Source organism: Camellia sinensis, chromosome 3 (genome assembly GCF_055761805.1).
Source record: "Camellia sinensis isolate YWXY chromosome 3, ASM5576180v1, whole genome shotgun sequence".
Taxonomy (NCBI): Eukaryota; Viridiplantae; Streptophyta; class Magnoliopsida; order Ericales; family Theaceae; genus Camellia; species Camellia sinensis.
This window is the reverse complement of record NC_138963.1, coordinates 56,260,131-56,404,309: the sequence shown is the minus strand read 5'-3', so window position 1 is coordinate 56,404,309 and position 144,179 is coordinate 56,260,131. Positions and strand designations below refer to the sequence as shown.

Sequence of the window (144,179 nt, the reverse complement as noted above, 5' to 3'; positions counted from 1 at the left end):
CAATATAAAAGAGGCCTACCAGTAGGGAACCGACTAAGGGATTCAATTACCATGACGCCACCCCTCACCATGGAGGCCCTGATGGAGAGAGTGCATCAGCACATCAGGGTAGAAGAGGATGGCGCACGTGCAAAAGCAAAATCTAGTGCAACTGTGGTACCAGAAAAGAAGACCTCAGCAAAGGTCAATATAGTAGATCGGCAGAATAAAAACGAGCGTGGCAGACGAGATAACGGAGAAGACCCAGACAAAAGATGGTTGAGAATCCGCACTGCCATAACAACGGTGTTCAAAAAACCAATATATCGGATTCTGAGCGAAATAAAAGACGAGCCATTTGTGAAGTGGCCAGCCAAGCTAGGGGAAGCTCAGAAGAATTACGACGACAGATCACGGTGCACCTTCCACAAAGAAAAGGGGCACCGAAATGAGAATTGCACGCCACTGAGACAGCACTTGGAAGAATTGGTGGCAGCAGGCCACTTGGACAAATACATTGAAGGAGAAGCGCAACCGGCCCCCCAAGATCATAATGACCACCCCAATAGAATGCCAATCGACGCACCACCTCACGGCGTTATCAATGTAATTCATGGAGTTTTTGAACCTGAGCGCGTATGCGAGCTCAGAGGTTCAATCAAGAAGGCTGAGCACTTTAGGGAAGTATTAAGTGCCCAACCTGCCATCAAGAAGGGGAGGACAGAGGCAACAAACGTCATGTCCTTTTCGGATAAGGACTTGGAACGAATTTACTGCCCCCATAATGACGCCCTGGTTGTCACTCTCCGAGTCAAGGATTTTGACGTCAAGCGGATTCTGATTGACCAGGGTAGTTCATGTGAGATCATGTATTACGACACATTCAAGCAACTAAAGCTGCAAGACAAAGACTTGGCACCTGCAGTTTCTCCCCTGATTGGATTCAACTCCATGCCAGAGTGGCCTGTCGGCAAAATAATCCTCCCAGTCAGAGCAGGGAGTGTAACAAAACAAGTGGAGTTCTGGGTATTGAAGGTCCCCTCCACATACAATATCATCTTGGGCCGAACGTGGCTGCACGCCATGCGTTCGGTAGCGTCATCATACCATCAGGTAATGCGGTTCCCCAATGACACCGGCATAATTGAAGAGGTCTATGGCGATCAGATCATGTCAAAACAATGCTTCGCCACAGCAAATGGAAGCCGAGCTGCCAAAGGATACGTTCATTCGGTGGAAGAACCAGAGAGTAATGAACTATTCGCGGACGTCGGCAAAGAGGCTGATCAGAAAGCGGTAGAGGACTTGGTGGAGGTAAAAATAGACGAGAAGAACCCGGATAAGTTCTTCTTGCTTGGCTCATCGTTGTCCAGCACTGAGAGATTAGAGGTCTTGGAATTCTTGACCTCTAATATCGAAGTGTTTGCCTGGACACCTTACGACATGCCAGGCATTGATCCAAACTTCATCAGTCACCAACTCAATGTCCACCCATCCGCCAGGCCAGTCATCCAACGCACGCGCAGATCGGCACTCCACCACGCCGAAATAGTGGCAGAAGAGGTAGGCAACCTGCTGGAGGCAGGAGCGATAAGGGAAGTGCACTACCCAAGATGGATCTCCAACACCGTCGTAGTGCTAAAAAAGAATGGTAAATGGCGTGTCTGCGTCGACTACAAAACAGTCAACAAGGCGTGCCCAAAAGATAGCTTTCCTCTACCAAGGATAGATCAACTGGTGGACTTAACGGCAGGGCATAACCGACTTAGCTTTCTGGATGCATACAGGGGCTACCACCAGATCGCCATGCACGAACCAGACCAGGAGGTCACATCCTTCACAACACCAAGGGGGTTATATTGCTACAAGGTCATGCCCTTTGGCCTAAAGAACGCAGGGGCGACATTCCAAAGGATGGTCACCAAGATGTTTGAACCATTGTTAGGCAGAACAATGGAGGCTTACATCGACGACATGGTGGTCAAAAGCGAGGATGAGAATGACCATCTTAAAGATCTAGGCGAGATGTTCCAGATCCTGAAGAAACACAAGCTGCGCCTTAATGCGTCCAAATGTGCATTCGGAGTTGGATCTGGCAAATTCTTGGGCTTCCTGGTGACCAACCGAGGTATAGAAACAGACCCCACTCAGATCAAAGCAATCCAGGAGTTAGAGAGACCAAACTCAGTCAAAGAAGTGCAGCATCTCACTGGTATGGCGGCTGCACTCAACCGGTTCATAAGCAGGTCATCAGACAGACTACGACCATTCTTCCAAGCTTTAAAGGCCAAGTTTGAGTGGGATGAAGAATGCGACCGAGCTCTGGAAAGCTTGAAGGAATACATGTCTTCCCCACCACTACTTGTTACTCCAGTACCTGGTGAAGAACTCTTTTTGTACCTGGCAGTTTCTCAGCACGCAGTTAGCGCAGTATTGGTTCGTGCAGAAGGAATACAACACTTGCCCATCTTTTATGTCAGTAAGACACTGTTGGGAGCCGAAACAAGGTACTTGCCCTTGGAGAAACTAGCATTAGCATTAATTATGGCATCCAGAAAATTAGCGCACTACTTTCACGCCCACACCATAGTCGTCCTCACAGCCTTTCCATTAAAAGCTCTGTTTGAAAGGGCGAACTTTAGTGGGCGAATTTTGAAGTGGGCAGTAGAGTTGGGACAATTCGACATCAAATTCCAACCTAAAACCGCAATAAAAGCCCAATCCTTGGCAGACTTCGTCGCAGAATTTACTCCTGGAAGTCATCATATCTGCCCAGTCGACCTAACTGACACAACCGAACTAGGGACGGAAGTTGACGCCGGAATAGCGCAACCCCTAGTGGAAGGTAGTCAATCAAGCACCAAGGCAGACCATACTAAGGACAACAAGGAAGAGACAAACAAAGGCTCACCAGCAGTTCAAACAGAGGACAAAGGACAGACAGCCAACATGGACCTTGAAGAAAACACCATTCTTGACCTCACGACATCGTCTGATCCTTCCACTTGCTGGAAACTATTCGTTGGAGAGATGTGGAAGCTCTTTGTGGATGGAGCATCCAACCGACATGGTGCAGGGCTTGGCATAGTCCTCATCTCTCCAGACGGCCTGGTTATAGAGCAAGCAATCAACCTTGGCTTCCCAGCATCCAACAATGAAGCGGAATATGAGGCGCTTCTCGCAGGACTCAAGTCGGCACACTTCATGAAAGCAGCCGAACTAATGGTATACAGTGACTCTCTGCTGGTGGTAAACCAAATTTCTGGCGAATACAAAGCAAAGGACGACAGAATGGCCAAGTACCAAGAGTTAGTCAGAACAGAGATCAAGAAGTTTGATGTGGTAAGGATAGAACAAATTGGCAGGGAGGAAAACAGCCGAGCGGACGAGCTAGCAGGCCTTGCCTCAATGGCAGATACATCAATCCCTCATCCATTACTCGTCGACTTCTTACCAAGACCAAGCATAGAAGACCCCGAAGCAGAAGAAGTATGTTGCGCAGAATTAGGCCCTTCTTGGATGGATCCCATCATCCTGTTCCTGAAAGACGGCGTCCTACCAGAAGAGAAAAAAGAAGCCAACAGAATAAGGGCAAAGTCGCAGCGATTTTGGCTATCTCCATCTTTGGCATTATACAAGAAGTCGTTCTCTAGGCCTTACCTCAAGTGCGTTCATTCCAGCAAAGTAGAAGCATTCCTGTTCGAAATACACGAAGGGGTGTGTGGAAGTCATCAAGGGGGAAGGTCGCTCGCTTACAGGGCTATTTCGCAAGGATATTGGTGGCCATATATGCAAGCAGACTCAGAGAAATATGTGAAGAAGTGTGAAAAATGCCAGAAATTCGCACACCAAATACATCAACCAGCAAGAGAACTCCTACCCTTAACTAGCCCATGGCCTTTTGCAATGTGGGGCTTGGACATAGTAGGACCACTTCCAACAGCACCCGGCGGTAGAAAATTCTTCCTCGCAGCAACAGACTACTTCACAAAGTGGGTGGAAGCAGAAGCATTGGCGTCAATCAAAGAAAAAGACGTGAAGAAGTTTGTTTGGCAGAATATCATCACTCGGTTCAGTATACCAAAAGCACTGATCTCAGACAATGGAACTCAGTTCGACGGCAGAATCTTTAGAAGCTTTTGTGAAGAATACAAGATAGAGTTCTACAATTCCACACCGGCATATCCTCAAGCAAATGGACAAGCTGAAGCATCAAATAAAGTCGTCTTGGATGGACTAAAGAAAAGGCTAGAGAGAGCAAAAGGCAAGTGGGCAGATGAACTTCCTCACGTCTTATGGGCTTACCGCACCACGCCCCGACGATCAACTGGAGAAACACCATTCTCCTTAGCATATGGAATGGAAGCAGTAATCCCACTAGAAGTTGGCTTCCCCACAATTCGAAGCGAAAATTTTGATCCAGACTTAAATGGAGAGGCCATAGCCTTAGAACTCAACCTTGCAGAAGAAAGAAGAGAAAGAGCACTAGTCCACATCGCCTCATACCAACAAGAGTTAATCCGAAAATACAGCAAAAAGGTTCATCCAAGACAATTCAAGATTGGAGATTGGGTACTACGTAAAGTAATGGGAAACACCTTGATCCCAGGAGACGGCAAGTTAGGCCCAAATTGGGAAGGTCCTTATAAGGTGGTTGGGTTAGTAGGCAAAGGGACATACCACCTAGAAGACAAGGATGGCAAGGCAATCCCTAGGCCATGGAATACGGCCAATCTCAAGTTATTTTACTTTTAGCTTTTCTTTTTTCAAACATATGTAATTTTCTCTTCCTTCAATAAAATGAGAAATTCTTTTTAGCACAAGTTGTTCCTTGTAAAAATTAGCTTTAGTAAAGATTAGGCGCATTGCAAGCATTTTTTCATTCTAAGTTAGCCGGAAAAACTAACTCAGAGGTTGGCTGGAATAAACCAACACCCTTCCTAAGCCCAGGATAAGGATCCAGGCTGCAGGACATTTGGTCGGAATAACCAAATACTATAAGTTAGCTGGAAAAACTAACTTCGATGGTTGGCTAGAATAAACCAACTCCTGTTACTCTTCAACCGAAGTAAGTGCAAGGCTGAAGAGTGGTTGGCTGGAATAAACCAACTCTTGTTACTCTTCAGCCGAAGTAAGTGCAAGGCTGAAGAGTGGTTGGCTGGAATAAACCAACTCTTGTTACTCTTCAGCCGAAGTAAGTGCAAAGCTGAAGAGTGGTTGGCTGGAATAAACCAACTCTTGTTACTCTTCAGCCGAAGTAAGTGCATGGCTGAAGAGTGGTTGGCTGGAATAAACCAACTCTTGTTACTCTTCAGCCGAAGTAAGTGCAAGGCTGAAGAGTGGTTGGCTGGAATAAACCAACTCTTGTTACTCTTCAGCCGAAGTAAGTGCATGGCTGAAGAGTGGTTGGCTGGAATAAACCAACTCTTGTTACTCTTCAGCCGAAGTAAGTGCATGGCTGAAGAGTGGTTAGCTGGAATAAACCAACTCTTGTTACTCTTCAGCCGAAGTAAGTGCAAGGCTGAAGAGTGGTTGGCTGGAATAAACCAACTCTTGTTACTCTTCAGCCGAAGTAATTGCATGGCTGAAGAGTGGTTGGCTGGAATTAACCAACTCTTGTTACTCTTCAGCCGAAGTAAGTGCAAGGCTGAAGAGTGGTTGGCTGGAATTAACCAACACTTTGTACTCATTAGCCGAAGTAAGTATATCGGCTAAGGAGTGGTTGGCTGGTAAGCATAGATTAAAAAGCCAAAACCGAAATAGAAGTTGGAGTAATAGAAGACATTACAAAGTGCAGACATACAAATCAAAACCGGAGTAAGAGTTGCGTAAAATTTTCATTCAAAACAAAAGTCAATACAAAGGGGCATAGTTCGGTTACAAAGACGAAACAAAAAAAGAAAAAGTACAAAGTCAAGAAAAAAGATCTTCGATCTCGGCGTCGAAGGTAGCATCGGCGTCAACCCGAAGACCGGTTTCGGGAGCGAGGACGTTTTCAGAAGGAAGAATGGTTTCGGCCGGAGCCACGGTTTCACTTGGTTGATCAATAGTTAGATCTTCCACCATGGGCTCCGACCGAACTACCTGATCTGCATTCACAACCAAAGTATCCTCAGGGGCAGAGTCTTCATCAGAGTCCTCATCGTCTGAGCCCTCAAGGAACTGCTGTTGCATGGCTTTGGCATATTCCATCAGGGAGTTCGGTATAAAGTAGGCTGGAGGGTTGAAAACCTCGGTCTGAGGATCATGACCGAGCTTCTCAACGGCTCCCCTCCAGCCGCACTTAAAAAACAACTCCTTGGCAGCATCGCATTGTTTGGCGTAAGCATCCTCTGCCCTCTTGAAGCCTTGTTTGTCAGCCTCCTTCACCTTCTCCTTTATTTCGGCATCTTTCTTTCTTTCGAGCTTCACCAGCTCACGCAAGTACTTGTCCTTCAGAGCAATGGCAGTCTTTTGTTTTTTAGCTTCGGCCGAACTAACCATTCCGGTCAGTCGGCCGACCTCGCCTCGGAGTTCGGCCAGTTCCTTTCTGGCCTCTTCTAGTTCGGCCGACTTCGCCTCTGCTTCTGCCGCTGCTTGCCTAGTCACTTTCCTCAGCTCTAGTACTTTCCTATGGGTGATTTGGTTTTTCTGAATGGCCTGACAAAGCAACAACTTCCCTTTAAGCCGAAGAAAAAGTTGAAAAGAAAAAGAAAAATAAACAGAAAAGCGACCGAAGTTACTAACCAGAATCATGGATTTAGTAGCAGACCGGATGGACTTCAGCTCGGTGGTTAACTGTTTTTGGTGATGCTCCATGTCTTTGGGCAGACACACGCTCTTGGCCAGATTGATGGCCAACAGGTGGTCTTTCTCAGCAACAACCGAGTCTGTGTCTAGAATGTCTCGGTCGTTGAAAGTTAGTTTCGGTGCCCAGCAGCCGATGGTTCGGTCGAAAGACTCCGGTTGGGGGCTTGGTGGTAAGCTCGGCTGAATAGCAGGTTCTTCATCAACCAAAACTTGTTCGGTTTCGGCAGTTCGGGCACGTTTGGTTCGGCGGGAAGAAGATGGCTGTTGAGAAGGGAGGGCCACAACAGCAGGCTGCGATTGACTGGGAGGCGTTACTTCGGGCCTAGTTGTTTCGGTGAGAAGGGCCCTAACTCTGCTCCTCTTCGCCATCTCTTCTTCTGCGGTTAGTGGAACAAGTCTTATCTCGGGCAAAGTTGGGTCCGGTTCAGGTGCTTCTTCAAGAAGGAAGTCAGTCACTCTTGCTTTTCGGCGACCGCTGTACCGGTAGGTCGGCTCAAAATTCAGAAGCTTTGCCCAACTTCTTTCTTTAATCCGTAGGGCGGCTCGCAAAATTGCAAGGTTTGGATAACTATATAAGGAATGAAGATGGGCGAAATCTGCAAAAAAGAGAAGTGTTAGTTCGGTTAATAGACTAACAAAAACCGAAATAAAAATACAAGGAAGAGGACCGAAGTTAAATTACCAGGCTCTCCCTTTTTCCAATTTATAGGTCGGCCAGGAATTTGGGCTTGAAAATCCTCAAAATTCCCAGAGACCCAGAAGAAGTCATCATCATTAAGGTCTTTGTCCGGTGTATGCTTAATTATCTTCTCTCGGCGGCGGCGGATCCTAAGGTAATAGACCCACCCAGCGTCTTTCGAGCCGATGGAATATTGATGGAATATTTCGGCAAGGCCAAGGTTTAAACCGGTTTGGTGGTTTAGGGCGGCTATTCCCATAATAATACGGTATGTATTGGTGGACAGTTGGGTGGGGCATAACCTAGTCTGCCTAAGGAACTCACAGATCAATGGTTGGACGGGAAATCGTAGTCCGGTTTCTATTATGGATTGAAGAGTAAAGGGGACGAAGCCTTCATTATCCCAGGGTGTGATGTCTTTTTCGGCCAAAGTCAAATGGACGTCATCCGGTATGTTATAGTCCTTCCTGAATTCGGCCATCCCACCAGGGGTCTCAACTAAATACCTCTACTTACCCATCTGATGTATAATTTACTTATAACTTATATCGGTGCAAAAATCGTGCTCAGTAGCTCGGTTGAGCGCACACAGGAGTGCCTGGGTAACCTAAGTCTGCAAAGTAAAAAAACAGAGGGGGGTTAAAGCACTGATCAACGGACCGTGCTACAATCTAAAAAGCAAGGTATAAAAGCCCTACTTCGGCCTCAAAAAAGCTGGTTCTATCTCGGTTCATCGAAAGGTTTGGATGTTCGGTTTGGGCAGGTTGCCCGGTAGACCGGTTTAACGTCTAGGGGCAGTTTTCTTAGTTCGGTCTAAAAAACTAAGAAAGCTGGTTTAGCCCCAAGGCCTAAATCGGTTGCAGATTGAATAAAGTTACCTCGGTTAAGCCTCTAGGGGCAGCTCTCTGAGTTCAGTTTAGGAACTAAGAAAGCTTGCTGGATCCCAAAAAAGCTTAGTTCGGTTGAAAACCGAGATTCCTAGTTTGGTATATTCAGATTTCGGCTAAAGTAAAACAGAAGGTTATTTTTTGAAGCTACTGTTGTCTCTACAAGTTTTAGTTCGGCTATGGGCTGAAGTGATCTACCGATATTGGACAAACAGGATCCTAGTTTGGTTGCTATGTGATTTTGGATCTAAGAGTGGTTTTCTACATAATAGTTCATACACACATGGAGTTCTACTGGTTTTTTCATAAAAGTACAGAAGCGAACCAGAAATGGACAAAATGTTTGCAAAAAACATACAAAGCATGGAAAGTAAAGTACGAAAACAAAGAAAGCAAGATGGTTAGATTTTCTTACCAGAGAAGAGAGAAAGAAGACTGGAGTCGGAAATGGTGGCAGCAAGTAAAGAACACAAGCTTGAGTATGGAAGAAGTAGAGGCACAGAAAGAAGATGAAAACAGTAGAGTAAATGATTCCAGAATTGAAAGGGCTGTTTTGTGTAAAAGGGAGAGAGAAAAAGGCGGGAACTGTTCAAAAAATTGCGAAATACGAAGACGGCGTTGACAGCTGCCTTCGGCGAATGGGAACATGCCACGTGTATACGGAATGGGAAGCGTTACAGTCGTGATTGAAGAGACGTTTTGACCGAACAAAACAGAGCCCGGAGTAGGGTTAGCTCGGCTGGATAGGCTTAAACGATGTTTTAGTTCGGCTAGAAAGACTTGAAAACATCTAGCTCGGCTGGACAATTAGTAATCCCAATCATGCTATGCAGATGGAATTAAGGGGCAATTGAGAGAGTAATTTTTGGTAAAAATTAGGCCGAGCTATGTGATGGGCTTTGTGGCCCAAAGTGTGAAGGACTGGGTGGGAAGGCCGCAACGCTACTCCGGCCCAGGAGAAGTGTAGTTACTCCAGCTCAGGAAGGTATAATTACTCCGGCCAGGAGAGGTAAAAGTTACTTCAGCTCAATAAAAGGTAGAGTTACTTCGGTTGAAAGGTTGTAAATGTACTTCGGTCCTGGAACAGCTTGGAGTTAGACCGGTCTGGAAGTCTACATCGGCTTTAGAGGTGTACCGGTCTTGGAGTTATACCGGTCGAGAGTCGTTGTTTCGGTCCAAACACACCATGGGTTGAGCAGAGGAGAATCGAGATATGGTGTAGCGAGCAAAACCGAACTAAGGATAGGTCGGCCTAATCTGTGGCTCAGCATAGCCAGTGTTATTTCGGTCACATGGTAATTCGGCCATGGAGAAAACCATCCCACTTGGTTTAAGCAGTGGGGGAGGGTGTAAAAGGATAAGCATTATCCTTAGGAGAATAAATCCTAGGAGGACTCTGCATGGAGAAGTACAAGTCCTACTAGGATTGTGCCACGGAAAACTTATAAAAGCCCACAAGCATCACCTTGGAGGAGGTAATTGAACACAATTTTCTTGAGAACTTAGAGCTTTGTCTATTTGTCAAGTTTTCTGACTTAAGCATCGGAGAGGTTTCCGGCACACACCCGCCGGCCAGCTCACGTTTGTGTTTTCAGGTGATAAAGCGACGTCGTACGGAGGAGCATGGACTTGGTCAACAGGATTATACGAGGAGAATTATTTCCTCCCCGTACACATAGCATAAGGTATGCTAATTTTAAAGATGCCTTAATCTACCATCATAAGCAGGTAAATAAAAGGGAAGAAAGAAGTGGGGATTGGAAGACATACACACCACCCACACACACTTATTACAGATTTGCCCTCACTCGGAGGGACCAAATAAATATTATAGTCCCAAAATAATAAACAAATAAAATTATTACAAAATTTCCTAATTAATTAAAAGAAAGGAAGCAAAAGAAAGAAGAGGGTGGCCACAGCCTCTGCCTCGGGATGCGCAGATGATGCATGCTCGGAACCCGGCTCGCCCGAAAAACCCGTACCGTACCCCTGCCACTTCTGTTTGTACTGCCTTGTCTCTCTGAAAATTGCCCAAGTCCTGGAGCAGGTTCCTTACACACTGCAGAGCACCACCGGCCAGACATAATTCCTACCGGCACTCCAGAATTTCCATCGGCTGCTGAGTTTGCAATCGGCACTTAAAATAATGCCGGCCGGCACTGAATTATGCCGGTCGACAGAAACTTCCTGCAGGGACAGTTTGACAGCAAACAGAGAACAGACAGTGCATGGCATGGGGTTTTCAGGTACATGTGAGCATGGTTATGCTTCCTATCATCTTTTGAACTCAATGAAGTATGACCTTTGATCCTCGAGCCATCAATGGTGCATGATGACCCAAGGGATCAAATTTGCCACTTAATGTAAAGATGCATGCAACATACAAATGAAGACCAAGGCATTATCATGTTGAAGTCAAAGGCCCCGGCGACCGAGAATCAAGGCACATTACATCACTTGAAGTATGAATGTCCCTTGACCCTCATATTTGGCTTGACACCCCAAGCCAAATGGTGCAATGCATGTTATGCTCACAAGGCTCAAAATGCGACATGATGCTAATTATGCAAGACATGCCAAATGTCATGCAACAAATATGACAAGTATGTAATGCTAGCATGTAAGATGCAAGTGTGATACAAAACATGGACCAATTTGATGATGGGATTAATATACCGCAAAGCTTAATGGAGCAACCATGCAATGAACATGAAGCAAGCATGCAATGGGACCTTGAAGTGATAAAGGTGCAGGCCTTGACTCACCTCAAAACAGCACCAAAAGTGCTCAAAATGATGGACAAACTCTCATGTCAAAATGCAAGCCAATAGACCCAAGGCTAAGGCACCAAAAGGGCCACTTCCTTTCCACAAACAAGGCCAAATCATGGCATGATTTAGACAAGTAAGAACAGAGTTTTTACATGCAAAATGGGACTCCAAAACCTCCTAGTATGGCAGCTACAATACCTCTCATGAAATGCTACCACCAAGACTCATTCCTAGGCATAAGAGAGTACACCCTCAAGGCATAAAAGAGGTCAAGCATGCACACATACAAACATGATTCTTGGACTAAAATATCATGGCAAACAACTTCAACTCATTAAAGTGGATCAACTAAGGCATGCTAGTGACTCATATACTTGAGGGCTCACAAGCCAAAATGCATGGCAACCATATCAAACATGCCAAACATGACCAAATGGATAGCCAACAGACTTTAAGCATGGAAAAATAGTGCTAACATCTTCATGGAACCAAACCAACACATGCAAAAATCATGGTCTAAACACAAGGGACATTTCTAGGCCAAATGGAGCAATACAAAGCAAGTACTACAAGCATACAATGAGGCACAAATCCGGCCAAAAACAGAGATCCCACATGACCTAAAAACACCCAAAAAGTTCTGAAATGAAGCAAAAACCAAGCAAGCATGCACGTCACCCTTTTGGGCCACAACTCAAGGAAACAAGACCGTAAAGGGAGAGGGGTGTCCCTCCCCTATGCAAGACTTTAAACCGACTTTTTTAACACTAAAAATACACTGATTTTCAGTGGTGAAGAGATCAAAATACAAAGATGACCAAAGCTTAACCAAAGAGGCAACAAAAGTGGCCAAACAAGGCCTAATAGAGTGAGTTTGCACTCAAAACACCAAACCACCTTAATGAAAGTTCTAAAGCATGAAAATATAAGCCTTATTCATGTTATACACAAAAGCTAAATCAAAAAGCAAAATAGGTAAAAAATGATTGCAAGTTTGGGGAATATAAAGCAAGATGCTCACCCTTGAAGAACCTTTGAAGAACAAATGGTCTAGCCCTCTTCTTTTGATCAAAATCAGTCCAAAAACTCAAGAAACAACCCCCCAAGTCCCTAAATCTCGGAGCAAGGTGTAATAGTGTGTGTAATGGTGCAAAAGTAAGGTAAAAACACACTTTTGAGCTAAGAAACACACACAAAGGAGGAGAGAGAAGGAGATATAGAGATAATGTGTATCTATATCTCTAAGCTCTGGTTTTTGGTTCCAACTTTCTCACCTAGATCAAAGAGGAAGGCCCTCCCTCTTATAAGACTCCCTCTTGCAAAGCTTATACAACAAGCTTGCTTAGAGGGAGATCCCTCCATACACGTGTATGGAGGGAGGCAGAGTTGGTGCCAACTATCACAGCTGGCACAAAATATCTCCATAAAGTGGATGAACAGTGGTCGGTTGCCCAAAAAAGTTGTTTCGACAAAAAAAAGTGCCGACCGACAACAAACTATGCCGACCGGCAATAAAATGTGCCGACTGGCAACAAAAAGTGCCGATGGAAGCAAAAGACCGGCCGGTGGCCTCTAGCCACTGCCGGTGGTGTGTGGGGATGCCTCACAAGGCATTCCCTGTCCTTCCAAGGCAAAACACAAGTGTTCGGTGTAAAACCAGACACTAAACGGTCAAGTTCGGAGATCTTGAGGCAGGGTGCGCGAGCCAAAACCTCCGGGAACTCTAAACGAACACATACATGAATAATCACCGAGTGTTCTAAGCGGTGACGTCCAAGTCTCAAGGACGGTCAAAAATGGGGTGTCTACAGAATTAAAACTAATCAATTTGAGTATGTCATTGAGCATGACAGTTGGAATAATACAACGAGTATGTGTATTGATTGGTCATTATATATGATGAGTATTTGAATACATGGGTGTCGAATCCCGCGGATGAAATTTCCGTAAAATGGCAATTCGAAAATAATTATACATGGGTGTCGAATCCCACGGATGAAATTTACATAAAATGGCAATTCGAAAATATCTATACATGGGTGTCGAGTCCCGCGGATGAAATTTCCGTAAAATGGCCACAAGGAAATAATTATACGTGGGTGCCGAATCCCGCGAACACAATTTCAGTAAAATGGCAGTTTGAAGTATTGTTAGCATGAGATGTAGTCTCATTTAAGTTGTTTGGCCAGGTTCTGAGCCGTGTTTACAAGTTGAGATTTTGTTAAGTAAAGGATTATGGAACTGGATTGTACTGTATATCGGTCTATATGAGTTAAACATTTATCAAGTGCTAATGTTTTAATTATTACTCATATTATGTTTAGCATATCTCTACTGGGTGTTGGCTCACCCAATTTGGGACATCATTTTCAGGTGCAGGTGACATGCCACCTCCAAGGACGTAGTTTGGGAGGCTTAGTGGCTGAAAGACCTTTTTGATTACTTTTTGTATTACGTGTATATCAAGCCAAGGACTTATTTTGTGTAGAGTTAGTACTCTCCTTTTTGTAACCAAGTTTCGACTTGAAAAGTTGTAAGCCCGTAGGGCATTTACTTTTGTTGTAAACATGTAATACATTCTGTAAGAATACTCTAATTTATGAAATGTAATATCTCTTTCTTGTATCATGGATGTCTATTTTTGAGTTTGTTTTGAGAGCGTTACACTACTCAATTTGTGGAATCTATATGATGTAAAAACTACATCTATATATAATGGGTAAAATATTTAATAAGTCATTTGAACTCCTCAACAATTTTTATGGTAAATGAATTATTAAATATTCTACTCAATTTGTGGAATCTAAATGATATAAGTTTCAGATCTATATATAATAGGTAAAATATTTAATAATTCATTTGAACTCTTCAACAATTTTTATGGTAATTTTACCTTATTTAAAAGAGAGAATTACACTGATATTATATCAATAAAGCTTATTTATTAAATAAAACAAACATTATATATGAATAATTAATATTATAATATTTTTTATTACTATGTCCTATTTTGGGAAGTAGATTAAAAATTGATTTTTTTGACTTTTTTTGAACAAAATGTGTAAAAAAAATAGAGAAAAAATGTGACTTAAAAAAACTAAAAAATAAAAAGCTAGCTTTTAATCGTGTTGCCAAAATAAGCCTATAATTTGTATTTTTTTCCACTAGCTCAATTATAAGACCTCATTTGAGAATAAACTATTTTAGTAATTTTTTGACTTTTTACGAAAAGATGTGCAAAAAAATAGAGAGAGTGTTGTGACAACTTATAGTAACTTTTTAACTTTCTAACTAAAATGCATAGTTGACAAATAAGACCTAAGTAATGAATAATGCTATATACACCAATTGGTATACTAATTAGTGTACTAATGAATGATGTGACATAATTTTATAGGTTTTGAGTCTTTGTAATGAATAATGTTATATACATCGATTGGTATAGTAATTAGTATAATAACATATGATATAATATAATTTTAGAGGTTCTTATTTTTTGTAATTTGTATAATGGGTGGCGTTGTAATTTTGAAGTGATATTGTTATAGTATATATTAGTATATTAATTGATATATCAATCGATGCCTGTAATATTACATCTATGTGAGATATTTGATAAAAATTTTAAAATCTCTAAATTTTTTAAATGATAATATTATAATTATATTGATACATTAATTAATATATTAAGAAAAATGTTTGGGACCCTTTTTTGGAGGGATTAAGGGTCACTGCTGTGCTAAAGGCACAACAGTGACTGTTGTGCCTCAATTTGAGGTGTATCATGGACTTATTTTATGATATAAACCGTTCTTTTTGTAGAGTTTGTTGAGTACTTCATGCCTACCAAAAATTATATTAATCGGATATCAATAACTATATGATCAATAATCAAAAAAATAAACATTAAGTTTTTCTTTTGAGAAATGGCATAAAAAATATGCAATTCGATCATAAAGTTATTGATATCCGATTAATATGATTTTTGGTAGACACGAAGTACTCAACAAACCCTACAAAATGAACGGTTCGGATTATAAAAATAAACTTATAATACACCTTAAATTGAGGCACAAGCACATTAGTGACCCTTAATCCTTTTTAGAGAATTATTAATATATATATATATATATATATGGAACCCACCCATGTATATATGAAATTCACACCATTAATAATTAAGATCCAAAGAAAATTCCATTTGAAAAGATGGTTTTTGGATTTTTTGAGTATTTTAGTCATAAAAGACAAAATAGACTATTTTAGCCATAACAAATAAAATATCACATCTAACCCATAATCATTTATTTTTCTCACAAAAAAAATTAAAAAATTAATTTTAAATTAAACTTTTTAATCCAAATTAAAATGGTCAAAAAAAACTAAAAAATCCTTCCACTCCCCAAATGAAGCCAAAGTCTCTAACAAAAGAGACCTTAATCATTGTGGATGCATCAATTGATACGGATTACACACGGGTAAGTAATCTTCACTATTTAGAAATAATGTCCAGCAGGCCCAATAGGAGTAAACGTGGGCCGCAATTCCCATGACGATTGGCCGCCTTTTCGATGATGGGCGAAAGTTGACTTCTTCACGTTTAGGAAGAGCTAAAATAGTATGATTTTTTTTTAAAAATTATTCTAACTTAATTTTATTTGATTTTTATTTTTAATTTTTTAATTTTTATGAAAAAAATATAATAATTATAATTTAAATATAACATTTTATCTTATTGACTTACATAATTAATTTTATCTTTTATGTTTTTGTAGTCAAAAAATCAAAACCAAATATAGCTTTAACTTGTTTGAAAAGTTAATTATTTTAATTGATTATTTAATTATTTTAATTTAATTATAAAAATTATGTTTAAAAATTAATTTAATAGTTGTGATAGAAAAAATAAAAAGATTATGGATTAAATATAATATTTTATTTCATCAACTATTTTAATTTATTTTATTTTTTAATAGGTTATTTTAACATAATCGTTTTTCTAAACGCTTACTAATTTATTATCTTTAAATATTGATTGTTTGGGATGTGTTAAATTTTAAATTGTGAAACGTTTTATTTTATGTGATCTAATCTCAATAACGTAATGTTTTGAAAAGTTTGGTAAAAAATTGATTTTTTAAATTTTTTAATATATTGTCTTTTTGTGAGTGAAAAATGTGAGAGATGATGTGACCCAAAATGGGTAAAAAAATTAAAAATTAGCTTCTTTTTTTTTTGGCTTCCCAATAGACAAGTCATTTAAGAGTGATAAATTAAGTCCGTCTTCATTTGATGTTAATTAATTTTTTGATTTTTTGACTTTTATTTGGAATGTGCTATATAAGTACACTTTTTGACTAAAAAAGTAGAAAAAAAAATGTATGTTTTGGATAACTTTTTGATTTATTACGAAAAAAATATATAATAAAATATTGTAGTAAAATCAAAATGACCATTTTACTCTTGTTGATTTTTTGACTTTTAACTTTTTGACTTTTGGGTAGTTGAATTCAAATGGCAAAATAATAATTTTGTCCTCTAGGCTTCCCTCACAAGCTTCCCTCAAATAGTATGGACTTTTTGGTTTTTTTTAATAACTTTTTGATTTTTTAACTTTTGTAGTTTATCCCAATCCAAGCCTAAAAAAAGTCTCTTTTGGGATGAACTTTTTTATTTTTTGATTTTTGTGAGCAAAAAAATGAAATGATTATGATTTATATGTGACATTTTAATTTATTAATTTTTTTAACTTATTTTATCTTTTTATGACTATTTTAATCTAAGAAATTTATGCCAAACCTAGTTTAGGAATTATTTATGATGATGTAAATAAATATACCTTTTAAATTTTTATAAAAAAAAAATAAAAAAAAAAATAATTTGGGTATGTTTTGTTTGGCTTTGTAAAGTGATTTTGGGAAAATTTTGTTTAGTTTGTAATTTTTTCAAAATAATTTTCAAAATCACTTTCTCTCTTTTATCCATCAATTAATCACTTTTTCTCTCTTCTCTCTCTTTCTCAATCATTTTTTTCTCTCACACATATCTACTCAATTATAACAAAATATCAAACTCCCAAACTCCAAAACTACTTTCAAAATACACAACCAAAAAAACCAAAAAAATTTCTAAACTCTCTCTCCAAAATAATTTTTAAAAACTACTCTCTCAAAACCAAACCAAACATACCCAATATAACTCAAATAAATACACTTATTTAAATAAGCAATAAAGCTTGAGACCCCCAGTGGGGGTACTGGGGGTCCTCACTGATTGGTCCAAAAAAAACAATTTTTTTTTTTTTTTTTTTTTTAAGTTTTTGGCCATTGCCAGCCCCCCACGTGGAGGTGGGGGTGCTGGGGGTCATTCCCTGCTGGGGGTCTCCAGCAGGGCTCTTAAATAAGTGCATGGCAAACAACTTCTATGGCAGTGTTTGGTTATATTTTTGGCTAAATAATCACAAAAAGGCAAAAAGTAAAAAAAATCACAAAAAATCAAAAATCACAAAAAGTTAAAAAAAAAATTTACTATTTCAAAGCTAAAATATCAAAAAAAATCAATCAAAAATATCAAATGAACAAAAAAATCTCTAACTAAAAAAAGTCAAAAAAATTAAAAAATTAACTAAAAAAATCACTGTCAAAGACTAAAATGTGTTCGGTAGAAGAAACGAACGCTCATAAAACCAAATGCATACACACATACATACATACATACATACATACATGATACATTAATACAAATACAACTCAAATAACACAACTACACATCAAAATTGATTGAAACTCTGATTGCATCACGTGCAGTCCTGACAGGAGGAGGAAAAAAAAAAAAAAAAATCAAAAATTATAAAACCAACCTACCTCCTCCCCACTATCCAATCACATCAGATCTACAGCATAGCTCTCTCAATTTTTAATTACTAATAATAGTATAATAATATATACATATCACACTTTTAACAACATCACAGTCAAATCACCACTCTCTTCTCCGCGAACCCTAATGTACTTGGATTAAAATCTCTGAAAGTTCAATCATTCTAGCAACATAATATATAATCATCACCGATTTTCACCATGAAAGAGAGAAAATCGGTGAAGTTCAATCTTCAGCAGCAACAACAACACCACCACCACCAAAACGGTCACTTGTCTCCTTTCAAGTTCGCTAAATTGTTGGATCCGGAGGCTTCTTGGGACAAGGTTCGCACTTTTCTACTTTAGATTCTTGATAATTTGCTGCTTTTGATTCGTTAGATCGCCGTTTCTTCGTTTCAATTTAGGTTATAATTTAATTTGATCTGATAAATAGTGTATTTTCATGCCTTTGAAATTCTCGAAATTCTTATAAGAGAAATAAGAAATCTTACTATGTGTCGAAATCTAGCTTTATGGACTCCAAAGAAGCTCAATTGGTAATTTTTATAGCTTATGCTCTCTGTAGAAGGATGAAATCTCGAAAACCAGTTAGCCGGAGTCCCAATTGGTAATTTTAGGCCGGGTTGGAGTCCCTATTGGCTTGCAATGCATGGGAGCCTTCAAAAAACTTATATTTGATGTGTATTTAGCCGGAGGTCCTTGTTTTTCTGTAGTAGTTACTTTAGGGTGCCTTGTATTTTTATTCGATTTTGATTTGTTGAAAGCACAAGATATGTAGGCTAGTCGGGACCCTCTTCTTTGCAGATTGAATTATATGTCGAAAATAAATGTATCGGAGTCGGAGTGGGGACGTGAGAAGGAATAATGTATTTCAGAGATTGAAGGACTACTAGTGACAACTTTATCCTACTGGGATTTCGAAACATGGAGAAAAGTAATCGAAGATTGTTCTCAACTGTCTTTCTTTCCTAACGTGTATTATTCTCCACTGTGAAATCTCCTATGTAGAAAAGTTTTGACAAATGGTGGCTTCCTAGCGAGGGACGGGGAGCTTATAGTTGAGTAATTTAGTGCCAGTTGCATCCAGATATTGATTGCATGTGTTTATGATGGCATTTAATGGAGGAAGGAGAAAAAAAAAAAAAAAGGTGAACTGTTTCAGTTGTATGATAGAGGATTTTAAGTGGAAAACAGAGTTATGGTATGGTTTAAGAAAAATGAAACATCAGCAGGGCTCCTCGTGTGTGGAGAAACCAAACAGCTTCAAGAGACTCTCTCTAGTCGATTAATTCTTCTCTATCAATCCTTGTTTTCCTGTTTTTAAAATACTTCTTTTTTCTTTGCGTTCTTTTACTTCATAATGCCCTATTATCATATCATATCATATCATTTTGAAGCTTCAAGCTGCAATGCTATGGGGTTCTATATTAGAGAAGGGTGACATAATTTACTAGGTCTTTAGAACTGGTTATTGTAGAAGGATTTAAAGACAAGTTTGACATCTAATGATGTTTTATTAAAAAATATTAGAATTATGACAAGATGTACCCTCGAAGACTTCATCTTTGTATGCCTAGGAGAGATAGAAGGAAGAATATAATTTGGGAGACTTCTATTTATGTACTAGCGGATAATGGTAAATATCATAAAGTTCTCAATATTGACTGTGATTAAAGTTTCTTTAATTTCCTGCTTCGTGTTTTGAAGAAAATCTGGCTGAATAGAGAAATGTGGATTGATGTAGAGTCCATAAAAGTCAGTAGAGAATCCGAAGTGCGATATTTGTTTATTTATCTCTGTAAGTGAGCACTAGGGATAGTTTGTTAGGGAGCTTTGGTGTGGGAACAGTTTCAATCAAGGAAAGACCCACATCGTGTTTAATTTTGAATCCATTCATCCTTAAGTGAAAAACTTTTTGAAAGAGATCCATTTGCTAGATCTATAAGGTCATATTCTTAAATTAAACAAGGGAAATGTTACTGAATGGTGAAATAAGTTCATATAGAAATCAATATAAATCTCTATCGAATTATATTTTTCCAGAGCAATAAGGTCATATATGTTCTTATTGACTAACATAGAAGGTGGAGTTTATGAGCAGATTTTTGATAGTTCAAAATAACCTTAGAAATTTGTAGTATGTGATGGTTAGAGTAGTATAATTTGGAAAATATTGCAGCTATAGTATTCCAAAAGACACAAATTTTCCTTTCTTTGTAATTACTAGACAGATTTTCTTTTGTGTGTTATCCATAGTATAATTTAACACTCTTCTTGCAGGATCAATTAGGGGATGTACTGCATTGGATTCGACAAGTGGTGGCCCTTGTATGTGGGTTGCTTTGGGGTACAATTCCTTTAGTTGGAGGCATATGGATTATTGTGTAAGTTGATGCTTTTACTCCTCCGACCATGGTATATATGGTTCCATTTTTTATTCCACTTCCAAATTACCCTTTCTAATATGAATGAGATATATTCTTCATGGTAAATGCATATACTAAATAAAGTTTTAATTGTATCTTGAGATGTATAAATGGTATAGTGCATTATTAAGACTGAGACAAGATTTTCCATATTCTCATAATTGCTTCAAAAGATAGCCTGCTTTTTCGGGATTTTTTGTTGGATTTGGAACATCAATGAAGATAGATTTGCTATTGTCTGTAATCCTTGTTTTATTTTTTGGTGGGACTGGGGTGGGTCTAATGTACTTATTTACCTTTATAGGTAGGATAACTTAACTTATTCCAAATATTGGATGATAATGAGTTGGGATGACTGCTACTTTTCAAACTTCATCTTTAGAAATTTCAACACTTACCATTGCCATTAACTAATCAGATTTAGTTTAGCCCAAAAATACTGTAGTTTAAACCTTTATGTGAAAAGTTCACCTGCACATTGACATGTTTTCATATTTTTAAAAACCTCTAAACCAAACAAAACCTTACCCTCCTAAGTCTTGTGCCCCAATCAAATGGAGTTAGCTACATGAATCATTTTCCTCCATTCTACTCTGTCAAGGGTTATATACTCAAGTTAAATAAATAAATTAATATCATTTTTTACTACTGCATCCCAAGTCAGTTTAGATCTTCCCCTCTCTCTAACATTTCCATTTCTGGTGATCATATCACTCTTCCTTACCAATGCATCTATAAGTCTTCGTTGTACAAAGATAAGAGATTTGATGGGAATTTTATGAGTCGATTTTTAGGCTAATACACAACCCTCCTTATCCGGACTGTCCAGTTGTGTAAACGAAACACCAAGCACAACACAGGCAGGGTTATATTGCTAAAAACCTCAGATACTAAAATAAAATAAAATAAATTGAAAAGAATACCATTCTAAGGAAGATTCTCATGTGGTGGAAAATTTGCATTGGAAGAAAAAGTGAATCATATTTGGAATTATATTGGTAGAGTTTGAATAAATTCAAGATTCTCGTGTGTACAATAACTGTTGAGGTATTGGTCACCACATGGTTTCAAAGATTTTTTATTTGCTATTTTTCCTAATTGGAGGAAAAATTCCATTTTATGGTACAGATGTAGGGAAGGTGTAGAGATGTCTGAACCTATAGAGAGCTAAAGAATCGTTTGTCATCTTTCCTCGATGAGAAATAAGAATTACTATAATGAGATGTTCGAGGGAATTGGGGGAATTGGGGATATGGGAGTTTTTTTGTCACTTAAAGAGATGGAAGTTTTGTTTGGTTTCTTGAGTTGGTGACAGAAAGGAAAAGATGATGCAAAAGAATACATCTTCCCCCTTTTTTATTACCATTAAAAATCCATGCCTGCCTCTTGGGGGTGTATGAGGGAAAGCATTTTCTTGATTCTAGCCTTTTCTTACAAGTTCTTTATTTTTAAATTTTAAATAAACAGGAGAAATATGAGACATTTTTTCTTTACTTTTTCTTTTCCCCATAACTTGTGGGAATCAAACACATCCTTTTAGGTTTGTTTGGAACCAATGCAAAGTGCCCTGTTTAGTCATGTGCAATTTAGATTAATTATTGCACTAATAAGATGTAGTATAGTGGTAATGAACGGTTACAAAAGATACTCAACTATATAATTAATTATGTACTAATAATAATATAGTTCAAGTTGATTGTACAGTAATGGATGGTTAGGAAAGATGCATAACTATATGATTGTGTACAATTTAACCTAACACATTACCTTAGGTAGAATGCAACAACTAAACAGGATTCTTAGAGCCTGCCAATTTTTCTTATAGTGGTTCGGCACACCAATTTTTCTTACATCCACTCCAAGCTTATCTTGTCAGTGTTAACTATACTAAATCGAACGGTTTTTCCTAGGTTTACCCAAAACCTTTATAACTGTAGTTTTTTCCTAGGATGACCTGAAACTTTTACAATCAACTCAAAAACAAAAGGGTTTTCTTAGATTAACCCAAAACCAGTGACCTACACACAAACCATGAACACACTTAGAACAATAACTGATTACTTCCCAAAGTCAGTAAGAGACACTAAGTGAAGTTGTGTGAAGGCAATAGTGTATACTACCTAAAAAGTATTAACACTAGGATAAGAAGATAACCAGACAAAAAATTACTCGAAATATCACTCTAGAGGATCTGGACTCAAGAAGATGCACCTTCAAGAGAACTCCCATGATTTCCAAAGAAGTACGCTGTCGAAGTGCAAAGAAGCTTTCATAATCACTCACACAAGGTTGAAACATCTATGAGGTTTTTTTGGTAATGTGGCTCGTAGTTGGTAAACTTGTCAGTTTCCAAGTGATTATACTTTAAACATACATTAGTAATGAACCATAGTCATTTCTGATGAATCTTTTGCTGTGCTGTGTGGAAACTCCTGTGATCAACTAGTAATACCAACTTTGATGTCTCAGGTTCCTCGTGATATCCTCTGGGATCATATATGGTTATTATGCAATGATACTAAAGATCGATGAAGAAGACTTTGGCGGCCATGGAGCTCTCCTCCAAGAGGGGCTTTTTGTTTCTATAATGCTCTTTCTGGTACCCAAAACATCTCCCTTTGTCGCTGTTCTCACTCTACACAAGTTCCTTTGCTGGTTTACCAACTAGCTAACTATTCTGTTTTGTTTTTCAGCTTGCATGGATTCTTGTATACAGCTTGGCGCACTTCTGATTGGCGGGTTCCCGACATTGCACTCACCGTCCTCTCTCCTCTCCCGCAGAGTGATAGTCAAATTATCTATAGATCAGTTGTACAAGGCTTCACCTTACTGCCCTGACAACAACAATTTGGAATCACATTATATGGAAATAGTAAAAATTTCCATTTTCATTTTCATGGTTGTGCAATACTCGTCTGCCATGCATGGGACATAATAATATGTTTCCATGGCATTGAACTCTCCTTTAGCATCCCCATAGAATGTGAACAGATTGTTCTCTGTATTCCAAATTATCAAATTTTTGTTTTGACATTCATGACCGGCATGCAATGAACATTTATTCCAACAGTTAGTTTGACGAAGGATCAATTTTAATTTGATTTATTGAAAGGGTACAACACAAAGGTATAAATTGGTTCTGCCCATCCTCATCTGCATATTTTGGTGATAAAGTTTCCTTTCTAAAGGTTTTTTTATTATTTATTATTTATTTATTTTTATATTGGAAATTCCTACTAAAGGGATGGAAATTCTGCAAATCAAACCCAGTCACATGAGTTAGAGAGCATCAGCACCCATCCAGTAAGGCTGCAAATGAATCAAACCAAGCTTTGCATGGGTTGAGCTTAGCTTAAAAAATCAAGTTCGAGTTTACTCAAAATTAATCTAGCTTGAGCTTGGCTTAAAATTAGATAATGAAGAAAAAGTTTAGCTCAATAATCAAGTTTGGTCATCTCGTTAAATATTATTCTATAGTACACTATACATATATGACACATTTTACATTATTTAATATATTAATAAAATAAATTAATAATAAATGAGTTCAACTTTAAAAGTCTAGCCTATTCTAACTTGAGCTTAGCTTGTTTATTAAAAGCTTAAAAATCCAACTCAAGCTCATTAATACAAGTAACGTATTGAGTTGAGTCGAAGTAACGAATTGAGTCGAGCCGAGTTCGCGAGCATCTGGGTTCATTTGGAACACTATTCACTGGGCCAACTCCATTGCAATAAGCTATAAAGGACAGTTTGCTTAAACCTGCCTTCCAAGCATTCAATTAATTCTTGACCATTTTCAAAATTAAGCTGGCCATGAATTTTACCTGTTATACAATTAGTTGTTTTAATAAATAAAACTCAAAATTAAACCCTAAATCCTAAACTAAAACATTTGGGGTCCTTAATATAACTTAACTTATTATGAGGGTTCAAAGAAGTACATTGCTTAGATCATTTTTTTTTCTAAAGAATTTCGTTTAGGTCTTTTTCCTAAAAGCCTTCTTCCAGCTAGCATACCACTGTTATGATCACCAATAATCTCTGCACGAACAAGAACCCTCCTTGAAGTGATGGAACCGGCTACGATCTCTAACCACTATCTCTCTTCCAAAAACCCCAGAAATCAACTTTATGGCAGCATGACAATCAGCACAAATTCGCAAATTCTTTACCACCCGAATGACAGTGCCCTCATCGGTGGCAATGAGCCCAAAGGCAACAGCCATCTTTTCACTGTGAAAATAAAGCGCCTTCTCTTTCTCCTCCTCCTCCACATCAAAGAACACCTCGCTTGTGCTGGCGATATGTCATGCTATCCTTAAACGCTTTGAGATTTCATATATCATGCCATAAATTTCTTTAGCTCGAGGGTGAATCTTCTCCTCTACCCCGAATTCATGTATTTCACCATTGATCTCAATGGAGCTACACCCACGTAGCTTCTCAACCAGTTTCTCTCTCATCAGTTCCCGCACTTTGGCAACATCATCCCACCTTCCCGCATTGGCATATATATTAGACATTATTGCTAGATAGCCCCCATCTTCAAGGTCTAGTTCGATTAAGTGTTCAATTGCGTGTTCTGCAAGCTCGACATTTCCATGGATCTTACAGGCACCAAGCAACGCACCCCAGACCCCCTCGTGTGGCACGAGAGGCATACTTTGGATTACCTCATAAGCTTCGTTCAGTAAACCAGCTCGACCAAGGAGATCAACCATGCAACCATAATGCTCTAACTTGGGAACTAAACCAAGATCTTTGGACATACTGTGAAACCACGTTCGTCCTTCATCTACCAGCCCTGTGTGCACACAAGCACAAAGAACACCAAGAATCGTTACATCATTAGGCCTCACGGATTCATTTTTCATACGGTGAAAGATTTCCAGGGCATTTTTGCTTTGCCCATTCATTGAAAATCCCATGATTATGGCATTCCAAGCTACAACATCTCGATCCACCATCTTATCAAATACATTCACAGCACTCACCAAGTCACCACATTTTGAATACATGTCCACTAAAGAAGTCCCAATCACAACATTCAAGTCTACTATTTTCCTATCTATATATGAGTGCAACCATCTTCCTGTATCCAATGCTCCAACTTGAGCACAAGCAGAGAGAAGACACACTAGGGTCACTTCATTAGGATTTATGTTCTCCATTTGCATAAGGTGAAAGTGTCTTATAGCGTCACTAATCCTCCTACTATGCACAAGCCCTCCAATAATTGTGTTCCAAGACACCAAATCTCTCTCGGGCATGTCACGAAAAAACTGCAAAAGCACTTCCACCTCACCATGCTTCGCATACCCACCTAAAATCGTATTGTACATCAGTATATCCTTCACGGGCGCTCGGTCAAATAAATTTTTAGCAAGTTGAATCTCCCCAACTTTCACATACCCATTTATCATTGTATTCCAAGCCACAAGATCTTTAACAGGCATTTCATCAAACAATTCCTGAGCTCTTTGCATATCACCACGTTGATTCACATACCCAGATAGAATCACAGTCCAAGCCACCGCATCTTTTACAGGCAATTCATCAAACACATGGTGAGCAATTTCCAAATCCCCACACCCACTATAAAAATATATCAAACTTGTACCAACAAAAACATCCAACTCAATCCCCAATTTGCAAATCAAGCCATGAACACAAACCCCTCTGCTTAGATCCTTCAAATCATCACAAGCCCGAATAACGAAAGGGAACGTGAAGCGATCCGGCGGAACGCTTCGAACCCTCATGCGATCGAAATACAAGAGGGAGTTTCTGGGTTGTTGGTTTTGTTGAAATCCTCGGATCATGGTGTTCCAAACGAATGAGTTTGGTTCGAGCATTTGATCGAACAGTTGGGATGCGTAGGCCATGAAGCCGAATGTGGCGCAACGGGAGACGAAGTTGCCGACGGAGAAACTGTTCTGGTGAAGGCCGGTTCGGAGGAGGTGGACATGGAGAGATTTCAAGTGGCTCAGTGTTCTGATTGATGATTGAGGATGTTTGAGGAGAGACAGTGCGAGCTGTTCTTGTTGTGATGTTTCTAGTTCTGGCCTTGACTTCAGAAAACCCATCCATTAGGTGCTCACTCAAGTGAAATGTCAAACTGTCTTCTAATCATATCATAGTGACAGTAATAAGAGATAGGGCAAATTACATATACCTTCCTCGAGATTTAGTTAAATTATAGATATTCTTTTGAAATTTTAAAAATTACATTCTATTCCTGAGGTTTGTATTTTCATAACAATTTATCCCTTAAAGTTTATATTTTATAACAAATTAGCCTCTAATTTGTTATGCAAATATAACATTCAGGAAAAAATTTATAATTTTTCAAATTTTAAAAATATCTGTAATTTAATTAAATCTCGAGAATATATGTAATTTGTCCTAAGAGATAAGAGATTTACTCTGGGATTGGGTTTGGTAAGTGGATTTTCAAATCACCCAAACAAAAATATTTGGTAACTCTCAAATAATAGTTCTAAAAGAGTTTTAACGGATGGAATTTATATATTAATGTGACGTGTATATTTGTTTTTTTTTTTTTTTTCATTGCAACGTAAGTAAGGTTGAATTTAGAACTCTACTTTCTATTGCTTCCCATAATTCTAATTAGTATTTAAATTATTATTATTTTTTAAGATTTATTGAATAAAATATTTATATAAAAATTAATATGACACTTAAAAGATGATAGGTGATACTTTTATTATAAAAAATGAATGATACTCTTAAAATTATAATTGTTGTATATTTTTTTAAAGGTTTAGCTTCTTTCAAGTTAGTAAGGTTTGATAGACTCATTTTGAAATTGATTTTGATAATCTAAATCAATCATTTTTTTAGATTCATTGAGTAGAATATTCATGTAAAAAATTAAAATAATTGCACATCGGTAGCCATTTATTTTTTAATCATATTTGTTTTAAAAAACTAAACAACAAATATAATTTTTAGAATAACTATTCATTTTTAGTAATATAAATTTAATTAAAATATATAGCTATCGAAGTCCAATTATCATAATATTTTACATGAATATTTTACTCAATAAATTTTAAAACGTGAACGGTTCGGATTATCGAAACGGAACATGTGGTGGGCTCCACGAGTCTATCAAGTTCTCTTATATTGATATATAAATATGAGAAAAGTTTATTTTTTTTAAAAACAAATATAATTTAAACATATAATTGATCCGATGTTGCCACAAAATGGGTTCAATAAACGCGAATGTCCTCTCAAGTTGGATGACTAATCTTGTACTTTAATATAGGGGAATTTCATTTCAATTTTTTAAAAATATTTATATATTAATGTTAAATTTTACAACATTAAAAAAGTAATTTTATAATTTTTTTCATGCCCATGAAATTTTTCTTTGAACTTTCCACTTAACTATTATTTCTCCTATAACGTACCCAAAAATAGAAAAAGAACAAATTATGTTGTCAATTTTCTTTTTTTTATAAAATACAAAAAAAAAATCTGATTTGATATACATAAAAACTTTGAAATTAAGTAAAAACAAAAATAAAAATAAAATCAGTTTGCTTGGTTCCAATTTTCCAAAAACATTTTTCAGAAAATTCTACTTTCTTATTTTTCGTATTTTTTTGTTTTTACTGAATTTTTTTAAGAGAAAATTAGTCTAAGATCCCTCTCCTATTTTTAGTAATAAAAGAGATACACAATATTATTTTATAATGTCTAAGGTCCTTCAACATCTATACCTATATATCACAGAGAAATTTGACTTCTCTCTCTCTACCAACTTCTCCATTATCGAATCTCTCTCTCTCTCTCTTTATTTGTTGTGTCTCTTCTCTCACTCAACTGTGTTTCTTCTCTCTCATTAGCATCATTAACGATCGGCGTCGGCGGAGCGTGGTGAAGCCGATCTGAGTTCGTAGCAGTTGCCAACAGTTTATTACCTAGATGGAGTATTATTACCTACTTTCACTGCTGCATCATCTTCATCTTCAAACCCCACAACTATTACTGCTACTCCTCATTTTAGTAGTGTAAAAATCATATCAACAACAAGAAAGAGGTGGGCTGTGTCATCCTTCTTGTTGTGTCATCCTTGCAACAAGATGGTGATAATCCAACAACCACCATATCATCATCATCAGACGATGAATCTCCATCAATGTCGGCATCGAAAATTGTGAAGAAATTCTATGAAGGGATCAACGACCACAATCTGACATAGGTAGTAGACACCAATATATAAACATGCTTGTTTGTATGAGAAAAGCACCAAGAAGCTTCAGTCATTTAGGTAATTTGATGGGGAAGACACCAATATATGCATGCTTGTTTGTATGTGTTATGTAGAAATATGTTCAACTTTCTCCGAGTTTGTCAAAACACAAAGAAAATTGTGAGTGAATTAGAGAAAATTGGTCAAAACACAGATAAATTTTAACCCAAAGAAAAATTCAAAACACAGAGAAAATTAGTGAAATTAAGCAAACCATCTCTCATTAGCATCATTGACGACCGGCGCCGGCGGAGCGTGGTGAAGCCGATCTGACCGGTAAAGTACTCGTGGTATCCAACAGTTTTAAATGATAGTGGGGTGAACAAACTTGCTATTTCTGTCACCTGAATTGTAATGTCGAATCATTCCTTACAAATAGACACATATTTCATTTATTATTGAACTAGTTTTTGGACCTTACATAGGGCCATGTTTGGAGACGATGCTCTTGGTGCTTTAAACGTAAAGATGGCGGAGACAGCCCGAAAGTGTGGGTGTTGCAGCAAAGTTTACTAGTAGTGGTGGTGCTGTGATTGCATTCTGTCTCAACGGACCTTCACAAATAAAGCTTCTAGAGGATGTGTGTTAAAAAGTTGGATTTGTCATTCAGCCGATTGAAGTGGTTCCTTATTGTCTAAATGAGAAATTTTTCTGGGTTGATTTTGATCAATTTTCTGTGGGTTTTCAAATTTCTCTGGATTCATTTTGACCAATTGAAGGTTGGTGATTTCTCTGGAGTGTTGAGTCCAAAAGAGGCAGGGAGGGCAGAGAAATTTAAAATTTCTCTAGAGATGTAATTTTGTGGAAAGGCAGATAAATTTCTCTAGGAGAGTCGGAAGTGTATAGAAGGCAGAGAAATTTGGAGAAGGGGAGGGTAGAGAAATTTACAGTGAGAAGATTAGGGAAGGTCAGAGAAATTTTGGACCAATTTTCTCTGTGACGTGAATTTTCTCTGGATCAACTTGAGGGATCTTAGACATTATTAAAATATTGAATGTCCTTTATACTATAAAATCTTAATACTAGGGACCTTAAAAAAAACTTATTTTTTTAATATTTTAAGCAATTTTTTTAATTTTAGACACACTTAACATAAATATACCTAAAAAGTAAAAAAATTATAAAAAAAAAATATTTTAAAAATTCACTAATTACCAAAAATACAAAAAAAATACAAGAACTTAATATATTTTTTGTATTTCTATGTATTTATTAATTTTTTAAAATATTTTTTAATTCATCCATAATGATACCTATATTGTTAATCCCATTTATTGTGTTTCTAATAATACATTAGTTCAATGGGCCTCACATTTGCAAAATATCATATGGTAACATTAATGTATTAGTGACAACATCATTATACGCTCAAATTTGATTATCATAACATTATTAATTAATTGTTCAAAAAAAAAAAAAACATTGTTGGTTAATCAAACTTTATTACATTCAATCAATCTCTTTTGAAGCAGTTAATTATTATCTTTACACTTTTATCAAAATTTCAATTTTATTCATTCACTCTCAATTATAATAATCAACCACCTCATCTTTTAGGGAATGGCTTCTGTCCAGTCCTTAATCGGACTGGATCGTGCTGTTGGGCCCGTGGAGGCCCACCACGGATCCCATTTTGATAATCTGAACCGTCAATGTGTAAAACTCGTCAAGTACTATATACTTATAAAAAATCACGTTGATTGGATATCAATAGCTATGTGATCAAAACAGATTTTTGTCAACCGTTAATTTATTCACCGTCTATTTTTTTTATACAAAACTGATTTGATCACGTACCTATCGATATCCGATTAACGTGATTTTTTACAGGCATATAGTACTCGATGAGTTCTACACATTGCACGGTTCAGATTATCAAAACGGAACCCGTGGTAGCCCCCACGAGCCCAACAACACAGCCCAATCCGATTAAAGACTGGATAGAAGCCATGCCCTATATGTTGCATCAAATTACAATCTTACCCTTTCATCTGTTTAACAAAATTTGCCATTTGTAATATATGAGACATTTTTGTTTTCTCATTAAAATCTTTACACTTTTACTAAAATTTCACTTTAGTCCTTAAACTTTTAACAAAATCTCACTTTAATCCCTTTATTTTCAATTTCTGTAAACTTTATTAACGGCAGATAGACAAAATGGTAAGATTGAAACTTGATTTAAAATGTAAAAAATTAACTGTTACAATTAAAAGTGAATAAACCAAAGTGGTATTTCAATGAAAATACAATCAATCTCTTTTGATTAATCAAAGCTGTATAAAGATCAATCAATGTCTTTGGGGCAGTTGAATTGTTTGTTTTTTGCAAGCCAACCAACTTCTAATCCCAGGGAAACAAATAGATAAATATGAATAAATGTATACAAATAGATACACAGCTAATAGAATAAGAGTATAAAATTTACTGAAGTTCTGGCAGAATGACTCAAATCAGTTTGCATAATACAAGACATACTGCTCTTTCAATGATTTGTCACCAAAGTACTGTGCTAGGATCATTACAATTTTCCAAAATGGGAAAAATGAAAAGGAAAGAATCATGCTACTGTATGCAATGCTGGTAATTAAAATACACCGATCAAGTGGAACAACATCTTGCCATACATCTTACATCCGTCTTACATCCATCTTTGGCGTCTTCTGCCTCGCTGTTTAATCAAGTAAATGCGGCCATAAACCCACTGTCTACCCGGTATTGAGATGGATTGCTACACAATAAAATCATGTAAACAAAACAAGTCAAACTTTGTTAAGAGTATTAGAACAAGATCCAAAAGAAGGATTCAATTTTACAAGGAAGACTAAAAAGGAAAATTTTCTCTTCAAACTCTATAAGAACTTGACCACAATGGTCTAGAGACCTAAGTCACCTAGTTTGTGCACTTAAGGTGGCGGATCGCAAATTGGTAATGAAAAAGGATCAAATTCACATATTTATTCAGTCAAATTTGCAAACTGATAGGAATTCAATTGCAACCAACAGTGAGCAGCCACGTGTGCAACTCACAGTAACAATGTCACACCGGAATACTTCCAACCTATGCACGCAAATGAATCTCCCAAGTGCTGAACATGTTACCTCCCAACTGTATGTAAAAAACCATACTACTGGGCTACCGGTAAAAACATTGTTTTATTATGTGACCTCCCAAGCTGCTACTGCTCTCAAGATATTTTTGAATAAGACACCCAAGCGTTCTTGCTCCCACTACCGCTCTGCCAATCAATGACTTAGATATAGACAACTGTAGTTTTGGTAATATGTAGCTATTCTTGGTTTCAACTAATTCACCAACCTGATAAAATTCTACGGAAGAATATGTGAAGGAACTAATGATATAATAAAATTACAAAATCAGGTTGCAAGTCTGGAATAATATAAATTATAGCATATTTATTTCCTTTTAAGCATACAAAAAACCACATGAAAGGCTATTCTATCAATATATTTCCTTCATTTGCTCAAAATCTTAGAGTTGTCATACTCCTTCCTACTTGCTAATTGAAGTTGTGATACTCCTTAAAATTTGAATGTTCATTAAATTTGTAAAGTATCAAACCAAACCAAACCTTACGTCCCATCAAATGGGATTAGCTGCATGAATCCTTATTCACTCAACTCTGTCCAAGGCCATTTCGTTAGTCAAATTAAGGAGATTCATATCTCTATTTACTACACTAGTCCACGTCAATCTAAGTCTACCCCTTCCCCTTCCCCTAACACTACCATCTACAGACACTGTATCGCATCTATTCATTACTGAATTACTACTTTTGTTGGTCTCCGATGTATATGACCAAACCATCTCAATTCATTCTCTCTCAACTTATCTTATGTCGGTACGACTCCTACCCATTCTCAAATATACTCATTCCTAACTCTGTCTTTTCTAGTCTTGCTATACATCTACCTTAACATCCTCATCTCAACAACACTCATCTTATTTACATGTTATTTCTCAATTGCCTAACATTTCATCCCATACAATATCACTGATCTAATAACCGTTCTATAAAACTTCCCTTTTAGTCTAATGGATATTCGTTTATCGCACAGTACTCTAGACGCACTCCTCCACTTAAGTTACCCCGCCTTAATTCTGTGGACCACATCCGCTCCAATCTCCCCAGTCGTTAAGATAATCGATCATAAATGACGAAAATGTTCACTCTTAAGTAGTTATTGGTTCTCAATCTTCACTTCTCTTCTGCTTCCATTGTGACTGTTACTAAAATTACACTCTATATATTCTGTCTTAGTTCTGCTTATCCTATAAGATGAAAGCACACATGACAACTACTATTACCTCAACCTTGGTGCGGAATTCTAGAGAGCATTCACATACATGACAATCTGCTCTATGGGGGGAGTTATTGGACTGATCTGATCTCACAAATGCAAACACCTGCAAACAACCGTGCTTAAAGCTTTAAGGCAATGCATTAAAAGTTGAACCATTAATTTGTATCTGAGACATGACTGAAAATCTATGTCAAGAACTAAAATAAAAGATATATAAAAGCTTCTAATTTCTTTTTCTTTTTCTTTTTTTTATGAACTAAAACAAGCTTATTTGTGGTATAAGACCAACCTCCTCCCCACAATTTGGGCATGCTCCCTTTAGTGCTACCAAGTCATTCCTCCAAAGACCTTGAAGCGCTCTAACTGCAAGAAGTTTCAAATTTAAATGATGTTAGAAAAATAATAACCGAAAACACAATTTATCTGCCACTGACAAACACAATAGAAAACTCGATGAAGAAAAGCAAATCAACATGTTGGCCCAGTTAGTTGATTCTTCGATTATTGGTTAACTGATGCCACTGACCCACACCATATTTCAAAGCAGCAAACAAAGGCTTGGCTGGAAACCTTAGGTCATCATTACGACAAGTGGGAAAGGGCTTTCAGCTAGTGTGTGGAAGAGTTCTGTTTTCCATATGCAGAATAAAAGAAGATTATACCATGATACTTTAACGACTCTAAACAAAGTATAACCTGGTTATGCTCCACTAAATCCCAGCTTAATGAAAGCATTAAACAGTAGTCAGTGTGTAATAGCAATTCAAGTGATACACACAGAGAAACATATTTGGTGAAAGAGTTAGTTAACTATAGAAAAAAGGAAATCAAACTGTTCTGTACCACAAAGCTGTTGGGTTATATTTTCTAATTGCTTCCAAGCTGTTTGTGCAGAGTGTTCCCCGGATTTAGCTTTAGTTAATATTACTCTATCTTGATGTGTTGGTTGTGTGTGGCTGTAAAGAGTTAAAGACTGTTATTCAAGATATCCCGAATTTTCCTTGATCATTGTCCTAACATCTCCATGTGCTAGCATTTTTAATACCAGACACCTTAGCTTGTTATGACCTCCCCAAATCTATACTATTTTATCTCCGTATCTTTTGATTAATGGTCCAAGGGAATGTCAATTATCAACCCGTAAGAAAGTGGATCACCAATCTCATATTTAATCCAATGCTGATCTATATTCTAACAGTTTAAAAACTTTCCTCATTGTCCATGGAGAATCAGTGGGTATTTGCATCCCCCACAGGCTTTCGCCTTTCCAATATGTAACTGTGAATCTATGAAACACGGATACTTCAAATAGGATGACGTATCCGTATCGGAAACTGATACTCCCTGGACACTTGCGAATACGTATCAGATACTTATTAAAAGTATCAGATACTCCAAGTCACATATTACTTATTTTACGAAATTAGAATTGTAACATTTCTTGCATAGTATTATAATATAATATAATTGTAAGGATAAAAAATGGGTATATTTTTTTAATACTATGTTTAGTTCTTTGATAAGAAGAATACAATAAGTTAAATAATAAAACTTGTCAAATTGATGTATCCTAATTGTTTCATGCATGTAGCCTGTAGCTGTTTGGAATGATCTAAATAAATGTACTTTTTGACTTTTTACAAAAAGATGTGTAGAAAAATAGAGAGATGATGTGACTCAAAAAAGATAAAAAAATGAATAAGTGCACTTTTATAGTACACCCAAACAAGCATTTATAAGTGCCAAAGGAAAAAGCACAGGCACAAATTGTGGATTATTCTGTTATTGTAATATAAATATATTAGACTTGATATTGAAATAAAATATTTGTAATACTTATTAAAAATTTAAAAGGTAAATAAGCTACTAGCTTAAATTAATACGTAATTATTAAAGGTTAGTATTTTGCATTATAAAATTACATTATGGTTTCTCAACATTCTTTAGCTTATGTGTAACTCACTACTAATAATTTTAAAAAATATATTTTTCACAAACGTATGCTAACCATACCCATATCTTATTTTTTTAAGTTTTGTTGTATCGTATAATCCGTATCGTATCATATCCATATTTCATATTTTGTATCCGTATCCGTATCCATGCTTCCTAGCTGTGAATCCACTTCACCCACAAGGAATCTTCTCTCTTACTTAATGCCCATAAGTGCCTTATCGTAGCAGCCTCATTCCAAACTTTTAGTCATCTTTGAAGCAATGCATATATTTGTTTCCACAGCTTCTAAATGTTTCTTAACAGTAATGATATTCACCAACCACCTTCTTATCATATAAATTTAATTTCAGTTCCTATTCGATACCTTAACACAAGTGGAATTGTAGATAAAAACACAAAATTTAATCTTTGATAAACCCCAAGTAGTAACCACTAACTCCTCTTCTTTCAATGACTAGAGCCATTTCAATTTCTGTCAGTTTGATGGCTGTTGAATATCACCTAGAGACTACAACCCTATTATTGCAAAATAACAGTCAGAAAGAATATCATATTTGCAAGTTGCAAAAGTCAAATAGAAGTGATACATTCTGTATGTGGGTAAATAAGCTCAGGCTTTGCATGAAAACCTGCTCGACCTCACAAAACTAATAATTTAAATTAAAAAACTAAAAGCTTCCCTGACTGTGAACAATTAGACACGCACAAGAACAATTAGGCATTGCACCAGCAGCCATTTAAGATATATTTTATTATTTTTCTGAAATTCACACAAAACCATGAAAACAAGCAGATTTCTTAATTGTTCAAATACCAATACAAGAGCTCAGATCTGTCTTTATCCTTTTTTTGGGCAAGTAGATATGTTCCGGTCAATGAAATTACATACTAAAATCTTCAATTATTTATGTTACTTATTTTCTTATAAGCAAAAATATTTAACTGGTAAACAACGCTTAAATAAATACATATATTATCAGTAAGGAGCCAAAAAATGATTACCAGAAGCTGATGCAATTGGAAAGCCAATTGCAGACCCCAGTGCCATAAAAAGAATGCCATTCAACATGGAAAGAAACCCTAATGCAGATGCCTGGCTGCTGTAGGAAAATCCTGAATTGAATGCATCTCGATAAGCTTGACCAATCATGGAGATTACTGGCACGAGACATGCTGAACTTCCAAAACCAAGAAACAGGAGCCATACACTTGCTAATGCAAAGACCTGTGAAGGATCTTCCTGCCCTACATCCACGTCATTCAATCTTCAAGTGGAGAAAAATTAAACACACTTGCTCACAGAAACTAATCCCAGAATATATACCACTAGATCAACTGGAGTCAGATATAGTAGCGGGAATAATAAGAAGGGAGGCTATAAATGGAATGGAGCTCATAATATTCTCAGATACATTGGAAAGCCAGAAAACACAAGGGTTTGCAGTTGGAAACAGCTGCAGCGGACTGTTTCATTTCTTAATGTTGTCAGTTTCCTGTTTTCTGTTTACAAAATCAGGCAATAATTTTTTAGGTTTTAGTATTTAGCTTTTTTGTGCAGAAAACTTGTTTGGTATATAGAATTAGAGAAATATGTTTGGTCAGTTGCCAGATGTGGTGGCCAATGGTGGACAGTGGACGGCGGTGGGGGTGGACGGAGGTGGCAATTAGAGTTGGTCGCCGAAGGGCCATCGAAAGGTTGCTGGAGGTCACAAGGATGACAGGTCAATCGACAAAGTCACTGAAAGGTCGCTGGAGGTCACAGGCAGACAGCCGGCCATGATGGGTGGTGGGAGAGAGAGGAGAAAGTGAAAATTTGTTTTGAAAACAAGTGAAATTTTTACTTACCAAAAAAAAAAACTTATTTTTATTTCCCAAAAAATTTGAAAATTTTGGAATCAATTCTATTTTTCTAAAAGAAAACAATATACCAAAAAAGTTTTTGTTTCTAGTTTCTAGAAAAACAAGAAACAAGAAACAAAAACTTTAACAAATGACTCATTTTTCTGATTTTGGATGTAGTAACCGATCATTTGTTCCCCATAAAAAGACTTTGACGGGCAACGTTGAAGATTTGTGAGCTAATTTCATCAAACGAGCAGTATCAAAACTCTAACTACATATATTTGTACAAAATGCGAGATTGGAATAAAATTACCTCAGCATCAGCATATGTTGACTGCATCCTAAGACTGCAACGAGGGTACTTGACAACACACTTTGAACGAAACCGCCGTAATTTCAACTGTTTCAGTTGTTTTCTTATGAGTGCATTGTTTAAAACACCAGGTTATTGTGGTTATAGATCATCTAAGATAGTGCACAAAGTTTACCTCTACTCTGTCAAACATGTCATCAACTATTAAAGGATTTCCACTGTAATATGCATCCCGTGCCTAGGACAAGAACAATCAACATGAAATGTGAGATCATAGAAGCCACTGAAAATAGAGCTAACTTGCTATCCATTTAGCCGAAAAGATCTTAAAGCCCAACAAATACACCTATGGCAATATACTAAAGTTTTCTCCAACTCTAGGCAAGCCAAATTCCTTGTGCCAAAATTAAAATAATTTGATGAAATAGCTATTAATTTTTTTTTTTCAAAACCAAGAAAATATACAAGAAAAACATTGAAAATGTTTCTTTCAACTAGTGTTACATGGACTTTCTATTCCTTCCCAGAGTACCTATGTGCAGCAGATACTGTCCTCAATTTAGACACATGAAGTTTTTAATTTTGTACTATGTTTGAAGAAGAAGAAACTCAAATTGCTATTAAGGAAATATTTATAGCCCCTGACATGGATAAGAAATAAATTCTATATGTTTCCTTAATGTTAGTTAATTCAAATACATTTCTACATAATTTACAACATCTTATCTAAGAATATTATACAATATGTAATACATATGTGTCCATGACGTGTCCTCGTAACCATATCCAACTTTTGGCTACATATCCCAATATCCTCGGAGGGTCTAGCGCTTGAACACGCACCTGCATCCTATACTCACACCCAAGTCCATGTAACATAGCTTCCAACATGAAACCACCGGCTAGCCCATTTAAATGATTACTCAATGTCAGTAAACATCATTTATGATTCTCATAACATATTATATCTTCATCTTAGCCATATGAAATTCCGATCCTAATGGAGATTTAACAAGGCACATGTGCCACATATACGTGTACAAACAAATTTCCCTAATTTTTTGTTTTTTATTTGGTACAAAATCCAAACATATCACATCATTTTGTATTAATTTTATGTACAATTTTTCCGCTTGTATCGCCTAAAAATGTTGAAAGGATTTTCTAGAAATGTTTTTTTATTTCAAACAAATATCTATACTATTATATATGTGAAGGCTACAGTTGGTGTTCACGTCTCATTTTTTAGATTTGTAGTATTTATATAGGTTGTTATGCCCTTTTCTTTTTTTTTTTTCTTCTTTCAAATCTCTCAACTTGTAACTTTTCCAAATTCATTTCAATTTTCAGATTTTTTACAATCTTATTTTTCTGAAACAAAATAATCAAATGGTCACTTCTAGAAACAGCTTTCCACGAAATTGTTCGCAGAAAATTTATAACTCCGCTACAAAACAAGCTCTTTTTAGTCTTGTACACCATCAATCAACGAACAAGCGATGCGAAACATGAATTCGAAACCTAATTTAAGAGAAGGAGAAGGAGAGGGAGAGGGAAAGGGAGAGCAAACCTGACGATAGAGGGCCTCTAGGGTTTCTTTGTTGGCGGTCTCGATAGGTCCGACGAAGATGCAAGACGGACCCTGGGCGAGAGGGTCGCGCTCGTCGCGAGTGAAGACGCCGTTGCTCCTCGTGGAGATTCGAACCGAGAACGGAGCTCCGGTGCGGTTGTTTCGAGAAAGTTCAATGACTGTGGACCCCATCACGTGAGGCGTGACGGCGGTGCTCGTGCCGGCCGCCATGAACGACTGATCGGCGGCGTTGGGAAAACTAAAAAACAACTAATGTGCGGTTGAGATGGGACGGTTAATAGTCCGAGCCTCGGCCACTAGTTTGTGGAGTGGAGTAGAGTAATTTGGGACTGAATGGTATTTATAGTGGTGGGATATGACGAAAATGCCCTGTGAGGTTGTGGTCGGTTTTGGCGGCCAAATATCTCATTGGTGGGCTTTGATTTGTGATGGGTGTTGCTCTATATAGAAGGAAAAAGTACAAAATGTACTTAAAAAAAAAGCATTTTGCGTCTGCCGGGAGTCGAACCCGGGTCTATTGCTTGGAAGGCAATTATCCTAACCGTTGGACTACAAACGCCTTGGCTGAATGAATAAATACAATTTCATATTTTAAAGACAAAAATTAAAGGGAGCTGTTAAGATGTGCACATCATATACACATCTATTTTAAACCATCAGATTTTTATAAATTAATCTCAGCCACCGATTAATTTAATTAGGAATATTCACAACCTGTTCAACCGGTGGTGACCTTTTTTCAAATTTCTTCAGTTTTTTTTCCCCCAAAGCCCCTGTTTTTGAGACAGCACGCAGACGTTCTTCTTCGACCTCGAAGACCATCCCTGCGAAGAAGACCTACCCTCGACTTCGCCTGAAGGTATGTCTCTCTCTCTCTCTCTCTCTCTCTCTCTCTCTCTCTGCAGCTTTTTTCTCTCCCCCTTTCTCCATATCCATTCTATGAAACCCTAGACCACAATCCCTTTCTTTGAACTGCCCCTTTCACGTTTGTGAACTGATTGGGTTGGTTTATAAAAATAGGACAATACCTAGACCGCAATCCCTGGGTTGGTCTATGAAAACCTAGACCGCAATCCCTTTCTCACATTTTATATTTTCATGAGTCATTATCAGTGTTCTGTTGCTCTTTCTCGTATTTCTATTTCTTAGAATACTACATTGCAGCTTCCATCTTTTTTCATTTTCTCATGGGTAATGTGGAAGATTTTAACATTATACGTGCCTTTATCTAACTATATTAATATAGATAGACAGTTTATCATACTTGAAGAGAAAACATACAGAGAATTTTTCTGTTGTGGTGTGGGAATTGGGCACATGAGTTAAAAAAACTAATTTTGTAATGATTTCATTACTTGGTTCTTATGGGTACTTAGGCTATTGTGGAGTGGTTTTTAACATTGTCTAATGTCTATCAAAAGTGTCATAATACCAGATCTGTTCTGTTTATCACAACCAAACCACTTGTATAGATAAACTCATAAAGCTAATAATTTTTTTAATCGAACTATAAACTAACTAATCAAATGTAAAAAAAATAAGAAAATATTGAGTTAACAATATTTTATTTTAAATACAAAGAAATTGGACAAATTTTAACCCGCCAGAAGAAATTTAGAGTTGGAGACTTATTTTACTTGCTCTTTTATCTATTGGGTTGAAGAAGAAACTCCTGCAAGTGGTTATCTCCTTTATACCTCCATTTTTGTTCTTTTAGATTGACACACAATCCATGCATGGTTCGAATCACTTCAAACAAATGATCAACTTCTTCGAATTGGTTTTAAACTTCTTGTTCTATTTGTTCTTTAAACTTCTTTTCTCTATCTCCACTATATGCTCCAGTATGAAGACAGTCGTAGACATTTAATTTAGAGTTTTTTTTTTTTTTAAACTTTTTTAACAATATTGATACCGTCATTTATTATTTATCCCGAAAAAAAAACATTTTTTTGATACCCTTGTTTAATATCAAAATTTTCCTCTAGAAACCAAGCGGTAGAGTTTCTTAGGGAGGTAGTTTCAACATTATCACAGGGTACAAATCGTAAGGCATCATCACGTTTCGATGGCAGTTTCGAAATAATGTCACTTTTTTGGGTCTTTTGATTCAAAATGGATGAATATAAATTTGACAAATAATTATGTATAGATGTTGTGAGTAAATTTTTTATTTGTATATCATTACTCTTTAAATAAACATGAATCTAGCAACCTCATCAAAGTCAAATAGTAAAACAAAATCTGAAACATTTGAAAATTAAGGAATGAATATTTATCTTCATCTGGCAAAGTTTTAGACTCTGCCGTAATAACCTCATGGATTTCAATAGCATTAATTAAGGCATGACCTTTTGTAGGGTGAAAGGTTATTGTCAAAGTTCTCCCATTAACAGCAACAGCCTTGTTCAGTACAAGAGCACTGTAAAGATCCCCGCTCATGTTCACAATGTCAATATCTTGAAAAGTAATATCACCATTTATTAGGATGTCAAATACCCTTTGACCTATACCAGTGACAGAAGTATCAATCTCTGCAAAATGCAACCAAATGGAGTAGTTCCTATTGGGATCCACATCCATTGTATACGCTAAATCTGCTTGTGTGTGGAATCCTATAAAAGAACTTGTAGATTTTGGTGCACTGTGTGCTTGTGTGTGGAATCCTATGAAAGAACTAGTACTTGAACCTCATATTTATATTACGGTCTCATTTGGCAACTTAGTGTTTTTCTCTATTTTAAACTATACAGAAACAAAGAAGGGTAGAAGTTAAAAAACAAAAAAGTACATGTACGTATATATTGATGCCTCGTATATTTCTATGCCCTAAATTTATATTCATATACATAAACAATAAAAATATTTTAAAAATTTGCCCACCATGTAGGCATCCTATTTTTTTTTAAATCATTATGTCCTATGTCCACTGTTTTCTCTACTTCGTTGTAGAAGATACTGATCCTATATCATCTCTTCACTCATAAAACTAGTTTATATTACCAAGAACAAGGCTGTCCATGAAAATGAAAGATTTAGAAGAGCTTTCATGGAACTTTCAGGGTGAACACTATGGAGCAATCTCCCAAGTTAATAGAGACAACTTTATTTGTTTTTATTTTGATTCATAGCAATAGTGGTAGTGACAACACATACTCATCACTTCTGCTACTATGTCCTACATACTAAAAATTTCTTCAAATGTCACTGTTTTCATGATATATTATAATACTAGTGAAAGCAACTATCTTTAAATACTTTGGTAAAGATCCAATGAAGGTACCTGTATAAGATAGTGAGGGGTGGTGGGCTGGCTTCTTTGTCAATTGGCATGAGTGCATTCAATATAAGAATTGTACGTTGCAATCCGAAGCAATAAAATGGACATTAGGTTAACAAATGTGTTACATGAACTCTTTTACTTCTTTCCATTTATACTTGTGTTCACTAAATATGACAAGATTAAGGGTGACTCAATTAAATTCAATAATTTTATATAATATTTGAAGAAGAAGACAATTACATTAGCAAGTAAACACATTTCGTCTCAAACAAATAGAGATACAAATTGATGTATATTCCTAAATAATTGACAATATTTTATCAAAAAATATTATGCAATATGCAATATATATGGGTGTTTAAGAGGTGTCCCACACTCTTATTGAACTTTTGAATCTAAAATCTAGATTTAGGAATATGTGGTTACCGAGTTATCAAAAAAATGATCCAATAGTCCATCCAATCAAATAATATATATATATATATATTTTGTTTCTTTCTAGATCTTTTATTTTTCATCTTTTAAGTGTTAAATCAGTTGGTGTTGGTACATTTGTTTAACTGTTTATGTAATGGTTATTGATTCTTTGAACAAAAGTAGTACAGTTTCATCTCTATTATTGGTTATGTAGTTTGTTAATGTGAAAAGATGTGCAAAATAATATTTTTCATACATAGATCCTTCCTTTTCGCCCCATAATCATAAATCTCCTTAAGTATTGTCTTCTTTACTGACTCTGTTTCGATGTTCTGTTGTTGTTTGTCACGGGTCCTCAATTTCTACATCTTAACGTAGAAGTGAAGCTATACCTCCTCTCTCCCTCCCTCCGTAGCAGTTGCATTGGCAGGTGTGCTTTTTAATTTATTTACTTTTAATTAATAGCAAGTCACTGCCAGGTGTGCTTTTTATTTATTTGTTTATTTTAATTGATAATAGGATACTTGCAAGTGTGCATTATTTAGTTATTTTCTTTCAATAAATAACAGGGCACTAGCGGGTGTGCTTATTTATTTGTTTGATTTTAATTTAAAGTAGGGCACTGGCAGGTGTGCTTTTTTGTTAATTTGTTTTATTTTAATTGATAGTAGAGTACTTGCAGGTGTTTTTTTTATTATTTCCATTCAATTGATAGCAAAGCATTGGTGGGTGTGGTTATTTGTTCATTTTCTTTTAAGAATTGATAATTTATAGCAGAGCACTGGCGGGTGTGCTTTTTTCTATTTTCTTTTAACAATTGACAATTGAAAGGAGAGCACTGGCAGGTGTGCTTTTTCTATTTTCTTTTAACAATTGAAAATTGAAAGCAGAGCACTGGCGGGTGTGCTTTTTTCTATTTTCTTTTAACAATTGATAATTGAAAGCAGAGCACTGGCGGGTGTGCTTATTTGTTCATTTTGTTTTAATATTTGATAATTGAAAGCAGAGCACTGGCGGGTGTGCTTTTTTCTATTTTCTTTTAACAATTGATAATTGAAAGCAGAGCACTGGCAGGTGTGCTTATTTGTTCATTTTGTTTTAATAATTGATAATTGAAAGCAGAGCACTGGCTGGTGTGTTTTTGAATTTATTTCCTTTGAATTGATAGCAAAACATTGGCGGGTGTGCTTATTTATTTGTTTGCTTTTAATTTATAGCAGGGTACTGATGAATGTGCTTTTTTATTTATTTGTTTCATTTTAATTGATAGTAGAGTACTTGAAGGTGTGTTTTCTTATTATTTGCGTTTAATTGATAGTAAAGCACTGGTGGATGTGCTTATTTGTTCGTTTTCTTTTAAGAATTGATAATTGAAAGCAGAGCACTGGCGGGTGTGGTTTTTTATATTTTAATTTATAGTAGGGTACTTGCTGGTGTATTTTTGTATTTATTTGCTTTGAATTGATAGCAGGACACTGGCAGGTGTGCTTATTTATTTGTTTGATTTTAATTTATAGGAGGGCACTGGCGGGTGTGTTTTTGTGTTCATTTGTTTGATTTTAATTTATATAATGGCATTTACGAGTGTACTTTGTTATTATTTGCATTTAACTGATGCCAAATCTGCACATCTGTTGTCTACGTGCACATCTGTTGTCTACGTGCACATCTGTTGTCTATGCGATTTGTTATGTAGATATGACGGATGAACCTGAAAGTAGTAAGCAGAAAGAGGTCAACAGTAAAATTGACAATCAAGTTGCTCCGGATGGCAAGGATGATGTTGTCGATGGGAAAGAAGAAGGGTTAGCTTCCCAAACCTATGATTGTTTACGAATGCTTACTGAGGTTGATGTTTTGCAAATGAAATTCAATTCAGAGGAGGATGCTTATTCTTTCTACAATGCATACGCTAGGGTCATCGGTTTTAGCGTACGAAGAAGTAGGAAACGAATTTGTGGAGACAACAAATTTGTAGAGAGTAGGAAATGGGTTTGTTCAAGGGAAGGTGTAAGAGAGAAGAAATACTTACAGCGTGTGGAACGGGTGAGAACTCCCAGGGCAGAAACTAGACTTTTTTGTAGTGCCACATTTCGTGTGCGTTATGACAAGACAATTAAAAAATATGTTGTGACCCACTTTGTAGGGGAGCACAACCATCCCTTGGCAGCACCACACTGCGTCCCTTTTTTGTGGTCACATAGGTTTGTAACAAGTGCAGAAAAAGCTCAAGCAAATGCCATGCGCAATGTGGGTATGACAACGAGTCAAATCATGGATTTTATGGTCCATCAATCAGGGGGTTATGAGAAGGTGGGCTTCATTCACAGAGATTTGCACAACCAGTTCCAAGCTGAGCGCAAAGTACAACTCGCAGAAGGGGATGCAGAGGGTGCCTTAGGATACTTATCAGCTAAACTAGATGCAGATCCATTATTTTTTTTCAAGTACAACGTCGATAAGGATAACCGGTTGGACAAGATTTTCTGGGCAGATGGTAGGTCTCGGATGGACTATGCTGCATTTGGTGATGTATTGGTATTTGATACAACTTATCGTACAAATCAGTATAAGAAGCCATTTAGCTGGCGTGAGTAACCATTTTATGACAATCATATTTGGATGTGCTTTGTTGCCTGATGAGACAATGGAGACATACACGTGGGTGTTGGAAACGTTAATGGAGGCCATGGATGGACAAAGACCCATCTCTGTTGTAACAGACGGTGATAGGGCAATGTGTCAGGCAATCGAAAGAGTTATTCCAAATTGCAGACATCGTTTATGTTCTTGGCATCTGGAGAAAAATGCCTCAACAAATGTCCACATACCAGAATTTACTAGTGATTTCGCGTAGTTGATGTTAAAGAAATGTCAAATTGTTGAGTTTGACAATGCGTGGGCTCGTATGGTGAAACAATACAAGTTGGAGAACAATAACTGGGTGTTGGAGATTCACCGCAAGCGTGATAAGTGGGCTGAGGCGTATCTTCGTGGTCACATGTTTGCTGGGATGAGGAACACTCAACGTGTCGAGGGTATGAATGCATATTTCAATATGTTCCTACAACAAAAGGTAAAGTTGTACGAATTTGTAGCACAATATGATAGGGCTCTTGCTAGGATGCGTGTTAATGAGGCAGAAACAAAATCTAAAACAGAGAATAGTTTCCCGATTTTGACTACGCCATTGAGAAGTTTGGAAAAACATGCAGCTGAGCTCTTTACTCGGAAGATTTTTTCATTGTTTCGACGTGAAATCAGCAAAGAGGGTAAATTGTTTGTGATGGAAAGAGTTGAGTTGGAGGATCGTCGCACCTATCGTTTTGGTGAGTACAAGGCACCAACAAGCACATGGACGGTTGAGTATTTTCCAGCAGATATCACAATAAAATGTTGTTGCTTGAAGTTTGAATCGTTTGGCATCCCTTGTTGCCACATGGTTGCTGTCATGAAATCTGAACAATTAATGTGTATTCCACCGAGTTGTGTCTTGAAGAGATGGACAAGACGTGCTAGGTCAGGATATCAACAACCAAGTCTTACCCAAATTTGTAGCACCCTAACACAGACAGCCCGGTTCGGTATACTAAGCTCATGTTTTAGTGAAATCATATTATGCCTCACACGCAGACAACGATTTTGAAGAGGCAAGGGAAATGGCTTTCCAGATGACATTGAAGATGAAAAAGCGCTGGGCAATGCGAACAAAATATAATACCGAGGTTGGGGACAAAAATATTGCACCCAAACTATGTGGCGTTGGTGATCCTAATGTAGTGAAGACCAAAGGGAACCCTGGAGGGACATCTTCTATGGGTAAACCTCTAAAACCAAGGCACTGTGGGTATTGTAGGTATGGTACTTTAATTGCATGTCCTTTTTCCATCCTGTTGCATGTACATGATTATTAAAATTGTTTATGTGTTATTTGCTACTGTAGGAGCATCGGACACACGAAGCGAACGTGTAAAAAATTGGCTTCAACTAGCCGGAGAGAGGGTAGCGACTCAGACATTGAAACATTCTTGAACACAGAGTTAGAGCCCCACATGGAAGATATTGATGAACCGACAAATTCTCAAGTGTAGTTTAGTTTTATGATGAGCCTTATAGTGATTGATACATTGTTTTTGCAAGGAGACATTAGTGCATATTAGTTACGTTTTGTTGATGTCTTAGGTGTTTTTATCTTTCACAATATCCATAAATTCTTAGTTTGGAGAATCATTTAAAAAATAAAGGTAAATAACTCCAAATATGTTTGCTCGAATATTGTCCTTAAGTTGGATGAGCTGTCCTTACGTTGGATGAGTTTACAATCACTAGTAATATTGCAATGTCTCTCTCTCTCTCTCTCTCTCTCTCTCCCTCTCCCTCTCTCTCTCTCTCTCTCTCTCTCTCTTTTTCAGCTCTATTATTTGTTTTTCTTTTTAATGAATAACAAAGAATGCATAAATATGGCTATGTCACCCCAAACGTGTGGGGCTCCCTTCATATTTCAGTTTTGATTTTTTGAAATTGCCTCGTTTTCTTATCAAAATTGACATTTGTCTACGTTGTTCTACTTGTAAATTTCTTAGTTTGGGGATTCATTTAAAAAATAAAGGTGAATAAATCCCAAATCATTTTGTTGAAATACTTGACCGATATTTCGGAAGTGTAAGCCTGCTAGACCTTGGAGAATCATTTCCTGATATGTAGTTGTAATATCTTAATCTTAGTTTTGACACTCAAATTTAGTGTGATGGTTCGTTTTTTGGTTTCTTGGCACTTATGATTGGTTTCTTATGCTTAAAATATTGGCATTAAAATATACAATTGCTATCAATTTTCTCGTCCTGTGCTTTGAAACTGGGCACTTATGATTGGTCTCTTTTTGTTGAATGTTTTTATCCAATCAGTCTTTACTTTCTTTCCTGCCTGCCTGTGTCTCAGGCAATTTGTCATTTTTCTAAGCAGACTAGTGTGCAACTCAGTGCCCAGTTTACTTTTTGTTTTTGTTATTTGTGGCCCCACCCCCAGGGAAAGAAGGCAAAAGGATAATCATAGAAGTTTTGGGTAATTGTATAACCTGTTGTTCTTTGCCACCCTTTTGTTTTGGTATATGTCCTTTGCAATTGGTGGTGGTGTGCCATATTATTCCTTATTGTGAGAATTTATGTGGACAATTGATAAAATCTTGTTTAACTTCCTTGACCCTATCTCAGCGGTGGCCCCGGTGGGTAGGCGAAACTAGTTGTCAGAGATGGGGGCACCGAGGGGGGTCTTGGCAGGGGATGGTGTGGGCTTGTGAGGAAATTGGTGCTGGAGTCGCTGACGAAGGTGTAGATTAGAGGGGAAATGAGGAGAAGGAAAATGATTGGAGTGTAAAAATTCTAAGGACTGAACATGGTTGCAGCTTGTTGTGTTCTTTTGGACCTGTGGTGGAACCCAACAACTGAAGATCAAGCAATAGATAGAGCCCATCGGATTGGACAGACCCGTCCGGTTACAGTTTTACGGTTGACAGTAAAAGATACATTTGAAGATCGCATTTTAGCTCTCCAGGTATTATTTTTTTTGCTCCAATCTTGTGGCCTGTTTTTTTCCATTGTCAATGTAAAATTCGTAAGATTTTTTAAGGTAGTGTAGAAATGTTCACCATCTGCTGTCACATTATTATTGGCACTGGATTTGTTATGCTTGCTTTTACTTTTCTTTTCTTTTTTTCTTCTCATTAATTGTTTGCAATGAGTAATTGATTTTATAATATGATGAGACTATGATTGAGAACTTTTGTACTTGATTAACATATGGTAGTAGAGGTATTTTAGATGTTGAACAGGGTCTTTTATAACAGCTGGTGAAGGCATTGGTGAAGATAAAATTGATTTACTTACTAGTAATGGTTGCTTGGTTTCTTGAATGAACACCATCTTTACAAAATTTATCATTCCTTAATTTTATTTGTAGCCCAATTAAACCTTAGTAGCATTATATCGCAATTTTATGTAAAGGGAGGTTGGTGTATTTATGCCAAACTTGTGAGATTCAATGTAATTTACCCATATAATAATTGTGGATGAAGATCCTCTCACACCTGTTGTAAACAATATTTTATAGTTAGTGATGGCATTGTTTACAGATTCAAGTGTGTAGAGGGTTATTATTATCTGACAGGTAACCGAATTATTGAAATCTGAATAGGACATTGCTACTTCATATATTTTTCCCTATTCCTGAGAAACGCTTTTGTTATGTTAAATCAATCACGTACATTTGGCTTATGGTCCAAACTTAGTATCTGTATTCTATATCTCCTTTCAATGTTGATGCTGAGTACTCACTTTCTGTTTTGCAGCAAAAAAAAAGAGTGATGGTTGCATCTGCATTTGGCGAGGACGAGACAGGTAGTCGTCAGACTCGGCTTACAGTAGAGGACTTGAAGTACCTGTTCATGGTCTAATTAGGGTATTCTTTATAGTGTAATTCAGTGCTCATAGTTCAATAGATTCATTATTATTAGCAGCAACATCTACACAGTCGAAGAAGCTTTTTCTAACGATAGATCTTTGGCAGTTGCTAGAAAAGAGCGGGCTTCATTTGACAAAGACATCATGCGATTTGTGGGAAGAATTGACATGATCCGATTTTTTTAACAATTGATTTGTGTCACATTTTGATTGTATAGGATTTGGAGTTCAATAGCCAAGTACTGAATATAGGAGCCCAGTGGAGATTCTTTTTTTTGGTCTGAATTGTAAATGCTTTTCCATTTCTTCCCATACAGATATACTTATAACATTGCTTTGATCCGGAAATGTGATTATATTTTATTGTGGTGGTTCTTTTTTTATTTGTTCTATTCTAGGGGTTATGTTTGATGACATTATGGAAGAACCTTAATAGTCTGAAATTTGTTTTTGTTTGCACCAACTCATGTTTGGGAGTAATGTTAATAGTTTGGTCATAACAGCTCATTTTTGTTTATGCTATCATGTTGATGTTACTATAGTAGCTGGATGCTCTTCTGGATGGATATGATACAATGTTGCACTGGTTTAGTTGATGCTCTGGCACCCTAAGGTGGGTGCTTATTCCATGTATTTATTTTTGTTTTTAGTGATTTACAAAAAAATATTTTCACAATTTTTGTATATTTTTAAGTGTATCTACATTAATTTGATTTAAAAAGTTAAAAAAATAAAATAAAATATGAATTTTAAAACAAATTGTAAAACAATCAAGATGAATTTTTCCTTCTTCACTTGTAAAACAAATTGTAAACAATCGAAGCCTTCGTATGAATTTTTTGAGTGATTGTAATTGTAACAACTAAGAGTACTGCTTCACAATTACAGATCAGATGTAGTTTCATCACACCAATCTTTAGCACGAAGTAGATATTCCATAGAAATTGGTAAAAAAAATCCAAAACAAATATACTTATTCAAGCATCCACAAAAAATTGCCAAACCAAGTTAGTTACATTTGTCCAAGCTTCTTCAGCCATAAAATATGCTCATAATTGTAAAAAAAAAAATTAGTGGCAAAAAGGATGTTTGTTATCAATCTTTCTTTTTCCTTTTGGCCTTCCGAAGCCTAACGTACCTGTTCAAAAGGAAATTACATAAGTAATGAGCTGAGCTTATGAAGGGCATAAGTTGTTCATGGTTTGGGGACGTACCTCTCTGTGTATGTGTCCAACCGATCCATAACATCAATATACTTACTGTTCGACAAATCTTTCACTAGGTCGACTAGCAGCCTAAACCTTTCCATCTTATCAAACTGAGGAAATAGAACAGACAATATACCATCAACAATACCATCATATGACAATGTCATTGTAGTAGTGTAATTATGTGGTTAAACATGAAATAGTCACCTTGTGTATGCCGGTCGGCATGACAACACCTTGCATATACTTTATGACGAACATACCACAGTCATAACTTCATGAAAAGATGCATGCGAAGGTCAACCTTGTGTGTAATATTAATAGGAGAGCCAAAATTGGAGAGTGAAGGAATAATTTTTTTAGTATACCTATCAGTCTTATGTTGGAGACAAGGGTCTTTCAATCTCTCTAATTCAAATTCCTTGACGTTTGCAACATACTGCTCTCCAAAATAGTGTTGCAATAACAAATGCATTGTTTGAACCTATGCATGAGCGTAGTAATATAGATTATGATGTTTATTTTACCAAAGACAAAAAAAAAATTAATTAATTAAATGGCCTACCAGTTTCGTTGCCATTAATTCTCGACTTTCATCATTTGTGCGACTAGGACGCGAGTCAAATAGGTAGGCCATGCGATGTGCCATATCTATCTTGACACAAAACCAATGTTCTCCATTGTCATTCACCGGAATATATATCTAAGCAACAATAATAACAAAACTTAGTGCAATGTTGCCCAACCAATTTAGAAAATGAAAAATAAATAAATAATAATAATGCCATAAAACAGATATTAAAAATTTAATAATAGCAGTACAATGGAGAGGATATTTAGAATAGTCGTGCAAAATGTAAGAGTGCTTGACCCATTACTTCTTCACAGGCATGAAGCTTCCCAGTGTATCGAGACTCCCCAAAATATTCGTCGCATAGCTTTGCATGGTCCGTCCCATTCAAAATATGTTGCTACATTCAATAATGTACAAGTATGCTTTAGTAAGTGTACATCAACACCCAAACATTAACATGACACACTATACTACTCACCGATACATATGTGGGAAAGTACCATGTACTATGACACTTATCCGGAAAAAGCCTTCTTTGGGCATTTGTCAATTTTGCTACAACTAAATTGATAATCTACAATACATGCAACAAATAATAATTTGAGACCTATATCATTGAAAATGACATCACATAGCAATATTGACATATGAAATGAACACTTACGGAACCACGAATCCAGGTTTTTGGTTGTAATGAGCACAAATCTAAGCGGGTGGCAAGTTCAATCGGTGTGTAAAACAGCTCCATCACCACAATATCCTCACTGAATCATGTGAAAATTGAAGGGTTAAACTTACTGTTAATTGATAGAGGAACATATAAACTCAATAAAATTACCTGTCTTCCAAATCCTTATCGAAGCAATATTCCTTCAGAATTTTTTCCTCGGCAGATAAAGGACATGGCCTTACAATTCATGCAGTGGATGACTTGTGAATGTAACCCAATACATAAATAACAAATTGTCAAACTTCGTACAGTGTGTTATAGGGGATTGGAGATCAAGAACAATAACAGAATGAGTAATAACCTCAATAGCATCGAAATTGGCGCCAAGTAGTTTTCCAAGTAAGTTCAAACTCTACCACAAATTGCAACCAAAACACCATTAAAACCAAAAATCGTGAAATAGAGTATCACAAATGAATAACATCGTATAATACATATATAATCTACATGACTTACTTGATCAAACTTATCATCCTTTGTATCGAGAGACGAATCTGCTGCATTGAAGTCAAGTATTGTTTGGGTTGGCTTTTTTGGAATGGCTTTTCTCTTGTTACTAGCGATGGCTATATAAGGTGACTGCACATATTGACTTTCCACCCCCTCATCTGAACGTCGAGTGCACCGACCACCATATGGACCAGTTGATGAACTAGATTCATCAACAAGTTGGAGTTTTGCATTTTTTTTCCTTCGCTTATTCTTCAATCCCACTGTCATTTTTTTTTGCTTATTATTCCTCCCTTGTATCTGATGTGTAATGGGAGCACCATTTGTATCAGAAGAACCATCAATGGCATAAAATAATGGTGAATTTGTTACTTGTTTTTGAACCTGGGTGGTTTGATCATGAAGATGGGAATCCAATTTCAAGATTGATGGTGCAAGCAGAATTCTATTTTCATCCGTGTTTTTTGATGCTTCCATAACAGCAGGTTCTGGCAGTAGCACAGGGGTGACATGTTCCACTGTAGGTAGAACCGTAGATTTTACCACAACATCATGTTTTGGCGGGAGCACATTGGTCACATGTTCAACTATAGGTACACCCGTAGATTCTAGAACTCCATGTGCAACTATGTCAGCTAATTTATTACATTGGTTGTGATCCACTTCTCGTTGCTTTGGCATTTGTGGTGTCTCCAATCTTTCCATGACCTTGGGAATGGAAGAATTAGCCATTCCACTTTTAACAATGACAACTAGTTCTTCCAAAATACTTTTAATGTCACAAACAGTCGTCTCAATTTTTGAAATCCGACTATCATCAATATTTTTCATTCCCTCGCTTTGTACTGATGGTGGCATTTGCTCTTCAACAACAAAATTAACAGCAACCTATTTAAAGACATGTTATAGAGAATTTAGTTTTCCATTTCAACATGAATAAAAACAAACAAAACCAAACCTAAAAGAAAAGAAACAAAGGATGACCTTCTCATTCTGGTAACCTCCTGAATTTTCGAATAGTTTCAATGTCTCTTTTATTTCTGCATCGCCCCAATCAGCCAAGCAAGGGACCGATCGAGTACGAGCAACATGACAACCACTCGGAGCAACACGATCAAAGTAAAACAACTGCATCACAAAAATGTATGAATTTAACACATACTATGCAATGAAATAGGCATTAAAATCAAGTATTTATAACAAAACAATTATTAATTGGTTGCAAGTATACCATTATAAGAAATAAGCATCCATTTGGTTGCGATTGACTTTTTGAAATGTACTTGCGTAAACCACGAACAAGGAATTGAAGAGTGAACTTTGACCAATTATAATCCTTCATGCCATCCACATTCTGAACGAGGTGAATGAAGGATTGCTTAACAACATCCTTTGTGGTTGGGCATAAGAATGCACCTAATATATATAGGGCAAATATCCTCTTAAATTCCTCTCCAGCTCCATCGGTTTTGGTTAAATAATCTCTCAAAGCATTTAATTTGATAGCACCTTGGACAACTCCAAGTTCTTCAAATAGTTTGGGAAATTCTTTTGAAGATTTATTCAATTCTATGGTTTTTCCTTTGGCAGGAATGCCCAATAACTTGTGAACGTCTAGTTCTGTAATGAGGAGTTGTCGGCCATGAACATTCAAGGAACAAGTTTTGGGATCAAATTTTTGAATCAACCATTCACAGAGGTCATGATCAAGCTTTGTACATCTGAGATTCAATAGGCCCCCTAAACCACTGTTACTAATTGCATCATGTTGTTCCAAGCTCAATCTTTTGATTATTTTAACAATTGATCTCAAGGAAATTCACGTTTGGAAATGCCACTGAAAAAGAATATAGTGGGTGTTAGAATAATTTAAGATAAACAACTTCAATAAATTAACAATAGTGTGTGAATCAATTTATGTGAGTATATGCAAATGCGAACATGTTATTTCAATGTGTGAAATAGTTCATATTAAAACAATTCATTTTTTGGTCTCCCTATATTTCACCGTTCTTGGTTTTGTGGGAAGGGGACCTTTCAGCTTGGCTTGCTTATCAACAACACTACACCTTCCCATCTCTTTGTAATCATTCTTCTCCTCCTTCCATTGGGTTCTCCGTTGATGTCCTATGTCCTTTGTCATCTACATTGCCTCAAAAGTGAACATAATTGATGCTTGTAGAAAAAAAACGGATACAGATAACATTAAATGTGATAACAATATGTGGTAAGCAATGTGCAAACCGTGTCGGTGACTTTTATTTGTGTTTCTTGCTTGCTTTTGTTTTCATCTTTGCTACAGGTTCAACCAAATGAATAATAAGGATTAATATTTCAACCCAACATAACAAATGCAATTAAAATAAGAAATTGAATAGTGTGAAGAAATAATACTTGTAGAAGAAGAATGCCGGTGTAAATCGTTTGTGTATGCAAGGTTTGTTGCTTCCTTCGCTCATTGTGTATTGTTATATATTATCTACACAAGCAAATCGTGAAATAATCGTATGAGGAAAAAATTAAATCAAGTTAGTCAATGCGAGAAAAGTACACAAAATAAAAGAAAAATAATAACGACAAACTGTTCAATTACACATTGTTTATAAATATAAAAATACAAAATAAAAATAAAAATAAAAATTAAATGAGGCAAACAAATAAACATTGTTGTTGATTAGATTAACTAGCATCTACTTTATTAACATTTGACACATCAAACTCTATTACTATATCGATAATCTCTAGAATTTGCTTCACATTTGCCCATATGCAACCAGCAGTCCTCCACAGCTTAGTTTTACCTTTCAATGTCCCAAAGGCTCCATTCCTCTCTCCCTCACCAAAACACCATTCTCCCCATCACCCTAAACACTCAAATTTTTATTACCATAAATGTACACACCACCGGGAAGGGAAAAACAAATCTAACAAAACCTCATACCAACTTCTAATCAATTTATGACTATCAGATGAATATGTATATGTTTTAACAAAAGCTTTATTGTCAATACAACTACAAAAGTTGAAGTTGTAAGTACCAATTTTCTTCTGTTGGACAAACTGTGTCAACAATCACATATTCTTTCATTTTAAAAAAATTTTAAAAAAAAAATCTATCCACTATCACAACAATATCAGAAAAAAGATTTGCTCTATGAATAAAAAAAAATGTAGGGCAGTTCCCTGAAATAAGACATGAGAAAAAACATGTAATACATTGAGGCTGCCCACCAATACAATTTAGGCCGGGTGAAATTGTGTTCCCACACAGTTTACACTGAGAACCCATTTGGATTGGCCTCAGAAAAGTACACCAGCATTTTCAAATTAACAAGGAAAAAAAACAAATCAACAACAATAAATTCACTCCATTCCAATCAACAAACAATGACTTGCCACGATTAAAAGCACATCTAATCCTCAACCAATTCTTTCAACAGTCAATATTATTACTTGAATTTGATAATTTTTTTAAAAAAAGAGTACGGATTGATTTAATCACAGTTTTACTCAAATTTAAATGAAAAGAAGAAAAAAAAAATTTAAAAAGGAGTACACGATCGGGATTATATTTCTCATTCTCATATACAAACACACATATATATATATATACGTATGTATGAACCGAAAGATTGTCGCACCAGGATTGCTAGGTGATTTCACACAAGTTTTTTTTTTTTCTCCTCTTGTTGCGGTTGGCCTCTTGGCAACCATTGTTCTGCTTTTAAAACTCATCAAATATATAACTCATATACATTAGGTTTCATATTAGGTACATCATACTACGTTTTAAACACATGAACAACACATATATACAACCGAAAAATTGAATGAACACATAAAAATCCAAACAGACCAAAACAGGTTTAAAACAGGGAACTACAATCAACTTACATGAGTTTACAATCAAAGAAAACATACCATACGTCTCTACATCATGAAGGTGTTGGCTAGTAATGGTGGTGGCAGCAGCAACTGTGTGGTTTCCAGCAAAAGGAGTACACGGCTGTAAGAGAATAGGAGGCTGAGAAAGAGAGAATGGGAGAAAAGAAATGTGAGGGACAAGGGTTATAAAAATTGATCTCAAGGGTTTCGTTTGGGTGGGAGCTTTTGGGTTCCCAAATAGGCATTGGTTGAGTTTTGAGGAAGTTTAAAATTTTTTTTTTTTTTTCGGAAACAAATATATGATTATTGTAATGGAGATGGATTGACTTCAGCCCACAATATGGACCGGACCGTGTTGTTTGGGCCTTCTTTCAATACAAAACTCTTTATTTTGTCATGCGTTTTGTGTATTTTATTCAGAAAAAAAATTAGATTGATCTGATAATGAATCCAAAAATTAATGAAAAAAAATTCAGCTTGTTTGGTTCTGGTTTTCGGAAAACATTTTTCATAAAATTCTACTTTTAAATTTTTCGTATTTTAATGTTTGCAATGACATTTTTTAATATTTTAAGCATTTTTTAAAAAAAATTCTAGACACACCTAACATAAATACACTTAAAAAGTATAATATTTGTGAAAAAAAATCTTTACAAAATACACTAAATACCAAGAAAAAATAAAAATGAAAAGTCAGTACATTTGTCGCATTTTTGCATACTTATTAATTTTTAAAATATTTTTTCACAAATGTTTTACTATTTAGATACATCTAAGTAAGGTGCATCTAAAAAAGTAAAAAAAATTACTTAAAATTTCAAAAATATTCACTAAAAACAAAAAAACACAAAAAGCAAAGAACTCAATTTTCAAAAGGTGAATTCAAAAAATTGAAACCGAACACACTGATTAGATTCTTTTCACTTTGGTCCAGATTGTAACAAATGTTATAGTTCTGTGATGGAAAATGCCCCATGGGTCAAGTTCACCTAAATTTGTACCAAATCCTCTGCTGTAGACCACCTCAACATGCAACCCTCCATTATAGAACCCTTCCATTTACTGCCTACCATGAACCATCTATTTTGAAGTGTGAAAACAAAGGTCTCCAAGTGATCAAGGTAGGAAAGTTAATTTTAAAAATTCCAAAGTTTCCCTCAGAAGTTAGCAATTGGACCAAAGTAAGAAAAGACAAATAATGTAGTCATTAGGGTGGGTACAGTGAGAAACAATATATATCTACGAATAAAAATACAATATATTATTTTTGAAACGGAGTAACGGTAAAAAAGTTGTGACCGTCTATGAGATAATAGGCAAGGGCTAATACCAGTACGTGCTAGAGTCATAAATGTGTCAAACTGATTCATAGGTGACGTCATCATCTCGACATGAAGATAACATGACACTAGTAGCGGTAACAATGCTATTATACTGGTCTAAGTCGATGATGAAAGTTGTGTTTCAGTGGACCAAAGGACGTGATTAATCAAAGCTTTTATGATTTTTGGGTGGGAAGTCTAAATTCTCCGTAATTTGGCTCAATGTTGTGCCAATTACTGAAATCAACCCAAATCTTCATAATTTTTTTGTGACAAATACATAAATAGTACCTGGAAATGACAGGAGATGCCTCTTTTGGTTGGATATTTGGATTGGAAATCAAAGGCTTACAGATGTGTTCCCTAGATTGTTCTATGTGTCTTGAGATAAAATGGAGTCTCTTACAAGTTTACTAGGCTGAACCCAAAAAAATAGGAATTAACAAGGCTTATTACTATTTTGAATGATGCAACACATCTTAGAGAAGGTGTTGAAGATAAATTAAGATGAAGAGCAGAACCCTCAGGGGAATTCAGTGTTGACTCAATTTGTAAATGGTGTGAATATTGTCAACGCCCAATAATGCTACCTCCTAAGCTGCTCTGGAACAACATTAGGCATCCAAAAGTCCAATTTTTAAGCTGGTTTCCTTGGAAATGGAGAGTAAAAGCTAAGGTATTACTTCAAAAAATTGGGGTTGTAAATACTAATGCTAATACTACTTGTGTCTTATGTAATGGTTAGGCTGATGATATGAATCACTTATTCTTGAGTTGTAAACCTGTACGATGTTTGTGGTCTGCAATGTTAAAGTGGTGGTGACTTCAATGGGCAATGCCAAACTTAGTGGAGGGAGTTCTACAATGGCAGGCAGGGTATGGGTGGAAGAAATTTAATAAGAAAATTTAGAGACCCATTCTAGTCACAATACTTTGGTCCATATGGAAGCAAAGGAATGACTATATGTGTAATACATCTCATTTTGATATGGAGGAGTTATGTCAACTTGTCAAAACAAGGATTGTTTTTCGGGGTAAAAAGCAACTCAGAAGAGATGTACTGTTCCATAATCGACTTCATTTCAAATTTAAATCAGGTAAGATTGTGTTTAGGAGGAAGGGGTGTTGTCCGATTTTCTGCTTGATGCTACTGTTGTTCAAGCTTTTATGCGGGGTCATTTTGCATACAATGATCTCATTTGCAAATGGCGTGTAGATTTAGTTATTGTTTGATGTCAGTCCATTGTATTGAATGTTGTTTGATGTCAACCTAGACCACACCAATTGCGAATGGCCAACCAATTGAGAATGGAAAAAATTTAAAGCAGCCCCTGATCCACCGTGTGACTCTCATGGATAGCTTCTCCATGACAAATAAGACTTGTCACAACTGACGGAACGTAATTCGGAACCGTAGGTAGAGAGTTAAAGCCGAATACGCCTTAAACTTACTCGAAAAATAGCTTTTCGGGGAAGAAAATTCAAAACAGCCTCTGAACAACCATGTGACTCTCACGGATAGCTTCCCCATGATAAATAGGACTTGTGACAACTGACGGAATGTAATTCGGACCCGTAGATAGAGAGTTAGAGCCGAAAACGTCCTAAACTTAGTCGAAAAAGGGCGTTTCGGGGGGAAAAATTCAAAACAGCCACCGAACCACCGTCTAGCTCACACGGACAGTTTCCCAATGACAAATTGGACTTGTGACAACTGGCAGAATGTAATCCGGACCCGTAGGTTAGGTGTTAGAGCAGAATACGTCCTAAACTTAGTCGAAAAATGGTGTTTCGGGGGGCGAAAATTCAAAACAGCACCCTAACCATCATGTGGCTCACACAAACAGTTTCCTAATGACAAATAGGACTTGTGACAACTGATGGAATGTAATCCTGAGCCGTAGGTTGGGAGTTAGAGTGGAATACGCATTAAACTTACTCGAAAAATGGCGTTTCGGGGGCAAAAATTCAAAACAGCCCCCGCATGACCGTGTGACTCTCAAGGATAGCTTCCCATGACAAATAGGACTTGTGACAACTGACGGAATGTAATTCGGACCTGTAGGTTGGGTGTTAGAGCTAAATACGCCCTAAACTTAGTCGAAAAAAGGCGTTTTGGGGGCAAAAATTGAAAACAGCCCCCGAACCACCATGTGGCTCACACGGATAGTTTCCCCATGACAAAAAAGACTTGCAACAACTGACGGAATGTAATCCGGACCCGTAGGTTGGGAGTTAGAGTCAAATACGCCCTAAACTTAGTCGAAAAGGGCGGTTTGGGGGTAAAAATTCAAAACAGCCCATGAACCACAGGGTGAATCTCATGAACAGCTTCCTTATGGCAAATAAGACATGTGACAACTGACAGAACATAATTCGGACCCGTAGATAGAGAGTTAGAGCCGAATACGCCTTAAACTTACTTGAAAAAAATCTTTCCGAGGGCGAAAATTCATAACAGTCCCCGAACAGCCGTGTGCCTCTCATGGACAGCTTCCCCATGGAAAAGAGGGTTTGTGACAACTGACGGAATGTAATATTTGGTTTGAGACTTTTAAATCCTCTGCTTTCTCAGCCTCGAGACAAAGAAGTATGTCATTCAGACTCTAATGTTATGCCTTTTTAGTTTTCTCGTTTCATTTAGAGTAGGAAATTTAAAGAGAAATAAATAAATAAATAAAATCAAGATTATGGTTTGTAGTATTGAAACAAAAAGTCCACCGGCCAAATTTTAAACCAAAGTTCCTAAGTAATCTTTCCAGATTAGAACACTTAGGCTTCTCATTTTTCTTTATTTGCCTGCTATTACAGAAGTAATAGCTACAGGAGTTGGAAAAGTGGAGGCTCCAGCACAATGTCATTTGACAGGAACAATGATTTGATGCAGTTAACTTCATGTGACAAGCTCTCGACCTCAAACAGCATTGTGCCTTCGCCTCAACATTCAACTAGCAGAATTATTTCTTCACTGCAACATCCAATGTGCAATCTTGATCTTTGGTTTCGCTCCAAAGGGAGTTCATCCAATCAAGATGCCGCTATAGACGTCAGTGATTTTTCAGGACCACCTACTTTTCAATCAACTCGAATGTCCTGTGAAAATTTGGACTATTCCCTCACATCAGATGTTTCCAGGACTTCTGGCTCTTCTCAAACTTCGGTAAGTTCAATACAACAGAAATTCTGTGTACAAGATATAATTATTAATCAATGGGATCATAATTATGGATCATCTATCATGATTATCTGATTATATCTTAATCAACAAATGGAGCACCCTAATTGAATGATCGTGATAAGTAGCCTCATATTATATTTAATTTGTTATGGGTGTGACTTAAATTTGACCCAAGGATGTCTTGTAGTTGGTACGCACATTCAAATGCTACTCCTGCCACAGTTTCCAAAACCAAATATAAGACATTCTTCATAATTCTAATGTGTATTTCTTTAAATTAGTTTCAAGGAAAGAAAAATAGGTAGCACAATGGACTGATGAACTCATTGCATATGTATTTAAAACAAAATAGACTGAGGTATGTCCAAGCATACAACAGTTCTGCAGTATTTTCTAGCTTTTAGTGCCTATAAAAGAACTTTGCTGTTACAGGGTGTCATTTCAGTGGCACCGAGCAAGCATCCATCCAATTCACGAGCAAGAAACATTAACTTAAAGCACCGAGGAAGGTACTTTGTTCTCTTCATTTGATTGAAGGGATAAAACTCACAATTTTTCGACCCCAGTGGTCAATATGTTTCGAAGTTTGTAAAATACTAACACATATGTTAATTATAAAATTGCCTGTGCTCTATGCTTTATTAGCTTTGTTTTCTTTTGCTGGTTGTCAATGAGAAGGCTGAAATTAAACACATTGTTGTGCACAAAAAAGATAAGGTCATGACCTGTAGTCTTGCAAAGTTTTGTTATAGCAGATTGACTTGCATGCCTCCATTTGAATGACTATATTACAGAATGAACTAGAGGCTGAAATGAGGAGATTAAGAGATCAATTTAACCAAATGATGGAGATGTACAATTCAGTTTGCAAAGAAGCAATCTCTTCCAAAGAGAAGGTAAAAATCTTTACTTGAACTAGATTGACGTTTCCTATCTTCTACATGAAAGTAATCTCACAATAAGTCTTTCCAAATGTGACTACAAATCACTTGTGTTTCCCAGGCAAAGGAGATTGATGAATGGAAGCCAGAGGAGGAACGCAAGGTTATGGAAGCAAAGCAAGCCCAAGAGGCTGCGATGGCTTTGGCCGAGATGGAAAAACATAAAACCAAGGTGGCAATTGAAGCAGCACTGATGGCACATTTAATATAAAAATATGAGATCCAGATGCGAAAGAATGCAGAGATGAAGGCCATACAAGAGGTAGGAGAGAGGAAGAAGGCTATGGACGCGTTGACTTGCTCTGAAATTCGGTATAGAAAGTACCCCATTAAAGAGATTGAAGTTGTAACAGACTACTTCTCCAATTCATTGAAGATTGGTGAAGGAGGATATGGACCTGTTTATAAAGCCTTTCTTGACCACACACCCGTTGCCATTAAGGTTCTAAGGTCGGAAATGTCACAAGGGAATAAACAATTTCAACGAAAGGTATAATGTATTCCTTGTTTCTGTTGCCAATTTGTAGATGTATACTCGGATCATGTAGAAAACTATCCTGAACAAACACCATATATGAAGGTTGCAGCTTTAAATAAGCTAATTATGTCTGTCTGTGTCCAAACACCAACTTAAGCATCTAACTTTCTATTATTGTTCTCACCATGCAGGTTGAGGTACTAAGCTACATAAGACATCCAAACATGGTTCTTCTTCTGGGTGCCTGCCCTGAGTATGGATGCCTTGTTTATGAATACGTGGAAAATGGCAGCTTAGAAGATAGGCTCTTCCCGAAAAAGAACTCTCCTCCATTGCCATGGAAAACACGCTTCAGAATATCTGCTGAGGTCACCACTGCTCTTCTTTTTCTTCACCGAACAAAGCCACAACCTCTACTACATTGAGACCTCAAACCTGCAAACATTCTTTTAAACCTAAACTATGTGAGCTGATGATGTATCCACATACTGCACCCAAGGTAACACCCTTACACCAGCAGCTGATGTATCCATGTCTTCTATAATCATACACCCAAGGTAGCCACATATTGCACCCAACAGCACCCAAGGTAGAAACAGAACATGTCGCACCCAACACAGAACCTCAATACCAGCAGCTGCTGTATGCTGCCATAGGACAGCAATATGCATCACAGATGATCACATACTGTGAGTCATACAACATCTGTTGTATGTTGCCATAGGACAACAGCATATAACAGAACAGCAGCATACAAAAGACTTCAACAGACTTCAACAAGATTTCAATTACAGCAGACCAAAACCAAAACCATGAACACACCTTAACCAGCATTTAGCCTACCAGAACAGAATAGAACTCAATACCAACAGAATAGAACTCATTGCTCGAATGTCACCAACAGAACAGAACAACACAGCAGAACAGAACAACCAGCAGAACAGAACACAACACAGATGATGACAACACAGCAGAACAGAACAACTAACACAGATGATGACCAACTAACATATATTCCATCCAAGATTTTGTTTCCAATCTGAATCAGATCAGGTTGTGTATTTGAGTGCTGCTGTTTTAGTTGTTCTCTCAAGCCAACTTCCCTTAACCTTGAAATCACAAACTTCTTCTTTAGTATTGGCAGCCAAGAACACATCTAATTCGGTCTTGAATTGGATAAGTGACTACTTTTTAACACTGAAAAACAGATCTTTGGGGTCTGAGCTCAATGAAACCAATGCTTCTGAATAGTCGACAATTTCATCAGTTGGAAATGAAATCAGGGCAGAAGATGCTGTGGCACTGTTATTGAAACATAAAAGAGGGTACCATGCAGTTGATGATGAGGCAGGACATAACATTGAAGACGATAAAATGCCAAAAAGAGTGCTTGGACCAGAGAGACCTTCATTTCTTGACGGGAAAATGGATTATGAATCCTGGGTGCCTCCTAAAGGTGAACTGTTGTCTTTGGTTTATTGATTATCACTTTATTGGGAGTTTTTATTATTATTTATTTATTTATTTTTAATGTTATTGTTGCTGATCGTATATTTGTGATGCTTCATCCAGGACAATCAGGCGATGGACGGACTTCACTAAATGATCTTTTTGGTTACTGAAATCTCAGCATCAGAGGAAGGAATTCCTGTAAGGGAGGGTTATATGCTACTTAGTTGTTTTACTTGGTTACTGTGTATAAAAATGAGTTTTTTGGTGTATCGGCTTTTATGCCAATTATCACTCATCAGAGTTATTAGGTTGTGAACTTTGGTGTTTAGAACTATTGTTCGCCTAGTGTATATATTTCACAATTTTTCTTCAGCCCATTGTGTTGATCATGATGACTGACGAGAATTATGTTTTGTGCTGTGTTTTTAGTTTTTCTACGGAGCTGAATTGTCATTGCATTTACATTTAAAGCTCTGCCCACAGCTTTTTATTCTGATCAAATGATTTTTTGAATTAAGCTTGAACATTTTATACTTAGAGCTCCAAACTTAATAAAATTTATTCTGATCAAATGAGTTTTAGAATTAAGCTTGAAGATTTTATACCTAGAGCTCCACCGAACAAAAATTTTATTCTGATCAAAAGATTTTTAGAATTAAGCTTGGACATTTTATACCTAGAGCTCCACTGAATAAAAATTTCTACTTATGTCTGGATAACGTATTCTTGGTAGAGTTGTTTAAATAGGTTTCCTCATCAATCTGATTTAGCTCCTGGTTGGCTAGTAACTTAAGCTGACTAAGTGCCCCAAAAAATGTATCGACCTGTAGAGTGGAAGGGGTTGAAAAGATTGTGTATGCTCTTGATTTCATTGCAGTTTAAATGAGAAAAAAAAATTAAAACATAATACTAATACATAATGTTGCTGGCAACAATTGCATTACCAAAACTATTAATTTCAATTAACATAATACTAACACAAATTTACAGGAGAAGGATATAATATTACAATCAGTGAGCCATATGGACCATACCTCACACAAAAACCCCTCATGAGACTATAAATTGTAATTCATCTGTGTATGCAAGGTTAGCTATCCTGAATGGGTTCTGCAACTTTCGGCATTTCTCCTGTCAACCCGATTCTGCAGATCTGTATCCATTGGAAAGCTTAATATCCTTCATGTTCGAAGACATGATTCACTGAGGAAGAATGTGTACTGTTGCAAAATTGTACATTGGCAACCTCTTGAAGCTTCTTGCACAATGAATCTACTTCAGAAAATCTTTTAAACCATCTCAGAGCAGACACGCACCGCTAAAGAATCTCTTTGTTGACTGTATTCGGAAAACTGGAGTTTGCAGCTGTAGGTTGAATTGTGTATATAGTAGTATTGTACCTTGGAGAGATCATCTCAATGCTCAAACGATCCATGCCTCAAGTCTCCTACCAGATTATAAGCAGAGATTGCCCTCTTACTTTTCCATGCTCATATATGGTAGCAAACCGAAAGACCAGAGACCATGAAACATGCACAGAGGCACCATGTCACAGTATACATAAGAGGAAGAGTAGGTTTTGGTTCAGATCAGTTGTAGTAGGGTGACCGTAGTACATTTCTCAGATCAAAGTCACCGTGTCACCGTACAAGTAAGAGAAGGAGTTGTTTTTGGTTCAGATCAGTTGAAGTAGGGTGACTCTAATACATCTTTGAGATCAAAGTCTTCCCGTTCGGGCAATGAGGGAAAAGATAATGTGGGGAATGCCTTCTGAAAGCTCTCCAACAACTGTTACACAAAGGTACAACAATTCAGATCAACTGTGGCTAAATATATAACACTATATTTCAACATTTAAAGCAACTTAGTTCTGCAGAGTAGTAAAACACTTGTTACTTCAGAAATATAATCTAAATGGGGTTTACTGATTGCTTTGGAGTCTGAATATACACTAAACCATCCGTTATACTAATGTGTAGTGTCAATTGGATTTCCAATTCCTATGTCCAAGGACAATATTCATATTTCTTAATATTATAAAGCAATAGAGAGTATTTTAGCCGACTAAAATTTTAGTAGTAAAAAATGTAGGACTTTAGGCGACCAAATTTTTAGTAGCTAAAAGAAAAACTCTCGACTAAAATTTTAGTGGCTAAAAATGTAGAACTTTAGGCGACTAAAAGTTTGGTCGCTGAAAATGGTCTAATTTAATTTAATGTCCAACCTTTTGGCGACTAAAATTTTAGTCGAAAATTGTATACATTTGGCGACTAAAATAATTTTAGTCGCTAATTACCTTTATCGACAATTCTTTGACGACGACTATTGCGACCAAATTATGTAGTTGCTAAAACCCTTTGGTGACTAAAAATTAACTTTTGGTGACCAAAAATTAAGTCGCCAAAAGTGAAAATTTTTGTAGTGTATGATTCATTAGTAAAAGTTATGACATTTTGTTAATCTTATTATGATTGTGGAGAAAAAAGTTGTCGTTATGATTTATTAATAAAAGTTATGACATTTTGTTAATGTTATTATGATTGTGGAGAAAAAAGTTGTGGTTATGATTCATTAGCAAAAGTTATGATTTGTACTACCAAAAGTTATGATTTGTCATAGTGAATCATAATAAAAAATGTTACGATTCAAATGTTATGATAATTGATTACAAATAACTATATTTGTTATGAGTTGTCATTATATTGTTATGATTTATAATGTCTTTGTTATGACACTTTGGTGAATATTATGACTTTGTTATGATTCATTGTAGTATTGTTATGATATTTGAAAAAAAGTTATAATTCTTTCTGTAACCTCCTACATGACCGGTTTAGCAGGTCATTTTTTATGATGTGGCACGATATGGACCATACAATAAGTGCATATCATATGCCCTTTTATAAGGTACACATTGTAGATTTTCCCAAAATTAAACTACTTTTTTCTGATAACTTGAGACCCAGGTGGAAGTGGAACTACTGCTTTGGCTAAGCAAAATGGATGAAAGATTGGTTTCATTATAAAATATATAGAAGAATGTCGGAAATCATGGAATGTGTTGTTAAACAGATTTGTATGGTCTCGATTTGATCTAATAGCCTATAAGAGAAAATGAAGTGAGTTGTTGTGGTGTGGTACTGGCCAAAGACTCTCTGATACCTTTGTCAGAGGTATAGATGTAAAGAGAGAAAGTAGAAAAGGTGAATAGAGATGGAAAGCCTGTGTTTTGGATGCATGCCTTGGGTTACAAGTGGTGGTGGGTCTCAATTTTGTTGGATCATGAACCATATAGATTGATCTATCAAATTCAGACCTTAACTTATTCTACATGTATTGAATAGAAAGAACATAAAACACTTACATTAAAGGGACACTTTAGGTTAACTACTACAAAGAGTACAAGCTATATTTGAATTACAGAAATCTTAAAAATGAATGAAAATATGATTTCAGATCTCTATAATTCTAATATTTTGGAGCGTGATTGGAATAGAAAATGGATTGCTGATTGTCTACTCCAACATAAATCACATTACCAAGTTAGATAGGAATCTATTTTCCCCATTTACCTATGAAAATCTCATATTATTGAAGGAATGTTAGTTATTTATGAGCAAAAGTTAATAATTGAATCCCCAATATTCAAAATATATTTTTTTTTCTTTTACAGAGGATTCCTAGCAGAATCAAACATTTAAATGACATTGACATATGAATCTCATTACTAGCAATGGCATGCCCATCCCTCCGTAAAATTTGTGTTATTCTACTTGAGTATTCTTTCTATAGTTAAGTTTTTAAAATCAGTTTTATAATAATATTTCCAGAACTAGTTTGATTAAAATACACATTATTTCTATATAATTTTATTTTTTTTGGGTAAAGTTAATTTTTTAAAATATAAAAATATATTTTTATGTGAAACTAATTTAAATCTTTTTAAATTTAACCAACCATTCATGGCCATGTTTAATTAGCATGTTTGATATAATGACATTTAATTTAAAGAGTTATAGCTTTATGTATGGACTATTCCATGTCTGTCATTGATTAGTTTAAAAATTAGAGTAAATTATGTAAATAATCCTTGTAATTTATACGAGGTGTTAATTTGGTTCCTGTAATTTCAATTTGTTTAATTTTGCTCATTAATTTAACGGATTGTGTCATTTTAGTCCAATAAATAGCGATTGTTAAGTTAATTTAACAGAATGTCAAACAATGTGTCAATTTGGTCCATGTATTTTACACGATATGTCAATTTGGTCCCTATAGTTTCAATTTTTTCGATTTTGACAGGGACTAAATTGACACATTGTGAAAAATACATTGATCAAATTGACACATTGTTTGACTTTCTATTAAATTAACTTAACAACTATTATTTATTGGATTAAAATGATACAATCCGTTAAATTAATGGGCAAAATCGACCAAATTGAAACTACATGGATCAAATTGACACATCGTGTAAATTACAGGGACTATTTGCATAATTTTTCCTAAAAATTAATTATTTAAAATTTAACTTTTTTTTTATCACATCATTAGATAGAAATTTAGAGATTAGGCAATTATCTCCCCTTAAAATATATATTAATTCTTTTTCAAAAGGGTAATGATATGACATATACCTGTTGTGTGGGTTAAAATAACATTCCCAAATCTTAGAAAAAAAAATTGGGTCAGGTGGGAGAATGGGTCGATGTCCACCCCTACTTGTCCTGTGAGCATCGGCCCGTTGACTCGGCCAACTCGCCATACCTAACTATTATATTTTGTTAGGGCTTAGGAAGGTTATTTTAGTCTACATGACAGGACTAAGCCAATATTTTCAGTCCGAAATATTAATGAGTTGGGTTTGGGATTTATACTTTCAACCCAGCCCGGTCTGACCCGCTATTAAATTAATTAATTAATTATAATACATTAAAATATTTATTTTTTGTTGGAATGCAAACTTTATCTTTATTGATTTTATTAAAACTCACGTTTTGTGGTGTGTGTGATTGAAGTTGTTTAAGAAATTCTTCAATTTATATACAAAATCTTTTAATTTATAATAATGTCAATATATTTATTTAAGAAAAATAATGTGTGATTGAATTTAATTATAAAATATTTAAATTTTTTTAAAAATATATAACCTGATAGGTAGACTTGAGATTTATAATTATTTTTTGGAATGGACTTGGGTAGATGTAGAGGCTCGATGTTAGGGTCGGACTGGGCTTAGGCAGCACAAAATCTCTTATTATATAGTGACGTCCCGACCTGAACCTGGCATATGCCTACCCCAACATGAAAGGAGTGTGCATCGTTTACAAATTATGATATTTGTGAGGTTGATCATTACAAATGTCATAAGTCAATCCTAGAAGAGTCATAACGGAAAAAAGGGGTTAAAACCAAACACTGCACAATGTATAATCAAAAAGTTTTTGAATTATAATTAAAATAATATTATAACTAATATCACAACGTGTATAATCAAGACGTAATTAATACCCTAATAACTCATAACAAAAAAGACTTAAAAGGTAGTAATTAGATGCACATACAATAGAATTTATCTTTCTTAAATCGTCTAAATGACACAAGTTGTAAACTCTAGGAACTGGACGTGTAATAAATATTATTTGTTATTATGTGTCACATATCACATGTGATTAGGGGTGTGTGTGGTGCCGTTCGGGAGATTTGAGAGTAGAATTACAAATCGAATGGCGGATTGGTGGATTGACAAATTGCGGTTTAGGCAGTTTTTGGCGGATTGACGAATTAAAGAATATTCTAACCAATTATCATACATTTGTATAATATATAACACTAATTTGTATAATATTTTTTAGATATATAACACAAAGTAATTTTACATAATATGTTTCATATATATAACTACTAATTTGTAATAAATTTATATCTTAAATCTCTCTCATACTCATTTTTACATTGAAATTTCATTGGAGATTAAAAAATATATATGTGTTAACTATAGCGGAGCGGGGCGGTTCGGTTGGCGGATTATAAATTTTAAAGTTTAAACCGCGGTTAGCGGTTAGAGCGGTGCAGATTGATGCGGATTGGTGCGATTTTAGCGGATTATGCGGTATTTTGCACAGCCCTACATGTGATAAGCAGCTCATGTTTTATATTCTAATTTTTTTATTAATATATAAAAAATTAGTTTGTAGGAAAATTTATTGTTTGGTTTAGATTTTGAAAATCATTTTTGAGTTTCTTTATGATTTTTTTTAAAATTTTAGTTTAATTTTGTACATTTTAGATTTACTTAAAAATCAAAATATTTGTAAAAAAATCTAGAAATGTATGCCTTTTTTATTGTTATTTTTGTCAACTTTTTTTTTCCATAAATATTATATTTTTAAAGTACATCTACTTAAGGGGTGCTGTTGTGCCTTAAGGTATAGCAGTTATTGTTGCCTTTTTGTGGGAGGTCTCGAGTGTTTTTCAATGATCTAAACCGGTCAATTGTAAGGTTCGTTAAGAATATTATTCATGTAAAAAATAAAACTAATCGGATATTCATAACCCCATAATTAGGTTCTAATTGTTTTTAAAAATTTATGAAAGTTATGTTAACCGTTAATCTATTTAGGTTCTAATTGTTTTTAAAAATTTATGAAAGTTATGTTAACCGTTAATCTATCTATGCTATATATATAACCAAATGTAGTTGTTAAGTCAAAAGGCTCCAAAACTTGAATCCTAAATTCTCATAATTTTGAAGAAAAATAAATATTACGTGGCACTTCCTTTCATATCCCTTTCCATTCTTCAAGCCTTCTCAATCTCTCTTCATATATAAAATATAAAATAATAAAATATTAATCCATACTCTCTCTTCCTATATAAAATATAAAATAATAAAATATTGATTCATATCCATCACCCACAATATGTTTATCTCAAAATAATAAAATATTCATCCATATCTATCAGTCACAATAATATCTAACCCACTCTCAATCTCAATTTAAAAATGAAAAATAAAAAAAACAAAAAGAAACCAAATGTAGTTGTTAAGTCAAAAGGCTCAAAAACTTGAATCCTAAATTATCATAATTTTAAAGAAAAACAAATATTACGTGGCACTTCTCTTCATATCCCTTTCCACTCTTCAAGCCTTCTCACTCTCTTTTCCTATATAAAATAATAAAATAATAAAATGTTGATCCATATCCATCACCCATAATATGTTTATCTCAAAATAATAAAATATTCATCCATATCTATCAGCCACAATAATATCTATCCCACTCTCAATCTCAATTTAAAAAAGAAAAAAAAAAAAAACCCATGACTCCTACAATTTCCACACACACGTTTCTGTATTTAGCTTATTCCAGTCAAATTCAATTATTCTCTCATCTACTCATCTTTTATTTTCTCAAAATAACTCATCTTCTCCATTGTTACATTTTGCAAGTTTGATGATATGGAAAAATCGTTACAAGATCGGTGTAATATTATTTCGTATTATATATGTATTTTTTTAGTGTGTGTTACTTTGTGTGTATATATTTCTTTTCTCAATATTTTTCAATTCATCTACACATTTTTTCATCTTCTTTATTTTATGCTTCTAATATTATTTCTTACTTTATATGCATTCTTTCAGTGTTTATTACTTTTGTGTGTATATATTTCTTTTTGCTAATATTTTTCAGTTTATCTACATATCTTTTCATCTTTATCGTTATTACATTCAATTATTCTCTCATCTACCTATCCTTCCTCAAAATAACTCATCCTCTCCATTGTTATCTTTTGCAAGTTTGATGATCTATGAAAATCATTACCAAGTCAGTGTAATATTATTTCTTACTTTATACGCATTTTTTCAGTGTTTGTTACTTTGTGTACATATATTTTTTTTCTAATATTTTTCAGTTCATCTACACATCTTTTAATTTTCTCCATTTTTATGCTCCTAATATTATTTATTACTTTATACGTATTTTTCCAGTGTCTATTATTTTTGTGTGTATATATATTTTTTTCTAATATTTTTCAATTCATACACATCTTTTCATTTTCTTCATCATTACATTTTGCATGATTTGGGCTTGCTACTTTTTAATTTGTGATTTGCGTTTATTCTTCAATTTAATCAGATTCGAAACTCACCAAATCTTGAATTTAATATAATTTATTTTATTTTATTTCATGTCTATCACACCATCACACCCATTAATGGCTTCGCGTAAACTCTCGAAATCAAGAAGATCAACTCGGCATAAAGTTAATCTCACATTTGCTCATTCAAACTCTCTCAAATGAGAGTTATTCTGATCATCTGCAACCAATATACACTCAATTAAGTACATACACACACAACAACTTCAAAATCTAAAACACAATTTCTCAATTTTAAAATTTTGGCAAAAATAAAAAATATATTTAATTAAATATATTTTATTCTATTAAAACTTCATTAAAAAAGTAAATTTATTTGCTACTATTCAATAAAATATATATGCCTTTATTTTTATATAACAAACAAAATTAAATTGTCTTCTACTCATACATAATTACTCATAAATATCTTATCTTTTTAAAATTTTGATTATCAGCAACCGAATTCCCACATATCTCTCTTGGACCCTACGACACTTCGAGATGCTATCAAAGACCCAACATGAAACATTGGCTTGTCGGTTAAGTTGAGGACCTTTGCTAGCACATTGTTGTGTGGCTAGGCACCTTGATGACATGAATCTAAGTTGGGCGAGCACCTTGCTTGAGATAAAGCTTGGCGCTATGAAGCGACTTATGCCGTGCTTGGTGCACTGGAGGCGTCAGGCCTACTTGTGGCGTCCGGGTGAAGACGGAACTTCCTTGTGAAGTTGTTTTGCTTGACAAAGCATTGGGCCCTAATGTTCAAATGGGTGAGACCATCAACACTCGATTTGTCAATGAGCTATGGCGGGCTTAAACTTGGTGGAGTTTGAGCGCCACACGGGCAAAAATTGATCCGCTGCGCCTCTAAAGGAGTCGGCCCGTGACAGTTTTTTTTTGTAGGATGTTTATTTACTTTTATCTTTACTTTTCAAATTAGATTTGATATCTATCTTTTTACCTATATATATATCTATACTATATATATAAACAAATATAGTGTGTTCTCTAAAATTTTCAAAGTCTCAATTCTCAATTCTTAATCAAAGTTAAGATTTTATTTCCTCCATTTCGCTCTCTCAAAGTTATGTTTTTAATTTTTTGTCATCCTCATTTTTCTCCAATAAAAAAATTTCTTTCTCTTAATATTGTTTTTATTTAAATTTTTTACTTTATCTAAGACTCCTTATCTCTTTTTATTAATTTTTTATTTTGTTTAATCTTCTCCACTATCTTCATTTATCTTTATTTCTTATTTCTACCTTTTTAATTTTTTTTTAATCCCCAATCCTATCATTATCTCCAACTTTATTTTTATTTTATTTTTCATATGATCCCTTTTTTTAATTTATTTTAATCTTTAATCTAATAATTATCTTCAAATTTATTTATATTTGATAATGATCTCCAATTTCATTTCTATCTTATTTTTCAAATGCTTCACACTTCAGCTATATATTCTAACATACCATTGAGTTGTTTTAGTGTTTGTATATTGGGTATAAAGTTTTGTTCAAACTCTGCGTTTAAGATTCGAGTTGCATTCAATCATCAACAATGTCACAATTGGTTAGGCAGTATTCATTTTTAAAATTTTTACATTATTTGTAATAGTATCCATTTTTACATTATTTGTTTTTAAAGCTATAATAATGTCCAATAGAAATATAGTTCATGCTGCTAAATGACCTACTTGGACTAAGATAATTTTATAATCAATGTTTCAAATGACAAATTTATGGAAAAAATGAATGTATGAACTTAGGTATTAGATAGTTATTGTATTCAAAATATTTGTTAGTTATACCTCCTTATTATATTTTAAATTTATAAAAAAAAATTATTTTATAATAAAAAAATGAGTATAATAAATTGTTTAAATTATACATTCCGTGCATAGCACGGGTTGCCACAAGTTTTTATAGAAACAAATGTACTTTGGTTATAGAGCTATGGCTATCCAATTAACTTGATTTTTTTGTATGGATGATCTACTCGACAAACCCTACAATACAAACGGTTTAGATCATCGAAAAACACTCAGGACAATCTCCCACAAGAGGCACAACTGTACCCCCCTTCTTCGGTTTGTTTTGGTAATAGGCTAAAATAGTCAAAAATTTCTATAAAAAGTCAACTATTTTCTTTATTTTTTTACATATATTTTTATAAAAAGTCAAAAAATTACTATATAAGTTCAAAAATTACACCCAATTTTTACGGTCAATTAAAATATCTAAAGCAATATCCTTTCTCATATTTTCTCTAATCATCAACCAATTATATCATTTAATTTAAAAAATAAGTCTAAAAATGAACTTTTATATCATTTTCTTTAAAATAATCAAATATCAAAACAACCTGAATAAAAAACTAAATATATATTAAAAAAATTAGAAAAAACAAAACTAATTTGTAAGAACATTACCTCCCTCCCAACAGGCAAGCAAAATGACACGTAAGTAATGAATAACTTCAATAAAACAATACGAACAATAGAGAGAGAGAGAGACATGCACGTTGAAAAACAAGTCTGGTAATAACCGTTGGAAATCATGGGAATGGAAAACACACCTCCTCTCTCCTCTGCATATCACCTCTCTCTCCTCATCCTCTCTTTCTCTCTCTAAATTTAGATTCAATTCACAATTTTATCGTCCATTCATGGTTCTCTAATTTCTTTCCCAATTTCAATCCACAGCTCCAAAAATGGACATTCTCTTCTAAATTCAATCCTGTTCACTTCTCCTCCCTCCTCTCACCGGCCCACTATGGGGAGGGCTTCTCCACTGGATGACGAGGAGGACCTCCAGATCACCGTCCATCCCGGCCGCGGCCCCCCCGCCGACCACCACCGCTCTCCCACCCGTCCTCCTCGCCCTCCTCCTCCCCCCACCACCCCTATCTATCAGCCCTTCAAGAAGCATTTCCCTTGGTTAGTCCCCCTTTTTGTAGTCGCCAATATTGTTCTCTTCGCGATCGCTATGTATATCAATGATTGTCCTCGAAATTCCCACAATTGTTTGGCTGCTGACATTCTAGGCCGATTCGCTTTTCAGAACCTTAAGGAAAATCCCCTCCTTGGACCCTCTGGCTCAACGTAAGTCCCTCGATTGTGCTTGATTTAATGTTTGAATAAACTAAACAAATGCATGATTGAATTTTGATCCAGCATTGTTTGTTTTTCATTTCCAATTTTGATATGTTTGTGTGGGGACTATTCATTCTAAAGGATTTAGACCAACATGGGAATGTTTTTCTTATTTTGTAAAACTTCCAAGAAAACTTGACTATTCTTAAAGAGTTAAAGAGTTTAACAATTTGACTATAAACTTAATTTTAAAGTTTGTCTATATCTGCATGATTAACAAGTAAAAATAAATTCCAAATTTTGGCAATTTAAAACTTGCCAAAACGACTAAAAAATATTTGGCAATTTCAACAAGTGGGCTGTTGGAAAAGAGGATAAAGATTGCCTGCAATTTTAAGAAAATTTGGCTGAAACTGGGTGAATTTCACTGCTGCTTTTATGTTCTAGTTAGGTTACCTCCTATAAAGATTAGAAACGAAGCATCCGAAGGAAAACTTACTCAACCTACATAGTGGTTTTAACTAACCACAATCAGGTTCTTTTTGATTCATTGACGGCTAATGCATTGTAGTTTCTGTTTTCCAGTAGTGACTAATGTTGACATTCGTGTTTTAAAATTGCTTTTGCTTTGCATTGCACACTATGGGAAGCAGTCGACTATAAGAAGCAAGAAATTGCATCTGGTAGCATGCCATCTGTGCTTGAATTTGGAAAATAGTGAAAAAACAAATTTGATTAATGCTGTGTGTTTGTATTCATGTAAATTCCAGTGGCAGGTAGTCTAGAATTTGCAGCTAGAAACATATGATTCTCTATCTTGAAAGCATGAAACAAATTTTCAATCTTTGGAGTCTTCTTTTTCTTATTCTGGTTTATGCCTGAATACTCTTTTTATCATGCTTTCATTCTAGTTGATCCTTCCTTTCTTGCAAATATGTTTCTTTCACTGTTCCTTGGGTGTCCATAGTTAGACAACATCATGTTAAACAATACTTACCATTCTATCCTCCTAATGTGAATGTATGAAGAGATTGGTTTTCGCTATTTTATAGGATTTGCTTGGAAATTACATTTGAGGTCTCTCTTTCTCTTCCTCAAGCTGTTGAATGTGATCATGTTGTAACAAAGAAAGATTACACTTGCTAGCTTTTAACCATAGGATTTTTAGTGAGAACTATTTCTATTCGACTTGCTTCCAAGCTGTTGAACTGTGAACATTCGGTCACAGGTCTTTGTAAGGGTTCTAAAGCGGGATAAAATGTTACCTGATTTCATCTGTTTCATTTGTTCAGCCTACAGCTTATGGGGGCTTTGGAAGTGAAGAAAGTGGTTGAAAATCACGAGGTATGGCGCCTGATCAGTTGTACATGGTTACATGCAGGACTCTTCCATGTTCTCGCCAATATGTTGAGTCTGGTATTTGTTGGCATTCGACTTGAGCAGGAGTTTGGGTTTGGTATGTGTATTAGCATTCCCTATTTCACATTAATTAGTGGCATTGTTTTGCTCATTGTTACATCATCTCAAGGTTCAAGATTTTGAAATTTTCCTTTGTACTTTTTATCCCTATCATGTAACTTTGCAACTTGTGCTCCCAAAGAGAGCAATATATGTATTTATATTTATAGAAGTTTGCTTCTATGACCTTTAAATGGGTTACATGATAGAGCGTGTTTTAAAGCTTTATACTTTTGTTGGACATTATCAATAGTAGCACTAAACTTCGTAAAGCAACATGTATTTTTCCCAACGAAACAAATACCTTTATTTCTTGTTATTTTATCCTAGTTTTCCATAGTACAACCCTAAAGTAGAGAGCCCTAAGAGCAAATGCAATATTTCATTTTCTTCATTCGTTAAAAAAATGTTCAAAGTGGAAAGAATCTGTTACTTTATCCTAGTATTCCATAGTACAAACTGAAAGCAGAGAGCCTTAAGAGGAAATGCAATTTTGCCTTTTCTTCATTAAAAACAACGCCTAATTAATATACATTAACGTGTGCTTGGAAGGGGAAAGAATATGTTTGAAGTCCTGACCATGGCTTCATTATTACTGTTTTTATCGCAATGTTAATATAGGTTTGTAGTTTGAAGCCTTTTTTGTAATTTAATTTAACCCTTCAACAGTGCGGATCGGTTTACTGTACGTTATATCTGGAATAGGCGGGAGCTTGTCGTCATCTTTGTTCATCCGGACAACAATTTCCGTTGGTGCCTCTGGTGCACTATTTGGTTTACTTGGAGGCATGCTTTCAGAACTCCTTACAAATTGGACGATATATGCCAATAAAGTACTTGGAAACTATTCTTTGTTAGACTAAGCTTCCTATTTCATTTGCTCTTTTAATTTTTTTTTTGTTGAATCAGATATATCCAACATTTGATTATCTTACACTTTTTGGGTGGCCTTTTCATCAGTTTGCAGCGCTATTGACTCTCATTCTCATCATTGCAATTAATTTAGCAGTAGGAATCTTGCCACATGTGGACAACTATGCACATATTGGAGGATTTATTACCGGATTTCTCCTTGGGTTTGTGGTTTTGATTCGACCACAGTATGCATGGGTGAGGCAAAGACATACTCCTCCTCGTTACCATGGGAACTCATCTAAACCTAAATACAAGATGTATCAGTTTGTATTGCTCGTTCTCTCTCTCATAATTCTTACTGCCAGGTAACTTCTCTTTCTCGCTTTTGGTTGCAACTTTATACCATCATCATTTGTAGCTAGGTACTCAGGGTGATGGCCAAGGGCTTTTTGTTCCATTTTTTTTTTTTCTTTCTACTAGGCATTTCCCTCACTTTTTGTTTCCCTTTACCTTTACCTTTCCAAATCTCTACCCAAAGCCATCATTCAAACATAGGCTTAAGGTTCCTAACATAAATCTCTTTTTCCCTAGGTTAGGTGGCTGAGTGTAACGGATACTTGCTAGCATCCCAGATTGTATTTTCGCTTGTTTGGTTTGTTATGCACCAGTTTAGAGGAAATTTATTTGAAATAGCCAAACCAAACTAAATTATAATAAGCCATGTGTCCTAATCGGTGGGGTTGATTACATGAATTTTTTGTTATTTGATAATGTGAGAGTTTGATGGCAAAAAAAAAACTCTCTTTGTTAAACTTCAAATTGTAACTCATAGGAAATTAATATGGAAGTAGCTCTGTTCAATTCCCAAAACACGGGGGGTAAAATAGTTACCATTTGCTTCAGATGAAGTGAGTAAGAAAGAAGCATGTTAATGGTGATAATTGATGCATGACAACATAAATACAATGATAATTTGATGGTAATATTCACGGACTATTGACGAATTCATGTTTCCCAACATGCATATAATGGTAGCTTGAGATTTCTATGAACATCCCTGGATATGGAACAAAATGAAGCATATATTTCTAGTTATAGCAAACTGGATGAGCAATTTTGGAAAATCTTGAGAAAAGGCTTTTTAGTTTTTGTGAAGTTTCATTATAGTATGCGTCGGTAAATCCCTTTAATTACATGGTGTAGTCTGGCTAGCCTCTGATCAATGACACGAATTTTGACAGCTTTACTATTGGCATGGTTTTACTCCTCCGAGGGGTTGATGGGAATCAATACTGTTCTTGGTGTCATTATATGAGCTGTGTCCCTACCTCTTTATGGAAATGCAAACCAGACGAAGTCTATTGCGAGGTAACTCATTCTGCCAATTTTATTGTCTTCTTTTTGGTGCTTACTTTTCCATTAATTCTCATTCCCTGCCTCTCTCCCTCTCTCCCTCTCTCCCTCTCTCTCTCTCACATGCGTGCCCATACACAATATTCAAATCTAACATACAATGAAACAAAGAGATGTTTGCATCATGTTGTCATGGACACTCTCAAATAAATCTAGTGGGATTACTCTTTCACAACACCTCTTTGTTTTTGATGCACAATCTTGACTAGCGAATCCTTTGCTTTATGAAAAAGCATAATTCCACAAAAGATTTTCACAGAATCAGGTACATAGGTGAGACAAGAGGTGAGCCTCACATGTAGAGCCTACTTATGTGAGTCCCACACCTTTATCTTTTCATACTATGAAAATCTTCTATGTTCCTAGCATAGCAATTGCTTCATTTTTTTTCTCTAAAAACCATATGCATCTTACAAAGAACAAATATGTGCTACATAAGAATTTGCACTCTTGCATCAAAAGGCCAGAGTTTCCAAGAAATCTTATTCTTGCCCATCAAAGCATCTTTACAAATTTGAAATTCTCCTTTGTGGAGGTGACTTCCGCACAATAATGGGACGTTGCCTCGAGTGTTTGCTCAAAGTGCTTTGGTGAAATGGGATACCCTGCAAGACAAGGAATAATGAGTCTATTTGGCCGTGGTGTGGCCAAAAAGCCCCTTTGATGCTTAAGTCATAAAGGGAGAGAAAGTGAGATAGAAAGAGAAAGCAAATTAGGGTTTTGTATACTTGGCAAGTGGAGAAGATAAGAATCCCTTCCTAGTGGCGCTTCTTGTTGTTGGGTTGCTCATGCTCTTTTAAGGCAGATATGCTCACCTGAGGTAACCACCTCATGTGTGTCCAACTCAGTCATGGCTATTCACGTGGGGGGATCTCCATCAAGGCACCTAAGAGCATCCATAATGTGATAGCTAAAAAAGTGTACTAAAGTGTACACAAGGCAAAAGTGGGTCCCATTTAGTGTGTAAAATAGTTGTCTAAACTAATGTGTGTGTGTGCACCACAATGGACAAGTTAACTACCTAACTAAACCATTAAAAAATTTATTGATGTCATTACCAGTGCTTCATTGCCAATGGCTATATTTCACATTACTAGTGCTCCATTGCCAACATCTATATTTCACATTATCAGTGCTCCATTGCCAATGGCTATGTTTCACTTCGGCAACTGCTATAATTTACAACAAACATCTATAGATTGTGTTGTCACCAACGGGTCGAGGTAATTCATGAGCTTCTTGAGTAAATGGAGAATCATCATCATTGTCAATGCTAATTGATCCTGTAGCTAAACTCGGTGTTGTTGCTGGAGTAGACGGATTTGATGAATCTATAATTTGATCAACATCCACATTGAAAGCACCTCTCTTTCTTTGACTAATTTTCTGTTTTTTTTCTTCTTGTTCTCTTGTATAGTTAAACCATTTAGCACTATCTTTGAGGATTATACAACAACCATCCCACTTAAAGTGGTGACCCTGTGAGCTATAATACAATTGTTTTGCAGCTCCTAGCTCCAAAAAATAACAGACAAAAATTAATAGTCTTTCAATTAAATCATTTGAGTAGAAAAATGTGTAAACTATAACTTATCGAATCTTCAAGGTTATAGCCACTAGTCGGAGTCCTCTCTATTGTGTGAACAAATCTAGAATATTTGTTAAGGTGAGATTGAATGCTGGACCATTGATTCATCAAACCCAAGCTGATTCAATCGCTCTGATAACCCAAGAGTTGGTTGAACTCATCTCAAATTCGATCCCATAACCTCGCTCTCGTTTGATCTATACCCGTAGCTGTATCTTCTAAGACTCGAACCATGCTTTACAAAGTGCTTCATCTTCCTCTTTTGTTCAATTTGGATTTCTTTCTTTTTGTTGCACTTCACCCTTTCCCTTTTTCTTTTTTGTGTTGTGGATGGATGCGTTGGTTGAACTCATCTCAAATTCGATCCCATAACCTTGCTCTCGTTTGATCTATACCCGTAGCTGTATCTTCTAAGACTCGAACCATGCTTTACAAAGTGCTTCATCTTCCTCTTTTGTTCAATTTGGATTTCTTTCTTTTTGTTGCACTTCACCCTTTCCCTTTTTCTTTTTTGTGTTGTGGATGGATGCATGTCACTTGCTGGAGGAGGTTCATGAGATTGTAATTGAGATTGTTCTGGAATAAATTGAGTAAATGGAGTCTGACAATATTGTGGATTTGAAAAGAATTGAGAAAATGCTTGAGAATTAAATTGCAATAGTGGTTGAGAGTTTTGTTGCCTATTGAAATGATTATTGAAAAATGGAGGTCGAGGATCCATTTTTCAAAAGTTTTGGCTGATATACAATTGAATTCCTTTTTAATGGAAGGGTTGGAAATAGGAAATGGTCAAAAATAGATACTGGTTTGCATTTTATTGAAGAAGACAAACTGCGCACAACGGTAAAAAATTTGAATAAGTAGATGTCTACTTAGAACGATAATATTACTTCTGGATTGTTATTTAAAAAATAATATTTTATTCTTTGGGGCCCTCAATGGCTGGCTATATGGCTAGTCACAGTTAACACAAATGTTAACAGTTGACTGCTTTACATCAATGCTAGCAGCTCCATTGCACGGGTAAACAAACACCACAAGCTCACTAACTATTAACATCTGACACTAATAGTATGTTAACATGTCCACTGTGGTTGCTCTAATATAATGAACATGTTGGCTGGAATTTACTTTTGTATTTCTTTCTTCTTGTGTTACTTGGTTTTAAATAACGGTATCGAACTATGTATTAATATATCGGTGATATAATCAAATATAAACCGATATTGGATAATACTACCCAATTGATATATCAGTGAATAACGGTATCAGAAGGCTAAACTATCATTACGTAACGGTTAATATGATACATATGGCCGATATTTAAAACCCTGCACATACTGAATGATGGTTGTGATACTATTTCATACACACGGGCTTATGATAAACTTGTTGAAAAATGAGATTGCCTAAGCATGAACAATTTGCTGGCGGGTGTGATTTTAATTGAAGAAAGCAGAGAAGTCACTATATGCTTGTTATTGATCTTGTTCTTTTTTCATGTACTGAATGACGGTGCCGCAGTCCACCATGGTTGGAAACCAGCTGAGCTTGAAATGCCTAAGCAATGGGAAAAGCAAGGTTTACATGTTGGAGGGCAATAGCAGCCATTCCAATTTGGAACAGCTGTGCTCCCAACTTTGCAGTTGAGATGTACACACGGAACATACGAGGAGATCACTGAAGATAGTTTGAGCCGTGCCATCGAACAATGTAGTGTGTCCATCTCCAGAGAGTACAAGAATTCTTATTATCATTATTATACAATATTCTCTTTCAATTAGTTGGGCGTGAAGTTTCTTCGTTGAATCTGCAGATTGAATTGGGGCGTTTGATTAACTGCTATCACATATCTGTTTATTGGTGAATCTGCAGAAAAGAAAAGGAATAGGCTATCAGCAAATTGGAAGATAATGTAAAGTTGCTTCAATTGTTGTATTGTACAGTAATCAAATACTAAAATAAACATATCTATAAATGGAAAACTCTCTTTTATCTTTATTATTTTGTCTCGATATATTGGTAAGCTGTAATTTCTTTTTCTTTTCTTTTTTTTTTTGGTAATTTAATTTTCTAGTTTTACTCACTACTACATTTGCATATGAAAAATAAGGTTTCCTGATGTTGTATATACCTTGTCGTCCTTATCAAACTCCGTTTTTAATGAGAGATTTGTACATTGATGCCCTCGTTTGCCGAGTAACTTTTTTAGTCAAAAAATTAAAAAATTATTAAAAAAAATTAAAAAGCCAACAACCTGTTAAAAAGTTAAAGATTTCATTTTCTCTCTACTTTTTATACATCTTTTTGTAAAAAGCCAAAAAATTATTCCAAACATCCTAGTTTTTTTTACATCACATTTTAGTCAAAAAGTCAAAAAGTTACTAAAAAAGTCTATTCCCTAACGAGGCTTGAGTTCTCGTTTGAAAATATGCTATTTTAATAATTTTTTAACTTTTTGGCGAAAAAATGAGATTAAAAGAACTTATATGTTTGGAATGACTTTTTAATTTTGTATAAAAAGATGTGCAAAAAGTAAAGAGAAATTTTTTTTTTTTTGACTTTTTGATATAGGTTATAGACTTTTTGATTTTTTTAGTAACTTTTGACTTTTAAACTAAAACTAGTATTTTTCAAAGGAGGCCTAAGTTATACTTTTTATTTATATATGGCAAGTATGCCTATTTTGAGAAGTGGGTTAAAAGAAACTTTTCAACTTTTAACCCACTTCCCTCTCTCATAAAAAAGTTTAAAAAAATAACTTTTAACCATCTTTCCAAAACACCCTGTAATTGCTTAATAGTATAAATTTTGTTTCATGACATTAACGTCATATAGATTTTGACTGTAAAGCATAGGGACAGAAAAAATTTCACATGCTGCATTCTTTTGACCCACTCCCCTCTCTCACCAAAAAGATAAAAAAAAATTTTAAAAATAATTTTTAACCATCTTTTCAAAACATTCTGTAGTTGCTTAATAATATAAATTTTGTTTCATGACATTGATGTCATATAGATTTTGACTGTAAAGTATAGGGACAGAAAAAATTTCGCATGCTGCATTCATCTGGGATGAAGTGTGGATCCATCTAAAATGTGAAATCTTATGGTGTGTTTGGTTGAGGGGTTTGGGGAGGGATTTGGAAAAGGAAAGGGAAAAGGTGTGTGAAACTATGTGAAATATAGGCATGATTTATTCACATTTCACATACCTTTTCCATTTCTCTTTCCAAATCCTTCTCCAAATCCCCCAACCAAACACAGCATTAGAGCATTTATGTTGGTGATTAATTTTGTTTGACTCGTTTTACATTTTTTTCGAATGAAGTGTGGACCAATCGAAAATGTGAAACTATATAGCATTAATGTGGGTGATTAGTTGTGTTTGACTCAAATAATATGTTGATGTAGTCCACTATCTACATGTAACATTTACTCCTTATCACTCTCTCCATTTTTAATTATTTGTCCGGTATAAAAAATAAAAATTTAAAAATAATATATTTTTATATTAATTTTTTTCACACAAATTAAAAGATTTCATTAAGTAATTTTATTTTTGTAGCTTCACATTATTTACAGTAATTTTTGTCCATCTAGCTAAACTAAAAAGAAAGTTAATATAATTATATTAAAATTATAATTTTATTTTTTACATTTTTTTCAAACTTAAGATGAATTATTTATCGTGAACTAATTATGATGATCATTTCATATGTGAAAGGAGACTCAGCTTTCAACGAGATCTAAGATAAATTCTTAGGTCTCATTTGAGATTAAGTTATTTTAATAGTTTTTTAATTTTTACGAAAAGATATACAGAAAAGTAAAAAGAGTGATGTGACAATTTATAATGACTTTTAGACTTTTTAGTTAAAATATGTAGTTGCCAAACGAGACCTTAATTGAAGGCCTTTGTATTTAAATATTTTGTTAAGATGTATCTTTGTAACACATGTTAAAATTTTGAAAAAATGATAAATAAAACTCTAGAGTTTGACCTTAAATTTTTAATTTTGACAATATAAATATTAATTTTTGAATTTATTTTTAATCTAAATTATTTGCCTATTTTCGTTAAGTAAAATTGACAAAAAAGAACATTTTAATGTTTAAACTCAATGTAGGTATATATGAATATATTTTTTTTGGTTGAGTTTAGTAACTAAAATCTAAATTATCATTAGTTTTATTTAACAAAAATAGACAGATGGTTTAAATTTTAAAAAATAAAATATTATAATTTAATTTTAAAAAATTAAAAATTCAAGATTTATTTTATTATAATCTTGAGTTTTTTAAAAATAATTTTTTTCTAAATTTGTTAAAAAATTAAACATTCTATAAGAAAGTGGGTGTAATAAAGTGTATGATATTTTTAGATTTTCTTATCATGTGAAGATACAAGTTAACAAAATCATAATTTAAATAACATTTACTATTATTTTAAGGGCTAAATTACACTCATCTTCCTTGATGTTTATGCCAATTACAGAAATTTTTCCTGTAGTTTTAATAATTATAAAAATTACCTTTACTTTTACAACTATTATTAAGATTCCCACACCGTTAATTTTCTGTGAATTTATTTAACAGAATATGTTGACATCATGTACTATAAGTAAAAATTTCAAGATTGCCCTTATATATTCAAATAGTAAATTTCACTCACCTCTCTTGGGGTTTTACAAAAAATTAATAAAGACTCATACATTATTTTAATCATGTTAGTAAACAAAATTATTAAATTCTATACAATATTTAAAAATTTTCTAAATTATTAAGATAAGCATATATACAGTAGAATAACCAAACATTACCTTATCTTAAAAAAAATGAGCTAATAAATTGATTACCATTAAACCTTATACTAGATTAAATACAATCATTTATTTGAAAATTACGAAAAATGAAAGAATAAAAAGGCCACCAATTTTATAAATAATTATTTTGAAAAATACAATCATTTTATAAATACAATCATTTTTTTAAAAAGGCCACCAATTTTATAAATAATTATTTTGAGAAATTAGAGTTTGAATAAAAAATTAAAAATACATATAGATATTTGATTTTTTTTCCATATGAAAAATACATATTTGGAGAAATTATTCCTCTCTTTCCATTTTCTTTATTTTATTCTTTCATTTTTCTTTCTATTTATTTTTTTTATAGGTGTCACTACAACAAATAGCAATAACAATACCATATGTACGGGGAGCAAATATTCCAGCAAGCCCGTACTCCTTTCTTCCGAGCTCCGTTTATGTCCGATCACCTGCGCGCAAATAATGGTGAGCTACCCGGCGGTGTGTGGCCGGAAAAACCCTCCGACGATCAAGTTAGCACACACCTTAGGATAGAGAGAGAGAGAGAGAGAGAGGTGTTTGAGTGTAAGAAATTCCTTACAAAGTGTTCATCCATCACGTATGGGGGGCGCAGACATACTTATATACCCTCTGCGCCCCATATCCACTCCCAGTCATCTCTTGACACGTGGCTCCGCTATCCCATCTGTCAGCATAAACCTTGCCGATCATCGCCTAATCACAACTGCCTGCCTTCTCAGCTGGAGCTCAGCAGCCGAGCTGCTCTATCCACGGCCGTGTTGTGCTTCATACCCAAGCACTTCACTGGCTAGGCCCACGGAGGACCGGGCTAGGCGGCATCTCGGCAAAGCCGAGCTCGGGGCACCTCCTGTGGTCGGCCTTCCTGCCGATCAAACGGTTTCCTCGGTTGACCACGCCTTTCCGGGCGCCAGTCGCTCAGCTTGTCTGGCTTCAGCCGTCCCTTGATCAAGCAGCTCGGTCCAACCGAGCACTGCCTTGCCGAGCTTCTTTACGGTCCGGGGCGGCACACACTTGGCCCAATTCCTACCCGGGCCAAGTTCTGGCAGCCCATCTCCGGGCGGATAGTCGATCATCTCGGCCCCATACACGGTTGGGCTCTCAACCTGCTCAGCCGTTGCCTCGGCCCAATTTCAGATCATAAATCACCCTCTCAATTGCCCCTTAATTCCGTCCGCGAAAGCGTGACTGGGATTACTCACTTCGACCGAGATAACATTTCTCCGGTCTTCAAGATGCCAAAGGGCGACCAGGCTAGTTAACATAACTGTTTGCAAACTTGCCCGGTTATACTCCTCGGCTGACATCCTTTTCTTCGAAAGTAGCTCGGTTGGCTCTTCGACTCTTCAACCCGTCGCTTCAGTCCTGACGTCGCCATAAATGGGGACACATGGCGGGTTGCCATTGGTCATCGAGCAGCCAACCCGCCGTTTTTGCCAGAATTTTGAATTTGGGCGGCCTCTCTCTTGTCTATACATACAGGACCTCCCAAACTTCATCTCCTCCTACTGCCATTCTGTTATACGGCTCCAGAGCTCTAGCATCCTTGCCTTGGCCTCGTCTGCCATTCTTTGTGTTCGAGGGAATAGATCCTGTCCTTCACTGGTGAGTCCTTCTACCCCTATTTTGTTGCTATTTTCTTTCATATTACATACATTAGGGCACAAAAACGTAGCTCTTAGGGTATAGGCCATAGAAACCGTCCCAAACCTCCCACTGTTCTTGGTGTTCTTTATCTTCCTGAAGAACACTGAAGAACTGGGGCGAACCGGGCTCCTGGTCTTCTTTTGATCCAAAAAACCAATCTAACCGAGCAAATAACATGTTTGTCTCAATCCCAGCAAAAACCGAGATAACAAAAGGACTTGGTCGCTCAACCGGGCTAACATCTGGTTTGCTTGGGCGACCGGGCTCCTTAGTTAGAATAGACAACCGAGGTGGTTTGGCACTCTTAATGACCGAGCTAAAGTCCAGCTCCTTTTGCGCGACCGCGCTCACACTTACACTTGCCATCCTTTTCCTGTAGAGTCCAAGGGGACCACTGTCATTCCTGAGGCTCTCAGGACCGAGCAGCAACCAATTACCACAGTGCCAAACCCCTCAACCGGGATATACTAAGCCGGCCACAAATGGGGAAATTCCGCTTCCTAGTGGATACTCCGGCCGCGCTGGCTGCGTTCAGGGAGCAGTACGGCGTCCCGGCCGATGTCCACCTGGAGCTCGCAGAAGAAAAGACCACACCTTGGGGTAGAACAGAACAATGCCCCTTCACCGTGCTGTCGATCGTCGAAGGAGGACTCCGCTTCCCTCTGAACCCACTCATCACCGAGTTCTTACGCCGAACCGGGCTAGCACCCACCCAAGTGTCTACCAACACTTACCGGATAATAAACGGCGTGCACGAGCTAAACAACCGATTAGGCATTAGCCTAGGTTTAGCCAAGATCCTGCGCCAATACACCCTAGGCCACACCGGCGACGGTCTCGCCTATTATCTCAAGATTAGACCGGGCAGAGAGAAAATCGTGACTGACACACCAGACAAGGATCTTCACGACGATGATTTCTTCTGGATGTCTAGCAATTACGAGACAGCCGAGGTACCGGGCTGTATGATTAGCAAAAACTTTGGCAGCACATGTAAGCCGCGCAAATTACCTCGGTTAATACACTTTCTTGATGTTTATGTACCTTAAGCATTCTCTTCCTTGTTTCTTTTGCAGCCATCCAAGCCTTGCAAGCCAATTATAATTTCCCCAACGTAGAGGCAATCAGGATCGCGCTTCGCTACCGCGACCGAGATTGCAACCAATTGCTTAGCTACAGTCCCACGTACAGATACTCCGCTCCCCGCCGGAGTAAAGTTACTGACTTCCTCTGCGCTCCAACACCTCCACCAGATCCAACTCTACCAGACGTTCCCCTCATTCGCTTAACAGATGAACAGGAAATGGCCAAACGAAGCAGAATCAAGAACCTGCTCACCGCCACATCTGCCGAGATGCCGAGCGTCGTCATTCACTCGCCAGCCGCCGGTCAATCCAGCGGCACTATGGTCGCTCTTGCCTCCGCCGGGCAGTCCAGCCGAGAACCTGCTCCACGCCGTGCCGGTAAAAGAGCTCGGGCAGACCCATCCGCCGAGCTAGTCGCCGAGCTGACCACCGAGCATCCATCTGACGCCCCCGTCCCAGTGCCGGCCTGGCGTCCACAGCTGAAGCACTGGGGTCAAGACATCCCGACAACGGCTTCGATCAAGGACGACAAAGAGCATCTGCTCGCCTTCGATCTTTCCAAAACTCTTCTACTACCGAGCAACGTGGTCGGCAGCGACCACGTCCCTGACACTCGGTTGGTCAAATCATCAGTGAAGTCTATGACTAGGGTAAGTCAATGTTCCTCTGAAAATTTCACAAGTGTTTTCCCGATTCCTCTTCTAATCAACTTTGCTTCTTGCAGGCCATTCAGAAACAACATCTCGTATTGGAGCGCATCCATAGGCTTCGGCAAAAAGCCAATGACACAGCCAGCCAAGTGGAGAGCCTCCAAGCCGAGCTCGGCCGGGCAAAGTCTTCGCTTGAGATTGCAAACGCCGATAACAACAGACTGCTCGGTCAGCTGGATGCGGCCGAGAAAAAACGGGATGAGCTCCAGACCGAGGTAGACGCGCTCAAAAATTCGAAGAAGAAAGCTTGCCGGGCTGCTAACAACGCCGGCTTTAACGAAGCCGAGCAGAGCTACAAGAAGCAAGTCTTTGCAACACAAGACATCTACTTCAAGGCTGGCTGGAAGTCCGCCTGTGAACACCTCGGCCAGGGCTCTGACACCGACGTATTTGCCAACCCTCCTCCAGCTTCGCTACCGGTCTACCTCGTGCCTTATGCAAACGACGTCTTCAGCGCTTTGCAAGCTGAGGCCGAGGAAGGGCTTGAAGAGAGAGAAGGTGAGACAGAATCTGAGGCAGAAGAGGCCGAGGTGCAAGAGCAGCCCGGCAATGACGAGCCCGGTGCCCAAGACATAAGTCTAACCATTAACCTTGATGCCGGCGAGGACGAGTTTACCAATCTCTCCTCCTTGGTTTAGTTTTCTTTTCTTTTTTGTATTTTTGCTTTCAACGCTTCTGATGTAACCGGGCTCTGTCCCCACCTTTTGTATAGATTTTCTTGTCAATAAAAAATTCAAATTTTGCCAAGTGTTTGCACGGTTTTCATCAATTCCATCTTCAGCAAAACATCTCGGTATAAATCATTGTTTGAACAAAACACCTCGTCAACCGGAATTCATAACTCGGTTGAAGTACTTAAGCAGAACAAAACAACAAATTCATAAACCGAAATAACAAAGTTGAACAAATCATCAACACTTCCAACCGGATTAGATCATCTCGGTTGGGAATCCGAAGTTGGACAAAACACCAACTCTTCCAACCGGAATAAATCATCTCGGTTGGGAATCCGAAGTTGGACAAAACGCCAACTCATCCAACCAGAGTAAATCATCTCGGTTAGGAATCCGAAGTTGGACAAAGCACAAACTATTCCAACCGGAATAAATCATCTCGGTTGGGAATCCGAAGTTTGACAAAACGCCAACTCATCCAACCGGAGTAAATCATCTCGGTTAGGAATCCGAAGTTGGAAAAAACACCAACTCTTCCAACCGGAGTAAATCATTTCGGTCCTTAACATTAAAACAGCAGTCCAAGTGCTAAAGCAAAATTACTTCTATAAATTGACAAAAAGAATTACATGCTGCAGTGCAAGCCAAAAAATTTCTTTGCACAAGAAAAGAAAGCAAAAGCTTAAAAATAATACAGTTTCAAGTTGGCCGCATTCTATGGTCGGGGTATTGTTCTTCCCTCTAAATCCTCCAAGTGGAAAGCCCCCTTGCTCGCCAGACCGGTGATCTTGTAGGGTCCTTCCCAATTTGCCCCTAGTTTGCCTTCTCCTGGCACCAGGGTGTTGCCCATAACCTTCCTCAAAACCCAATCACCAACCTTGAATGGTCTGGGGTGCACCGTCTTGTTGTATTTCTTAGAGAGCTCTTGTTGGTAGGCGGCCACATGGATGAGGTCCTTCGGTCCCTCAATCATTTGAATGAATCATTTGGCAGCCCGGCTTCCGTTGACCGCTACGAAGCACTGCTTGGACATGACCTGATCGCCCCAAATCTCCTCGATTGCCCCCATAGCCGAGGGAAATCTCATCACCTGGTGGTAAGTCGATGCTACAGCTTGCATGGCGTGTAGCCATCCCCTTCCAAGGATAAGGTTGTACGTCGAAGGCACTTGTAGCACCCAAAACTCAACTTGCTTGACCACGGATCCCGCATTGACCGGCAGGATAATCTTTCCCAAAGGCCACTCTAGTTGTGAGTTGAATCCGACCAGTGGCGAAGTTGCCGGAGCCAAGTCTGTCTCCCGGAGTTTAAGCTGCTTGAACGCATCGTAGGACATGATCTCGACCGAGCTTCCCTGATCGATCAAGATCCGCTTAACATCAAAGTCCTTGACGCATGGTGTTACTACTAGGGCATCGTTGTGCGGCATCTGGATACGCTCTAGATCCCTTGAGGTGAAACTAATCACGTCTTTTTCTTCAGTCTTCCCCCTTTTGATGGCAGGCTGTACCGACAAAACTTCCCTTATATGCTCTGCCTTTTTTATCATGCCCCGGAGTTTGCAAACACGCTCCGGTTCCACGATGCCGTGGATGACATTAATAACTCCTTGTGGTGGTGCGTCTCGGTTATCATGTCCCTTGGGATCAACCGGAGCCTGATTCGGCTTCACGCCGCCATCAATGTAAAGGTCTAGATGCCCGGCCGCAACCAGCTCTTCTAAGTGTTGCCTCAAAGGCAAACAATCCTCAGTCTGGTGGCCTCTCTCCCGGTGGAATGTGCAACGATACCGCGGATTGTAGCCCTTTTGTCCATCGCCCAACTTAGCAGGAAACCGGACATACTCCTCGTCTCGAATTTCACTAAGTATGCGATAGATTGGAATCTTGAAGACCGTGGTTATGCCAATCCTTGCCTTCATCCTTCTGTTTGCGTCCGCTACGTCATCTCGGGGGTAGTCATCCCGGTCATTCTGACGTCCTCTACCCCGGTTTTTACGGTTCGAACCACGGTCCGATTCCTCAGCTCGGTCACTTGAGCGGCTGGACTCTTGCCCAACTGCGTGCACTTTGCCTGCTGTCTTCTTGTCTGTTGCTACCAGAGTGGCCTTCATGGTAGAAGCTGACGCGTCATCCTCTACTCGGATGTGCTCATTGATGCACTGCATGAGCTAGCCCATGGAGGTCGGCTGGTGCATGGTAAGCGAGTCCCGCAGTCTATGTCCGACCGAGAGACCACGCTTGTATTGCGTGATTGCAAGGTTGACCGGGTAGTCCAAGATCTCGTTGAAGGTTTCCCAGTACCTTGAGTTGTATACCTTCAGTGTGTCCCTCGGTTCCATCTTGACACTCAGCAAATGATCGACTTCCTTTGGTGTCTTTGTGTTGTTTTGAAGCGTGTAACAAACGCCTCGGCCAGCTGATGCCACCTTTGTATGCTCCCTTTCGGCAACCTCTCGAACCACTTTAAGCCCAGCTCGCCTAAACTTGACGGGAAGATTAGGCACATAAGTCCGTCATTGCGCCTGTGTCCGGCCATAACCTGTCGGAAGTGGCTCACATGCATATATGGATCGGTTTTTCCGTCGTAAAGTGTGAACTTAGGCTGGTGGAAGCCTGTCGGAAGCGGTGTTATTTCTATTTCCAGGGAAAAAGGGGTGGCACTCAGCCTAGCCAAGTCCGTATCTTCAAAGAGTGGCACTGCTTGGCGGGGTGGAGGCATTCCGACCTCCTCGCTAGCGTGAACCCCGTAGGATAGCCGCTGGAAAGCAGGTATTCTCTAGGCTTCGCGCCGACAAGCCCGCTCCTTTAAGACCGCCCGTAAATCCTCTGACTGAGCAGAGTAAGAGTACCTCGACGTCGTCGCCGGACGTGAGGGTTTGTAGGTGTTGTCTTGCGCGCTAGACTTTTCTGCATGCGCGTCGGAATCACCAACCTGGTAACTTCTGGTAATAGATATGGACTGAGTACGTCGCTGACTCTGGCCGCCTGAACGACGGGACGTGGTGCGCTCACTGTGGTCTCCCGCTCCAGCTACACCCTTCCCTTTGACATGCCGCTTCAGATCCTCCATCTCCGCCGCCATTCGCCGGATGACAGCGTCTTGATCCCTCAACTTATTTTCCAGACGTCTGGCGTGTGAGTCTCTCCTCCGCCGGTGACCGTCTGGACTCCGTGAATGTCCATGACTTCTTCCGCGCTTATCCCGCGCGTCTCCTGACTGGCCTCCGGTGGGCGTGCCCAAGTCCGCCATTGGATGGATGGCGGGAGGGCCTTCTCTCATTCGGGTGAACTCCGGGGTAGCTCCATCTATGGCAGACAACGGAAACTCATCGTTGTTCGCCATGGACGGCGATCAGATGAACCTGAAAGACAAGGTTTTGTCTGTCAAGTTTCCCATAGATGGCGCTAATTGTACGGGGAGCAAATATTCCGGCAAGCCCGTACTCCTTTCTTCCGAGCTCCGTTTATGTCCGATCACCTGCGTGCAAATAATGGTGAGCTACCCGGCGGTGTGTGGCCGGAAAAACCCTCTGACGATCAAGTTAGCACACACCTTAGGATAGAGAGAGAGAAAGAGAGAGGTGTTTGAGTGTAAGAAATTCCTTACAAAGTGTTCATCCATCACGTATGGGGGGCGCAGACATACTTATATACCCTCTGCGCCCCATATCCACTCCCAGTCATCTCCTGACACGTGGCTCCGCTATCCCATCTGTCAGCATAAACCTTGTCGATCATCACCTAATCACAACTGCCTGCCTTCTCAGCTGGAGCTCGGCAGCCGAGCTGCTCTATCCACGGCCGTGCTGTGCTTCATACCCAAGCACTTCACTGGCTAGGCCCAGGGAGGACTGGGCTAGGCGACATCTCGGCAAAGCCGAGCTCGGGGCACCTCCTGTGGTCGGCCTTCCTGCGGATCAAACGGTTTCCTCGGTTGACCACGCCTTTCCGGGCGCCGGTCGCTCAGCTTGTCTGGCTTCAGCCGTCCCCTGATCAAGCAGCTCGGTCTAACCGAGCACTGCCTTGCCGAGCTTCTTTACGGTCCGGGGCGGCACACACTTGGCCCAATTCCTACCCGGGCCAAGTTCTGGCAGCCCATCTCCGGGCGGATAGTCGATTATCTCGGCCCCATGCACGGTTGGGCTCTTAACCTACTCGGCCGTTGCCTCGGCCCAATTCCAGATCATAAATCACCCTCTCACCATATAATTTATTATTATTATTATTTGTTCTCTTCTCTATTTTTTTCCCCAATTTTTTTCATCATTTTTTTCTCTTTCATCAATGTTGGCTAGCATCACACAATACTATAGAAACTTACGAAATATGAATTTTTCTTTATTTTGTAAACATATTTGTGTATTAATTTTTTTTAAAGAAAAATAAACATAATAACATTTCATATTTATACTAAAAAAAATTGACTTATAAAAATTACCAAATGTTACCTCATAAATATATATAAAAAAATTATCATTTTATCTTTTCACAATCCTATATGATTCTCAAATTTTAATTATCATTAAAAAAATAAGTCAATATTTCTCACCTTAATAATAAAATTTTTAAAAATAAATATAAAAATGGAAAAATATATAATCACGTTATAATAAATTAAAATTAGATGATAGAGAACGAAAGATAAAGAAATTATTTGAGTTATTTAAATTTATCATGTCTTATGTCTAATTAAAATAGGAGTTTACTTGAAGAAATAAATTATTTTAAAATAATAAAGTACTCGAATAATTTGTTATTTATTACATCTAAAATCTATATCTCCATCGTTGTTTCTTTCATTTAAATTATTTTTATTAAATTAAAATCTCAAAATTAATTCAAATAAGGAATATGGATATATATATTTTTAATTTCATTAATGGTTTTTTTTTTTTTTTTAAACTTATAAAAGTTCAAAACTTATAGTGGGAAAAAAAATACAAAGTCAATGAAATATCAAAAAAAAAAAAAAATTGTGAGAAATAAAATGATAATTTAATATATAGATAAATTACAATTAAAGGGTATTATAGTTATTTGTACAACTAAGTTAACACCGCTTGACTTAAATTAAAAGGAGCAGAGAATCTTGATAACATCAGAAAAAATAAAGAAAGTTTATGTAATTATTGAAACTATAAGAGAGATCCATATAATTATCAAAAATCTTAAGGGAGGTGAGTGTAATTTACCCTCGTTTTATGTTGTTAATTGTTTTATGGAGAATTTGTTTTTTTCTTTAATTCTTAAATTATTATTATTTGTTTTTTGGATGCCCAGACCTGCCGTACACTAGCCCTGCAATAGCCATAATTTTCAGGGATCACTGTGTAATTGTAGAAACCTCGAGAGGTTTTGTGTAATTAATTATCTCTATATTAGAGAGAGGAGAGGCGCTGGTTTCATCTCGAAATCTGATTTTTCGAATCTGTAGCTGATTTTGTTTCTCCATCATCGTCAATACTTTTCACCGAGTTCAATCCGTATTTTCAATGCTTGCAACCAGAGGTGAGTACGCATTCTCTTTTTAATTTACAATTGTATTGTGATTACATCAAGTTTAGGTTTTATTTTTATTTTTTTTGGATGAATGGATTAGTTTAATTGATTTTGCGTATTTTCTGTTGTTTATGTATATGAGGAAAAGATAGAATGATTATCACTCAGCGGTGCCTAATGTAGATGCTTAATTCATCATTTCATTCTTCGCTTAGAATTCCATATTTGTTTTCTGGGCAACCAAACAGATTTGTTATTGGTTCTGGTTTTGCTGCTTCTTTGTGTCCAAGCGTTGTGGATGTCTGTCGTTTTCTAGCCACTAATAGACTTTGGTGGTTATAGAATCGACCTCATTTGTTGCAGTGTATATATATATATTTGAGGGTAATTGGATCTGATAACTAGGGCCTCTATGATCGTCAAATGGTAACTTATTTGGGATGATCTAAATAAGTATATTTTTTAATTTTTTACTAAAAAAATGTGTAGAAAAGTAGAGTACAAAAAAAATGTGTAGAAAAGTAGAGATGTGATGTGACCTAAATAAGTGCACTTATCAAAATAGGTGCACTTATATTCATCACGCCAAACAACTAACGAGAAAGGAGCTTCTCCATTCTTCAAAGTCCATTCCAATTTATGTGGGAGCTTCTATTTCCAACTACTCAATTCTCACACCCCCAATTCTCTCAGTGCACATACTTTCTTGGTGCACACTACAAATTTAAATATTTTATTTTTTGCTGAATACACACATTTATATAAAAATTCCCTTATCTTCAATCTAAAAAACCCTAACCCTAACCACTGGCTGCCAGTCATCGCCGCTACCACTGGCCTCTTCCAACCCCTTTCTCGCAATGGCTTGCCAATGGTGGTTGGCGGTGTGGATGGCTTGCGAAGGCAAGCAATTTGCGGCAGAGGACAGATCGGAATGGTGGCAATGCTGCTGGCAATGCCTGATGGATGTAATGGTTTGAGGATTAGGGTTTGAAATGTGAAAGATAAGGGTATTATGGTAATTTTATTTTTAGGATAAAATTGTAATTAAAAAATTGACGAAGTGTGTGAACTGAGGAAGAAGGGTTTGTGGAAATAGAAGCTTCCAATTTATGTTCTTTTTGTAATGGATAAATTACACACACACCCTTGAGGTTTGTAACTAATACATTGGTACCTCTGAAGTTTCTGAAATTACTCCCTCTCCTTGAGGTTTATAGGCATATTACAAAAAACCTCTCCATTGGTTGACTGTCAACAATTAATTCAATCACCCCTCCCTCTCACTAGATCATTGTTTTTCCTTCCCAAGCACTCATTTTTCTTCCTCTCTCTATACCCACACCGTTCCCTGCTTTCCCCTTCTTTATCCTTCTATCACGACACCACCTACCACCTCAGGAACCACATGGGAAGAGCATGTGAGCACGATGCTAGGAGGGCGGAAATACTAGTGCTCAATCTTGAAACTTGGAAACACCAGTGCTTCATCTCAGCTTTCGGACCTTCGGCACTTGATCTTGGACCTTGTGATAGGGGTAGGGATCGGTGATGGTGGTGGTGGTGGTGGGGTTGGGGATTTGAGCACATTGATGGATGGAGAATGTGGGCTAGGAGTTGGAGGAATAGTGGTGGCTAAGTGGAATGGGGGTTGATTTGGTTTGATGTTTGGAAGTGGGTAATGGGGGTGGAGACAGTGGTGTGGGTGTTGGGGTTGGATGCAGAGGTATAGGTGGATAAAGATGAATGTTCTACAAAAGACCCAAGTGGGTGTGGGGTTGGAGACAGAGGTATTATAGATTTGATTTGGGTTTTGCGGTGCTACATGGAGGCTTGGAGTTGTTTTTTTAGGTGTATTTAGTGGTTGATGGCGGCTGTGAGGGGATGATGGCTATGATGGTAGAGGTAGGGTGGTTGATGGTTTTCAGTGTGTGTGATGGTGGTAGGGTGGGAGAAAGTAGTTGTGCGGATGCCTATTCCATGTTTGACAAAATGCCTTAGAGAGGACAAGGGCTGGATGTACAAGAAGCTCATCCCAATGGAGGCAAACAACAAGGGTTAAAGAGTCATTTTAATTTTTTTGGTTAGATTTGTTAAACGACAAACTTTGACAAGGAGTTGGTGTAATTTTCAGAACCTTAGGGAGGGAATTTGTATGAAAGACGAACCTCAAGGGATATAGGTGTAATTTACCCTTTTGTAATTTGTGTGATGCAGAGGGAGAAAGGATAGAGAGGAAGAACACAAGGGTCACAACCCTAATCAACTTTAAGCTCTCAATTTTATTCATTAACTTTGAATAATACTAGACCAAATAAAAATTACAAAATTCTAAATGAAGTCCCATGCCAAAATTCTTGCGAGCATGCATGAATATTGAATTCTATTATATCCTTTTCAAATGTCGTGGTCTTCCATTCTCATTCTTGCTGATGCAATGTGTTTTGGACAGAACTTTGTTAGCAATTTGGCTATGCTGCTTTACCAAATTAGCAATAATGAATTTATGGATTTTAAGAAGTTATTTTACTTTTTTGTTTTTTTTTTGTTTTTTTTTGGGGTGATTATAGAGGCCAACATGGTCAATGAGAAAGGAAAGGGTACTATTTCTAGCTCCAATTTAAACCCCAAGAATAATGATGCCTCTAACACTTCTCAAAGTGAGACAACTTTGTCCGTCTCAATGAAAATGAGTGTTAAAGAAACCGGGGTTGCTAATGAGAATGAAGATAAGAAACACAATGAAAATGAAGAAGTAATGAATGAAGAAAATGCATTACCTGATATGGCGAATGGAAAATTTTCCATAGAAGAAGAGAAGAATGAGGAAATCGCAATGGAAGAAGACGAAAATCATGAAGATAATACCATGGAAGAAGACAAAAAGAATGAACCAAATGCAATAGACGAAGAAGATAATGAACAAAATGCAACAGAAGAAGAAGGAAAAGAGCAGGAGGAGGAAATCAAAGGAAAAAATGAGGAAAACACAATTGAACAAGCAAAAAATGAAGATAAATTAGGAGAAAATTCTAGAGAGAAAGTCAAAAGATCAAGGAAACGGAACAGAAAGAAGGTGGCACAAAGGGGTTCTGAGATAGTGGCCACTAAAGTGGAAGATAAGCCAGAATCATCGAGCAAGAAAAAGGTGTCAAATAGGGGTTCTGAGACAGTAGCCGCTAAAGTGGAAGACAAGCCAGGATCATCGAACAAGAAAACGGTGTCAAAGAGGGCTGAGAGCATGGGGATGGTTTTCATGTGCAGTTCGAAGACAAAAAAGGATTGCTACCATTATAAGGTTCTTGGGCTGCCTGCAAGCAAGAGAGATGTAGTACAAAAAGTTTACAAAGGGATGAGGCTGTTTTTGTTTGATTTTGATTTGAGACTCATGTATGGGATTTACAAAGCTGCAGGACCAGGGGGTTACAATATTGAACCCAAGGCTTTCCAGTCAGCGTTCCCATCTCAGGTTAGTCTCTACTTCTACATTTTGTTTTAACCTTTACTTGGTGCATGTGTTTGATTAAAAATTATTTTGGGGAAGAAATTTGCAGGTTGTTAACTTTAGTGTAACCATGAATTGCCATCTAAAAGGATGCGTAGGTGTGAGGGTTTGTTTAATTAGAACAATGGATGGGGGTGAATTGGAATTAATTGGGATTAGTCAAAAAAGGAAATGCTTTTGTGTTTGATTGCTGTGAATGGTTGCATTCAGCTGGGTTGGGGATTTGTGCTTTATCTCTATGAGACTTTGTGTGGTCTCAGTAGAGATAAAGCACAAGTGAAAAGTTTACCAGCTTTCACTTTCTATCCCGTCCATTTTGCAACATTTCCATGTCATAGAAGGAGTGTTGGTCTGTATTGGAAGTCTATGTGAAGAAAGATCCTTGTTTTGTGAGTTAAGACATTTGTACTATGCTTTATGCTACAAATGTAAATCTTTTTATCTAGTCTTGCCAAATTCCTCAACCAGGAGCATTATTTGTTAAATTGTTTGGTTTAGAGAGGGCTTGATTGGGACTCAGATTTAAGTAATTTGGTTCGGTTGTTTGTAGGTCCTCTTATGGCTTCTTTGTGACTTTAATAATGAGTTTGACCATCTGGCTACTATCATTTAAATTTTGTGATTTTGGAAAGCATCAAAAGCTACAAATCCACTATCTATATGGGGCCATGGAAAAAAAATATAGAGGAAAGAATTGGATATGATGTACATAAAGAGGTTTTGATATTTTTAGATTGCCACTAGTTTTTGATAATAACTTGTGTTTATGGCTATTACTTTTACTGACACGTACATAATATAAATGATATATGTGAAAGGGTAAACTTCACTTTGCCCGCTTATAGTTTATCCCATGTGCGGTTTGTCCCCCGTCATTTGGAAATAAGCACATAACCCTCTGTGGTTTGTGGATTAAAGTGGACCGTCAGATATTTTGTCCAAGTTAATGGCAAATGTTAGAAACATAAGTGTTATGTAGAGAGAGAGAGAGAGAGAGAGAGAGAGAGAGAGTTGAGTTCTAACTGGTGGTTGGGTTTTTGGACGCTCATTACACCTGTGTTACCATGGATATGCTAATGTTTATATATAAGCTTGAATGGCCTGTGAACTATCTGATATTAGGTTGTTGTGCACTGACGGTACATTTACTAGTAGTGGTGCTGTAAACATCAGTGTATATCGCTGAGTTCTGACTGGTGGTTGGGTTTTTGGACGCTCATTACACCTGTATTACCATGGATATGCTAATGTTTATACATAAGCTTGAATGACCTGTGAACTATCTGATATTAGGTTGTTGTGCACTGATGGTACATTTACTAGTAGTGGTGCAGTAAACGTCAGTGTATATCATAATGAATGACAATATATTTTTGGACTGATATGTTTGAAACTAAATTGACTTGTAAAAGACAAAATGTTCGATTTGAAGCAAAATTGAAATCCCAAAACACATATTCCTTAAAATTTCTGTATTTAGTTGAAAAACACTACAAAAGTGCTCAAAATATTGTGAAAAGATAGATTCATTATTTATAGAAAATAAACATCATTGTTTTGGCTGTTTATATCTAATACAATGATAAAAATGGATCTATTTGGAAGCAAAGAGAAAATTCACTAGAACAACTGCTTAATGGAAATTAAGCTTCCACGTCGAATTTGTTTTTGATAATTCCACTTAAATTAAATATATTGTCCAAATAAGAGTTTCAACTTCTCACTCAGGTAAACTGAAATTTTATTCAATTCACTTACTTTTGCCGTTTCAATAACTAATTCACTTATGCAGTTTCCATAATTAATTTACTTATTAGCCTTAAACATCTCACTTTATTTTAAAACTTAAAACACTTTAAAAAGTTTATATGCTTATTGTTTAAAAAAGAAAAAGGAAAAAAAAAAGAGTTAGTGGAGCAGTTGGGTCTGATTGATCTAACTTATGTCATAATAAACCATGTTTATTTCACCAAAATAATAATATGTAATTCATAGGTGCAAGTTACTTTAGCCTTAAACATCAAAGATGTATTTTGACATTTTTCTAAGTAAAAAATGAGAAAAAAAAAGGTTTAAGAATCTGTTAGGTCTGACTTGATCTGATTAGATCACATAAACATTTTGTTCACGAAAATAACAAATCATATATAGGTATTGGTTAAATACTCTTAGAAGTTATATTATGACATTTCATTTATATATATATTAAAAAAAAAAAAAAAAACGAAGGTAAAAAATGGTTGGAATCTGTTGGATCCGATAGTTTCAAAAATCACATGAATCATAAAACGTAAATTGAACTGTGAATCATGCGATTCACCATTGATTCACTTAGAAAATATGAAGAAGAAGAACTCCGAAAATATGAGGAAGAAGGAATATATTTCTGTTATATTCAAAACTTCTTATCTTACAAGACCAAATGACACTCCTTATATAGGAGATATTACAAACATCATCATAACCCATTATATGCCACTTACATATTATATATTACCACTATCTACCACTATCATATTATATACATGCCACTATCTACCACCAACACCACTATCATATTCTATACATGCCACTATCTACAACCAACACCACTATCATATTCTATACATACCACTATCTACCACCAACACCACTATCATATTCTATACATACCACTATCTACCACCAACACCACTATCATATTATATGCATGAACACAATTTCCAGCACTCCCCCTCAAGCTGGTTTGAAGATATCTTCCATAGTCAGCTTGCTAGTCAGCTTATCAAATTGCTTCTTGTGTAGTCCCTTCGTTAGCACATCAGCTAATTGTTCACCTGTTGGAAGGTAGGTCATACAGATTATGCCAGCATTGATTTTCTCCTTGATGAAATGTTTATCCACTTCTATATGTTTTGTGCGATCATGTAGAACTGGATTATGAGCTATAGATATAGCTGCTTTGTTGTCACAATAGACCTTCATAGGTGTCGGGTGAGAAAGCTTTAATTCTTCAAGAATTCTTTTAATCCACATTACTTCACAGATTCCATGGGCAACAGCTCTGAACTCTGCTTCTGCACTACTTCTAGCTACCACATTCTGTTTTTTACTCCGCCATGTAACTAGGTTCCCACCTACAAAGGAGCAGTATCCGGATGTTGATCTCCTGTCTGTAACACTTCCTGCCCAGTCTGCATCTGTGTATACTTCAACTTGAAGATGTCCATGTTTCTTGAATAGTAAGCCTCTCCCTGGAGTTCCTTTCAAATATTTTAAGATCTTATAAACGGCCTCAAAGTGCTCTGCCCCGGTGAGTGCATGAACTGACTTACCATGCTGACTGCAAAGGCAATATCAGGCCGCGTATGAGACAAGTAAATCAATTTCCCTACAAGTCGCTGATATTGTTCTCTCTCTTTGACTTCTTCTGCCTTAGCAGCTTGTAACTTCAAGTTAGGCTCGATCGGAGTCTCCGCCATCTTACAACCAAGCATACCTGTTTCTCCAAGGAGATCAAGAACATATTTTCTCTGATTAACGAATATACCTTCCTTGGATCTTGCAAATTCCATTCCGAGGAAATACTTGAGGGCTCCCAGATCCTTAATGTGAAATTCTTTTGCGAGTTTCTCTTTGAGGGCTGCTAACTCTGCTTCATCATTACCAGTTAAAATGATGTCATCAACATAAACAATCAAAATTGTAATTTTACTGTTTTTTGAATGTTTATAAAATATTGTGTGATCTGCTTGACTCTGCGAGAAGCCACAACTGATAACTGCCTTCCCAAAGCGTTCAAACCACGCTCTTGGTGATTGTTTGAGTCCGTATAATGACTTGTTCAATCTGCATACTCTGTCACTTCCAAGTCTCTGCTCAAATCCCGGCGGTAGGCTCATGAACACCTCCTCTTCAAGATCACCATTGAGAAATGCATTTTTAATGTCAAGTTGATGTAGAGGCCAATCTGAATTTACTGCAAGAGATAACAGTACTCTGATGGAATTTATTTTAGCAACAGGAGCAAACGTCTCCTGATAGTCGATCCCATAAGTTTGAGTGAAGCCTTTAGCTACCAGTCTCGCCTTGTATCTCTCAACGTTTCCATCTGCGTTACATTTTATCGTAAACACCCATTTACACCCAACTGTTTTCTTGTCTTTGGGTAGATCAACTATCTCCCAAGTACCACTTCTCCTTAAAGCATTCATCTCCTCCATGACTGCTAATTTCCAATTCGGATCATCCAATGCTTCCTGTATATTCCTTGGAACAAACAAGTGTGAAATCCTAGATGTGAAAGCTCTATGGTTTTTAGACAGTCTTTGATAGGAGAGGTAATTTGCAATAGGATGTTTAATGCAATTCGGACACCTTTCCTAATTGCTATAGGTACATCAAGGTCGGAAATAGAAGGAATAGGATTACCTAAAATTTCGATGCCAGAACTCGGGTGGACATTCGGGTCATTAGGATGGACATTCGGGTCATTATTCCTCAGATGAAATCGCTTCCTAGTATAAACCTGAAGCTCAGGATTTAGATCATTTTGTAGTACTTCTCCCCCTAAACAAGAATCTTCTTGACTAGGCACCATAGAACTTGGTTCTCCTAAGTGATCATTATCAGACAGATGTGGTTTTTGTGTAGGATAAATGACATTGGGGAGCGGGATAGAAGTATCCCAAAAACGGTCTTCTACTCCACTTGTCTCCCCCTGAAGAGAAGTGTTGGGGAAATAGGATTTTGTTTCCACAAATGACACATCCATACTCACATGAAATTTCTTGTTTTGAGGATCGAAGCACTTATACCCCTTTTTGTTTGAGGAATAACCCAAAAAAACACATTTTATAGCACGGGGGTCAAGTTTTGAACGAAATTGACTGGGAACATGAACATAGGCAGTACATCCAAAAACTTTGGCGGGTAAATCAGAAAACAACCTCGTGTCAGGAAAAAAAGTTTTGAGACAATCAAAAGGTGTTTTGTATGTTAACACCTTTGTAGGCATCCTGTTTATCAAATAAGAGGCTGTTAAAATTGCTTCACCCCATAAATATTTAGGAACATGCATGTAAAACATTATAGCACGTGCTACTTCAAGTAGATGTTTATTTTTTCGTTCTGCAATGCCATTTTGTTGAGGGGTATCCCGACATGTAGATTGATGAAAAATCCCATTTTTTTCCAAAAACTCACCCAACTGCTCATTGAAATATTCTGTTCCATTATCAGAATGTAAAATACCAATTTTGGTTTGAAATTGGTTTTCAATCATATTGTAAAAATTTGTGAATAAATTTTTCACGTCAGATTTTTTATTCATCAAATAAATCCAACATAAGCGGGTATGGTCATCAATAAATGTAACAAACCATCTTTTACCAGAAAGAGTAGTGATTTTAGAAGGGCCCCAAACATCACTATGAATCAAATAAAAAGGTTTTGAAGCCTGGTAAGGTTTTGGCAAATAAGTAGAGCGATGAAATTTTGCAAAAATGCAACTTTCACAATGAAAAGAAGAACAATCAATCCCTTTAAATAATTCTGGAAATAAATGTTTCAGATAAAGAAAACTAGGATGTCCTAGCCTATAGTGCCATAGCATTATTTTTTCTCGAACAGAGATTGAACTGGTACTATTAAAGCTCTGAGCTTTTTTATTACTAACAGGTACTTCATCAAAGTAGTAAAGACCTTCAAGTATCCTAGCACGCCCAATCATCATCCCCGAGTTCTGGTCCTGAAATTCACAATGAGATTCAAAAAATGTAACACGACAATTAGAATCCTTAGATAGTTTACTGACAGACAAAAGGTTATAGGCTAAGTTGGGGACGTGAAGAACAGCATTGAGATTAATTTTCTCAGTTAGTTTAATAAATCCTTTTCCTGCAATAGGTGAAAAACTACCATCGGCTATTCTGATTTTGTCATGACCAGAACAAGGGAAATAGGTACTAAATAAATGGGAAAAACTAGTCATGTGATCGGAGGCACCGGAATCTATGATCCACGGAGAGAAGTTTAGGCAAGAGAAGGCTTTAGGATTTCTACCTGTTTGTGCCAACAAAACACTAGGAGTACCGGTTGAGGAGTTGGATTTTATCAGCTTTAAGAGTTGATCAATCTGCTCTTTGTTAAAGGGACCTGAATCGGCTTCATTAGCGGTAGGAAAGCCACGATTCTTCTCTCCTTGTTTGCTGCTTTTCCAGTTGGCAGGTTTGCCATGAATCTTCCAACACGTTTCGCGTGTATGGCGAGGCTTGTTGCAAAAATCACACCAGACCCGTGGCTTATCATCAAACCTGCGCTGGTAACTTGCAGCCTTGTTGGCCGCAGCATCGCTAATTAAAGCAGAAATTTCAATTGATTCACCATTACCTTTTTTCTTAAGCATGACGCTCCTTCGGCTCTCTTCCCTTCTGACTTCGGCAAATACTTCGCCAATGGATGGGAGAGGAGGTCTGCCAATAATTCTTCCTCGCACTTCATCGAACTCAATGTTGAGGCCGGCAAGAAACTTGTAAATACGGCTGTCTTCCACAGTTTTCTTGTGGTGGTTGCAGTCGTCAACCGATTTCCATTCGTATGTGTTGAAGATGTCAAGATCCTGCCACAACCTTTTCAACGAATTGAAATATTTGGTGACGGAATCATCTCCTTGACGAATCTCTCCCAACTTCAAAGTTAATTCGAAAACTTGAGATTGATTTCCTAGGTCAGAATACATCTGACTAACATTATCCCACAATTCTTGTGCAGTAGTATAGCACATGTAATTAGAGCTTATATCCTCCTCCATGGAATTGACCAACCATGTCATAACCATGGAGTTTTCAGCGTCCCAATTGTCGAACAGCGGATCATTAACAGCAGGAGCCTTCTTGTCACCAGTGATGTAACCGATCTTTCCTTGCCCACGGATATACATCCGGACAGATTGTGACCAGCGGAGAAAATTATCACCATTTAGGCGGATGGTGGTGATTTGGACAGAGTGAGAGTTGGACATTTTCACCGGAATGGCAGCGGCAGGGGTTGAAGTGGTTCCGGACGTGACTTCCGACATGGCTATGACGGTTTTAGGGCTGCTGTGTTTTTTGTTGCTCTGATACCAACTTAGAAAATATGAAGAAGAAGAACTCCGAAAATATGAGGAAGAAGGAATATATTTCTGTTATATTCAAAACTTCTTATCTTACAAGACCAAATGACACTCCTTATATAGGAGATATTACAAACATCATCATAACCCATTATATGCCACTTACATATTATATATTACCACTATCTACCACTATCATATTATATACATGCCACTATCTACCACCAACACCACTATCATATTCTATACATGCCACTATCTACAACCAACACCACTATCATATTCTATACATACCACTATGTAAGAAATAATGTATAGAGAAAGAGAGAGAATAAATTGTATGTATTATTATTGATTGATATATTGATATCTATTACAATGATTCATGATTCCTATATATAGAAGAGGGTGAGTGTGTAGTAGGTAAGGAGTAGGTGAAGTGGAGGTGGTAGTGGTGTAGTGGGTTAGGTTTAGTGGAGTAGGTGAGGTGGTAGTGGTGTAGTGGGTTAGGTTTAGTGGAGTAGGTGAGGTGGTAGTGGTGTAGTGGGTTAGGTTTAGTGGAGTAGGTTTAAGTGGGTGAAGTAGGTGGAGAGTAGGATGTATAGAGAAAGAGAGAGAATAAATTGTATGTATTATTATTGATTGATATATTGATATCTATTACAATGATTCATGATTCCTATATATAGAAGAGGGTGAGTGTGTAGTAGGTAAGGAGTAGGTGAAGTGGAGGTGGTAGTGGTGTAGTGGGTTAGGTTTAGTGGAGTAGGTGAGGTGGTAGTGGTGTAGTGGGTTAGGTTTAGTGGAGTAGGTGAGGTGGTAGTGGTGTAGTGGGTTAGGTTTAGTGGAGTAGGTTTAAGTGGGTGAAGTAGGTGGAGAGTAGGTGGATTTTAACAGCCCCCCGCAAACTCAAGGGGGATAGGAACTAACCAACTTGAGTTTGGAGAGAGTAACAAAACAAGAAAATACATAAAAATAAAAGAGGATAAGAGACACTGTATGATCGTGTCAGACCATTGGTGAAGACACTGGATGGTGGTGTCATAACGTTGTAGAGGACACTGTATGGGGGTGTCATAACCATGTAGAGGACACTGTATGGTGGTGTCATAACGGTGTAGAGGACACTGGATGGCGGTGTCAGACCGATGTAGAAGACAGTTTATGGGGTCTTGCTGGACCCTTGTAGAAACTAACCGGAATCAATGTCGGGACAGTTTACAGAGTCTTGTCGGACCCATAAAGGAGCTAACCGGAATCAATGTAGGGACAGTTTACAGAGTCTTGTCGGACCCATGAAGGAGCTAACCGGAATCAATGTCGGGACAGTTTACAGAGTCTTGTCGGACCCATGAAGGAGCTAACCGGAATCAATGTCGGGACAGTTTACAGAGTCTTGTCGGACCCTTAAAAAGTCGCACCCTCAAAAGGTGTGCCCAATTTTTCAAAAAAGACGTGCCATCAAAAGGCGTGCCCAATCCATGAAAAGACGTGCTATCAAAAGTTGCGCCCTCAAAAGGCGCGCCCACTTCATCAAAAGTCGTGCCCGACAGAAAGCGTCGAGCCATCAAAAGGTGAGCCGGAGACGCGGCGAGGCACGTGAGCGACAGAGCGGCGTGTCGGCCGCGTCGTCAGTGTCAATATAAACCAATGCGGAGGCGGAGGAAACCAAACCAGACTGAAACCTCTGAACTTGTCATTCTGAAACAATCTGTAAATACTCTGTATCCAACCCTTCTCGGAAACACTCAGCAACCCAAAAAACATGGCCTCTTCTTCCCGTTCAGCTACCCAGAACATGGCCTCATCTTCCCGTGGTCTGCTCACTCTCTTTCCCGACCTCAACGAGTCAACAGGAGAGATAACTGGTGCGGTGGCCCGTGAACCTCAACCAAACACCTCTGGTTTTGCTCCGTTGAACTTTCCGATGCGGTCGGTGGAGCAAAAAATGGCGGTGCAGTCGGATGTGGAGGCCAATCAGTATACCTTGAAGTCATGTGTGGAAACCATGACTGCGGTTACAAATTTGTCGAACCGGCTGCAGAGTAGGACAAATGAGGTGCAGCAGTTAAACGCCCAACTGGCTCTGCTCCAACGCATGTATAAGGATGCGCGAGCAGAGATAAGTGTGCTAAAGGCGGAAAACAAGGAGCTGAAGCGGAAGGCCAGTTTTATGTTCCGATTTGGAGGGCCGCCATATGCTGCAGTGGAGGAGCAGGGAGTAGTGATCATGCCCAGTGGAGTGGGAAACACGGAGGCAACACTGGCAAGGGCCGCCCAAGACGGTGGCAAGAAGAAAAGACCGGCAGAATAGGCGAGAAGAAAAATCCCACTGTTCCGATTTGTGTTGGTTGTGTTTTGTTTTGTTTTGTGTTTTTTTTTTTTTTTTTTATTATTTTTATTTTTTTTTTATGGTGTAAAATGCTGATCGGGGTTGATCCCCGGCATGAAGAAATGACAAGTTTGTAAAATGTTTTTTTTTTTTTTTTTTTTTTTTTTTTTTTTTGAGTGTTTTGTTGAAAAAATAAAAATAAAATGAAAGAAAACAAGGGAGAAAGAAAATAGATAAAAAATATTTATAGATGGATTATATGAAAAACATCAGTGCGATTGTTTCAAAATAAAGTGGGGTATTTAAAAAAGAGGAAAAGTGACTTGGAAAAAATAAATAAAAATAAGTGATTTTTGAAATCAAATGGAGGAGAGAGAGGGACAAACCCATGTGATAAAGTGGAGAGAGAGTCGGTGAGTGGGGTGCAAAAGGTGAAGGAGAAATGATGGATTGAAAATGGTTTGGGTCAAAAGTGGACACTGTTAGTGGGGAACATGAGTGCATTGATTATTTGATATAATAATAATAATAATAAAAATAAAAAGTTAGAACAGTTGGAGAGAATGAGTGGAGTATGGTAAGGGTTTCATCCAAAGCCAAAATTCCTGCAGCGAATCACTTCGCAAATCCTAGCATGAGCTTTTTCTCTTTCCAGGCTTATTCATGAATTTCCTGGTGATTTCAAGAGCCTCTGGTGGCATTGTGGCAGAGAACACCCCAACCTGGATTTTGGGTGGCAGCAACTGAGAACACCCCAACCTGGATTTTGGGTGGCAGCAACTGAAAAATATCATAGATCTGATTTTTAAAAACCTCGTGACAGCATTTCATCAGCTTCATCCAAGACAAACATTTTGATGTAAACAGGGCGAAGTGATTGTCTCCGCAACATGTCAAACACACGACCAGGAGTACCAACAACAACATGAACCCCACTGGAGAGAATGCGCTGATCTTCGCGCACACTAGTCCCTCCAACACAAGCATGAACCTTCACACTTTACTGGGCAAGTTCAAGAGTGGGTGGAAGAACCAAAGCTTGGCACTCAACCAAGCTATAATCTAGCTGCTGCAGAATTCCAGAGCAGAATGTTGCAGTGTTTCCAGTTCCAGACTGTCTCGTCATATGAGGTGAAGAATTCTTCTCCATCAGCCTCACACATGACTACAGTTGCACAAATCTTTGTTGATTTTATCAACGGAATAGGTTGAGGTCCGGCGGGCGGCTAAGGTGAGGTTGCCGCCCGCCGGGGAAGCGAAAATACTAGGTTTTAAACCAGCTCTGATACCATGTAAGAAATAATGTATAGAGAAAGAGAGAGAATAAATTGTATGTATTATTATTGATTGATATATTGATATCTATTACAATGATTCATGATTCCTATATATAGAAGAGGGTGAGTGTGTAGTAGGTAAGGAGTAGGTGAAGTGGAGGTGGTAGTGGTGTAGTGGGTTAGGTTTAGTGGAGTAGGTGAGGTGGTAGTGGTGTAGTGGGTTAGGTTTAGTGGAGTAGGTGAGGTGGTAGTGGTGTAGTGGGTTAGGTTTAGTGGAGTAGGTTTAAGTGGGTGAAGTAGGTGGAGAGTAGGTGGATTTTAACACACTATCTACCACCAACACCACTATCATATTCTATACATACCACTATCTACCACCAACACCACTATCATATTATATGCATGAACACAATTTCCAGCAGATTCTATCCAAAAACTAATCCACCCATTGATGTAGTACCAAGAACAAGAAGAATAGAAGAACAAGAATCTGGGGATCACAGTCCCTAAACACTCTCAATATCAATCTCAATAATCAATAATAAAAGTTTACGTTTCTAAAACCATTACAAAAAGCCATGTATAGGTATAAGCACCAGCTAATTAAGAAACACTGCGATGTAGAATGAGATAAGAGAAGGGAGGGGAAGAAATACACACGACCACAACCTCAAAACAATCTCCAATATTATTAATCAAAGCCGCCCATTACAATCTCAAAAGCCTAACATGTATAGGCCAAAACCCTAAAATGAATTAGGAAAAAAAATCCTATAGTATTTGGAAACATAAGCAAAATAACTAACTAATAATTATTTAATGCTTCACCAAATAATAATAATAATAATAAAGCTACCAATTATAGGACCAAAAAGAGTTCTCGGACCCATGGGTTTCACTTTGGGTTTTTGTGGGTGTACTCGGCAAAGTCCACGCATCACACATGGCTTTGTGAGAGATTACAGCTTCACTACATATGTGGACTAACTCCCTTAGACTAGTATGAAGCTTTTTAAAGCTGTGAGGGGTTAGCTAGTTGAAATGGCCTAACTCCAAAGCAAACAATATTGTGCTAGTCGGGGAGGGTTAGCTGCTTCATTTGGCGTCGTATGTGAGAACTCCCTGCTAAGGCAGCCAGTCCACTTGGGAGTTATGTGTGTGTACTTGGCAAAGTCTATGCATCCCACATCACAGTTCCATTTCACTACATAAGTAGACTAACTCCTTTAGATTAATATGAGGCATTTTAAAGCCGTGAGGGATTAGCTAGCTAAAATGTCCTAACTCTAAAGCGGACAATATCGTGCTAGTTAGGGAGGATTAGTCGCTTCAGTTTCCAAATTTGATAATGGGCTTCCAACCAGTCTTGGACTGTGTCATAACGCATTTAGGAAACTAATGAATGGCAACTACTGATATAAAAATAAAAGCATAAAAATAAAATCCTATTAAAGCACAAGTTCTAATTATACTAAATTTATATATTCTGCAATGCTATGAAGCACTGATACTTTAAAACAAGTGTCGTATTCGTGTTGGACACACGGACACCTCGGGGACACGTATGGGACACGCCATGTGACGTGTCCCCTTATTTAATTAATTTATTTTTAGGAGACATGCCGGGGACACTTCGAGGACATACTAGGGACATACCAAGTTTTTTTTCTCATTTTTTTAGTACTTTTGATGAATGTTTGAATGGAGAATGTTTATTATTTTTTTCTTAGATTTAAATACTTAGAGCATCCTTACCAGACTAACTAAATTTTAGCCTAAAATATTATTACAAAATTCATCCCCTATTTTAGGAATTACTTTTTTATCTACTTCCCCCAACAAACTCCCTATTCTTTCTCTATTCTATTAAAATAATATTTTTAATTACTTTTAAATTTAAATATTTTTTGAATAATAAAATAATATAAACACATGCAATATCACAGCAGGTGCTAGCAGCAAAAGAAAGCAAACAAGGGCGGTCGACCGGCTGGATGAGCGGGCGGTTGACCCTAATTTTGGATATTTTCCTTCTTTAGCTCTAGGACACTCACGGGGGGACGCTCGGGAGGACGTCCTTCTTGCCTTCAACCTTTAACGAAATAAAATAAGAATTTATCAGATATAAGGGAGCTACAGTGACTCCCTACTAATAGGGAGTCACTGTAGTAACACTTATATTTAGGAGATTGGATAAGGGAACTGCTAGGGATGTGTTTTGACAGAAAAATTCCTTATTTTATTTTAACTAAGGAGGTAATATAAGGGAAGAGATGGGGATGCTCTTAATGTGTCATCCATAAAAAAAAAGATATAAACTGCAAATGTTAATTTAAAAGTGTTTTTTTTTTTTTTTTTTTTTTTTTTAAATTTAAAAATTATAGAATTAGAGGCATTTTTGTTAATATAGATTGTTTATGGATGTAATATTAATCTAGATAGCAAATAAAAATATATGAAAACATATTTTATTACTGTGTCCCCATTGTATCTGTGTTCTCATTTTTTTAAAATCACCATATCCCGTGTTTGCATCCGTGTCCGTATTTGTATCTGTGTCTGTACTTCTTAGCTGCAATCTATGAAGTACCAACACTTCAAAACAAGTGTTGTATCCGTGTCGGACACGGACATTTTGGGGACACACGGACACTTCGAGGAGACGTTTGGGACACACCACATGGCGTGTTCCCTTATTTAATTAATTTATTTTCAGGGGACATGCCGGAGACACTTCGGAGACACACTAGAGGCATGCCAAGTTGTCTTTTTTTTTCATTTTATTTAGTGCTTTTGATGAATATTGAATATTTATTATTTAGTATTTTTTTTTTAGATTTAAATACGTAATAGATCATCCATAAAAAATATATAAATTGTAAATGTTAATTTAAAAATGTTTTTTTAAATTTAAAAAAAAAGAATTATAGTTAGTTTTTGTTAATATTGATTGTTTGTGAATGTAATATTAACCTAGATAGCAAATAAAAATATATGAAAACATATTTTATTGTTGTATCCATGCTGTGTCTGTGTCTCCATCTTTTTGAAATCTCTATCGTTGTGTTTGTGTCTCCATTTTTTTGAAATCGTGGTCCCGTGTCCACATCCGTATCCGTATCTGTGTTCGTACTTCTTAGGCTGCAATGGTTATTGTCAACCAGTGCCTTTGCAATTCCCATCACTCATAGACACGCCTCAATCTACCCATGAATTGTGAAACGAATCATGAATCATAAGATTCTGGTAACAGATTTAAAAGATAAAAGAAGTTGAAAAATCCTTGATTACACTGCTCATGAGGCTATCTGAGACGAACATTGTTTGCATGAATCAAGCGCTGTGCTGCATAAATCTCTCTCTCTCTCAACATTTCAATACATACATTTAATTGTCTCTCTCTGCGTGGAATTAAATATTAGTCCAGTCTATATTTTGAGTTCTTCTAGCCATTGCTCAACTGCCTTGATTGTTTTGGCTTGTACAGTGACCAAACTCATTTTCGTTTCGGGACTTTCTGTCATTACATGCTTGATTTGAAATTGTTTAAGGTCCGTGGTTTCCTTTCTTTTTTTTTGTGTGGTTGATTTAGCTTTTTTAAAGTTACTTACCATAAACTTCTCTTCATAATTTTATCATTCTAATGGAAGTTAAGAGCAATGCAACCTACATAAAGTAAATGACATTATTCTTGACCACATACTTGGGACAACCATTTAGTCTTTTTAGTGAGTGCCAACCAACAGGACAATCACAGGCTCTGTGAAATTGGATTCTGCAAACATGTCTGATTAACATATCATTACAGAAAATGCTGATTCAAGTAAAATTATTTTGATACCCACAACCACATGTCTGGGTTTAAATCGTTATTTTTCTACCAACATAGTATACTGGTATTCCATTTAAATTATGGCCATATATGAAGATGGGCGTTATAAATGTTTGTCAGGTTGCTGCTAAATCCAGTTTAGGTGGACTGTATGGATGGTAGATGTTAAGCTTCCGTAGTCAATTTCTTAAATTGGCTTCTAATGGAAATCATCCAATTATTGGAGTAAAAGAAGTTGTAGTCAATCTCAATTTGTTTAGTAGTTCACAAGATTCATAAATTGTTAGGATGAAGCTTGTGTTCTATTGTCAATGTTACTTGGTTTCTTTAGTAATGATATTGTATTTGTGTTGCAACTTTCTGAGTCACTGTTTTTTCAATCAAGTTGTGGAGGACCAAATCTCCTTTATATAATTCTTGAATCTGAGTCATTCCTTTGTTAATAGTGGAGTGTAATTTTGATGTCTGTTTTTGGGCTACGCCCATGTAAAAGAAAAAGGAATAAGCCTGGTTTTGGCTAAGAGCGATGAAAATAACAAGTGTACTTTATTTATTTGTCTCCCTTCCATGATGCAAGTGCTGTCTGCTCCCAGCTGTGTTGCTGTGGGTTCAAGTCATGTGAATTAGCCTTGTCACAAAAAAGTTGGGGGCCACGACTTGCCAACTTACTACCTCTTCTGCACTGGGTATGATGACCTTCCATCATTGATGCAGTTAATATGAATTAGTCTTCATTGTATGCCTGGATTCTTCTCTCAAAAGTATATTATTGACAGAAAATAAGAGAATAAGCCTTGGCAACTTATTACCTCTCCCAAACCTGGCTGTAAGCAGAGGAGCCTTCTGCATAGGGGTGTTTGGGAAGTAGGTTTAGGGGGCTAAAATAGCCTGAAAGTAGAAAAAAGCCAAAAGCATATGCAAACAAAAAAAAGTGCAACCCATCTGCAGCAGGTCCATGTGGGGTGTGGCAGGGCTAGCTATGCAAAAGACGATTTTCCCTTTGAAAGTTTTTGAAAACCACACCAATCATTCATCCATTAGGGGCAACTTTGTCATTTCCCTTCCCACATCATTTCAAACACATTTTCCAATACAACAATCAAGCAAAAAATCCAACCCATCTTCCCAAACACAAAAATCTAAAATAGCCAAATAGCCAAAATAGTAGGCACTTCCTAAACACCCTCATAGCAAACAAACTGAGCTGTTCATGAACTTATGCTCAACTCGTTCAAAGCTTGATTTGTTTGCTACATAAACAAGCTCGAGCTTTACTCTTAGGCTTGGTTAGTAATCGAGCCAAGCTTGAGTAGACCCAAGGTCGGCTTGATAAGGCTCATGAACACAAAATATGAAATAATTTTATTTTAAATAATATATTAAATATATTTTATTTCTTTATTTGTGTTTGGTGTTTGTGTAAATTTTCATTTGATTGATAAAATTTATTATTAATATGAGCATTCTTTTATATTGTGTTCATAATTTTCTATTTTTTCTCTTAATATGCTTAATTAATTTAAGTTTGATTTTTCTTTTCGAGCTTGAGTTCTTCTCGTCAAGTATCTCGTTTATGTAAAATTGAGTTGACTCGAGTCGAGCTTGACTAATTCTTAGCAAACCGAGCTAGAATACTCCGGAGCTTGAATTGTTTGCAGTCCTACTCCTGGACTGGGTATGATGACCTTCCACAAATGAAGACGAATTAGTCTCCAAGCGTTTACCTGGATTCTTCTCTCAAAGTTTATTATTGACAAAAAATGAGATAATAATTACTTATATGCGACATCTTTTATTACAGTTGTAAAACTGAGGAATTTTTATGGTAGGTTCGATTTACTGTTTTGGAGGATTGCAATCCGTTAGCAGAGGAGAAGTTCAAAAAGGTCATCAAAGATAACTACTATGCAAGGAACAAGTTCGATTGCCAACTGACCTCAGAACAGGTCTGTCCTTGTTTTTGCTATGTTCTCAGAAAATAATAACGTCAAATTATTTGGGTTTGGTGCTCATTCTTCTGCAGATCATTGAAACTAATAGCATTATATATTCTTGATTAGGTGAAGAACTTGTGTAAGCTTTTTGTTGCTTCCAGCAGAGGAAGCTCCAACTCTAAGAAGTCGGGCAGAAATCTTAAAGCAGAAACCCGTACATATGCGGATCGAGACAGAATCAGACGGGCAGAGAGGCACTCTGGGTTGGTTGTGGACCGCCAGTACCATGACCGTCCGATTATTTATGAAAGCGAGATGTTTGCACCTCTTCCCCGACGTCTACCTTTGACTCCACCGCCAGTTGCCGCTCCATCGTATGTTTCTTATGGGAGGAGTCTGGAAATGGATGTTTACGGGCAGGACCCACTTGTTGAGCATCGTGACCGTCGTCTTTTAGATTTGGGTGTAAGGCATCGGGATGAGATTGGAAGCCGTGATCCCTACATCTCATACAGGGAACCTCTTTCATTCCGCGATCCTCTGTATTCTGCACACCTACCACCACCAGAGTACAGTTCTCCTGGACTGCGGGCAGAATACCGTCCTCTTACATCTGAGTACCGTTATCATGAAGAAGCACCATCTGAGTATGGTCCTCTTCGAACCATGTATCGGTATTAGAATTCAGTGTTGGAAAATCAGAAAATTGTGTCACTGAGCAGTTTCTCTGGTATTTCAGTTCTCTTGCTGAGCTTTATGTTGAAGTTTCAGGGAAGTCCTGATTTGACATGTTTTTTAACTTGATTAGTCGAGGTGTGTCCAAACTAGTCCGTCTAAACACCCGATTATTGAAAAAGAAGAAAAAGTCCTGATTTGGGCATGTTTTTCAGCTTGAGATCAAATTAGTTGGATTGTTTTCTTTAAGCAACATTTGGATTAGATATGAGTATGAAATTAGCAGGAATTGTGTAGGAAGTTATCTTAGGAAGGCTTGATTCTCTGTACCTGACCTGTACCTTATAAAACTTCTATGGAAAAAATTTAGACTTCTCTTTTCTGCCCAGTGTTGCATCCCTTGTTCCAATTTGCTCATAGTAGCTTTAGGCATGTTTGTTTGGGCGGATTAGATTGGATTAAATTAGTATTCCTATGATGGTTAGTTTGTGAATATTATTCTCTTTGAATTATGGATCTTATCTTGAGTTTGAATTGGCCCAAAATTATCGATAGGGATAACCTGAGGATTGGTCAAATGGTAAAGACTCGAGAGTAAGCTTCAATGTTTAGAGTTTGAGTCACCTCAAAAGGCTATTAGAGGTTTTCCTGATTGTTAATTTCAAGGCCTCAAGATTAGTTGATGTGCGTGCAAGTTACAATTGATTATCAATAAAAGAATTTATAGCAAAGGGTCGATAAGATTTTATCAATTTTGTAATTTCATCAATTAGTTTGAACCTCTTTTTAGTACTCATTTTGTATGTATTTTGTTAGATTATTAATTCAGTTATTTACGAGATCATGTCCACTCGCACACATGTTTATTATTAATTCAGTTATTTACGAGATCATGTCCACTCAAAGCACACATGTTTGTGCTTATGACTAAGTTTGGGTAGGATGAAAACGGTCAAAAGTGAGGAAATTTGAAAAAAAAAAAAATAAAAATTGAAGTTTGTTTAGCATGAATATAGTGGTAGTTACAAAAAAGTTAATTTTCTTGTACAACTCATTATAGCATGGTAAATAAGATTTCAATTTCTTCTAAAACACACAAGAAAATTTAAATTTGTTATAAAAATAGTTATTTATAATTAGAATTCTTTTTTTTTTTTGTGCAAAATGTTCATTCTAATAAATTTTTTTTTTTTTCTTTTTCCTGCCCTTTTACGTTATTTTGTATAATTTTTACTTTCTACAATTTATTTCTTTTTAATCAAAGTATAGGAATTTAGTTGGATTTGTATCTTTTATTGAATTGGGCTTGTACACTTGTTTAAATAGGTATTTCAAGTTTCAATAATCTTGTATTCTCTTTCCTTTTTTTTTTTTTTTTTTTTATGGGTTTTGTAGCCTCTTGCCTGGACTCAAGTTCATGAATACTCTCTCTTGTGTGAAATTTATCATACGTTTGAAGAAATTGTTGGCAATTTTTGTAATATTTTTAGAAAGAACGGTGTTTGCCGAATTGGAGAGCATCAGATGGTGCCACCAATTCTTTTTTTTATTGTCAATTAAAGGTCTAGATTTGTTCATCATAGACCTGTTCAACATTGGCCCAGATTTTTGGTTGGATTCAAATTTGAATTTGTGTGATGGCAAATCTCAATTTGATAAGCTTATACACATTCTAAAAGAAAATATATGTTAAAGATCCTTCAGAAGTCTTGCCTAATTACATACATTGATACAACATGCTTCGAATCAACCTTTTTTTTTTTGGAGAGATACAAATCAACTTTTAATTTGTCAAAAGTTTAATGTCCACTTTCTTTGTCATGTCATTGTAAGTGAATTTTTTTGATTTTTTTAGATGGTAAGTGAATTGTAAGTGAATTTAAAATTTTAAATTGGGAGTTTTGAACATTTTTTTTTTTGTATATATATATTTATATTAGTTGAGCTTGCTTTAGGGTTGATTGGATTAAAACTATTTGAGATCGGTGATGAATTTTCAAATCAAATTTGAAAAATTTATTACTAGGATCATTTACAATCTTACCAAGTATTTTGGATTTGTAAAATGATTTATGGAGAAAAAAAAATAAAATGAAAAGAAAAAGTAAATGAAATAAAAGTTATATTTTTTACAAATTATTTTTTATGTTTTTTTTCATCTACAAATTCAAAATTCAAATACATATGGGTTATATCAAGGTTTCATTTTTTAAAGGGTGGAAGACTTTTGGGATTGGATTGGACGTAAGGCCCAATGGGTTTGGATTTTCTAGGCCTTGTCCCAGCCTTCGTGCGGCCTCACATATCCCTGTAGCCCTATCTAAGACTATGGTCATAAATATTTATTAAATTAATCTATTTATCTGCTGTGGCTTATTTTGTTCCAATTACGATAAAAAAAAATTACCACTAGCACATCATTTTGATTAATGATTTTGTATAAAAATTTTATTTTGTCAAATAATATATATTTTTTTAAAGAAATTTTCACTCCTAAGAATGAAAAACCAAAAGGTATTCTTTGGTCACGTTCAACTTAATATAAGTAGTGAAGAAATGAATATAAGTTGAGCTTAATTCAAGTGATTGTATCTCTTGGATTTTAAGGAGTAGGTTCGAGATTCGAGCTCGTGAAAAAGCATGAAATGTCCATTAGTAGTTGTTGCATACATAATAAGTTAAGACTTGGATTTGGTAAATCAACTCATATGACTAATAGTCCAACCAAATTGAAGCCCCACCACGTCAATGGCCTAATATAAAGACTTTCTATAAAAGGTTGCACCCAAACCCTAGTCTCCCCATTTCTACTCTCTCTACTTTCTCTCTCTACCTTCATACCTCTAACAAAGATATCAGAGAGTCTTTGGCTAGTGTCACACTGATGTCCCAAATCTTCTCTTGTAGGTTGATGGATTGGATTGGGACCATACAAAATTTATTATCATCTGTAGTAATTTAACTAACTTGCTAACATCTTACATTGTGGGAGAAAAAATGATTGATAACAATTCTTCTAAATTTTAACCACCCCCCCAAAAAAAAAAAAACAAAACAAAAACAAACAATGAAGGTAACCATGGATGGTGGGTTGGACCAGTTGGTGCCTTCTGTTTGCATGTGGTGTGGGGTGATACCAATTATTTCCATGGATTCTTTTATGGGAGACAAGGTTTGGTCCTTTTACGGATTACATAGATGTAGTGAAGTTGGTTGTGTGGTAGTTGGTCATCATCAACTAGCTTTGAGCATCCATGAGTGGCATTGATTTTGAGGCATATGATTAAGAAAGAGTCATTAAGTACTATGGAGCTTCAAAGAAACAAAAACAACATGTTGCTCAAAAAAAATTTAAAATTAGTGGACTAGATTCATTTTTAATAGAGCAAATTATATTAGTGGTCTCTACCCTTTATCTTTTGTATTATTTTGGTCTTTATACTTTTAATTGGCTCAAATTTAATTCTTAATTTTAAATTTTGAATCAATTTGATTCAATTGATAATATCATTACTGTTTTTAGGAAAAATTATTACTAAACTGGTTGAGATTAACTCACTGAGTGTAATAAGTTTAAAATTTGCCCTTTAAAATATGTCACATGACATTTATGTATATATTTTTTTATAAAAAGATACTAAGAGTAAATAATTGGACTAAACTGAGACAAAATCACAAATTCAAAATCAAAATCGAGTCAACTAAAATTACATGGACTAAAATAACACGAGTTAAAATATAATAACTACCGTTATAACTTGCTTTTTTTCAATATGCCAAAGTTAAATTTATTCTACATATTCGAATTCTGAATATTTTTCTGTATAGTAAAGTGTCATTGTTGCAAAAGAAAGGAAAGTGGAATGATAAAGTTATAAGATGGGTCCTTTAGTGGCATGAGATAGTGATATGAAGGGACTTTTTATTTAGAAAAGTGTTCAAAATTAAAAATCGTAGGTAAAATTCATTTTAAATATGGCCTGCACCAAACTACTTTTAAATTTACATTAACATTCAAATTAAGAGTACCTTTTTAAAATAATTTAAAAAAAAAGTACATAGCATTTTACAAAAGAAAAAGAAATGAGAAAAAGAGAGTGGCATGATATTGTGATGGGTGGTAGGAGGTGCAAGAGGACAAAGAAAAGTCCTCACATATGATGCCATTTTTGCTTGCTTGCTTGCTTCAGAAACTTGGAACATTATTTTTTAAGGGATTGCGTAAAGTTGAAAACCATTCCTGTTAAAAAATAAAGAAAATAAAAGAAAAAAAATAAAAGAAAAAAGGGGTGTAGGGTTTTGGATAAAAATAGGAGTGCATGTTATGTTATGCATGTAGTAGTCAAATTGGTCCTACATCCAACCACAGCTATGATATATAAACAACTGCCAAAGGTTTTTAATTATCACTTGCATGCCAATCTCTGTACACAATACTTATAAACAACACCAATTAATCATCAATTTTTTTAAAAAAAATAATAATTATTATTATTGTTTGTAATGGTTGTTTTTTGATATTGATCTTGGAGGGAAACTAAATTGCTTAACTTTTACACATGTTTTACATGATACATGTACAAATAATATACCATACATACATAGAATTAAAATAGGTGGGCAGGTGGCGCACGCAATGCCTACACATATGATTATTTTGTTTCAAAAAATAAGATTATAAATTATATGATTGAATTCAAACTTTGAAAATTGAAATGAATTTGAAAAAATCAAAAGTTGAGACATTTGGAAAAAAAAAGAAAAAAGGAATTTAGGGCATAACTAGCCATAGAACTAATATAGGAGTATTTTGAAAAAATTCAAAATATAAGATATAAACACAAAGAGAAGGCTTTTCTTTATAGTGGTATAGAAGAAAGATATTTATACCAAAAAAAAATTCATATAATATAATGCAACAATGACATTGTTGTTATTATGATTATAGTGATATTTTTTAACTTCCAATGAATATGTTAGCATTTTATACTTCTTATTGATAGTCTTTAGGGCAATTATAAATTTGGATAGTAATTTAAAAAGACATAGAAGATAAAAAAAAAAAAAAAAAGAGTGAATAAAATTTAATATATATATTTTAATTTCTCTCATATATATATTTTTTCCCACTCCAATTTACTTAAACCGGTTATTGAATTGAAACCAACACTTGCTAAAACTTGCTTTACCATTTATATGTACCTCCATGCCCACATGTGCCACCAGCTTGGTCAGATTCAGTGGTATGAACTTGCTCTTTGTCCAACAATCAGTGCAAAATAAAAGGGGAAATTACAAATTAGTCGGAAGTGAAAAACAAGGACAGTGATAAACAAATTACAATTTTGACTAAATGAGAAGTGGTGAAAAAAAAGGAGAGAGATGGTGGGTAAGGTTCAACGACAGTGATAAACAGAGAGAGAGAGAGAGAGAGAGACGCAGTCTTCCGGACTCCTTAACATTTAATGCTTTTAATGTCCTTGAATAATGTGATATGAGAGAGTTAGAGAATAGAGAATTAAATCAAGAGTTGTTGTTATAAGAAAATCATACACATATATAATATAATCATATGTATATAGATATACAACAGAATAAAATTATACTAATCTCCTCCAGCCATTGTTGATCAAGTTGTGTGATGTGTGTATTTTTTCTAAATCTCTCAATATTATATTACTCACCTCACACTTTAGGAATAAACGTCTTCTAACCTATGCAGAACTTGAGTGCCTTGTTGATGGAGAATCACAGGCCTATTTATAACTGCTAGGTCAAGGACCCTTATCAGATAAACTTTGTTAGTTACCTTCCACCAAGGAAACTTAATTAGTGAAAATTGATAGGCCTTAGCCAAATCACTATTAGAGTTCTTGTTATTTTAGGCAACCTTAATAATTATCACCCATAATTATCAGAAGATAAATATACATGTAAGGATAAACATATAAATAAGATATATATATATATATATATATATATATATATATATAATTTACAAAATTAATATGTATGTGGGCCACATTAAGTCTCCTCTTAGGAGACATAGGTTATATTCTCCCACTTGGTCCACAAATCATATAAATACTGTATTGGGTGATATGTACTGAATTATGGTTATTAAATTTGCCTAAACCTTAATATTGAAATCCTCACACTCCATTGCCAAGTGTTACTACACGAATCATAGCGGTTAAGCCCCATTTAACAGACATTTCCTTCTATAAATTACAATGTATGACACTTCTCAATAAGTACTAAATAAAATACTTTAATTTACAAATGACTAACAAATAGCCATTCGGGTCCTACTTTATTTATCCCAATGGATAACAAACATGACAAATACTTTAAGTACACAATCAAAGGTCATGAATGTATTCTAAATAAATATTGTTCTCAATAGCGAATCCTTTAAAATGAGAAAGTAATTTCATACATCAAAAGAGCTAATTAGTCCCATATGAACCACATGATCATTATGTACTTTAGTCGGCAATCCTTTTGTCATGGGATCTACAACCATTAGCTCAGTGTCGATGTGCTCAATAGAAATTTTTTGCATTTTGACTTTCTCTCTGACAACAAGATACTTTATGTCAATATGTTTATTTCGGCTGCCACTTTTATTGTTTTTAGAAAAGAAAATTACAGCCGAATTATCACAGTAAATCCTTAGTGGTCTCGATATGGAATCAACAATCCTTAGTCTTGTGATAAAATTTCTTAACCATAAGGTTTGTGTTGTAGCTTCATAGCATGCAACAAATTCCGCTTGCATAGTCGACGAAGTAGTTATGGACTGTTAGATGCTTCTCTAAGATACAGCTTCTCCAGCAAGAAGAAAGATATATCCTGAAGTAGACCTTCTAGTGTCGGAACATCCAACAAAATCTGAATCTGAATATCCAATCACCTCTAGTGAATTTGCATGTCTGTATGTAAGCTTGTAGTCTTTAGTTCCTTGCAAATACCTCATAACCTTCTTAGCAGCTTTCCAGTGTTCAAGGCTTGGATTACTTTGATATCTGCCTAACATTCTTACCACAAACCCAATATCAGGTCTTGTACAGACCTGAGCATACATGAGACTACCTACTGTAGATGCATAAGGTATGTTTTTCATCTGCTCTTTTTCCAAATCATTTTGTGGTGATTGATTTAGACTAAATTTGTCTCATTTGACAATAAGTGCTACAGAAGGTGAACAAGACTTCATGTTAAATCTTTCCAAAACTTTTTCAATGTAGGCCTTTTAAGATAGTCCCAATATTCTACAAGATCTATCTTTGTGAATCTCTATGCCAATGACATATGAGGCTTCACCCATATCCTTCATTTCAAAGTTTTCAGAAAGAAATTCTTTCATTTCATGTAGTCAACCCAAATCACTACTCTCAGGTAGAATGTCATCTACATACAGGACTAAGAATATATATTTACTCCCACTAACCTTAAGGTATATATGATTATCAACAATGTTCTCTGTAAACCCGAATGAAGTAACAATGTTGTGAAATTTTAAATACCATTGACGGGAGGCCTGTTTAAGTCCATATATAGATTTCTTTAACTTACAAACCAAGTGATTATCCTTTGAGGGAAATCCCTTAGGCTGAACCATGTATACCTCTTCTTCAAGATCCCCATTAAGAAAAGTTATTTTCACATCCATTTGGTGTAGATCTAAATCAAAATGAGCTACTAAGGCCATGATTATTCGAAATGAGTCATTCTTAGAAATCAGAGAGAAGGTCTCATGGTAATCAATTCCTTCTTTTTGAGTAAAACCTTTGGCTACAACTCTGGCTTTATATCATTCAATGTTACTAGAAGAATTCCTTTTGGTTTTATAGACCCATTTACGGCCAATGGCCTTAGCTTCTTTTGGTAACTCAACAAGATCCCAAACTTTGTTTGTGGCCATTGATTTCATCTCTTCTTTCATGGCATCATACCATAAATTGGAATTGATTCCACTCATGGCTTGTGAAAATGAACTAGGATCAGCTTTAGGTCCAACATTAAAGTTAGATTCTTGTAGGTATACAAGGTAATCACTAGAAATTGCTGATTTCCATTCTCTTGTGGATCTCCTTACTCCTATTGGTTCATTTAAATTTTGAATAAGAGGTTCTGTATTGATTTGTTCCTCATGGAGCGATTGTTCTTCAATGCTATCTGGAATAACACTTGGAACAACCAATTCCCTAATTGGTTTCTCAATAGGGTCCCTTATTTCCTTGAATTCTATGACACGAGAAAAACCACTCCCACTTGACTCATGATCCTCAAGAAATTTTACATGTCTAGCCTCAACAACATTAGGTGTGTGTGTGAAGGGTAATAAAACTTGAAACCTTTGGAGTTTTCAGCATAGCCAATGAAAAGACCTGTAGACGTCCCCGAACGTCCCGGGAGGATGAGTCCCGTTCTGTTCATTTGGGGTCACTACAGCTCAGGACTCTCAAATTGTCACGGTTCGTAATCTGAACCAAAGAGTCCAAATCCGGCAAATCGTTTTGAAAAAACAGATTTTGAAAGAAGTGCCAAACATGGACTGCTTTACCAGATACAGAGTCGCCACCTAAATATTTTATTTTGGGGAAATTTAGGAAACCCTGACTCGTTTGCCTAAGGTCACGTGTCCGTCATCACCAAAGTTGCCTCGGCTCAGGAACTTGGGTACGATTGGGGAAGGTCACTTCGTGAGCACCCCCGCTCACCCGATCAAAGATCGGCCTCTACTAACCATGATATCAAGTTTTGAAAACCTTGTGTGTTCTTATTCCGGTTATTAGCCTAGATTTACTATGTGATGCGCACAGCATACAAGTATAGACTGGATCGCTTGAATTGGAACAAAACATTTCATGTTTGTTTATTTGAAAGATGGTTTGCTACTCGCAAGTAGGCTTAAAGATGCAGATTTTGCCACCCTCAGGTGGGCTTAAAAAAAGATGTTTTGCCACTATCTAGTGGGCTTAAAACTCACAGTTGATGATTTGTTCCAATCCAAATAACCCGACCTTCACTCACAGGCATTCAGGCAGTTATATCACATAAGCAAATAGCCTCATGGTAAGCATGCTATTCATGGCAGTCACTCATACGCATGCAAGGATGCTAAAGCATAAAACTTACCGAGTACTCCAAGCCAAACAGAAGCTCATTAGAAATCCATGCATGATCTTAACTATACAGGAGTGCCTAATGCAACACATGCAAAAATGCTACTATAGCAGGCTCGGCTATTCTAAACATGGCATATGAGATGCAACAGCTAACAAGTATTCAACTTTGAAATTGAAATACAAATGCAGTATGATGTGCCGAGCCCGGTGCATGCAAAACAGATGAATGATGCAAACATGCTGTCATACTGTATGCTAATCGAAACATGCCCTAATCTAACCATCATAAGCAGGTAAATAAAAGGGAGAAAGACGTGGGGTTGGAAGACATACATCACACACATGCACACTTATTACAGTTGTGCCCTCGCGTAGAGGGTCCGAATAAATAGTACAGTCCAAATAATACAGATTCCTAATTAATTTACAAATTAACTAAGAAAAATAATAAACTGGCATGCAAGCCAGGGACTGCCTTGACTCTTCTTCAGATGATGGATGATGTATGTTTGAGCTGCCTTGCGCGGAAATCCACTGGGATGCCCCAATTAGCCTCCGTTTTGCAATTATTCTTGAAAAGCGCGCCAAGCCCCGGAAGACTGCTGATTCTTGATTTGCTGCAACAGAGAGCAGGAGAGAGGCATAGCAATGTATTTTCACATATGTATGCATGCCTCGATCCTCGTGCCACCAATCACGCATATCGATACATGATGGCCGAGGAGTCGATTTGCATTACTCAATATAGAATGAATGCATATGAAAACTCAACTAAAACCTAACTCCATCATGGATAATCCGGAGTGTCGGTGACTGGGGAATTGAGACACGTTCCGTCACTCGGAGTACGAAACGTACCTCGTTTCCCGTGCTCGGGCTAACTCCTATCCCAAGCACAATGCAATATGCATGATATGCATGAATGCAACTAATATACAACCTAGCATACACAATGCTATGAAATGGTATACACAATGCACGAGGTAACATGGCATACACAATGCGCTAACATACAACCTAGCATACACAATGCTATAAAATGAAATGGCATACACAATGTACAATGGACTTACACCAACACGAGTAGACCACAGCCACACTCACATAAGAGGCCATGAGATGAAAATGAGACAACTCGAGATGCGTTCACGCGTGTACGCAAACCGAGGATCGACCCTAAGGCACGAATGCCACTCTAACAATACATGGCAAGGCATGGAATATGGCATACTAGCATGCAAATTTCAGCGCTAAAATATGACCCAAAACAGCCCCGAATCATGGAAACATGGCTCCCGATGCATGAAATGAAACCGAAATACAAAACTAGGCCTATGCATTGGCCTATAGCTATACAAAACATGCACTATTTGAACATGGAATGTAAAGACAGAGTCAAGACAGCCCAAAAATAAGCACATTCACAGTTCTAAACAAGGTCAAACAATAAACACAAATAGGGCAAAACTAGCATGCAAAAATGGCCCTAAATGTGAGATAAAGAAGCAAGTCACAGCTGCTGACCCCAAACAAGAGAGGGCCCTTCAACAAAGTTGAAGAGGGGCCCAAAAAATGATATTTTCCAGTTGGTGGCCAGACCCAAAACAGTGTACAAGAATGCTCAAAATGCTATGCAAAATAAGGCCAAAAAGAGAGTTATAACACAAAGTATAAAAAGGATGCCTCAAAAAATAAAAGACCCTTAATGAAATATGAAGAGGGGGTCAAAATAAGGTCACTTATAGTTCGGACCAGAGCCCAAAAACAGAAGCAAAAGAGGCTAACAAATCATGCAAAAATATGGCCAAAAGAGAGATATAAAGGCAAGTGATAAATGAAAGCCTCAAACAGCAATGAGCCCTTCAACAATGTTGAATAAGGGCTCAAAATAAGCCACTTTTCAGTTCATGACAGAGCTCAAAACAGTTTATATATAGGCCAAAAATACTACACAAGAAGATGGCATACAAGGGAGATAATGAAGCAAGTGCAACAAGGAGACCTCAAACAGGTAAATACCCTTGAACAAACATGAAAAATAGCTCAAAATAAGCCTAGTTCCAGTTAGGGTCGGAGCCCAAAACAACAAGCAAGTATGGCTAAGAAAGCATGCAAAATATGGACCAAAAAGGGGGAAATGGAGCTTACCCTTGTAGACCAATGTTTTGGCAACTCTTGGCTTGAGTTTGGTGGCTCTTTAGCTTTGGAGAACAACCTCCAGCTGCTGGAATAAAGGATGGAAGGGTGGGGGTATGGGTTGGTGAAGAGAGGGGTGTAAGAACTTGAGAGGTTTAGTGCTTGGAAGTATAGAGAGAGAGAGATACAACAAGGGAGCTTAAAGGGAAATTTTGTAACCCTCAAACCAGCAGCTGGAGCTGCTGTTATATAGACAAAAGAGGGAAGAAAAGGGGGGGGAAAATGGAGGGAAATGAATTAAGTTTCCCCCAAAAAATGCACCCCCCCGGATACACAATCTGGGGGGAAACAGAATATACAGCTGTAAGGAACAGGGTGTAAGGATCATAACCGGCCAGCTATCTAGGTTGCAGGTGGCCGGCCGGCTACTTCCCATGGCCGGCCGGCCAAGGGTCAAAAGGTTCAAGAAGCATTAGTGGCCTTCCACCCCAAAAAGAGAGCCTCTGATGTGTGCACAACACAACCCTGTGGTTAAACACTGGAAATAGTGAACCAGGAGAGAGAACAACCCACTTTTCAAAGGGATTCAAAAGGTTCAACAACAATTACTAGCCGGCCACCAAATATTGGTGGCCTCCCAGATGTGTACATCACAAATATGGGGTTTAGGGTGCAAGAAAATGGCCCAAGGGTAGTCAACATTGGCTTTGAAGTGAGGAAAAACGGGCGACGGAGGGCGATGGAGGAATAAAACTGGTTGTCTGAACAATTGTTGGCCTCCCACCCTTCTACGGCCTTCTTACCAATGAAACAGAGGTCCCTGCCAAAAACGAACCAAAGCCAATGCAGAATGAAGGTTCGGGGGTCGAAACGCGCAGCCCGAGGCCCCGAAAACTGACTGTTAGGCACCGGGAGTGATGTTCGACCACGAAGTCGGTTTCTCGGGCCACAGTGTCCCTTAAAAAGGAGCAAATAAGAAGTACGCCAAAAACCGGAGCAAACGGAGATGATTAAGCGGTCCCGAACCGAGGCACACGGCCAACGATTCCGAAAAATCAGAAACCGGACTCCAAACGGGCAAAAATGGCCTACGACCGCAAAACGTAGCCTACGGCCACTGAGAGATGATCTGCGAGACCTCTCCCTCCCTTCGGGAAGAGAAAAAGAGAAAACCGAGCCTGGTTCGCAAACCGAGGTAAGGCGTGAAAGAGTCCGAAAGTCCGAAGGCAAGGCTCGCAACCAAGACTCCGCGACTTCCGAACGAGCACGATATGCAACATCACCAAGCGCTCAATCGGTGACGTCTGAGTCTTAAGGTTGGTCAAAAATGGGTTGTCTACAGTTGCCCCTCTTTGACAGAACTCGAAAGTCATAAGTGACGGGAGTGAATGTCAAAGCCCAGAGACGACCCATTTTTGACAAGGCCGAAGACTTAGACAAACAGGCGAGATAAACAGAGATGCGCTCGCAGGCATGCCCGCAGGCAGGGGTAAAATGCAACTGACAATGCAAGAAGCCGAAAGTAACTCAATGATCGTGTAAATGCAGCAAGCTGTAATGAAGCAAGTATTCGCAAATAGATGCAACAGTTTTAAGCAAGAATGCAAAGCAACAACTATATTTCATGCAGTTAAGAATGCAGAGAATTATTCAATTCTCGTTGCGTCTCACACGGAGAAGATACGATACCTGCGCGATTCGTCTGGTCGCACCAGCCTCAAATGAACCGTACATACAATATCGTGCCTGCAAAATAAAAAAACTCAACAAGCACAACATATCTAATAGCATACGTTCAATGTGATATCGAATGCAGACAATCACGGTGTTGATAGAAAAGTGCATCGCAATGCGAGAAGAAACGCATGTTTCGACGAAGGTGACTCGATCGCGGCCTCCGGTCCACCTCCCGGAGAGGTTACAACATGTTAAGAAGGATATACTTCACTTTCGATGAGTAAACGATGAGACATGCATCGGAAGTTGAAGCTGAAGTTCCGACGGAGCGATTTCGCGATAGAAAGTGCACTTCTCTTGTACTTTTTCAGGTCTCGGGGACTCCAATCCTCCTCAAAATTTGCAGGGACCTTGGAGGGCATGTGGGGAACACCACCGGCCAGTTTTATTGGGAGAGAGAGACCACCGGCCATTTTTTGAAAAGGAAATGGCCGGCCTGCCAGAAAAAGTGGCCGGCTGGCCACTTTGCCAAATCCGGGGGCAATTTTGTCCTTTTAGCCTCTTTTCTAAAAATACACTTATCCAAACACTTTGAGCTCATAAGTGCAGCTCCGAAATCCTCCTCTCTAGCTTCCCAAACCATTTTCTCCCTCAGATCTGGGCTCTATACGCGTTTTCCATCGTCCCACGCAAGTTGTTTTAACGAAATCTTTCAATTTCAAGCACTTTGAACCGATTAAATTTTGGTTTCGGGGCTTCTTTTCTCATTTTCGCCACTTGAGGTGAGTTTGTCTCAATATTTGGAAGATTTTCTCGGGAGTTGACTTTTGTTGACTTTTTCCAATTTTGGCTCATTTTGCTCATTTTTGCCATTTTTGCAGATTTCTTGAAATGGCGGGTCAATTTCCCCACGGCGGAGGTTCTCCAGGCACCGGAGGCGAGCCTGACATCATGTCTCTGCCTCCGAGGGTTCGCCCCTTCATCCCCGAGAGGTATGACCCACCAGTACACGTTCTCCCGCGGGCTGTTTTCCATCATTTCACCGATTTTGACGAGCGAGCACCTGGGGATCTCCTTCTGCGGGAGCCAGAGTATCATCTCTCCTACGAGGCACGAGAGGTATTTACTTCATTCCTACCTTTTCTGTAACGTATTACGAATTTTTCTTGCATTCTGTTTGCGCTCTGAACACACGGTCCAATCACTTGAATTCCTGAACACTCAGCCCATAAATTGATTGTGAACACACGGCACACATCAGTTGAGGGTTGAACACGCAGCCCAACACACTGATTTTCTGAACACACAGCCCAAATTGATGGTGAACACGCAGCACACACTGATTGAGATTTGAACACGCAGCCCAAATTGATGGTGAACACGCAGCACACACTGATTGAGATTTGAACACGCAGCCCAAAACACTGATTTTCAGAGCACACAGCCCAAATTGATTTTCTGAACACGCAGCCCAGACTGATTGAGAGTTGAACACGCAGCCCAAAATATTGATTTTCTAAACACACAGCCCAAGTTGATTTTCTGAACACACAGCCCAAATCACTAATTTTCTGAACACACAACCCGAATTGATTTTTCTGAACACACAGCCCAATTTGAAAGTGAACACGCAGCCCACTTATTGAGAGTTGAACACACAGCCCAAATTGATTTTCTGAACACACAGCCCAGACTGATTGAGAGTTGAACACGCAGCCCAAAACATTGATTTTCTGAACGCACAGCCCAAGTTGATTTTCTGAACACACAGCCCAGATCACTAATTTTCTGAACACACAGCCCAAATTGATTTTTCTGAACACACAGCCCAATTTGAAAGTGAACACATAGCCCAAATTGATTTTTCTGAACACACAGCCCAGTTTGAAAGTGAACACGCAGCACACACTGATTGAGAGTTGAATACGCAGCCCAAATCACTAATCTTTTGAACACACAACACAAATTGATGGTGAACACGCAGCACACACTAATTGAGGTTTGAACACGCAGCCCAAACACTGATTTTCTGAACACACAGCCCAAATTGATGGTGAACACGCAGCACACACTAATTGAGAGTTGAACACACAGCCCAACACTAATCTTTTTGAACACACAGCCCAACACTAATCTTTTTGAACACACAGCCCAAATTGAAGGTGAACACGCAGCCCACTTACTTTTCTTTGCACGCAGCCTATTCATTTTATTTGTACGCAGCTTATTCATTTCATGCTGAAACATGTGTTCATTCTGAATGCAGGTGACTTTTCGCACTGTGCGGGGGTATGGCTCTACCGCGGCAAGAGACTGGTATGCTGAGCTCCCGGAGGCCGTTCGGGATTTGGTTGACTTGACGGGGTTTGGGCCCTTCTGTGCTGGACTATCTCGTTGTCCCGCTAGGAGGACGCTGATGGCCGCCCTGGTGGAGAGATGGTGGGACACCACCAACTCTTTCCATTTCTCTGCCACTAGGGACATGACTATGACCCCTTTTGACTTCGCTGTATTGACCGGCCTTGATTTGGGAGGTTGGGCGATCCCATATGATGAGGACATGGGCGAGTGGGAGGTCGCTTGGATATATCTGCTGGGGGCTCGCCCGCCTGTTGACAGAGCTTCGGGGAGAGTCCGATATACCTGGTTCTCTTCCCATTTCCGGCGGGTGGAGATGTAGCCTGGGACTCCTGATGAGGCAGCACAGTATGCCCGCGACTTTCTGATGTTCCTCTTCGGGACCACTTTGTTTGCTGATAGGGGGAATACTGTTGGGCTTTATCTGCTGAGTGCCTTGGTGGATCTGTCACAGGTCAGACGGTATGACTGGAGTGGTGCCGGCTTGGCCACCCTTTATTGCTACATGAGCGCGACCTCACGCGGACGGGGGGACTTACTTGGCGGCTATTGGAGAGCCTGGGAGGTACTTTCTGCCCTTTTACATTTCTGCTCCTCATTACCTGCACATCGCACACACGGTGCACTTTATACTCTGTATCGTGCATTTTGCCCTCAGCATTTCACATTCTGCTTTGTTTTCTACAGTTGTGGGTCTATGTATATTTCCCGACATTGGCCCCGGAGTTGATGGTAGCGAGACCTCTCATGACCCCGTACTCACTTGTGTTTGAAGGCCGGCACCGGCCAAGACCTCGGGAGTCTCTCCTTTACCTGCGACAGTATTTCGACACGGTGCGCTCATCGGAGGTACTTCAGAACTCTCAGTTCTTTCTGTTTTCATCTTTGTTTTGTCCTATACATCTTCGATTTCTGCTTGGTTTATGCACCTATTATCTGCAGATTACATGGCAGCCATGGGCGCCCTTAGGTGAGGGTCTCCGATTCCGGTTTGCCGGAGGGTGGGGTGCCTCCCGGTATAGGCTCCTGTTCGAAGGGCCGGTTGGTAGGGCCTTTTTTCTGGGGGAGCGTTTCTTGCGTCAGGTCTGGGGGTACACTTCTCAGGACCCTCCCTCAGCACCCCCTGTCAACATGCGGATTGCTGATGTACTCATTTCCCGGGATGTTGTTAATGCTATGCTGGGTACTGATGCTTTGCTATATCTTGAGGAGGGGGATTACGCCACTTACCGTCACACATACCTGATGCCTCCATTGATGGGAGTTTGCACTCCGATGATGAGGCCTGCTGGTATGCCATCTTCGAGCCAGGCCCGGGCTCGGGCTGCGGATGCCCCTTCCACCAGCAGTGCTGGTACATCTAGAGGTGGGGGTGGATCGGTTCCCCCGATTCCTCCGACTTTTCCTCATCCTGGGTGGCCGGACATGCCGACTGAGCTGATAGGGTGGCAGTATAGGACTACCTCTCCGATTCCGATCCCGATAGAGCCTCCGATGCCCGGTCATCGATATGTTAGAGACCCCGACTCACCACCGGTATGCTTTACGGCTTTGATTCATTTACTGATACTTTTGCCTTTGCATCTGCAGCCCCCTGTTGAGTATATGGATCGGGTGCTCGAGATGGTAGCCTCACTTGAGGGGATGGTCCTGCGGAGGGAGGCACAGTTGTCTATCATGGGCTTCCAGGTACCCTTTAGTTTTCTGGCATTTATCATACTTCTGATGACATGCTGATTTCTATTGCATTGATAGGCTACTTGTGTAGAGCACATCTGACACACACCCCACTTGTACACTATGTTTACATGCACCCACTTCATGTAGTTTTTGCTTGTATCCGCATCTGATGTACATATTTGGACTGATGTATTTAATTTGAACTCTTTGTTCTCAGATGCCTCCGGTATATGCTCAGTCACAGGCCAGGCCACCTGGGCCTTCTCGAGGAACTGGGCCATCTGGGCCCTTTCATGGAGCTGGGCCATCCAGGCCTTTTCACGGAGCTGGGCCATCCAGGCCTTTCCGAGGAGCTGGGCCATCCAGGCCTTTTCGAGGGGAGGGGTCGTCTCGCAGACGCAGAGCACACATTGTGGAGGAGGAGCCTGGTGAGGATGAGGAGGAGGAGGTTGCAGACCGTCAGTTGGAGACATCTGCTGATGGAGAGGACGGCTCCGGCCTTGGTTCTGGGAGTGGAGGCGAGGCTGAGGGGGATCCCGAGGATGACGGCTCCGATTCAGATGATGGCAATGGCGATGGTGGCGGGGAGTCTATTCCGCAAAAGAGGACGAAGAGGGCCTCTTATTACTGCTCTTGAGAGCACAGACGCGGCTGTTTCCTATTTTATTTATCTTTTTGCTAGTAGTTGTAGCACATTGTACATTATCGGACAGTTTTATTCTCTGTAAAACTTGTGCCTTAGTCTGTAAAATGTTGTAACAAGCGAGGCATGATGGGATGAAACCGTTTTTTGAAAAAAAAGTATTGTATTTTAAACATTTAGCATCATATCGCATCATTCTGCATCATAATGAGATTGAATGGAAATGTGTATTGTGCATTTTGCCCAGTCAGGTAGTGAATCGACGCAACAACTTAACTTTCTAAGATATAACAAAACCTTAGCAAGTTTACAACTCGATAAACAAAACACAATAATGTTAACAATTCGATAAACAAGACTCAACCAAAAGGCTTAAATAAAGAGTAACAACTCAAAAACACGAAACACGACAGCTCGACAAACAACTCGATAAGCAAAACGACAACTCGATAAACAAAACAACAACTCGATAAACAAAACTTAACAAAACGAAGTGTACTTCGGACGATCTGGGCAATGGAACGCATCCGAAACAGAGGGAAATAGAGGCCTTCGACACATCCGTTGCATGGAAATGCTTGAAACTTTCCCTCGGAGGGTAAAACAGGGCTGAAGACACACTTTGGAGCATGGCCGGCCACTTTTGGGAGCCGGCCGGCCAGTTTTATTGCAGAGAGGGGGCCACCGGCCAGTTTTGAAACAAGAAATGGCCGGCCTGCCAGAAAAGATGGCCGGCCGGCCACTTAGCTCAGCAACCGCCCAATTTTTGACACTTGTCCCCCTGAATAGTGTCTTTTCTTCTTTAAAAGCCTTAGCTCCGTGTTTTGATTCAATTCATCTCCGTTTTACACGAAAAATGGAGGCGTTTCTCATTGAAAATCTCACAGCTTGGATTGCTTCTCTAGATGGCTCGGAAAAGTTAAACTTCCGGGGTTTCGGCTTGAATGCACTATTCACGCTGAGCCGCACCCCGCTACATCTCTCTTTCCTCCATGCTGCGGCGATGTTTTGGAACCCAGTGACGCATGTCTTTAGCTTTGGCGGGCAAGAGGTATGTCCAACTTTTGAAGATTTTCAAGTTTTGATGGAGTCTGAATGTCATGAAGAGATCTTGCCCCAATTCCGCTTTGGCCACGCCCAAGCTTTAGGGCGGATGTGTGGACTCATCGCGCATGATGCTTGGTCTCTGATCTGTAATGGGGAACTGGATATCCTTGGTTTGATTCATCGCTTTTCTGACGCCGGTGACCGCAGCAACCATTATTGGCAAGGTTTCCGGCAACACGCCCTTTGCTTATGCCTACTGTCTCACTTTCTGCTTTCCCCGGGCTTTGGCGGGTTTAGCATTCATCTGATTGAAGTTGCTCAAGGCTTGAAAGAAGGAAAGGGCTGCATCGCCATGACCCTGGCCGAGACACTGATGGGCTTGGATTCTATTTATCGCCGGGAGACGACTAGATTTGCTGGGAGTCCACTGCTGTTGCAGGTAATGTTTCCCACCCAATCTTGCATATGTATTTGCTTACATCACTCGGCCCTCTGGCTAGATTTTTCTCACAAAAACCCTTTTCTCACTTTTCTCTCACCGTACATCTCTCTATTCTTCATTCTCTCATTTTTCATCCCTTCCCAGGTATGGTTAATGGACAAATTGCAGGTTATGGACTCTTGCCCGGCCTACTCAGCTCGAGGCTATTTCTTTCGACAGCGCCTAGTCGATGCCCCTGATGAAAGGTGATGGTTTGATTGGATGTGCAATTTGTCCGCAGATCACATTGCTTGGCGTTGTCCCTGGCTCAATCTCCCGGCAATGAGCTATAGCATGTCCCGGCTGATCGGGATCCAGTTGATTGGTCTGACCCACTGTGTGTTCTACTTTCCGTTCCGGTTCCTGCGCCAGTTCGGTCATGATCAGATTTGCCCACCAGAGAGGATTGAATACCCGGCTGCTTTCCTGATCCGAGGTGCACAGCTTGCCCGATATGCCACAGCATGGAGGACTAGAGAGCTCCTGGCTCCTGCTCCCACTTTCAATTGCACTTTGTCTGACGAGTGCTTGGACTGGCTCAATGAGGAGGCACATGTTGGGCCTAGCTTGGCGTTAGAGGCTTCGACCAGCTCTGGGAGGGGGCGCAGGGATACTTGACCTGACTATGCCCCGGATTTATTGCTTTACTAGTACTTTCAAATTTTCTTTATGAATGTAATAAAAAGCAACTTCGATTGTATGCAAGAGCAGGAGAACTCTGTTTTGAAATCAATGAAATTGAAGGTTGTGGTACTGAAAATTTTCCGCTTTGGTTCAAAAATGGTCTTAGTTGTAAAGAGATTAATTTGAACAAAGTCAACTTTTATTAAAACTTTCAAAACTATTTTCGATATGGATCAGAACTTGACACGCCTAAGATCTGTCACTGAGATGCACAACCCCAGATCCTCACAACTGGAAAGTTGCCCCTAGTTTGAAGAGTACCGCAGCACTGCATAGCAACGGAAAGTTGCCTCTAGTCTGAATAACGCTGCACCGTCGTGGCAACGGAAAGTTGCCCCTAGTCTGAATAGCACTGTACCGGAGAACGCGATAAAAGCTGATGGACAAAGATGACCGAGATGGTCAAAATGGACAAAGTTGATCGGGGAAAAGTTTATGGCTGAACTTCAGGGTGAAGTTGCCTACGTATCCCAAAGATGGGAATCAAGCCTTACGTAGTTCAGGCTTAGGTTCACTTGGGTATTTTCACTCTCCTTTTACGCTCTAACTTTTGCCAAGGTCGCCCTTTGCGGGTTTTCAACCTTGCGAGCTCAGTTTTTATATTTTCCAATTTTTTTGTGCTCTAACTTTTGCCTAGGTTGCCTTTTTGGGTTTTCGGCCTAGCGAGCCTCTCAGGGGTAATATTTCTTCAACTTGTCCATGTTGATCAGTTGGGAGAACTCTAGGCCATCTAGATCCATCAGAACCACAGCTCCACCTGACCAGATAGCTTTGATGATGTAGGGATCAGTCCAATTGGGTTTGAACTTGCCCCTTGGGTCGTGGATGGGAGCTCGGTTGTCCTTGAGCACCAAATCTCCTTCTTTCAGATTCCTGGACTTAACTTTCTTGTTGAAAGCCCGGGCAATTCTGCGCTGATAGCCTTGAACATGGTACAGCGCTTTCAGTCTTCTCTCGTCAAAAAGCATGAGTTCCTCAAATCTGCTCTGCTGCCAATCTGCTTCGGCTATTTGACACTCAGTCAATACTCGTAATGACGGAACCTCAATCTCGATAGGTAGAACGGCCTCCATCCCATAAACCAATGAATACGGAGTCACTCCGGTAGAAGTTCTGATTGAAGTCCTGTAGCCCCACAGAGCAAATGGCAGCTTATCTGGCCAATCCCGGTAGGTTTTCACCATTTTCTGCAGTATGTGTTTGATATTCTTGTTGGCGGCCTCGACCGCTCCATTGGTTTGCGGCCGGTATGTAGATGACTTATAGAAAGCCACGTTGTATTTCTCCAACAAGTTAATCACTTCCTTCTTGAAGTGGGAACCATTATCTGAAACGATCTCGTTCGGGACTCCATAGCGACAAATGATGTTGTTTCTGATAAACTTTGCAACGTGTGACGCCTTCAACACCGCATATGATTGGGCCTCGACCCACTTCGTGAAATAATCTATCACAACCAGGATGAACTCATGCCCATTCGACCCTTTCGGAGTGATAGCCCCGATCACATCGATTCCCCAAATTGGAAATGACATGGCGAAGTCATGTTGTACAGCTTCGACGGCGGGATGTTCATGCGGTTTGCATGAATCTGACACTTGTGGCATCGCCGAACAAAACTAATACAATCCTCCTCCATGGTGGACCAGTAATAACCCTGTCTGAGGATCTTCTGTGCTAGCATTACTCCGTTCATATACGCACCGCATTCTCCTCCATGGATGGCCTCTGTCAGGCGCTTTGATTCCTCGGCTTCAACACACAGCTTGTGCATTCCCAGATGACCTCTCTTATACAGCTTACCCCCACAGATGATGAACTAGACGGCCATTCTCCTGATTGCCCTTTTATCCTTGGCATTTACCCCTGGCGGGTACGCTTTTTTTTCCAAGAAATTCCAAATGTCATAATACCAGGGGTTTTGGTCCTGAACCTCATCTATAGCAGCGATCGACTCATAGGCTGGCGCAAATTTCTGGTCAATGACGACTGGACGCATCCAGATTCCAAATGGGATGTCTATCATGGAAGATAGAGTTGCTAAAGAATCTGCGAACCTGTTGTTCTCTCTTGGAAGATGAGTAAAGTTTATCTTTTCAAACCGAGGAATTAACAAGTCCAAGGCCTGGTGGTACATCATCATCTTTTCTTCTTTGACTTTCCAGTCTCCGTTTGCCTGAGATACAACAAGGTTTGAATCCCCGATGACGTCCAAACGTCTTGCCCCTAGTTCCAGGGCCGCTTCTAGGCCGGCAATGCACGCCTCATATTCTGCTTCGTTGTTCGAGACTTTGAACCGGAGTTTGAAGGCTAGAGGGATACGGGAATTGTCGGGTGCTATCAGCAACACCCCTATCCCATACCCGTACTGATTTGATGCTCCGTCAAAGTACATCGTCCAATATTCGTCGTCGATGTGCAAAATGGCTTCATCTGGGAATAAGTACTCCATTGCTTCACCTTCTTCGACTGGATGATCGGCCAAGAACTCTGCCACTGCTCTTCCTTTGACTGACTTGCGTGTCACATATTTCAGATCGAATTCGGAGAGCAACAGCAGCCAACGAGCTAGCCTACCCGTAAGTGCCGGTTTCTTGAAAAGGTATTTGATGGGATCCAGTCGTGAAACCAACATTACGGAGTAAGCTAACAAGTAGTGCCGCAACTTCCTGGTAGCCCATACCAAAGCTAAGCAAGCCTTCTCGAGCGGAGTGTAGCGGGTCTCGTAGTCCAACATCTTCTTACTCAGATAGTAGATGGCCCTCTCCACCTTATCCTCTGATTCTTGTGCGAGCATGCATCCCATCGTAGTCTCAGTCACTGAAAGGTACAATATCAACGGTTTCCCCGGCTCTGGTGGCGACAACACGGGCGGGTTCTATAAATATTCTTTGATCTGTTCAAAAGCAGCTTGGCATCGGCCGTTCCATTGGAACTTCTTGCCTTTCTTCAGGAGACCAAAAAGTGGTTCACAAGTCAAGGTTAATTTTGAGATAAACCGTCTTATGAATTGCACTTTACCCAGAAAGCCTCGCACCTCATTTTCAGGCCTTGGTGGTGGCATTTCTAAGATGGCCTTGATTTTTGAAGGGTCGACCTCGATGCCCCTTTGTGTAATCAGAAATCCCAGCATTTTTCCTGCTGTAACGCCGAACGTACATTTCTGAGGATTTAGCCGCAATCGGAATTCCCTGATCCTATGAAAGAACTTTTGCAAGGCGGTGTAGTGGCCCTCTCTTTCCTTGGACTTGACAATCATGTCGTCCACGTACACCTCAACCTCTTTGTGGATCATGTCGTGCAATATTGTGGTCGCGGCCCGTTGATAAGTAGCTCCGGCATTCTTCAACCCAAACGGCATTACTCTGTAGCAGTATGTTCCCCACGGGGTGGTGAATGCAGTCTTTTCTCTGTCTTCTAGTGCCATTACTATCTGATTGTACCCTGAGAAGCCATCCATGAATGAAAGCAAAGCATGCCCTGCTGTGAAGTCCATCAACTCATCAATATGCGGTAAAGGAAAGTCGTCCTTCGGACTAGCTCTGTTCAAATCCCTGAAATCCACGCATACCCGGATCCTACCATCTTTCTTCGGCACCGGAACGATATTGGCCAACCAAGTCGGGTATTCGGATACCAGCAGGAAGCCTGCATCGATTTGCTTGGTGACCTCTTCATTAATCTTGAGAGCCCAGTTCGGGCGGATCCTTCTGAGTTTTTGCTTAACAGGTCGGGCTTCGGGGTCAAGGGGGATTCGGTGCTGTACAATCTCAGGATCGATCCCAGGCATGTCTTCGTAGGACCACGCGAAAACATCTTTGAAATCTTTTAGTAAAGCGACTAAGCGCTCGCGTTCCTCCGAAGACAACGTGGACCCGATCTGGACCAGCCGCGGGTCCTCCTCAGTACCAATGTTCACGGTAATGATTTCATCCGTTAAGGGTTTGACAAATCTCTCATGCTCCTGCTCAATTAAACGTTGCAAAACCGGAGGAATTTCATCCTCGTCGTTTTCATCAAAATTTTGAAAGTCTGAGTTTATGCAATAAATTAAGGGCACAGAAAAGTACTCAGAAACCACAGTTACTTGATTCTCATTAAGCACATCCAAATCGTCCGAATTCTCGATTACAACAGACTTAAATGAGAAAGAAAAAGATGACCTGGACATAACTGTGGCATCCGGGTTATCATCCCCAGGATTACCAGACTCAGACTCAGTCGAGCTGGAACCTGATTCCGACTCACAGGACTCGGTGGAATCAGATTCCGGCTCACTACCTGACCCGGTGTTGCTGGACAAAAATCCCTCCTCGTACTGCCATGTGAGAGAGGGTGCGATAGATGCATCCAAAATAGTCGCTGGAAGGCCCGCAGCTGTTTCATTCCTAATCATGGAAACCGAGGAGTTATCCCCCAAGCACTTTTGGTCGATCGAAGGATCTGAAAGTAGACATGCCAGCGCTACCCCCATCTCAAGTTCGGTGCTCTCAGAATCCACTGCCTTATACTGCCCAACCTCAGCTGATGGGTCTGTCTGCTCTTCGGCAACGTCATCCCCGGGTAGTTGCAAGTCGAAGAAGATCTCGAAACCAGGCACGCGCTTCCTCTCCGCGTTCAGCCATGGCTCTGGGAAGCCGCAAAATGGAAAGTCTTCCCCCTCCCGGACGAAACGTCCGTTTAGGGTACCTTGAATAGGCCGATGCATTAATTCAAAAGGCTTCCCAGCCTTCTTTGCTCTGGCTCTTCCGGCCAACTCTTTACCCTTCCTCACCCAGTCCTCTTTGGTGGGCAGATAACCCAGGCCAAAGGTGTGAGGGTTGTGTGGCACTTCGGCCAATGTTGCGACGCCTTTCCGGTCACTTTTTCCCAATCCCATTCCGGGGATGTGTTGTAACTTGTTCATGAGGTAGACGGATTGAGCACTGACGTACACCCCCTCATTCACAGCCATAATATTCTGTACCACTCGAGCCTCAGCCAAAGTGAACCCTGATAAGAACACATCCTCAGTGCCATGCTCGATTTTCAAGACTGGTGTGGACACTTCCGGTGGCGGATGGATTGATGAATTCCCGAAGACAATAGCCACCCCCTTCCCATGAGGGTACTTCAGCATCTGATGTAAAGTGGAAGAGACTGCCCTGACCTGGTGCAACCACGGTCGCCCCAAAAGTAGGTTGAAGGTTGCGGGAACGTCCAAGACATGGAATTCAATGTTGTGTTGTCCGGGACCAACCTGGGTCTGAATTTTGACAGTCCCTATCACTTCCCTGCTAGTATTATCATATGCTCTGATCACTTGAGTAGTCGGCACGAAGTCTACGGGCTTCAACCTGATTGCATATGCTGTTCTGGCTGGGCAGACATTGATGGCGAACCCGGTATCAATAAGTACCACCGGTATCCACTTATCTCTACATTCCACGAAAATGTAGAGGGGTTTGTTGTGATTTGTAGCCTCAGGCAGTAGCTCTTTGTCTGAAAAGGTTAATGCCGGGGAACCTCCTCCCGGAAAAACCAGCCCAACCAGTTATTCTGGTGTAGTATCTATAAAGAGTTTGGACTTGTCCATGGCAGATAAGACAGCATGTCTATGTACTCGCGACGCCATAAGTAGTTCCCAGATTGAGATGTCTGCTTGTATTTTCTTTAGCTGTTTCAGCACAGCTTCCTCTTCGATCTGTTTCTCCTTTTGTTTCTCAGCTTCTTTATCCTTCTCGGATGCCTCGGGTTGGTCTAGGTGCGGGGGCTTGAAGTACCGCCCGCTTCTTGTCATGTGATCAACCTCATCGAGGTACCAGGTGTCGTCCGGTTGGTTGTTTCCCCAGTCTTCGTCTGTGTGGGCAAGACATAAGTTATCGTCTTCCCACCACATTCCGCTGGCATTTAAAAGACACCTGTCTGGTTCGGGCATGTTTGTACTCACAGCACTTTCAGTCTGCATGCTCACAGCATCCTCTGTTCTTGTGCGCGCGGCACTTTCGATCCCCTCATGGATTTTGGCTTTCCCAGTTCTCTCAAAACCCTGTTGTTCTACCTGCGTCAGTGCAGTTTGTTGTTCGACTTTCCCTACATTCACAATGCTTCCGTCCTGAGCGAAATTCTTCGTACCGGCGCTCTCTGGCAATGTGACCTGACTTTCGGCCCTTCCGGCCATAGCTGATACTCTCGCCCCTGCCGGGCCCTGTTTTGGCTGGGATTCTCCCACCACATCTGGTTGATCATCGAGCCATCCAGTGGCCTCTGCCGATTCCTCATAGTCAAACCAGTTGACTGCCGCGTCTCCTGATTCTTGGTCATCGAAAAATTGCAAGTTGGCAAAGTCCTCCTCTACAGCTGTCAGATCATCTGCCCCTTGCCCGAATCCATCTCCCCGGATCATACACAGTTCTTCCTTTCCTGGCAATTCTATACCCAGCCCAATCTGGCCTGTTGACAAGATGTACTCACTTGGATCGTAGGCTTCCCCAGCAAAACTCTGCTCAATTCCAGACTCAACAACCTCATTCTTTCCCGAAGTCTGCCCTGCCCCATCTTCGATGGTCACCACCGTCGGCTCTGGTTGGGTTGTGGAGATGTCCAACATACACAAGAAGTCAGTGTAGTCGGGAAGGAACACCTCCGGCTTAGGTAGATGGGTAGGAGTAATATAGATGCTAGGATCGTAAGACACGACCCCAGTCTGGATAAGATTGGCTCTTTTGGGAGGTGGAGTTTGGTTGTGTGTAGGGAGGGGGTTGGTTGTGACGTTGGGTTTTTCTGGCGGCAAAATCACATTTTTGTCAACGAGGTCTTGAATCTCGTGATGCAGCCTGAAACATTGGTCAGTATCATGACCGTGCTACTGGTGATATGCACAGTACTTGGCTGGGTTGTAAGAGGGAGGGAGTGGATTCGGCAATGGCCTCGGCTCTAGGGGTTTTAGATGCCCATTTCTGATCAAGACCCCCAAAGCCTTAGACAAAGGCATGTATAGTGGGGTGAAGGTTCTTTGGCCTCTGGGCTGGTATTTAGAGGTTTGAGTAATACTTCTGGATGCACCGGAGAAGGGTGTGGCTGCCATGGGCCTTGGAAGGGGAGGGGGAATGGTGGTGACCATGCTGACCTCCGAAGCTCTTGCGGTTGCAGCGCCACTCGGGCCTGCATTGTTGTTACGGTTGAATGTTCTCCGGGGTTGCTCCCTGTCCTGGTCAATCAGACCATGTTTCATCGCGTCTTCGATTTGTACCCCCATCTCATGTAGATCCGAGAAAGTAGGAAAGGGGAGTACAATCATTTTCTGCATCAATTTTGGTTGGGGATTGCGCACAATCATCCTGATTTGGTCCTTATCAGTGGGCCTCAAAGTCATCATCGACGCCTTTGCCCTCCACCGAGTTACAAAATCTGAGAAAGTTTCCTTGGGCTCCTGCCTTGTCGTTTCGAGATCACGAGTTGTAATCTCGATCTGGGTGTTGTACGAGTACTGTGCAACAAAGGCCTCGGCCATTTCATCCCAACTCCTCTTTACCTCGTCTTCTAACTTCGCGTACCAGATAGCGGCCACACCCGACAGGGTTCGGCCGAACAGCGAAAGCTTTTGTAGTCGGGTTAGGCCCATTGGCCGCAGGACGTCTGAGAATAGCCGAAGATAGACCATGGGGTCCCCGAACCCGTCGAAGCGGTCAATTTGCGGCATCTTGAACCTATCGGGCAATGTTACGGCCACATCGGTATATCCGTCCTCGATATCCGGAATAGCCTTTACTCCTTGTGATTTCTTGAAGAGTTTCTCAAGCTTGCTCAGTTTCAGAGCTGTATGGTCTATTTCGAACTCAAAGGGGGAGTCCGGGTGGTTGGGTGTATGGGTCTTGGACAGTTAAGGCGGAAGCGGGGGCGGAGCTGGCCCCGTTGGAAGGTTCGTGTCCTCTTGTATGTTCTGGATATTTGGCACGGTGTTCTGGGTGGTTGGCAGAGCATTTTGGACAGTAGGTGCCTGCTCGGGTAATGGAGCCCCTGGCGGAGGAGGAACTTGATGTGAAGCAGATGCCACATTCTGCTGTTGCAGTCTAGTGATTAGCTCGGCCTGCTGGGCCATGATCGCGGCCTGCTGTTTGGAGAATTCCGCTTGACGGGCGGCATCCTCCTGTATTTGTCTCATGCTCTCCTGCATTTGGCGCATCAGGGCTTCCATCCCTGATGTATTTTGCTGATCCATCCGACTAACTGGTATGTCTATTTCTATAGCAACAATCGAGACCTCAGTCCTATTGTCCTCTGATGGAGTAACCCACTGTTTTGGCAACCTCTGTTCTGATACACTGCGCTTTCTCGGCCTTCTTCTGACAATTGGGGGTAGAGAATGAAACACTGGCTGTCCGTCAATTAGATCCTCGGATCGATTGAGTCGACGACCTCGTGTCCGAAGTGCTTGGGGAATATCTACTGGGTTGGAAGCAATTGTGCTAGAACTGCCCTAGTAAAAAGATAAATAAAGCAAAATAAGGAATAAAATAAACAAATAAACGGACAGCATAACAGCTTAAAATAAATGCATGACACATAGCCAGGCATAACAACACACGGTCGATAAGCAGAGTACACTGTCCTCAAACACTGATTATTATCCCTGAATCACTACCCCCAAAACTGAATCTTTGATACCCGCAGATAACTGATTCTCAAACACTGACTGATGCCCGCAGGCCTGATGCCCCACACTCATAAACTGATATATGTAACCCCTGTAGAGACACACTCTGACAGCATATAACAGATAATTGAGAGCCAAAACACCCCTATGTTGGGGTAGGGTTTTCCCTGTCCTATTTTGTCACGAGCTAAGGCTTCACTACGCACGCAGCGGTTTCAAACAACCTATAAACGGGTAAGCAACCTGTCCTAGTTTGGAATGGTCACTACGGATCCGAATATGCACTAGGTCGAATGGTCAAAAAGGGTGCCCCGGTAAAACCGGGGTTTGTGTTCCCATACTGGCAGAGCCCACAACCGGTCAGCCTTATGGTATGCCTTGACAAGACAAGCCTCAGGCAAACCGTTCAGGAATAGCAGATGGCAAACACGGTGTCCTAGGCGCACCAATGCAAATGCAATGCAAAGAAACACATAAGTGTAGTCAAAACCAGATATCATGAGTTCGAGTCAGGTTCTCTAAATCCCCAGCAGAGTCGCCAGAAACTGTAGACGTCCCCGAACGCCCCGGGAGGATGAGTCCCGTCCTGTTCATTTGGGGTCACTACAGCTCAGGACTCTCAAATTGTCACGGTTCGTAATCTGAACCAAAGAGTCCCAATCCGGCAAATCGTTTTGAGAAAATAGATTTTGAAAGAAGTGCCAAACATGGACTGCTTTGCCAGATACAGAGTCGCCACCTAAATATTTTATTTTGGGGAAATTTAGGAAACCCTGACTCGTTTGCCTAAGGCCACGTGTCCGTCATCACCAAAGTTGTCTCGGCTCAGGAACTTGGGTACGATTGGGGAAGGTCACTTCGTGAGCACCCCCGCTCGCCCGATCAAAGATCGGCCTCTACTAATCATGATATCAAGTTTTGAAAACCTTGTGTGTTC

General features: G+C 38.1%; 8 protein-coding genes, 1 long non-coding RNA gene, 1 other non-coding gene and 1 pseudogene across 11 annotated transcripts; 6 read left to right on the top strand and 5 right to left on the bottom strand.

The window, feature by feature from the left end:
* The first annotated feature begins 17,879 nt into the window (after positions 1-17,879).
* Positions 17,880-23,498, top strand: LOC114261992 (uncharacterized). The gene is made up of 4 exons (XM_028202319.2): positions 17,880-18,313; positions 20,270-20,373; positions 22,885-23,014; positions 23,109-23,498. Exons 1-4 carry the CDS (start codon positions 18,188-18,190, stop codon positions 23,145-23,147), a joined length of 399 nt encoding a protein of 132 aa, XP_028058120.1. The 5' UTR covers positions 17,880-18,187; the 3' UTR covers positions 23,148-23,498.
* Positions 23,499-24,226: 728 nt separating this feature from the next.
* LOC114261989 (pentatricopeptide repeat-containing protein At2g29760, chloroplastic) lies at positions 24,227-26,579 on the bottom strand. The gene is given in 1 exon segment (XM_028202317.2): positions 24,227-26,579. A coding segment is annotated over 1 exon segment (2,058 nt). The 5' UTR covers positions 26,505-26,579; the 3' UTR covers positions 24,227-24,446.
* Positions 26,580-31,104: 4,525 nt separating this feature from the next.
* On the bottom strand, positions 31,105-39,137 carry LOC114309787 (PGR5-like A protein). 2 transcript variants are annotated; one of them, XM_082919790.1, is made up of 7 exons: positions 38,710-39,137; positions 37,315-37,377; positions 37,140-37,226; positions 35,987-36,224; positions 33,318-33,391; positions 33,033-33,131; positions 31,105-31,433 (listed from the first exon to the last, which is right to left on the bottom strand). In XM_082919790.1, the coding sequence occupies exons 1-7, from the start codon at positions 38,938-38,940 to the stop codon at positions 31,344-31,346; spliced, it is 882 nt and encodes a 293-aa protein (XP_082775916.1). In that variant the 5' UTR covers positions 38,941-39,137; the 3' UTR covers positions 31,105-31,343. The 2 variants fall into 2 exon arrangements, with proteins under 2 accessions (XP_082775916.1, XP_082775917.1); XM_082919791.1 differs by lacking the exon at positions 33,033-33,131.
* Positions 39,138-39,217: 80 nt separating this feature from the next.
* Positions 39,218-39,289, bottom strand: TRNAG-UCC (transfer RNA glycine (anticodon UCC)). The gene has a single exon. It is a non-coding gene; the product is annotated as a tRNA-Gly (tRNA).
* A 4,839-nt stretch (positions 39,290-44,128) lies between these two features.
* LOC145821535 (protein FAR1-RELATED SEQUENCE 5-like) lies at positions 44,129-45,028 on the top strand. Its single transcript, XM_082918059.1, has one exon. The coding sequence runs from the start codon at positions 44,129-44,131 to the stop codon at positions 45,026-45,028; it is 900 nt and encodes a 299-aa protein (XP_082774185.1).
* A 14,760-nt stretch (positions 45,029-59,788) lies between these two features.
* On the top strand, positions 59,789-63,573 carry LOC114319285 (uncharacterized). The gene is made up of 5 exons (XM_082917635.1): positions 59,789-60,214; positions 61,027-61,128; positions 61,235-61,663; positions 61,843-63,107; positions 63,224-63,573. The coding sequence occupies exons 1-3, from the start codon at positions 59,909-59,911 to the stop codon at positions 61,382-61,384; spliced, it is 558 nt and encodes a 185-aa protein (XP_082773761.1). The 5' UTR covers positions 59,789-59,908; the 3' UTR covers positions 61,385-61,663; positions 61,843-63,107; positions 63,224-63,573.
* On the top strand, positions 61,400-63,273 carry LOC145821534 (U-box domain-containing protein 34-like). Its single transcript, XM_082918058.1, has 4 exons — positions 61,400-61,663; positions 61,843-62,019; positions 62,903-63,107; positions 63,224-63,273. Exons 1-4 carry the CDS (start codon positions 61,400-61,402, stop codon positions 63,271-63,273), a joined length of 696 nt encoding a protein of 231 aa, XP_082774184.1.
* Positions 63,574-73,748: 10,175 nt separating the features above from the next.
* On the top strand, positions 73,749-81,654 carry LOC114262008 (RHOMBOID-like protein 1). The gene is made up of 6 exons (XM_028202339.2): positions 73,749-74,348; positions 75,632-75,795; positions 76,467-76,630; positions 76,758-77,017; positions 77,894-78,020; positions 81,178-81,654. The coding sequence occupies exons 1-6, from the start codon at positions 74,020-74,022 to the stop codon at positions 81,301-81,303; spliced, it is 1,170 nt and encodes a 389-aa protein (XP_028058140.2). The 5' UTR covers positions 73,749-74,019; the 3' UTR covers positions 81,304-81,654.
* Positions 81,655-93,849: 12,195 nt separating this feature from the next.
* On the top strand, positions 93,850-115,155 carry LOC114261993 (uncharacterized). Its single transcript, XM_028202320.2, has 4 exons — positions 93,850-94,128; positions 96,690-97,588; positions 113,988-114,104; positions 114,219-115,155. The coding sequence occupies exons 1-4, from the start codon at positions 94,113-94,115 to the stop codon at positions 114,771-114,773; spliced, it is 1,587 nt and encodes a 528-aa protein (XP_028058121.2). The 5' UTR covers positions 93,850-94,112; the 3' UTR covers positions 114,774-115,155.
* Positions 107,476-107,932, bottom strand: LOC145822537 (uncharacterized). The gene is made up of 2 exons (XR_014363922.1): positions 107,809-107,932; positions 107,476-107,771 (listed from the first exon to the last, which is right to left on the bottom strand). It is a non-coding gene; the product is annotated as an uncharacterized LOC145822537 (long non-coding RNA).
* Positions 115,156-121,584: 6,429 nt separating the features above from the next.
* On the bottom strand, positions 121,585-121,893 carry LOC145821533 (secreted RxLR effector protein 161 pseudogene; annotated as a pseudogene).
* Between the last annotated feature and the right edge of the window lie 22,286 nt (positions 121,894-144,179).

What these genes read in the sequence shown, in the direction of transcription:
- LOC114261993 (XM_028202320.2), top strand. An exon ending in AGTCAGCGTTCCCATCTCAG is followed by an intron (nt 97,589 to 113,987) that starts GTTAGTCTCTAC and finishes TTTTTATGGTAG; the next exon opens with GTTCGATTTACTGTTTTGGA. An exon ending in GCCAACTGACCTCAGAACAG is followed by an intron (nt 114,105 to 114,218) that starts GTCTGTCCTTGT and finishes ATTCTTGATTAG; the next exon opens with GTGAAGAACTTGTGTAAGCT.
- LOC114319285 (XM_082917635.1), top strand. Translation starts at nt 59,909, where the DNA reads ATGTCATTTGACAGGAACAATGATTTGATGCAGTTAACTTCATGTGAC. An exon ending in CTGGCTCTTCTCAAACTTCG is followed by an intron (nt 60,215 to 61,026) that starts GTAAGTTCAATA and finishes ACTATATTACAG; the next exon opens with AATGAACTAGAGGCTGAAAT. An exon ending in CAATCTCTTCCAAAGAGAAG is followed by an intron (nt 61,129 to 61,234) that starts GTAAAAATCTTT and finishes TGTGTTTCCCAG; the next exon opens with GCAAAGGAGATTGATGAATG.
- LOC114261992 (XM_028202319.2), top strand. Translation starts at nt 18,188, where the DNA reads ATGAAAGAGAGAAAATCGGTGAAGTTCAATCTTCAGCAGCAACAACAA. An exon ending in GGAGGCATATGGATTATTGT is followed by an intron (nt 20,374 to 22,884) that starts GTAAGTTGATGC and finishes TTGATGTCTCAG; the next exon opens with GTTCCTCGTGATATCCTCTG. An exon ending in TTTCTATAATGCTCTTTCTG is followed by an intron (nt 23,015 to 23,108) that starts GTACCCAAAACA and finishes TTTGTTTTTCAG; the next exon opens with CTTGCATGGATTCTTGTATA.
- LOC145821534 (XM_082918058.1), top strand. Translation starts at nt 61,400, where the DNA reads ATGCGAAAGAATGCAGAGATGAAGGCCATACAAGAGGTAGGAGAGAGG. An exon ending in ATAAACAATTTCAACGAAAG is followed by an intron (nt 61,664 to 61,842) that starts GTATAATGTATT and finishes CTCACCATGCAG; the next exon opens with GTTGAGGTACTAAGCTACAT. An exon ending in GCTTCAGAATATCTGCTGAG is followed by an intron (nt 62,020 to 62,902) that starts GTCACCACTGCT and finishes GCTTCTGAATAG; the next exon opens with TCGACAATTTCATCAGTTGG.
- LOC114309787 (XM_082919790.1), bottom strand. Translation starts at nt 38,940, where the DNA reads ATGGCGGCCGGCACGAGCACCGCCGTCACGCCTCACGTGATGGGGTCC. An exon ending in CAACATATGCTGATGCTGAG is followed by an intron (nt 36,225 to 37,139) that starts GTAATTTTATTC and finishes GATGTAGGGCAG; the next exon opens with GAAGATCCTTCACAGGTCTT. An exon ending in GCCCAAATTGTGGGGAGGAG is followed by an intron (nt 33,132 to 33,317) that starts GTTGGTCTTATA and finishes GGTTGTTTGCAG; the next exon opens with GTGTTTGCATTTGTGAGATC.
- LOC145821535 (XM_082918059.1), top strand. Translation starts at nt 44,129, where the DNA reads ATGACGGATGAACCTGAAAGTAGTAAGCAGAAAGAGGTCAACAGTAAA.
- LOC114262008 (XM_028202339.2), top strand. Translation starts at nt 74,020, where the DNA reads ATGGGGAGGGCTTCTCCACTGGATGACGAGGAGGACCTCCAGATCACC. An exon ending in TGAGCAGGAGTTTGGGTTTG is followed by an intron (nt 75,796 to 76,466) that starts GTATGTGTATTA and finishes ACCCTTCAACAG; the next exon opens with TGCGGATCGGTTTACTGTAC. An exon ending in CAGACGAAGTCTATTGCGAG is followed by an intron (nt 78,021 to 81,177) that starts GTAACTCATTCT and finishes ACGGTGCCGCAG; the next exon opens with TCCACCATGGTTGGAAACCA.